The sequence below is a fragment of the Miniopterus natalensis genome, chromosome 5 (genome assembly GCF_054644295.1).
Source record: "Miniopterus natalensis isolate mMinNat1 chromosome 5, mMinNat1.hap1, whole genome shotgun sequence".
In the NCBI taxonomy this organism is placed as follows: Eukaryota; Metazoa; Chordata; class Mammalia; order Chiroptera; family Miniopteridae; genus Miniopterus; species Miniopterus natalensis.
In genome coordinates, this window is record NC_142085.1 from 16671218 (window position 1) to 16815396 (window position 144179).

General features: G+C 43.4%; 2 protein-coding genes across 2 annotated transcripts; both read left to right on the top strand.

Annotated features, from left to right (window-relative positions):
• Nucleotides 1-9807: 9807 nt before the first annotated feature.
• Nucleotides 9808-41871, top strand: SPATS1 (spermatogenesis associated serine rich 1). The gene is made up of 9 exons (XM_087817242.1): nucleotides 9808-9924; nucleotides 17624-17760; nucleotides 20228-20352; nucleotides 22259-22420; nucleotides 30786-30906; nucleotides 32587-32649; nucleotides 34333-34566; nucleotides 36865-36872; nucleotides 41570-41871. Exons 1-9 carry the CDS (start codon nucleotides 9808-9810, stop codon nucleotides 41869-41871), a joined length of 1269 nt encoding a protein of 422 aa, XP_087673368.1.
• CDC5L (cell division cycle 5 like) lies at nucleotides 41829-88620 on the top strand. Its single transcript, XM_087817421.1, has 16 exons — nucleotides 41829-41991; nucleotides 44599-44702; nucleotides 45789-45950; nucleotides 47012-47139; nucleotides 48366-48465; nucleotides 53885-54103; nucleotides 55556-55700; nucleotides 57345-57533; nucleotides 60509-60657; nucleotides 62474-62636; nucleotides 64429-64593; nucleotides 65864-65944; nucleotides 66227-66469; nucleotides 69226-69423; nucleotides 81351-81563; nucleotides 82364-88620. The coding sequence occupies exons 1-16, from the start codon at nucleotides 41947-41949 to the stop codon at nucleotides 82466-82468; spliced, it is 2409 nt and encodes an 802-aa protein (XP_087673547.1). The 5' UTR covers nucleotides 41829-41946; the 3' UTR covers nucleotides 82469-88620.
• Nucleotides 88621-144179: the final 55559 nt, after the last annotated feature.

Consider the following 144179-nt stretch of genomic DNA (forward strand, 5'->3'; position numbering starts at 1 on the left):
CAAGGGGTCACAGGTTCGATTCCCAGTCAGGACACATGCACAGGTTGTGCTCGATCCCCAGTAGGGGGCGTGCAGGAGGCAGCCGATTGATGAGGTTTCTCTCTCTCTCTCCCTCCCCTTTCCTCTCTCTCTGAAATCAATAAAAATATATTCAGGAAAAAAAAGATACTAAAAATGGAATAAACAAAATACCAAAACAAAAAGCCCTGAATGTTGCTGAAATGAAATTTCAGTGATAAACGAGAAGGCTTCTATTTAGCCTGAATGAGTTAACATTGTCCTCTTTGATATAACAGATAAATATATTGAGCAGTAATTATTTGGCACACTGTACTTGTCATTGAAATATAACATAGTGCTGAAAGGTGCTTTTAGGTGACTGTGGGAATGATTTTTTGGTGGTCATGGACTTCTTAAAAATTTTATTTATTTTTATTGTAAAATATACATAACATAATACTTACCATTTTGTTAATTTTTAAGTATATAATTCAGGGGCTTTAAGGACAGTTACATTGCTGTGCAACCATCACCACCATCCATCTCCAGAACTTTTTCATCACCCCAGACTGAAACTCTACCCATTAACCCCCGTTCCTGCCTGGCTGGCGTGGCTCAGCGGTGCAGCTTTGACCGAGGACCCAGGAGATCGCGGTTCGATTCGCTGTCAGGGCACAGGCCCGGTTTCGGGCTCGATCCCCAGCAGGGGGTGTGCAGGAGGCAGCCCATCAACGATTCTCTCTCATCATTGATGTTTCTGTCTCTCTCTACCTCTCCCTCTCTCTGAAATCAATAAAGATATATTTAAAACAACAGCAACAACAACAGAACCCCATTCTTCCCTTCCCCAGGCTGGCACCCATCATCCTACTGTCTATCTTTGTGCCTGACTGCCCCAGGGACCCTGGGCTTTTGATCTGAAGTGGGCTGGCTGTGGCCTGAGGCACCGTGTGCCTCCCATTTCTCTTTATTTGGTGTAGGTTCATTAATGTCCAGCTGTGTGATGACAGTCCCCAGCCAGCAATGGTGCCTTGAAGACTGTTCTTATGGATTTTTCTCTCACTTCCTGTCATCGCCACGAGAAACCACTTTGCAGCTAAAGTTTCAGTGTCAGACCACTGTCTCCAGTGTGAGTAAAAGGAGCTGCCAGCCTCACAGTTAACTTCTCTGGGTCCCAGGAATAAGTGGGCTCCTTCCCTTTAAGCGATTTCAGTTGTGTGCTCAGTGGGGGGACGAGTGCCATCTCAGAGTGAATCGAAGCCATGTTTGAAGGACGCTGCTTCCAACGGTGATGATTTTCAGTGTTTCCTCTGCATTTGCTCTGAAAGACTTGCTTCCTAAATATGAAGGTTTCCTATCCAAGAGTGTTTAAAAGAAAAATGTATTAAGTGTGTAGTTCTGCCCCTTTCCTGCTCTCACCCCCTCCCTAAATCTGAATCCTGTTGAGCTGAGCAAGGAGCATCTGGAACTTTTAAAGGTCTGTTTCATCTGGGAGAAAGGCACATCTGGTTAGAGTGTTTCTGGAAAATGAAAAGGCAGAATAGAAATTTGAAGTTTGCAGTGTGTTGGAAGAACATGTCCATGCCTTATTCCAGAGCATGAGAATCATGGGGACATTTGGTCTGGAGGAAGCTGGCGGTCCTCCAGTTGAGATCTTTCTCTCTCCAAAGCTCCACAGAGTGAACCAGCGAGCAAGGCACTGGAAAAGTGGACCACGTGTTTATTGTGAGAGTTGGAAAAGCTGAAGAGGAGGGTGTTTTTCCTTCACTTTAAAGTAATGAGGATGAATAGCCTCCTCTCCCGCTTGCTGGGTGCTTTGGAAGAATTGCTGAGGATGGATGAAATTAATTGGATTAAATTCTATTGATTGATTGATTGATTGATTTCAGAGGGAGGAAGGGAGAGGGAGAGAGAGATAGAAACATCAATGATGAGTCATTGATCAGCTGCCTCCTGCATGCCCCCTGCTGGGATTGAGCCTGAAACCCGCGAATGTGCTCTGACCAGGAATCAAACTGCGCTCAACCACTGAGCCACGCCGGCTGGGCAGTTGGATTAAATTCTTGTCCTCAGCTCATCACCCCCTCCCTGTGTTAGAACTATATATCCACATTGTGCCATGTGATGGAGTACATGTATGGATGGAGTACATGTCCTCACTTTACTGATTCTGGGTTTCCCACGTGACTGCTTTGGCCAACAGAATATGGGTGGGAGTGACTGTGTGCCAGTTCACTTGCTCCTCTTGTGCTTATGCCACACAACATGAGAAGAACATGTTGGGGGGCTGCTGAACCCAGGAGAATGAGACAAGTCTCAGGGAGCAAACCTGAATCTTAGCTGCACCCTTGAGCCAGGCTGACCTGCAGTAGTAGATTGATGTCCAGACCCATGAGTAATCAAAATATATACTTATTGTAGGCCACCGAGCTTTAGGGACATTTGTTACAGAGCATTACTGTGGCAGTAGCTGACTAATGCAAAGACCAAAATGCAGAAGCAGAGAGTAAAAGGATAAGGGAAGTAGATGGATGACATAGAAATAAGGAAGGACATGATGGTGGGGCCTGAGCATAGAGAAAGTAGAGAAGGGCTTGAAGGGGAAGATGAGGAGGAGGTGAGAGGAAAGGAATGCTGCGGTTGCAATCAGATGCTGGATGGGCAGTGGCAGGAGGACACACACACACACACACACACACACACACACACACACACACACTTCCTCTGTGCCTCTGGTGAGCACTGGGCCTTTCTGGTGTCTGTTCAGTGTTGCCAATGGCTAGGAGGTAAGAAATTTGATTCCTAGGGGGGTCTAGACTTCCAGTTTTGGGTTTATCTAGGCTATGGTCACAATATGTCATTGGAGCAACACTAAAAAGATCGGGCATGTGCCATCTAAGGACAGAACTCTGCTGAGTGGGTACTGGCACCACTAACCACTAGCTGGGATGCTCCCTAACTTAAAAAAAGTCATTCGCATAGGGAACCAGCCCTCGAAAGAGCACACACATTCTGTGAGCTGGACTCTGTAAGGTCTTGTGACCTTGGGAAAGTTACTTAATCTGTTCAGACTGAGATTTGGAGGTAATGGAAACGATAGTACCTGACTTTAGGATTGTGGGGAGGAGTAAGTGAGAGTGATTCTGGCTCAGAGTAAAGCCCTCCATACATTAATGTTAGTAACTGCTGCCATTTTGTGATAACAATATCTGACATTCAGTAAGAAGCTGATATATCTTGTTTTTTTCTGAGCCTAGATAGTTAATAAAGGTAGGAGTCCCACCAAATGGAGTGTAACACCTGACCAGGTCCTGAACTCTCGTTGGCAATGCTCTGAGCAGAAAGCAGCCTCCACTTTTGGTTACCTCCTCAACCCACAGCAGCCAACATGCTGGCTTTTGTTTCTTCTCTTCTCTTTTTCTCGGGGAATTCTGTTTATTCTTATGCTGGAAGGAGGGAAAGGTGGAGGTGCACCTGAAGGAGCAGATGGCAGAGCTCAGTAGGACACCCAATCTTACCGCCAGCTTGGGCTGTGGCCCTACAATATTCTAGTTGGCTCTTCCACCATGACCTATCTAGGTGACTCCTCTGTCACATTTACGGTTTGTAAAATGGATCAGATGACCTTTATCACGACTTCAGCTGGGGTATTTTCAGCCAGGGTCAGTCTCTGAACCCTAACTTGCATTTATTTCTGAACCTACTGTGTACATTTGCTCCAGTTCTGCCTTGTACTCTCCTTTTCCAGGGGAGAATTTCCAGCGAGGAAGGGAAAGGGGGAGAGAGAGAGAGAATTATCGTGGTGAAAGAGAAAACATCAGTCAGTTGCCTCCCGCACACACCCTGACTGGAGATCGAACCCTCAACCTGGTATGTGCCCTGACTGGGAATCGAACTCAGCCAAATGAGCCCCACCAGCTAGGACCATTTTTCTTAGTTTCTGTGGAGGAGCCTGTTGGCCCCAGGAGGCAGTCTTCCCCATTTGCTTCTTAAAGCCAGTCTTTCGGAGGCTCTTTGTCCGTCCCTGGACCTGGTTCAAATACCTGAGCGGGGATGTAAGTGGGGGTGACCCAACCCCTTCCCCAAAGGCCTCTAGTCCAGCTCTTCAACAACCTGCAAAAATGAACATTGCTTTTGTTTTCTCTTTGCCCATTCCCCAAGAGAACAGGCCAAATAGTGTTCATTCCTCTTGCATCAGATTTGAGTTTGTGCTGCATTGTGGTATAAATCAGCCGTAAAAGGAAGAGCTCTACACAAAAGCACACACCTACTGTCTTCTTACCATCTGCATTTCATTCTAAGTGCTTCATATGTAGTTACCCATTCAGTGGCTCAGCCATGTTGTGAGGTGGGTTCCGCTGTTACCCTCCTTTACAGATGGGAAACTGAGTCTCGCAGAGCCTAACTTGCCCAGGGGTGTGCAGCTAGGAAGTGGAAGTAGCAAGATCTGCGCTTAAGGAGTCTGGCTCTGAAGCCTGCAGCTCTACCCACTATGTCATCATCTCATCTTTACAGTACTGGCTGGGTTGAAGGTCATCACAACATTTATTTACATTTTTTTCTGGAAAATAACAAACATTCAGCAATGCTCAAAGACTTGGCAGACTTTTAATAGGCCCTAGGACGAACCTGGCCCTCCACTGGTGAATGTTCTATTTAGAATATGGAGCCCAGCCGGGCGTGGCTCAGCGGTTGAGCGTCGACCTGGGATCCAGGCGATCAGGGTTCGATTCCCGGTCAGGGCACATGCCCGGGTTGCAGGCTTGATCAATGACTCTCTCATCATTGATGTTTCTGTCTCTGTCTCTCCCGCTCCTTTCCTCTCTGAAATCAATAAAGATATATTTAAAAAAAAAGAAAAAAAAAGAATGTGGATTAGTTAATGCTTCTTTGTCCCCAGCTTTGAGCCCCAGGTACCTAGTCCAGAAAATAGGAAAAGTGCATTCCACTTCCTATTATTATGCCAACATCTCTCCGCTTTTAACTTGACTGAAACCAAGTTAACTGTCACCCCTCTTTCCTCTCTAGTTCACACAGAAACTAACAACGTACAATTAGATCCATTTTCCAAGATCTGATGTCCTTGGATACAAGCTTTGGAGTGTCTGCCTCCTCTGTTTGCTTGGCTTCTTATACCCAGTAAGTCCCTTTTGGCCTGGCCCTCCTCCACAGACAGTGGCCTTCCCATCTCATCAGGCTAATCCACCTAGAGCACGAGGGCTCTAGCAAGAAAGACATGGCTCTCTCACGCTTAGTTGCAGAGTGTAATAAAGGTGTTGGTGGCAGCAAGAATGGCACCAGTTGTTTGTTAGACTGGCGGGGTCAGACTGGACTTGTTTCAGCAACCTCAGTACTTGAGCTCTGGCTAGGAACGAATTCAGAGCCAAGACTCAAACTATAAGAGAAAGTTTATTTGGAAAGTCACAGAGGTAGAAGTGATCCATAGAAGAAATGGGCTCAGGAAACAAGTTATAGAGGCAAAAGAAAGGGCCCTTGGAGCTTAGAAGGGGAGAGGAAAGGCTCTGGGACAGTGAGAGCCCAGGCTCTGAATCTAGAGAGACGGGGTTTAAATTCCAACTTTGCCAGTTACTAACTGGACTAGTACTTCACACCTCTGAGTCTCTTTCATCATCTGTAAATGGGGACGATTCTTATAGCTCATCTTTACATCATCTGTAAATGGGGATGATTCTTGTAGGATTAAATGAGATAATGAATGTAAAGAGACTGGCATAGCATAGATACTCAATGGGAAGGGGCTGAGTTTTACTCACATTAGAATCCCTGCCCCTAGCACAGTGCCTGGCACATAGGGGATGCTTGGACCTTTCCTGCCCTGAACTGGTGGCAAGGGCCTTTGGGGATTGGGGGCCTGGTGGTGGTAGCAAGTTCTGAGGAGCTAACGCTACCTCTCCGCATCTTTGCCAGACCCCCTCTGCTTAACGCTGAAGGTTTTCAAAGGCGGTTCTGAGTCAGTAATCCATTTAGCACCCATTTTCCCAGCGCCCTCTTTGTATGAATGCCGGTGATGCCTCAGCCTGAGGGCTGCAGTGGCGAATCTCCTGCCACAATTTCCTTCCCACGCCCTGGCTTACACTGCCCTCTGGTGTGTGCTTATGGGACAAGCATGCTAAATGAGGGTTTGTGGTGACTTTTTCTTGACATTGAGGAAGAGGCTCCCCTATAGCAGCTGTTTGCACTACTGTGGAGGGGAGAGGTGGTGTTTAAGACCCCTCCCCAATTTTGCTTGCAGCTCCTAAGGTTTACCAAATACAAGGATTTGTCCCTGACCACTCAGCCATCAAATAATACCATCCTCCTAGTCTCAAGTTTCTCTATGGCAGGCAATTTGTGTTTGGCCAAGACTCAAAAGGAACAGGGTGGTTTGATGTCATTCCCCATCTGCTGCCTGTTTTTCTCTAATCCCTGGGCACCAAATTCTTAGAGCTGCCCAGCTGCTTTCAAGGGTCTAGGGTAAAAAAGGCATCAGAGCCAAGAGAGACCCAGAACCGACCCTCTCTCCCCACGCCTGCCCGCCCACCTGCTTCCACCGCCTTGCCTCCTGTCTGATGTCCCTTCTCAGAGCTGGGTCAGTGAAGGTGAAATGGGGTCCCGCAGGCCAGAGGGGGTCAGTGGGCGCGTAAGTCCAGCACACCTTCTACTGACCGTGCCATGGAACCTACTGGAAGCATGTGCCTTTTACCATTAGACTGAATCATGAAATTGCCTTTATGCAACCATTTTTGACCCACAGAAACAGCAATTTCATATGGTTCGACATAATACTTAGGCACATAAATTCTGCATGTGCTAGTGCTGGCCCTGGCGTCCAAAGTTCCCAGGTTCGTTCAGACCCAGGCTCTTGGTACATAAGGATCCCAAACTGTTAAGCTGCAAAGAGAGCCCTAATGCCCTAGAGAAGGTCGGGTTGACCTCAGGGGCCCAGTACTGGCTCGACTCTTCGAGCCAGGCCCCTTTGTTCCCACTCTGGTTCCAAGGTGACCTGCAGACCAGGCTTGGTTGGGGCATGCAACCAAGGGAGGAGCTGCCAGCGCTGCACCAGGTGCAAGGGAACCCTGGAGAAGCCCTCTGGTCAAGTGATACTCACCTGCCCTCCGAGACCCACAAGGTTTCCGGCCCAGCTGGTGCTGGGCGCCCGTGGACTGAGCCTGAGATCCGAGGGCCACCAGGACCCCTCAGGTGGCTCCTGTGTCCCTCCAAACCTCAGGGCCAGCACCCGAGCAGGCCCGGTGCAGGAGACATGTAAAACTTGCTCAAGGGATGAAGGAAGAGTCACTCGGGAGGTATTTTATTTTATTTTATTTTATTTTATTTTATTTTATTTTATTTTATTTTATTATTTTATTTTATTATTTATTTCAGAGAAAGGAAGGGGGAGAGAGAGAGAAAATCAATGATGAGAGAGTCATTGATCGGCTGCCTCCTGCACACCCCCTGCTGGGGATCGAGCCTGAAACCGGGGCATGTGCCCTGATGGGAATGATCTCCTGCGTCATAGGTCAATGCTCAACTGCTGAGCCACGCCGGCCAGTCCTGAGAGGTTTTTAAGCTGCAGAATCACGGGAGGTTTATGAGTTGCAGTTCACAGGACTCACATAGAGTTTCAACTCTGTGATTTGCCTGCTGGCCCTGAAATCCTTAGACTAACAGATAGGTCTTGATGTCTTGGAATCTGCTGGTGCAGGTTAGGGATCTGGTCTTTTTCCTCCCAAGAGAATGCAGATAGGAGAGGGAGGGTGTCAGCTCAGGCCGTTTTCACATCCATCCATCTACCCATCCACCTACCCATTTATTCATTAATTAAAGAAATGGTTATTGAATGCTTATATGTGCCAGGTGCTGTGCTAAGTACTTGGTCTATAAGCGTGAACAAAACAGACAAAAATCTCTGCCTTCCTGGCATTGTTGCATTTTGGGTCATGACATTAATAACGATGCTGTTGCCCAGGTAACATTTCTGTTATGGAACCTACCACGTTTACCATGGGATAAGATGATTACACAGACAAAATGTGTTTTTTCTTAAACTTCAGTAAGAGGACATGCCCTGGATATAATGTTAAATAAATAAGCATGAGTGAAAATTGTATACGTAGTTTAGTTCCAACTATGTTAATATTTGTGTGCATAGAAAAAGGACAGGTGGGAAATAGCCCCTAAATATTAGTAGTGGTGTGGCAGACTGTATTTCCTAAGATGGCCACATCAAGGTCCCCCACACCCCGGGCTCCTCATACAATGTGACCTTGATTCTCCCTTTGAGAGGTATGGTCAAGGTTTCCTTTCCCCACATCCCTGACAATATAGCTTCTACCTGGTCCTGCTGGGATGCTTCTATTTGGAATGCCAGACGCTGTGAGGAAGCACATGGAAAAGCCATGTATAGGTGATCCGGCCAAAGCCCCAGCTGAGGTCCCAGCTGATGGCCAACACAAGTCACCAGACATGAACGAGGAAACTGGAGCCACCTCCTGACTGCAACCATGTGAGAGACCCCAAGCACGAACAGCTTAGCTTAGCCTAATTAGCCAACCCTCCAGAATCAGGAGAGAAAATTGATAGTTTGGGGGTGATTTTTTATATACAATAGATATCCAGAAAAAGTGGTTTACCTAGATTGTGGGACTATGGGTATTGACACTACTTTTCTATATTTTCCCAAGATTTCTACAGTGACCACTTATTTTATAATGTGTAAAAAATTGTTATCAAAAATAAAAACATGGTCTAAACTTTTTCACTTCGCCTAGGGAGGAAAAAGATCTGAATTTGAGTTGAGGGACTTAAACTAGACTTGGAGAAAAGCTTTCCATGCAAGACTGATTAGTTGCTGGGAAGGACTGGTAAGATAAATTCAAGTCTGTATGGTGGAAAGAGTGGTAGGTTTGGAGTGAGGAAACTTGGAAATGAATCTCCGTTTTCTGGGTGACCTTGAGCGAGCCCTTGCTCAACTTCAGCTTTCTGTTTTGTAAACAGCAGCCAACTGTGTAAGGAAGATCACACCAGCCAGGGCACCTGGCCCAGAAGAGGCGCCCGGGAAGTGGTAGGTGATCCTGTCTAATCAATGCCAATGATAAGCGGGCATCTGCAAGCTTTGTGGAGGGCTCATCCTTCACTGCCACCAGAGGCCACAGATCCAATAATGAAACTGCCCAGAGAAGAGCCACGCTTTTTGTCTTTTTGTTTTTTAAAATCCAGAAACGCTGAGCCACCTTTCCAATGGTCCTTGCCCACGATGCCCCACCAGGGCTGGAGCCTCCAGCTCTGCCCCTTGCAGAAGTCTCCATCGCACGCTGAGCACCCCTGAGCCCCGGGATGCAGCGGGGGACCGGGGAGCCCCGCCCGGCGCTCACGGGCGCCCCCGCGCGGCGCGGGCCCGGTGTCCCGGCAACCCCGGAACGCGCCCCGGTGGCCGGCAGGCGGCCCAGTCCCTCCGGCCTTTGGCTCTGGGTTCGTGGCCGAGGATCCGGCAGTTTGGCCGCCAGTTGGTGCGTTGATCTCACCTGGTCTTCCCTGGAGACCCCGGGGGAAGGGGCTGAAGGCCCGCAGGTGGAAGGGGGCAGCGAGCCCTGCTGGGGCTGGGGAGCTCTCACCCCAGCCCTGGGGCATCCAAACCGTGGGACACGGGGCACAGGGAGCCAGGGAAGCGCTGAGGAAGAGCCAGCCCTGCCCTCCTGACTTTCAGAGGCATGCGGAGTTTCTGCTGCTTTTGGTTGCTACGTTTCTTAACAAAGGTCTTCTTGGCCTCCAGCTTGCTTTTACTGTGTAAAATCAACAGGTGCGCAGATGACTCCAGACCCGGGAAGCGGCCCCCGGGGCTGCCATCTCCCCTCCATCTCCAGAGCGACCCGCCCGGGACAGCTGCAGAGGGCTCAGGAGGAAGGAGCCTCCATCCCCACCGCCGTGGGCAGGAGAGACAGTTGAGTTTAAGAAATCAGGAGGGCTCGATGTGGATTCGGTCTCATACCCAAGTGCACCAAAGCCGGGAGACACCATTTCAAGTTTAAAAGGAGGCTAGTTTGGGGGTATATAGAAAAAGTACCTACTTGTGTAGAATTGTGCCTTTATTAACCCAAGATCTGATAAGGCAGAGAGCATAAAGCAGAGAGTCTCATAAATGAGCCCCTGGACCTCCCAACAGCCCCAGGGGCGTATTACAGCCCAGCAAAGGGAGCCAGGGCTTTGACCTGCCCAGTGCTTCAGTCAATAAATGGCGAAGCTGGGATTTGACAAGAGTCTTCCGGTCTCCAAAGTCTATGTTCTTTCTTTCTTTCTTTGCTCGTAGATTAGTAGATGTGTGTCAGTGTTTACTGGATGGGACGGGTCAGGTAGAAATTATGACCACTTTAAGGAAAGGTTTAAATTAAATCAGGGATAATAGTTCAGTAATTGGTTCTTAAGGCTGAGGGGGAAATTTGGGGACACATTTGCCTTGAGAGAACAGTGCCATGGAGCAGAACAGCCACAGTTTCTCAGAAAACTGCGGAGTGAGTATATGCCCAGGATGACATTTACCTGCTATAGGTGAGTGGCCTGTGTGCCGCAAGAAGGTATCGTACAATCTTCGGCCTCTTCCCCATCAGGTCGTCCCGTGGTCCCTGGTCTTCTGTCCAGGCCTGCGGTCTCTACACTCTGCTCCACATGACCCACCACACCCACTTACAAGTGGGGCCAGTGGGGCAGACGATGTAGAATCGTTAGTTGCCCTACATGCTAGGTCAGCGCGGAGAAAAAGGTTCTGGAATTCTAACCTTAAGCTCCAGACTTCTCTATGGTTTCCAGGTGGTCCTGGGTTAAGGAGGGAGCTGTTGTATTAAGGTGAGATAGAGGGGGGCTCCATGTTTCTGAGTTAGGGGCACTAGCCCCTGAGATCCCCAAACCACATTAACCAAAGAACTGTGGCTTCCTGTTCTGCCCTGTAGGTATGTCCACTCGGGAGACCACACCTGAGCTCACGGGGTTCAGGAATGAATGCCTCGGAAAACCAGTTGAAGATTAATGCACAACTGTGGGTGTATAGGAATTTTCCGTCACAGAGGGCCTATTGCTTTCATTCTTCTCATGGGAGTCTGTAACCCAAAAAAGGGTTAAAAACCACTATCCTAGATCCTTGGGTTGTTTGTTGAGCACAAAAGCAGGGGTGGGAAACTGAATGCTTAGTTAAAGAGCATCCGCATTGAGCTAACTTGGTCTGATGTATCATTTCTCCCTTCCAGACAGTGCTATTGTGCAGATCAGCTGAGATGACAAATGTGTGAAAGAGCCTTGGTTATGTAAGGTGTTATTCCTGCCTAAAGAAATGGAAATAATTATCCTGAATTCTACAGATGGTACCAAAGAAACAGAATTTCTTTCAAACTCTTCTTTCCCCCTGAATTCCTTTCTAGTTACCAGAACCCTAGCTTGGTCTTTTTGGTTGCATTGTCTTTCTTCATCTCAGTGTTTTAGTGACTTTGTTAGAATTTCCTGTCTTATGGCTTACTGGATATTTATTGTTTTCAAAGAGCAGTTGTCATGATAAATGGTGATCCTTTCAGGAAGGACTTACCTTAGCTTATTTGTTCCTCTCCACAGCCTAGTGAGCTGGACAGAGAGGTGGGGCAGGCCTTGGGGCTGGGCACAAAGAAGGTCACTGGCCTGCTTAAAGTTACCTGACGTCCCTCTGAACATCAGTATCTGAGTGGAAGGGCTCAGGCTCTTCTGCCTGAGCAGATGTGGAGAGGCAACCTGAGGCCACGTTTAAATGTCTCTAAGTCAGGTTTGAGGCTGAGTTACTTCTAGAAAGATCCTGTAGTCATTTGAATCTGGAGAATGTGCTGTGTGCCAGTGTAGCAGGGAGACTGCTCTTTTTGTCCTTGCCTGTCAGATGCCTTCCCTGTTATAGCAGCCACAGGCTACTTTCTAGAGTGTTGCCAAACAAAACTTCTTAAGCAAACAAGAAAATATGCTAAATCTGTAGGCGTAATTTCACTGCTTGCTGGTTATGTAATACATTCAGATTTTGCCCCTAAAATGAAAGACAAAACAAAATCAAAACCAAAAAAATTGTAAAGGGGCCCAGTTCTTGCTTTGGTGACCTTTAAAGTCCTCTAGTGGCAAATATACAATTAAAATGTTTACATGCTGTGAAAAGGCAATAACTGTTAAAGCCTCTGGGCAAAATTATCATAAGTCAATGCTATAATAAATAACTTAGAACTTATTTATGAGAATCAACCTAGTTTACATCTCTGCCCTTGATCTTATTTTTTCTCTACATGTGTGGGTCCTTTCTGCATCCTTATACCTAAATTCTGTACCTTTTATATAGATTTGTTTCTAGAAGTAGAACCACCGGCTGAAAAGTGCACTTCTCATAGGCTTCGGAGGACACTTATGGCCAAATTGCTCTTTAGTAAGGTGAAGATACTTCCACCAAGAATGCCATTCCTCCAAGTGGGACCAACCTAGGGTATTTGCAAACTGATGGCAAGTGATAGTATCTTAAAATTCCGCTTTTTGATTATTAGGAAAGATGAACTTTCTTCTAAGTGTATGTATTTATGTGTGTGTATTTTATTTAATGAATTACCTAGTCATGTCTTTTGCCCATTTTTTTCTTTTTCTTTTTGGGTATTTATTTTCATCTTATAAATTTATAAAAATTCATAATTTGTGTCCTGGCTGGGTGGCTCAGTTGGCTGGAGCATCGTTCCAAACACCAAAAGGTTGTGAGCTCGATTCCTGGTCGAGGCCGGTGCAGTAGATGTTTCTCTCTCACATCAATGTTTCTCTTTCTCTCTTTCCTCCTCTCTCTCTCTCATTCCCTTCCTCTCTCTCTAAAAATCAATAAAAATATATCTTAGAGTAAGGATTTAAAACCTCCCTCATAATTTGTCATTAACTTTTTCTTATTGTGTATGTTATAAATTTCCTTTTAGCTTATAGTTTGCTGAGGAAGTTTTAAATGTATTATATTCAAATTTATGCATTTTCCTTTGTTTTGCCTATATTTGATAACTTTCTTAGAAATAACTTCCCTGCTCTAAGATTATATAAACATTTACTTATCATTTTTTCAGGTACATTGTTTAAGTTTTACATTCAAATCTATAATTTATCTAGAATTTATTTTGTGATAAGGGAGATTTAATTTTATTTCCATACCAAATGGTTAATTGTTTCAGCAATATTTTTTGAATAATCAATTCTTTCTTCACTGAGATAAAATGCCACTATTATTATATAAAATTTTATGGCCTAGCTACATTTTTCATTTTGTTCCATTGATTTATCTGTTAGGGTTTGTATCAGTACCATCTTGATTCCTGTGATATTAAACTACATTTTATAAATTATACTCCATTGCTGGCCAGTGTGGCTCAGTTGGATGGAGCATCATCCTGTACACCAAAAGGTAGTGGGTTCGATTTCCGGTCAGGGCACATACCCATGTTCTGGGTTTGATCCCCCCAGAAGGCAACTGATCAATGTTTCTCTCTCTTGCTCTCACCCATCCTCTCTAAACACAGTAAAAAATAAAGTAAAAAAAAACACAAAAAACCAAAAAAATTATACTCCATAGCTCTATAGCCTTGAACACATTACTTGACATTTTGGGTTCTCAATTTCTTTATATGTAAAATTATTACTATTTTATCTGTAATTATGACTTCCTTTTTCTTCCTAATACTGTATACTTGTGTTTGAAATTTTTTCTTGAACTTTATGTACATTATTAGGTTTTTCCATGAAGCCATAGTTCTGATCATCTTTTTCATTTCATTCATTTCTGCTTTTATTTTATTATTTACCTCCTTAACATTTGTGGTAATTTATTTTTTCCTTATTTCTTGAATTGAAAGCTTAGCTCATTAATTTTGGGATCTTTGTTTTTGTTACACTTTAGCCCATCAATTGTAAGATCAACCCTTTCCACAGTTTGCAGCTCTGAAGTTGAATTGGCCTAACCAGTGCTGTGGGCCCAGGGCCAGGTGTGAAGTAGTCATAAGCTTTGCTGTATGAGCACTGAACAATGCAGAAAGTGTGTCTGCCGCTTGGAAGAAAGTTCCAGAGGCAGGAGAGGAGCACTCATTTAGAAAGGCTGCATCACCCATGTTTTTTTGCAAACGAGGTCAATGTGGGTGTAAAATGTGGACATCAGTGATTGAGTTGAAAAGTGAGTCAGTAATCAGATATTCAAACGTGAGTATGGTTTGGAGAATGCCTTAACCAATTTATTTTGCATATATATATATATATTTAGATATGCACGTGAGTGATATGTGATTAAAATCTCTAAATAAGTCTAAAAGAGTGCTTCAATAAGTATAAAATAAAAATTCTAAGTGGCAAAACATTGTGCCATAGTTTATTATTACTTATTTTTAATATATCTTTATTGGTTTCAGAGAGAGGAAAGGAGAGGGAGAGAGAGATAGAAACATCAATGATGAGAGAATCATTGATCGAGCCCGCAACCCGGGCATGTGCCCTGACCGGGAACCGAACCCCATTCGCCTGGATCCCAGGTCGACGCTCAACCGCTGAGCCACGACCGGCCGGGCTGTGCCATAGTTTAATTGGCAGCCTTTGGGTTTTTTTTGGCTAGTTCTCACCTGAGGATATTTTTTCCATTTATTATTTAGGGAATGTGGAAGGGAGAGGGAGAGACAGAGAGAGAGAAACTTTGACGTGAGAGAGACACGTCAATTGGTTGCCTCCCGCGCGTGTCCGGGCCCGCAGCCGGGGTACCTGCCCTTGGCTGGAATCAAACCCCAGGCCCTCAGTCTGCGGGCTGATGCTCTAACCACTGAGCCAAACCAGCTAGGGCGGCAGCCTTTGTTTTTTGTGGTGCATAAAATAATAATGCTATTACAGTGGATGGTGTCTTGTATTCAGTGAAATACAATATATACATCTATGGCTCACGTTTCTAATTACTGCTTTTGTTGAATCCCACAGGTTTTGCTATATAGTACTTACGTTGTTGCTCATTAAGCACTCATGCTTTCCATTACGATTTCTTCTTTTATATGAAATATTTACAAGTGTGGTTTGAGTTTCCAAGCTTATGGATGCTTTTTGGCTGTCTTTTATTATTGATTTCTAACTGTATTGCATTGTGGTCAGAGAGTGTGGAATGTGTTATATTTGTTGACTCTACTTTTGAGGCTCAGTATATGGCTTTCGGAGACCTGTGCTCTCCGCTCCATAGCTCTGCTCCTTTCTCACCCCTCCACTGGGCTCCACTCCATTCCAACTGTTTACACCTTCCCTGTGTCTGGAGCTGCTCTGGGCCCAGCGGCATGTCCCAGAACAGTATGTTCTTCCCACACTTGGCTGTCCCTGAGAATCAATCACCTGAGGTGCTTCTTCAGTCCAGAGGCTGTGCTCCAACCACTAAGCCAAACCAGCCAGGGCTACCTGAGGTGGTGCTTAAACACACTGATTCCCAGGTCTTCCCTGGTAGGTCTGGGTCAGAGCCAGGGAACCTGTATGTTTTTGAACAAGGGCCCCCACCCAAGGTGGTTCTCATGACTAGCAAATCGGGGATACCAGGCAGCTGGGAATCAGGAGGTGGGTAGATGCAGTGCTGGGATGGAGCTAGACTTGCAGAGGAGGAAAGTCAGTGCCAAATGTGAGCTTAAGAGCTACTGGGGGAGGAGAACTTGTTAAAAATGTGGGTCCCCAGGCCTCACTTAGAGAGTTCTAATTCAGAGGGTCTGCGATGGAATTCGGGGATCTATACTTTTAATTCTGATGCAGACAGTCCTTAGGCCCTACCCTGAGAAACCCTAGAATCGAGATAGTGTGAGGGGAGGAAGTAGCTTGGCTGGCCTTCAAATGTTGTAGAATCACAGGGAATCCTCATAAGAGTCAAGGGTTTGGTGACAGGGTTGGGACTTGACAAAAGTGCAAAAGATGTGATCCACTTGCTATATGAATTTGAGAGGGAGCCGATCAGAAATGAATAAGAAATTGTCTGAGTAGCAGTCCCACCGAGAGATGATGGGAGTTTGCAGGTGGCCCGTGGTATAAACTCTGTGCATGTGCAGCATGAGACTAGGGAGGTGGAACAGCAGTCAATCTAAAGATGCACTCAAGAGCCAGAGAAGTCTGAATCTTATTTCTTGTAATTTTCTTATAACCAGGCGTTACATTGTGTCTATTGAGCTCCTATGCTCTATGAAGTTATGCATAAAGAAATGCACTATCCATTTATCTGACATTTTAAAAAATGAATGGACAAGGCACACGCTTATATAAAGTGATGAGAGAACAGCTTGTCTTTCACAAAGCAGTAACTGTATAGCAGAGTGAAGACAATAAATAAACTCCTCTGACAGTTGCAGGACTCCCTTACTTGTAATTGTGGGTGACTGGAGAGTTATAATTTTTTTCCATTTATTGAAATCTGTTTTGTGCCAGGTCCTGTTCTGAGTGCTACTAAGATGACTAAGACACAGTTCGTGGGGAAGTTGTGCGCATAAAAGAATGACGACACTGATACTGTTGTAATTAGCTAGTTATGAGTAACTGGCAAGGAGCAAAGGGTAGGCCAGGTATTACAGGAGTGCCCAATAAAGTCTGGGTGAAACAGGGATGGCACTTGCCTGTTAGTCACTCGTGGGAACAGGTCATTGGCCAGAGTAGGCGTGGCCACTGCAAGGGTGGGAAGATTTGAGGTTCTTAAGCTCCTAAACAAAGGAGTTCTTTCCCTTGGTTCTCTTGGGATCTTGTTGCAGGGGGCACGCTTGCTTGGCTCCCCTGCGTTTGCCCACATGGCTCACAGCCATGTGGACCCCATACAATGGGCCGATGGACTGTAACTAGCTTATTGCTGTACTGGACTCAGCTCCACCATGGAAGGGAAAGTTTCGACACTGGTGTTGCTTTTAGCTCTGCTGAATCCCCAGCTGCACATCTTCAGGGACTGGATTAAGGGAAACGGGACTTTGCAAACCCATTCTACACAAATAAAAATCACTCATTCTCCCATGGGAGTCTTAGAAAATTCTTTTTCTCAGGATATCGTAAGAACCCCATTCCCACTAGCCATGGAGAAAGACTATCCACACATTTCTCCAATAACTACAGTGTGAGGGGAGCCCATACAAGTTTTTGAAGACAATTCTATGTGTTGTGATCACCAGCTATATTCATTAGTCTTTCTATGAACAGATTCTTTGGAAAATTGTATTGAAATGCTCAGTAAATGTACAATGATATATAACTTGAGTCAGATCTTATCTCTTTTACTTAGGTCAGAGTAGACTAACTATGTGGAGATGCAAGCAGTCTAGCATAGTGGTTAGGATTTTAGACTGTAGTGTCATATGAACTGTGATCAAATCTGGGCCAAGGTGTTTTTTTCTATGTGATTTTAGGCAAGTTCCTTAACCTTCTGAACCTCAGTTTCCTCACCTGTGAAATGAAAAAGCAATACCTATGTCTGTGGGTAGTCATGAGAATTAAATGGGCAAATGTGTGTAAGGTGCCAATACTCAGTATACAATAAATGTTAATTTAAAAATTATAATCTAGGGAACAAGACAGATTGGAAAGTATTTTCATTAATGTAGCCAAATGATGATATCTATGTGTTGCAGGTACTAAACAGAAGGATTTTCTGGAATCTAAGGGATGCTTTGCCAACACAACATCCTCTGGCCAGAGGGTCAGCCCCTCATCTTCTGTTGTTACAAGTCCAAGTGTCAGTGAGTCTCCAGGCCCCTGCAAAGTGTCTGCTCACTCAGAGTAAGTAAGGGTCCAGTGAAGAGCCATAGACAGTGGGGCAAATTCTGACCAGGGAGCCAACAGTCTGATAGGTAGCTTGACATCTCCGACAAGAGGATGGATTCTGGGGCCAGACTGGCTTAAAATCCCAGCTCTACCAATTAGCATCTCTGTGACCTTGGGCAAGTGATTAGATGACTCCCTGGCTGTGCAAGTGCTTGCTTTTATAAAGTTCAAAAGCAGGTGAAACTGAACTATATTTTTAAGGAGTACATATGTACATACATAGGTGGTAAATCTTATAGAAAAGCAAAGAAATGATTACTATGAGGGTTAGAGTCAGGATAGTGCTTCCCTCTCCAGGAAAGGGACACAGACGGTGCCTGGGGAATGGGAGGGGATGGGTGGCCTTGTTTTGTTTGATTCTTGTCGTGGATGTTGGCTTTATAATTATTTATAAAATTGTATTTATATTTTAAGTTTTATATACTTTTCTCTGTTTATATATCTTTTACAGTAAAATTTTTGAAAACCTTATTCTGACAAATTTTGTTATAATAAAAGTAATTCAATTTGTTGTAAAAATTTTGAAAATATAAAAGCAGTATTTAAAAAATCACAATAACTCCACCTCTTAGAGAATCAATGTTAACATTTTGATGTTTTTAATATGCATAAGAAAGACTTCTATTTCTTTCTTATGCTCATAAATATATATTTATTTGACACAATTAAGATCATATTATACTACTCTTTTTTTTTTTTTTAAATATATCTTTATTGATTTCAGAGAGAGGAAAGGAGAGGGAGAGAGATAGAAACATCAATGATGAGAGAGTCATTGATAGAGCCCGTGACCCGGGCATGTGCCCTGACCAGGAATCAAACCCCAATCGCCTGGATCTTAGGTCAACGCTCAACCGCTGAGCCACACCAGGCTGGGCTATACTACTCTTTTTAAAACCTGCTTTTTCCCCACTCTGTATTTACTCTTCCACAGTCACCTATTTATCTGTCCCTGTCCTCTGCCCCTCGACTCTAAGCTCCTTAAGAGCAGGGACTCTGTTTGGATGCCCAGTGTCTGGAACAGTGCTTGCCACAAAATGTCCTCGGATAAATGTTTGTTGACTAAACAAAGTAGGTGAATACTTCTAAAGTTGTTCTGGAAAGTCTCCTTTATCCTTGCAATCTTTTTTACACAATTTGTTCAGCAAAGCCTTTCCAAAAATATTTAGGAGAGATTTATTTCACTCCGATGTCAAAATTATCACATGTTCTGAACTGGGGGGCTCTGAGTTATTGCATTTTTTTTTTTTTTTTTTTGCTCTACCTGCATACTACCAAAGTTCAAAGATACAGTATGTTATTTAAAACGTGTGGGTTATTGAGCTAGTGTTCGTTACGCTTTTCAGGCAACGTAGTCCAGAGTGAGGCTGCAGATCAAGCTCTAGGCCCTGCCTCGATGTGTTTTACCCTTTGCTCCTCTGAAGGTCTATTTCCTTTTTCAAGTGGAAATGGTTCTACATCGTTAGATTGTTGGTAGGGAGCAAACACAAGCAATATAAAGTTGCTTTGAAACTATTCAAATACAAGGGTGATGTAACCTTACGGAAAAATAGCCTCTGGTTTGGTAATAGATAACTATACGTGAAAACACTGGCCAAGGCCATCTATCACCCACAAAGCCCCTTAAACTGGAAGTGATTGCGTTTGCTGCTGACACCCACAGCACTTTGATGTAGGCCCTTTGTTACCGGCTGAGCTGCCAGGAAGTTCAGCACCAAACATAATGCTCTGTTATTATAACCATTTCAGTCTAGGTTTGTTTTAATATCCCATCATGTATACAGGAGACATTTTGTTTACCCATTCATCTGTTGATGGACATTTGAGGTGTTTCTACTTTTGGGCCTTCGTGAGTACCGCTGCGATGAATATTTATATACATATATCTGTTTGAGCCTCTGTTTTCAAGTCTTCTTCTTTCTTTAATACTCATCTGAGTATCTGTTGGGGGAGAGAGGGAGAGAGAGATCGGTGTGAGAGAGAAACATTGATTGGTTGCCTCCTCTACGTGCCCTGACCTGGGATCGAACCTGCAGCCCAGGTATGTACCCTGACAGGGAATCGAACCTACAGTCGTTTGGTGTAGGGGACAACGCTCCAACCGACTGAGCCACCTGGTCAGGCCTCTGTTTTAATTCTTTTGGGTATGCCCTAAATGCCTGGGAGTAGACTTCCTGGGTTGTATGGTAACTCTATATTTAAATTTTTGAGAAACCACCGAACTCTTCTTAAGCATGCAACTTTTGAATATGTTTTAGTCTCTTGAATTGTGAATAAATAAGTCATATGTTCATGGATGTGTATGGAAGAGTAGGCCTCGTTGTCATAAGTGAGGGTAATTCTAGTGTGGGATGTGTAAGATCAGGTTCTCAAAACCAGTTTAAGCACATGGGCGAATCTAAGCCTTCTGCTTCCTTTCCAGCCCTGCTGCAGATTTGGATCTGAAATCCTCCTGCTCACATTCTGATCACTCCTCTGAAACCTCACTGCCTGAAATCCAAAAGGATAAATATCTCGGGGAGTTTAGCCTGCTAAAGTCGCAGACAAGTAAGTCAGCCCTAGGTCTTCCTCCACGTGCCTCCAAGCCCAGGGTCTTTCCAGAAGTCTGCCATACTGTTGGGCACCATGCACTGAAGACCCACTGCATGCTAGGCATTCAGCGTTCTTCATCTCTAACTCTCACAACTCCTCTGCTGGGGAAAACATCATCACATGTTTTTCAAAAAATGAAATGCCTTTATATAAAAACCATAAAAGAACTGTATCAAAATGCTAAAATAATAAAGAAGTATATAGCCCTGGCCAGGTGGCTCAGTTGGTTGGAGCGTCGGCCCTCGAACTGAAGGGTCTCGGGTTCAATTCTGGTCAAGGGCACATACCTCAATTGAAAGCTTGATCCTGGGCCCTGGTCAGGGCGCGAGCACCCAATCGATGTGTTTCTCTCACATCAGTGTTTCTTTCTCTCTCCCTCCATTTTACTCTCTCTGAAAAGCAATGGAAAAAAAATATCCTCTGGTGAGGATTAAAAAAAAAAAAAAGTTGCGGGTTTGATTCCCTACCAGGGCACATACCTAGGTTTCGGGTTCGATCCCTGCTCAGGGCATATATGGGAGGCAACTGATCGATTTTTCTCCACATTGATGGTTCTCTCTCTCTCTCTAATCAATATAACATGTCCTTGGGTGAGAATAAGAAAAAAGAAGTCTATAAAATATATAAAGAAACCCCATCCCCAGTATTCTCCAACAATGTCCCCACTCTGCCCGATAGCTGTGAAGAGTTTAGTACATACACTATTCTTCCAAAATGTTGACATGCACATGTGTTTGTATGTATAGATATGCGGGTTGCTTTTCACTAGTAGAAAATAGTATACAAACTATTTTCACTCAAAGTAGATAGATCCTGGACCTTTTTCTTTCTTTTTTTTTTTAAAAACACTGTCATTTCTTTCTTTTTTTTTTTTTAATATATCTTTATTGATTTCAGAGAGAGGAAAGGAGAGGGAGAGAGAGGGAAACATCAATGATGAGAGAGTCATTGATCGGCTGCAGCCCGCAACCCGGGCATATGCCCTGACCAGGAATTGAACCCTGATTGCCTGGATCCTAGGTCGACGCTCAACCGCTGAGCCACGCCCGGCCGGGCGTGGACTTTCTTCTGTGTCAATACATGTAGATCTCTGTGGTTAATAGAGACCTACCCATTTTACACAGAAGGAGACTGAGGCTTGGAGAGGTTTGGTGACCCACACAAGCACACATAGCTAGGAAGCAGTGCCTGCCTCCAAATCCCGCGTTCTTTCTTGGCCACCACAGAGCCCAAGTGTTTCTCAAGCAACCATAGAGCTATTAGGGGATCTTTTGTTGCTTAAAATCACTTTAGCAATTTTATAGGAAAAGTATAGAATGCAGAGACAAAGACGCCGCAAGGTCCAGTAACTTGGCCGAGGCCTCACAGCAGCCTTTCCCATTTGCCATAATCACATGTATACATACATGCTCTGGCGTGACTGTCGCATGCATGTGCCATTGTTGCTGCTGACGCCGTGTTCCATCTGGTTAAGTTGCCATGGTTGGTCCAGCCCTCCTCTGGCTGATGGGCATTCCCTTCTTCCCACCCTCTTATCAGAGTGAAGGTTGGACCGTAGGTGCTTGTAAAGCTGTCTCTGAGCTTCCCCACCCATACATCACTTCCAACCAGAAAGTCGGCTTTATTTTTGGAGTAGAAGGTAAAAAGGAAAAGAAAAGAGGCCTCTTAGCTTTCTCCCCACTTCCCTTCCTTTTGTGTCTAGTCTCAAAGAGGCTAACCCTGCTCTGATGCAGGACCAAGGAGTTACGCACGTTGGTAAAGGTACAGCCAGAGAGTGCCTGGGGAGTGTCACGACCTTTGTCACCCTGTTGCATTATGAGGCTGGAAGCAATGTTAATGGAATGATTTCGATGTCTTGCAGAAGATGGGAAGCGTCCTGAGTGGACATTTTACCCGAGGTTTAGCAGCAATATCCACACCTACCACGTTGGAAAGCAGTGCTTCTTTAAGGGGGTCTTCCTCGGCAATAGGAGGTCTCAATCAGAGAGGACGGTGGACAAGTGCCTCGGGAGGAAGAAATACGGTAATGTTTTCCTCCTGGACCTTCACTGTGCAATGCCTGAAATTACCCTTGAGTCATGATTCTGCAGGCCCAGCATTCCGTGGCTGCGGCAGCCCTGCGAGGTCACTGTGTCAGCCTAGCGCAGCCAGGAAGATAGGGAAGTGAAGGCGACGGTTGGCAGGCTGCACTTTTTGGCAAAGAACTCACAGCATATGCTGAGCCACATTTCTGCCTTACTCCGAATCTCATGAAATGCTAATGTGACATTTAAGTCATCAGATAAGTTGTCTCAGATACTTATTAATAGAAACCTTCATTGAAGTTTGAAGAAAATCATTTATGTTTCAGTTATATGCTACCTGTCATATGCATTTAAATTGTACTATCTATCTATCTATCTATCTATCTATCTATCTATCTATCTATCTATCTATCTATCTATCATCATCTATCTATCTATCATCATCTATCTACCTACCTACCTGTCCATAATTTATTAAAGACACTAAAGGGTTGCTGATTACTGACAGATCTTTCATGGCATGCTCTTCTACAGAAATACCAGTGTAGGAGGCAGCCACTGTCTCAGGGATGAAGAGAATGGCTGTAGCAGGAATACAAAGAGAAAGAAATAGAAAGTTCCCATTTTTGAGTTTTAAAATAGGCTTTTAAACTCATATCAGCAACAAGTAGTTTTGAAACCGAAGGATTTTGTTTAGGTAGAGAGTATGTGAAAAGTCAGACTAGAGGAGGTAGGAGGGTAGTCATTGATATGGGGACTTGGAAGAACCCGGCTCCTGGGATCAAAATCTAGTGGGTGATTGGATGTGAATCTAGCGGGAGCTCTTGTCTCAGAGTGTGGCTGGGGGACGACCTCGAGCCTCAGAGGGAGGTGGCATCTGCCCTGACTCTGAGCTGGAGAGTAGTGATAGCTGTGGGCAATGGGTGGGCAGAAAGCCAGCCTCAGAGTCTCATCCACCCAGGATGTGTGGAAGGATAGCTGCCTTTCTGTGCCCTCTGCAGGCTGTGGAGGTTGGGACAGAGAGGAAAAAATGAGAGAAGGGGAGAGAGCAAGCCGAGAGAACTGCACAGGCCTCACACTGGAATGCTGGGAGGCCATGGTGTAATGATCTGTGGATCGTCAAGCCAGGGATCTTATGAGAATAAATTTACGCATCACCCGATGCATTGTGGACGGGGCTGGCTTCCTGAGGCTCAGACTGGATGACACATTTTAACAGACAACAGAAATAAATGCCAACTCTCGGAGAGTAGCAAAGATAAGGTGAGCATCAGATACCAGTGTGGTTTGCAGACAGTAACTAAGGCCCCAAAGCCTTCCACTAACGCCCTAATGTTATGTAAGCCTACTGTGCACGCCTCTACTTCCCATTCCCAACTGAGATGCAGCCATAGGATAGAATATGAAGGATTTATTTAACTGATTTGAATCTGAAACAACTGAGAAAAACCAAGAAGGGACCACTTTTAGGTGTATATTACTTAGGAATGCTCTTGGCCGCAAGTAAGGGAAAAACAAATTATCAGAGGCTTAAATCATAAGATATTTATTATATATCTAAAAAAGAAGCTTTGAAATCTAGGCTGCCCAGTAATGTCATCAAAGATATAGGCTCCTTCTGTCCTATGCACTGTCATTCTTAGTAGCGTTGGATTCAGTCTTATCAAAGAAGCTTATCAGCCTGGCTGGGCGTGGCACAGAGGTTCAGCATCAACCTAGGATCCAGGAGATTGTGGTTCTATTCCTGGTCAGGGCACATGCTCAGGTTGCGGGCTTGATCCCCAGTCGGGAGTGTGCAGGAGGCAGCCGATCAATGACGAGTCATCATTGATGTTTTTCTCTCTCTCTCTTTCCTTTCTTCTCTCTGAAATCAATAAAGATATATATCTATATATATATCTATATCTATATATATATATATATCTATATATATATCTATCTAAGCTTATCATTTTATGGTAGCAAGACAACTGTTGCAGTTGCAAGCATCACGTCTATATTTAAGACCAGAAGAAGAGGAAACTCGCTTGTTGCCTACCCCTTTTAGAAGGAAGGAAAAGTTTTACCATATGGTCTTTAGGAGGCTTTCTTTCACTCATGTCTCACTGACCAGAACTGAGCCAGTGACAATAAAGATAAAAAGTGAACGGGATTATAGTGATGATCCGAATCTAACCCTAAACCATCACTTCCCTCCTACCTCGATATTATCCTAAATTTTGTGATTATTCCTTTTCCTTTCTTCCTTTTATTTTTAAAAAAAAATAAACACTGCCCAGCCGGGCGTGGCTCAGCGGTTGAGCATCAACCTGGGATCCAGGCGATCAGGGTTCAATTCCCGGTCAGGGCACATGCCCGGTTTGCCGGCTAGGCAGCCGATCAATGACTCTCTCATCATTGATGTTTCTATCTCTCTCTCCCCCCCTTTCCTCTCTTTGAAATTAATAAAGATATGTTTAAAAAAATAAAATAAAAAAATAAAAAAATAAACAAAATAAACACTGAGGTGTATTTATTGACTATATAGAATAAAATTTCACAAACACTTATACGCTTCTCACTCTATTTAAGAAATGGCATATTACCTTTATATTTGAAGCCTCCAATAGGCCTCTCCCTAAATATAACATTTTTCCTCCCCCTACTCCAGTGGTAACCCCTATTCTACCTCCATTAAAAAGTAAATATTTTTATTAAGGACATTTTCAAATATGTGCCAAAGTAGAGAGAAGAGCATAATGTAACCAGATGATCCCATCACTCAGCTTCAACAATTATCAACATGTGACTAATCTTGTTTCCTTTTAACCCTTTCCCTCAGGGATTATTTATTTATTTATTAATCCTCACCAGAGGATATTTTTTCCATTGATTTTTCTCAGAGAGAGTAGAGGGAAGGGAGAATGGGATGAGAGAGAGAGAGAAACATCAATGTGAGAGAGACACATTGAGCAGTTGCCCCCCCCCCCCCCCCCCGCATGGGCCCCTATTGGGACCGGAGATCGAGCCTGCAACCAAAGTATGTGCCCTTGACCGGGAATTGAACCTGGGACCCTTTGGTTCTTGGGTCGATGGTCTAACCACTGAACCAAACTGGCCAGGGCCCTCAGGGATTATTTTAAAACAAGTTCCAGACATCATATAACTTCATCTGTAAATATATTCGTACGTACCTCTAATAGATAAGGGGTTATTTTTATTAATATGACCACAGTCCCCTTCTCATGTCTTTAAAAAAAAGCAATAATTCATTAATATCACCAAATATTTCGTCATTGTTCAAGTATCCAATTGCTTTACAAATGCCACAATTAAAAAATATTTATAGTTTGTTTAAATTAGGGTCTAAATAAGGTTCACACTTACCAATTAGTTAAAAAGTCTCTTAAGTCTCTTTTAATATATAAATTTTCTTCCCCCCTTTTTTTCTTGCAATGTATTTGGTGAAGAAACTAGATTATTTGTCCCCAGTCTAGAGTTTGCCACAGTGAGGATTCAGCTGATTACAGTCCTGGATACCATTTAGCAGGTTCCTCTGTCCTGTGTATTTCTTGTGAACAGATAATCTGATGTGTCTTAGTGTGATTACTTCTTTTAGGTGATGCTCTGCAATGACTTCTTTAAACATCAAATGCAGCGGTCTTTTTCCACTTTTCTCTTTCTTGATTTTCTGGAGCACTTGATGTTGTTAAGCTTGACACTGAACACTTATTCCTTTATGAGACTCTCTCCTCCTTCACTTTCTTTTATTTAAAAATTAAAAAAAAAATTCAGTTATAGTTGACATTTAATATTAGTTTCAGGTGTACAACATAGTGATTAGACATTTATGTAACTTATGAAGTGATGCCCCTGATGAGTCTAGGACCCACCTGGCACCACACACAGTTATTATAATATTATTGACTGTTCTCTATGCCCTGCATCCTTCTCACCCCACCTCCCAAATGCCCTCCCATCTGGCAGCCATCAATTTGTTTTTTGTATTTAACCCTCATAATTTCTTTTCTTTTTCTTCTTTTTCTTTTTGATCTTTTTTTTTTTTTAATCCTTACCCCAAGATATTTTTTCCATTGCTTTTGAGAGAGAGAGAGAGAGAGAGAGAGAGACGTCGATGTGAGAGCGGCACATCGATTGGTTGCCTCCCGCACATGCCCCAACCAGGTCCGGAGATCGAGCCTGCAACTGAGGTACATGCCCTTGATAGGAATTGAACCTGAGACCCTTCAGTCCACGGGCTGATGCTCTCACCACTGAGGCAAACTGTCTAGGACAAGTTCCTTCCTTCCTTCCTTCCTTCCTTCCTTCCTTCCTTCCTTCCTTCCTTCCTTCCTTCCTTCCTTCCTTCCTTCCTTCCTTCCTTCCTTCCTTCCTTCCTTCCTTCTTTCATCTTTCTTTTAAATATATCTTTATTGATTTCAGAGAGAGGATGGGAGAGGGAGCAAGAGAGAGAAACATCAATGATGAGAGTCATTGATCAGCTGCCTCCTGCACACCCCCTGCTGGGGATTGAGCCGCAACCCGGGCATGTGCTCTGACCAGGGAATCGAACCACGATCTCCTGGATCCTAGGTTGATGCTTAACTGCTGAGCCACGCCGGCCGGGCAACCCTCATTTTTTCTTTGAACAAGTTGGAGAAGCAGCTTCAGGGACTGCCATTTTCAACTGGAATCAACACATTATAGAAAAAAATATATTTAATTAATAGTTGACTTCCAGCAGCTATGATCAGGCCTCCCTAAAGGCCTAATTTATTATCATAGGTGGGCAGACAAAATGTCTATGATTATAGGTTGTAAGGAAGTACATCTGAAAAAATATATTTTTCTCTTATATGGGCCTTCCTACAGTAGAGCATATTGTAGTGGTTGGAATAGGGTGGATTCTGCTGGAGTAACAAACCCCTGAAATCTCGGCAGCTTAACCAAAGTTTACTTCTTTCTCTTGTAAAGTCTACTGTAGCCCGGCTGGCATGGCTCAGCAGTTGAGCATCAACCTAGGATCCAGGAGATCAGGGTTTGATTCCCAGTGAGGGCACATGCCCGGGTTGTGGCCTTGATCCCCAGTATGGGGTGTGCAAGAGGCAGCCGATCAATGACTCTCTCATCATTGATGTTTCTGTCTCTCTCTCTCCCTCTGCCTTCCTTTCTCTGAAATCAATAAAGATATATTTTAAAAAAAGTCTACTGTAGATCCAGCAGCTCTCCAGGATAGCTCCCTTCCAAGCAGTGACTCAAGGATGTCTTTTGCTTTCACCTTGTGACTTCTCCATCTCAACACATGGCTTCTAAGGTCACCATAGCAGGAGAAGGAGGGAGTGCTTGAGGGTCACATATCAACTGTAACTGCTTTAGTCTGGACATGGCACACATCATCTCTGCTCCCGGCCTGTTGGTCAGAACTGGCTCTACCTGACTGCATCGGGGTGGAGAGACGTGGGGCAGAACGTGTTCTCTGGTTCATATGGTTCTCTGGTTCATATGCTTCATATGGTTCTTTGGTTTTAATGCACATATCCCATCTTCTAGCTCCTGAATGACTTCATAGCTCGGAGATTGGCCAGTTTATCTGAAAGCACAAACGAGCATGATGTGTTATGGATCTATCAGCTATTGACACACAGTGGCCAGCACTTCGGGCTAATAGGTTGAACAGACATATTACCTCAGAGGTGTTGTTTGGGAGACTTTCCTCTAAAAGTAACATCTTATACTTGGATACAAGCCATTGGTTCTTTTTCTACTTGCTGACATTATCTTGTGAAATCTGGTAGATTTCTAAGTGTTGTCCTCAGACCACCTGTGTCATAATCAGCTGGAGAATTTGTAAAAAATGCTGGTTCTGGGAACTACACCGGATCTTCTGAAACAGAATTTCTTAGGGTGGGACCCAGGAAGCTGCATTTTTAATAAGCTCTCTAGAGGATTCTGAGGTACCCTAAAATTTTAGGATTACTGTCCTATGGTATATGGCATTTACCACCTAATGCAATATTATTTAACTTCCTTATATGCATGCCTTATTTCTCCATCTAGATAAGATTCCCTAGGTAAAGGTTTATACCTTTGCTAGATGGCAATTGTATTTTCCAGATTACAAACCAAATTTGGAGTGGGAGTGGTATTAGCCTAGTCCTGATTTCAAATAATAATGACAAATGTTACTTGAGTGCTTATTAGGGGGCCAGATTATCTCATTTAATATTCATGATAACCCTGCAAAGTAGACGTTTGAAAGAAACAGTTTATAAACAAGGCTTAGGGAAGTTAAATAAATAGCTACAGGGCACAGGACTAGAAATTGCAGAACTGAATTTGCACTCAGGCATGACTGACTCCAAAGTCTTAACCCTCTCACCACCTTTTGCTGTTGCCTGACCTTTACTTGACAGTGCCCTGGTTTGGGATTCAATAGATAGGGTCATTCCACTCTCCTTGCTAGCAACCTTCTGCACTCGTGGACATCAGGCACTCCATCCATGGGTGCAGTTGATGCTATTTTACTATACTTAAGAGCTAATAAAAAGTTTAGATGAAGAGTCTTAGCAATTGAAAAGGCTTTTTGAAAGAGAATAGTAAAAAAATATTAATTTCTCCAGTACTTACATCTACTGTGAGATGGCTTCTCTGAGTTAGCCAGAGGAATTTGGGTAGGAAAAACCTTCCCTTGTGCCCTGGCTGGTGTAACCTAGTTGGTTGAGCAACGTCCCATGCACCAAGAGGTCACTGGTTCAGTTCTCAGTGGGGGCACATGTCCCAGTTGCGGGCTTGACCCCCAGTACAGGGCGTGCAGGAGGCAGCCATTCAGTGTTTCTCTCTGTCATTGATGTCTCTCTCTCTTCCTCTCCCTACCTCTCTCTCTCTCAAATCAATAAAAAATATTTAAAAAACAAACAAACAAAAAAACCTTCCCTCGCTCTTCCTTTGGCTTGCCTCATGGGTACAGTTGAATTGAGTTAATATCAAAACAAGCATTTAAAAAGTGAACACTGAGTTCTGTTCATTGGGTTTGTGGGCTAAGAAGGAGGACATGCTCCCAGCCACGCATCCCTTACTCCTAATTGTAACTGCTCTGAAACCTTATTTTCTTTAATCTGGCTTTCCGCACCCGCCTTTGACTCAAACTGGCCTCACCCAGTGCCTGGACTCACCCACCTCCCTCTCCCTTGCTTAATCATTAAGCCCTCAGGACAGTGAGGCCCCGGTTAGCATCCAGTAGTCTTAGGAACAAGGACCTCGGTCTACTGACTACAGAGGCAGAGTTTTCAATCAAACTAAAGATAATATCTTGGCCTCATTTGTTAGCTCTGTGCCCAGAAAAGCAGAAGGAGCCCACTGAACAGATCCTTGCAAACTCAGAAAGAACAACTCCGTGGCTAACATCAGGACCAGATGCAATGATCAATTACCCCTAGCCCCACCAATCAATAGAGACCATGGCCTCAACTCCTTTAGTCACTATGATTAATGATTTTTTCCCTATATAATCCACCCCCTGGAAGCCACTGGGGGAGCCAGGTTTTTGAACATCAGCTCACTTGTGATTCCGGGCATGGTGCCATTTTCTTAATAAATCCTTACTATCTTGGCTGCAAACTCCTGTTCCTGACTTATTGGGCTTTGATGCGCACAGGCAAATGGACCCCTTCAGTCTGGTAACATGAGCCCAAGGCTGGTTAGTCTTGCAGTCCAGGCTTGTTCTCTTAGGAGGTGCATCTGGTGTCAGATGTGTGGGTTTAAATGACTATCTTGTGCCAGCTGTCTGCTTTCGAGCTCAAGTGATTACTTGTTCCCGGGCGTTTGAAGGGGCTGAGTTGGGTGTCATTGTATCGGCCATATAGGCAGTGTGCGCAGCAGCCGTGGACTTTCTCCTGGCTCCTCTTCAACGGGAAGGCACCTCCTGCTGCTGCACTGCCCAGTCCTTGAAGCAGGACTCTCATTAGCTGATTTCCTCCCAAGAACCAGTCAGAGAGGCAGAGCCCCAACGACAGTTGCTTCTAGAGCTTTATAGGTCTCAGGGATTCAAAGAGCACTAATGCCCAGGGATGAAGAGACTCAAGCCAGAGTTCTTGCTCATTGTGGCAGAGGTACCTCGGATACGTCATTCATTTGAACCCAAACCTCAGCTCTTCTTTCCCAGGGTGAGATCATCATAACGACTCCTTTTAGAAAATGTCCCAAACATAGGCTCGCACTTTTATCTTCCTCTCCTCAAGGTAAGGCAGTAATAAACAGAACTTTAAGATACCTATATGTACCTCATTGTAAAGCACTACATTATCTTATTTCCATCGTCAATACTTACAGCAAATCTGTGGATCATTTTTAGCCATTTTTACGATTTTTTTTAAACATCGTTCACAGATATTGATCCCAGGAATGGAATCCCGAAGTTAACTCCAGGAGACAATCCATATATGTACCCAGAACAGAGTAAGGGCTTCCACAAAGTAGGATCAACTCTCCCACCAGTGAATTTTTCATTGTAAGTATATGCTAATACTAGGTTATATAGTTAAATTTAAAGCAATTGTATCTTTCTCTACTACATATAAATTATATTATATTTATTTATTTTTAATGGATTTTGTGTGTTTTTAAAAATATGTCTTTATTGATTTCAGAGAGAGGAAGGGAGAGGGAGAGAGAGAGATAGAAACATCAATGATGAGAGAGTCATTGATCGGCTGCCTCTTGCACGCCCCCCAATGGGGATCGAGCCCACAATCCGGTATGTACCCTGACCAGGAATCGAACTGCGATCTCCTGGATCCTAGGTTGATGGTCAACCACGGAGCCATGCCTAGCCAGACTATAAATTGTATTTTAGAAAGGGTTGATATCAACAAAACATGGTTGGTAAAAATTCCTAAGAACGTCCATATGTAGTTCATTAGTGCATGCACACATATGAGTGTATAATTAAAATTATACACAGGACCTTTACTACAAAAAAGTGATTGTTAATTTTTTTTTTAATCCTTACTCAAGAGTATTTTTTCCATTGCTTTTCAGAGAGAGTGGAAGGGAGAGAGACACATCTATTGGTTGCCTCCAGCATGTGCCCCAACTGGGATTGAGCCTGCAACCAAGGTACATGCCCTTGGCCAGAATCGAACCCGGACCCTTCAGTCTGTGGGCTGAAGCTCTAACCACTGAGCGAAATCAGCTAGGGCTGTGGTTGTTAATTTTATTCCTATTGTTATTACCACAGATCTGAAGACTTTTCAATTTTCATACCAAATCACGTTGTTGATTAGTGACTACTAGTTAGGTTCACTTACACTTGGAACTAAACTTAGTGTAAGTAAACTTAGTCCAAAGTGACTGAGGAGAAAGGGAGGATCATTAAATTAAAAGAAAAATAGTTGGTGTATTACATTAAAAATACTAATTAAAAAATGAACTATGTTTGATTTAATGATGCTTACTAAAAATGATAAAACTAATAAGAATTTGTCCCTTATAGTTTTGAAGCCCATACATGACAATTAAAATGGGCACTTATTTTTAATTTTTAAATTTTTATTTATTTATTTTTTAGAGTGGAAGGGAGGGAGGAGTGGGGGGAGAGAGAGAGAAAACATCGATGTGAGAGAGACACATCAATTGGTTGCCTTCTGCATGCACCCCCACTGGGGCTGGGGAACGAACCTGCAACCCAGGTACATGCCCTTGACCAGGAATTGAACCGGTGACCCTTCGGTCCATGGGCTGATGCTCTAACCACTGGGCCAAACTGGCCAGGGTAATTTATTTTTTTACATTCATATTGATAAAGGCTTTTTATTTTTATTTTTTAAATTTAATTAAAATTTTCCCATCATCATTTATCCCTTCTGTGCTCTCCTCTACCTCCACCCATGCCCCTCCACCCCCAAAAGCACCACACTACTGTCCATGTCCTAGAGTTCGCTCTCTTTCCCCCCCAATTCCTCCCGCCTGCCCCCTGCCCCCCCCAGCTGTAGGCCTGCTCTCTGGGCCTGTCTCTATTTTGCTTGGTAGTTCAGTGTGTTCCTTAAATTTCACATATGAGTGAAGTCATGCGGCACTTGTCTTTCTCTCACTGGCTTAGAATAGAAGACATTGTGTTGAACGCGATGATGTACCGATCTCTTTGCTGCTGAAGCAAGCCAGCTTTATGACCGCCTTTCCTGTTTTTCAGAGCGCCTTATGAAAAGAAATTTGATACATTTATTCCACTTGAGCCTCTCCCACAAATTCCCAAGTGAGTTCTCTCACCGTGGTGTTTATTATCCTATTTTTATGAAAATATCAATTTGTTCTTTTGTCCTGTGGAAGAGCTCAGACACCCAGCACACAGGGACCTTTTGCATCCCAGCAGGTGGACAGGGCAGTTGTATGGAGGGTTTGGGGTGAGACACTTGTTGGCAAGTGTCTGTGGAGCCTGACAGCTGGGCTGTCAATCTCAGCTGTCAGTCTCAAGATATGATTGACAGGCTCCCAGATGCCATGTGGTGTACAGGGAGGGATCATATGGAGCAAAACGACAGGACCCCTGATTTCCGACACATAAGATTCTGCTGGCAAAGAAAGACACGTGCTTAAATGAGTGCAGCCAGGGAGGACGGTGGGAGTTTGAAAAGGCAGAGAGAAAGCCAAGGAGCATTCCGGTATTTGAAGGAAGTATCTTTCCTCTGACCTCATATTTTGCTTAGTTCCATTCTGAACTTTATTTATTTACTCAAGTAAGGTTCTAACCTAGAAAGAGATATGTGCCAGTGTGTTGCTCTGTCCTGCTGCTTTTATTTGGGTTTCTACTATTGGTCTGTCTTTAAGTGATAGCTTTAAATGATAACCTGTTGTCTATATGGCGATCTGCTTCCTCCTTGCAGGGATTTCCCTACCCTCAGCCAGCTGATCAGCGCTTTTCCCCAATCATGGTGCATTTCTCCTTAAAGGATACACAGTTTCTACTCTGCCATGGCTGGTGTGGCTCAGTTGGTTGGGGGTCATCCATGCACCAAAGGGTTGCTGGTTCGATTCCTGGTCAGGGCACATGCCCGGATTTCGGGCTCGATCCCCTGTAGGGGGCATGCAGGAGGCAGCTGATCGATGTTTCTCTCTCTCTCTCCGTCTCCCTTCCTCTCTCTCAAAAACAACAACAAACAAACAAACAACAACTACAACAAAAATCTTTAAAAAAACGGATGAAAGTTGTAGCTGCCAAAACACTAAAACATTCTTCATCTCCCTGCCTCAACCCATCCCAGGAGTCACATTGCCTGATAGCTGCGCACACAGTGCAGCCCAGCATGTGCCATTTCACATCTCAACTGACCTGGGGGGACCCTGCCTGTCTGCATGAGCTGAGGTCCCAGCAGAAAACAGAAGGCTCACTCAGCTGGGAGTCCGAGGGCAGTTTCCTGAAGGAACTGTTCACAGACGTGCGAGCAAGTTGAGAGAACTCACATGGGAGGGTAAAGCACACAGGGGCTCCCGTCAGCGGGAAGCTCTTACTACTCCTGGGTCCGAGCAGCAAGAGGAGGGATCACGGCTTGCAGAGCAGTGGGGGACGTAGAAGGGCTGCTCAGAAGGGGTTCCTGGCAGTGGAGAGTGCAGCCGCTGCCAGAACTGGGGTACCTCAGGAGACAGGCAGGAGGTAGGTAAGAAGCATCCCACCCTCTCTCTTCTCACCTTCTCGTTAGCCAAGCCCAGCTCAAAGGTGGGGGCACAGAGGAGTCAAGGGGATGACAGCTGCAGGGATCAGCCCCCCAGACAGAGAAGGGCGGGGAAAAGATCTGGGTTTGGGGCAGGGGCACATGGTGAACGATCAGCATGGTGTGTTATTTTGATACTGGTCTTCTAAATCGGAGGCCTCCTTACTGACCCTGTTTATAAATGTTGCCTCAGACAAATGCAAACTCCGGGCGCTGTGTTCTTCCTGCAGCTTGCCTTTCTGGGTGAAGGAGAAGGCCAACAAGCTGAACAATGAGATCAGAGAAGTTGAGGAGCTTGACAACTGGCAGCCAGCAATCCCTTTGATACACAGTTTATACTCCGCTGGTGAGTTCAGGAACCTTCAAAGAATAGCAGAAAAACTGGAGGCGAGCCCCGAAGAGCCGGCTTTCGAGAGGCTTCTCCATGGAGATGAGAAAAGGCTGAGCCTCTCCTGGAGTGGATGGTGTGCTTTGCCCCAGGTGGTCCCTTGGGCAGATAGCATGGTCGCACTTCATAGGTTGAGTGTGTTGGTTGAGAACTCTTAGTTTTTTACTGGGGCGCAGCTTTTAACTCTGTGCCTCTATCCACAGGTGCTTTGGACACTTCAAGACAATCCTGAGCAGAAACAGGCCCACCGAGCATGTACCCGAGCACTCTGGAGAGCCTCTCCCAGCTGATTGGAAGTCACACTTCTGTCATTGTGACTGTGTTTTCAATCAGATGTTGGACTTCCATGAGGAATCACTGTGCTTTGCTTTCTTTAACTATATATTTTGAAAACTTTCAAACTTACAGAAAAATTGTGAGAATCGTACAATGAACAAATACCTACACATCCTTCACCTAGATTCTATGATTGTCCAAATTTGTATGCATGCTCCTTTTCATATTATTGCTATTATTATTTTGCTGAATTATTCGAGAGTGAGTGGCACACATCATAACCCTTTACTCCTACATACCTGTAAACATCACTATATATCTCCTAAGGTCAGGGGTATTCTCCAACAATCACAATGCAAATGTCAAATTCAGAGAATTTAACACTGATAAAATACCCCCACTATACAGTCCACATTGAGTTTTATTCAGTTAAATTTAGTTTTCTAAGGATGCTCTCAAATTGATGGTAAAATGTAGACGTGAGCTTTCATTAATTTTGGTAAAGTTATTTTCATTTTCTTAATTCCTTTTGAGATTTTTCTCTACTATTCACTTGGTACACGCCAGAAAAATGTTGAGGGCTGGCTCTCTATCAGGTTATTAATGCTAGTGCCCTGTAGCACTTCAACATTGTCTGTCTACACAGCCAAGCAGGGTGACAGCTCGGTGAGCACCAGTCATGAGTCTTAGGGTCTCTTATCAGTCAGGCAAGGAGCAAACGTTTGGAGGAAAAGGTGGGCACGAAAGCCACCCCTGTACAGCCAGGCTGCGACTCTCAGCAGTCAAACCAATGACTCAGCATTTCCATAGCCAATCTCTTTCTCCACTAAGGAGACCCCACTGGTTGGCTAATGAGGGGTGCAGATTTGGTCTCCCCAAAACCTTACAGTGGAAAGAGAGAACTGGGGCCCATGCAGAGACTCAGAGTGCCCAAAACATGAGACACAATTTCTTTTCCTGTCAAAACATGGTCTTCAGACCCAGCCAAAGCGATGAAGCAGGCATAGAACATGCCGCATGCATGCTCTCTTCCTACACGCCTGTACACACCCTAGGAGAGAACACATGGCTACCGCCAGCAGCTGCTCCCGACCACTCCTCAGGTTAACATCAGAATACCCCTGCCCTGATCCTCTTACCCCTGGGACACAAGGCCCACCCTGCTACCCAACCAAATACAGGAAACAAAATAAAACCACGTAATTTAGAAACGGGAAAAAAAAGGTTGCCAACAGATTCTCAGATACATTGACTTCTGAAAAAAATACTTGTTACTTAAAATATAGAGATGTCATCTGCAAGCACCTGTGTGAGTGGATAACAGAGAACGCAATATAGACAAATCAAAGGTTCTGCAGGAGTTTCCGGATGGGATTAGCCTGGTGGAACAGGAAACTGCTTGGAGGAAAGGGGTCCTACACAGTAAAGGGATTAAGAAAAAAACTAAAATACAGTTTGAGATTTGTAGTAGTCTTTTAGATTTCAAAGAGGTCTATATAATTCCTAGATGCTGCTCTGAGCCCGAGTAGATATGATTTTAAAAAATTGTTAAATGCTTACATTTCTGAAGCTCAGGGCCACATTCCATCCCCTGGAAATCAGGGCAATTTTTATGGATTTGGGGTTCTCTGTGGGCACATCTAAGTGGCCAGGCCTTATTCCATGGCACTCCCAACAGCTGGCACATGAGTTTCATCCCTAACTTTCAGGTTGTTGTGTGCACACATGCGTGTTTTGGGGAGACTAAGACATAGACAAAGGCCGAATGGGAAAAATATATGGGTCATAGCTGCTCCAGCCCTTTCTTCTTTTTCTTTTTAAAAATCCTCACCTGAGGATATGTTTTTATTTATTTGAAAGAGAGAGAAAAACATCAATGTGAGAAACATTGATCAGTTGCCTCCCATATGCACCCCTACTGGGGATCAAACCTGAAACCTGGCTGTGTGCCCTGATGGGGAGTCAAACCCTCAACCTTTCCATGCATGGGATGACACTCCAACCAACTGAGCCATACCGACCAGGGCCCAGCCCTTTCTTCTATCTAGGCACAAAGAGGTTTAACTTCCTAGACATGAAGATCCCCATCTTGTTTTAGGTTCTTTGGTAAGTAAAAATGTGTGTGCACAGGGGTGTGTGTGTGTGTGTGTGTGTGTGTGTGTGTGCACTTCTTACTTTCAATAACTGAAGTTTTCAGGTTTAATAAAAACAACCCATAAATGACATTGACAAGTAAATTCATTAGAGTACCAACTTACACTGCACATAAGGTATTCTAATTTCAGATCCTGAGAAAAATGGAAAATGCTTCTGTGGACCGGAGGGAAAATTGTTATACAGCTAGTGGCACTGAAGTCCACAATAAGCTAAATGAAGACAGTTCCAAGACTGTTTCTATAACCTCTGCTAAGTTATCAAAATATTAAGATATTAGAATATTAAACTTTTAGAATTCCACAAATGATTTAGGAATATTCTGTATGATTCCATTGTCTGCATTTCTAGGTTGAGGTATTCAGTTTGGTTAGATTGTTTCCTTCTGCTCTTAGGCATTTGGTCCTCAAAAGCTAGGTGCGTAGCCCTGGCCGGTGTGGCTCAGGTGGTTGATCCTTGTACCATGCACTGAAAAGTTGCTGGTTCGATTCCTGGTCAAGGCACACACCCAGGCTTGAGTTCAGTCCCCGTTTGGGGTGAGTATGGGACGTGGCCAATCGATATTTCTCTCTCACATCCCTCTCTCAAATCAATAAAAACATACTTTTAAAAAACTTAGGTAGGTAAATGCCTTGTTTATAGGATTTGTCTCGGTGAAGTATTTTAGCATTGGATTGCTTCAAGATCGTGGCAATGGCCTAGGGAGGCTTTTCATTCCTGGCTGGAAAATCAGGAGCGAGTGATACCTTGGCAATGTGCCAGACATGGAGGGTGCACCTTTTAGGGGGTTACTGGCCAAGTTCCCAGTGGGCTCTGGGAAAGGATGTGGGGGCCTCTTTGAGATGCCTGGTGTCTTTTCAATGTTGAGAAACAGTCAGAGCCTAGCCTTGGGGATGGGGGCCTACTACTGACTTTGAGGACCCAACACCTGGACTTTGCAAGAAATACACACCTGACAAGTAAACATTTCTGGGCCCGGAGGGACTCAGCCTCATATCAGGTAAGAAATCATATTCTCCAATGACTTATTTTCTGAGGAAATGTATCTGCCTCCACCAAATACAGTGAGAGAGTGGGGGCAGCGTCTAGTGGTGATCGTGTGAGTGTGGGTAGGATCGTCTGGCTAGAAATGTGTTCCTTTGGTTGGGTGCAGTGTGGGCTGGAGTAAAAACTGGGGTTCTCTTAGAAAGGGAAGACAGAATGGATGTATGGGGCATAATTATACTAAAAATCATTTGTTTCTCTTAAGTTCAAATTTAACTGGGAGTTCTATATTTTTATTTGCTAAATTTGGCAACTTATAGCCGAGGTGGCACAAAGGAGGGGGGTTTGAATGCTAGCTAGGAGGTAAATGGCAAGACTCGGGGATGGCCTGGGTATGGGTGGGGGAAGATATGGGAGGAGGAGGAGGGGCGACAAGGTGGATGGTGCTGTTGCCAGGGCAACAGGAGGAGTCTGGCCCAGGTGGTATCTTTATACACCTAGAGGAGGTTGCCCTCTTTGTGGACACAGTCCCGTGGACATACCACTTGGTGAGCAGTGTGCAAGCTAGAGCTCAACCCTTGCCCCTTGTGCAGTGAACCACTTACACAACCGTACTTGGCAGCCTCGTGTTATTTACTGAAATAAGGAATGCTGCAGAGAGGCACAAGTTTTCTAGGGGGGTTCAATTTTGGGAAGATGAAATTGAGGACTCTGTGACGCACACAGCAAACTGTCCAGGATGTAGTTGGGCATCTCAGTCTGGGGTCTGGTATATGCATGTGAAAAAGTCTCTTGGGGGAAATGTAAATCCCCAGCCTGTGCCATGTGGATGCAGGGTCTAGATGTAAATTGCCTCGCTGGAATATCAATCCCAGACCAAGAAATGAGCTCAGAAAGACTCCTGAACCTCTGGGGAAAAGGCAAAATACCGAGAACAAGCCAATTCTCTTTGGGGACACTTCCCCACCTCAGGGCACAGGCGGCTTCTTAGAAATAATACCCATGAAGATAAGCTTCTGAGAAAAAAATTACAAACAACTGGACCCAGCATGAGGAAGTCTCAGTAAGTGAACCTCAAGCCTATTAACATGATTAACCACAGTTAGCAATATGATATGAATTACCAGCATTTAGGGTGCATGAAATTCCATTTCATAGTAACTTGACACCCAGACATAATTTCTCTCAATACTCGCTGAGGAATTTCCAAAGGGGAGGAATGGGCTGAGGGGTGGCAATCTGGTAGATGGGGTGGGGGCTAGAAGACTTGTTCTGAAATTGTATTTGCAAAGCAGCACAGTGTTGCTACTTAAATTCCGTCTGTTTCAGGGGCGGGGGAGCAGATGAAGACTATGGGTGTGGCTGACCCCAGCCCCTAGCCATGGCTTGCTGTTCTCACAGGCTTTTGACCCTAATTTTAGCCCTTTCCTGGACAGTTTCTTGATGGCAAAAAACTAGATGAAAGGGAAACTAGAATTTTGATTGTTTCCTTGGCTAAACAAAGTTAGCTCAGAACCAGCTTCCCAGAAAGGGACGAGGGGTGGGGAATTGGAGGGTTAATGCAACCTACAGAACCCCCCTGCTTACATCTCCCCGTATCCCCTCATAATCTGGATGGGCTGCCAACCTCTTTTTCCTGGGCCACGGTTTCCCAAATTGTGTTTCTGGCATATCAATAGATATAAGAAAAAAGGATTCTGGGGTCAGATTAGTTTGGAAATGCTATATTATGAAAGGGGTGTATTCATTTCCTAGGGGCACCAGAACAAAGTACCACAAACTGGGTGGCTTAAAACAAGATACATTTATCCTCTCAGCTTTGGAGGCTGGAAGTCTGAAATCAAGGTGTCAGCAAGGTTGGTTCCTTCTTAGGATGTATTCCATGCCTCTCTCAGCTTCTGGTGTTGCTGGCAATCCTTGGCATTTCTTTAGCTTGTAGATCCACCTCCAACCTCTGCCTCCTCCTTCACAAACTGTTCTACCTGCGTGTCCACGTCTCTTCTTCCTTTAAGGACACCAGTCATTGAATTAGGACTCACCCTACTGCAGTATAACCTCGTCTTAACCTGATTACATCTGCAAAGACTCTATTTCCAAATAAGGCCGTATTTATAGATACCAGGGAATAGGACTTTGAACATATCTGTCTGGGAGAAGCAATTCAACCCACAACTGGGAGACTGATTTCTTCATCTTATAATTTCTTACAGGCTTTAGTTTTGGTAAAAGAGAGTTGACAGAGCATTCTTTTTTTTTTTTCAAATTCAAGCAATCATGAAAAACTTGTTTATTTTTAATGGAGTACCCAGTGTTCTGAGGAACATATTTGGGTGAGTGAGGAAGAAGTGGCTATACAATGCATGCCCCTAGGGGACACAATTCACATTGTAGACATGGTAGATTGCATTTTCTTGTAATAAGAGTGTTCTGTTCTCAAAACAATATTTTGTGACAATATTCCAGCGGGTGTCAATAAATTGCTTTGAAGAAGGGGCACCTTTTCTAGTTGATACAAAGGTGACTTATGTGGTAGAGGTGGTCCTGACTGGGACGGAGAAGCCATCATCACGGACTCTTGGAATGTTAGATCTGAAATGGCTCTTGAGAGAGGGCAGGGTTTGTTAGGAAGCTTGCTTACAAATAACAGAAACCCAACTCCACCTGGCTAAAGCCAAAAGGGGACAAATAATTAGGACTCAAGAACAGGAATGCATCTAGGACTGAGGGACATACTGGATCCAGGGACTCCCACAGTCAGGACCTGCCTCTGTGTCTCTGTACGCTCCTTTCTGCTCCTCTCAATGCATCTGGCGCCTGCTTTCTTCCCTTCTTAAGTCTACATAGTACAAGACATCGTGGCGGACAACTTCTGGGTGTCACATATTAGAGCTTCATAGGCCAGCAGAGAGGCCGACCTCTTCCAGGTTCATGTCAAAATTCCTGGGGAGGAGACTTAATTGGCTCAGCTTTGATCAGATCAATCACACGGACAGCAAGTGTGTGTGTGTGTGTGTGTGTGACTGTAACCATAGCAACTGAATGGATGTTGAGGGTGGAATGAACTGGAGGTAACAGTCACACATCCTACAGAGGGTTTCTGGCACAACCACTGATCTCTGAAGGTTGCCCTTCTTGTAATAATAGCTGCCACTTTTTTTCTTTTCTTTTTAAGTGTTTATTTATTTTTATTTATTTATTTATAGATTACAGAGAGAGGAAGGAAGAGAGAGAGAGAGAAACATCAATGAGAGAGCCATGGGTCGCTGGCACCTGCCCGCCCCTGCTGGGAATGACCCCACGACCCACGCCTGTGCCCTAACTGGGAATCGAACCTCCATCTTCCAGATTATAGGTCGATGCTCAACTACTGAGCCAGGCCGGCCAGGCACAGCTGCCGCTTTTTTTGAGCAGTTACTATGTATCAGATACTGTGCTAGGTTTATGATATTTAATCCTTAGGCCAACCCTATCAGGTCGGCCCTATTATCTCTGCAGGTTGGGAAATTTAGGCTTAAGTAAGCTATTGCCTTTTCCCGAGTATTCTGTGCATAAATTCCCATTAGTTAAATGCCTAAGAAAGTGCTAAACCGATCGTTAACAAAGCGCTTTTTAAACCAACTGGGCTGGAACTCCACGCGCATGCTGTTCCCATTCTCCGCCACTAGGTGACGTCACGACCAATCCCACCTCTACGTTCCTCGCAAAAAGCCCCGGCGGATATCTCGCGACCGCCGCGTTTTCCTCCGAGCTGTTCTGGACATGCGCACGGCGTACTGCGCTTCGGCCGGAGTGGATTCAGGGTTTTCTGTCAGCGCCAGATTACAGCTTTAACAACGAGGCGCTTATTTTCCTTTCAGCCACCCGAGTTCTCGCGATACTTGCTACTCTGCTCCCCCGCCCACCTCCTTGCGCCTGCGCAGATCTCTACATAGGAGAAGGTCGCGCCTGGAGGAAGTGGCGGCTTTAAGTCTCGTGGCCGCAGCGCCGTTGCTACTTCTCTGAAGCTCCACTCGGCCGCTTGCCGAGACACCCCGCCGCCAAGATGCCTCGAATTATGATTAAGGGGGGCGTCTGGAGGAATACTGAGGTAAGTTCCCCTTTCCCGCCGTCCGCTGCCCTTCGCCCCCTCCGCAGCTTGTGCGCACGCGCGCGGAGGTCCGGGAGGCGAGGCGGCTACTCTGCAGGGTCCGCTTGGGGGGCAGCCCCGGGCGGACCCTCCGAGCCTTTACTCGTTCCCGATCCTGCGTTGTTTGAGCTCCTCAAGGACAGGGATCGTGATTTAACCACCTGACTACCTGCCAGGCGCTTGTTAGGCCCCCAATGAACACTCGTTGAGTAGGGGATACGCCCCCCTGCCCTGGAGTAACTCAGAGGATGGAGGGGGGAGATAGGACGTCAGCGAGAGTTTGTCTTCTGGGGGCACACTTGCCCCTCAGCCCAGGCACCGTGCCTTTCTTTGATACTCAAAAATAAAGAAGTGCTGTGGCCACAACTTTGTTTCTTCATTGACTTCCGTGCAGAGGGGAAGCGGCTTGAGTGCCAGGTTCCAAGAGCCCGGTTATACCCTCCTCCTTCTGGTTATCAGTTGTCAGGGCATAACTTGTCCTCCCGACAGATCCCAAGGCCTGTCTCTTCCTGTCACTCCTCCTCAGCCTGCAAGTAGAAGCCAGATGGGATAAAGTGATTACAGTAGTGTCTTTGCTTCCAGAAATGTAGTGGATACTGCCAATGGTGAGCCGGTAGAAATGAGACGGTAGTGCAGTTTATGTTCAGAGTGCACTAAATTTGTCAGTTTCTAGAGCACATCATATTTTTTTCATGATCCCTGTCTTTATATATCTTGTACTTTAAATAGCCTCCTACTGCTTGGTGTCTTTCCAACCATCCTTCAAAATCCAATTCAGAAACTCTTCTTGGAATTTTTGCCCGTTTCCTGTAAAAAACTAGTTCCTCCCCTAGTGCTCCCATCGCTCCTCTTTCATCCGTTTGTTATGCTTGCTTTGACCTTTTGCAGGCATCACATCTTTCTGTGTGATGCTGGGTAAGTTTGTTAACCTCTCAGCAGCTCAGTTTTCTCATCTTCTTAATGGGGATGATAATTAGTATTCTTTCAGTAGGTGCTAGTTGCTATTTCTTTCCCCCACCAGACAGCACTGCAAGAGGTCTCCCCTAGAACCTTCAGGACAGTAACCAACATGAAGTAGGTTGCTTAGCAAATTGTTGAATGAATTTAGTAGGGTAGATAACTGCTAAACAGGTGGGCAAAAGTAGGTTTACAGTTGTGAGTTTGCAAAACAGTTAATTTTTGTATTATTTATTATTATACTACTTATTTGTATTACAACTGTAAACCTACTTTTGCTCATGCCTGTATATACTAAGTTGAAGGCGTGTTTATGTTACAACAAAGTTACAAATAAAGTCAGTGACAACCTTGCCTCACAGCTTGCACAGGAGGATCCAGGCTGTTTAAATTGGAGAAGAGATGACTTCAGGGGAGAGACAGATGTACAGAATCAAGTAACAGCAAGATTCCTCTGCAGTGGCCAAAGCTCTGGGGCCTTTTTGAGTCTTTGATGATGAGAAGGTGTGGTGGGGTGGAGTAGCTCATGTATGAGGCATATAACTCAAGTGGAAAAAAGCCTAAAAGCAAAATGCCCCAAGTGCATTTATCTATGGCTTTATTATCCTTGGTGTCTATGGCTTATCTTGCTGGGCTCCCCTGGGATTGGTGAATTCCATATCAGAATGGGTGCCCTGGTGAAACAGTAGCTAGAGACTGGAGGAGGCTGGAGGAGAGCTAACCGGTAGAGTGGGAGAGAAATACTTAATTCTCAAGTTAGATCTGTATGTGGATCCTAGGGTCAGAGTGGGGGTTTTGGGATAGAGAGAAAATGCCATTCATAAATGAGGCAGAAAGCCTGGATTGGATAATGGAGTCACTAGAGTCTTGACTTGCTTCTTGAGGGCTGGGTGTGTCCTATTGGGTTCTCTTTCCCTTAGCACACGACCTGGTGTAAGGTAGGAGTTCAGGAAATGTCTTTTGAGTGAATAAGTGAATAAGCTGTACTCTTTTGAGGAGAATGACAGCCACACATTGGAGATTATTTTTTGTGAGTCTCTTATCAAGTAGGATTTCTCAGATTGGGCTGTATCCATCCCAGTTTATTTGAGGAGGGGTCTAGGGTTGTGCGTAAGGGAGGGTAGGAAGTCCGTCTAAGAGATGTCTTCTTAATTTCTTGCATTGTGCTGATTCTGGCTTTCTCTTTAGTATGACAGTAAGTTAGGTATTTTTACCTTTTTAGAAAAATCTAGGACAGTGATTTTCAGTTTTCATCTCATGGCACATGTAAACTACTAAAATTCTGCAGCACACCGAAAATTATATTATTTTTTGCTGATCTGACCAAAAACAAAAAAGGTATAATTTTGATTTATTCACACGGGATGACTATTGTGCTGGCTGCTGTCATTTTTTTATTTGACAGTCTAAGGGAAAAGAGGTCGGTGCCCTTGACTAAACAGTCAGATATTGCATGTTTTAAAAATTCTTGCAGCACACAGGTTGAAAAATCACTGATCTAGGAGGTATGTGTGTGTCTTTCTCTTTCTTTCCAGAAACCCTATTAGAGTTCATTTAAATTTTGTCTTTTCTCACTTGGAGTTTTGTTTTTCTTTGATAAATTTTTTTTAGGATGAAATTCTGAAAGCAGCGGTAATGAAATATGGGAAAAACCAATGGTCTAGGATTGCCTCACTTCTGCATAGAAAATCAGCAAAGCAGTGCAAAGCCAGATGGTATGTACTAGTTAATGAATGGAAAACAGAAGACAACCTTAATTATGATGAGGAAAATGTCAGTTCTTTGAACCTTACCAAAGAAACAGGCATTGTAATATAACAGAAAGGATGCAGTGGGAGATGGGAATTTAGATTTGAGACTTAGCTGTCACTTGCTTCCTGTGTGATATTAGGCAAGTCATATTTCTACCCTCTCTATCCTGCCCCTGTTTTTTCCCTTTTGGGGATAATAATACTTGGCTCTAACTGGTGGAGATATGAGGCTCAAGTGAGTTAATGTGTTTGAGAGTGCTTTGTGAAGCATAAAATAAATCTGTTTTTAGGTATATATGGACTCCAGCTTATAAGTGGATTGTTCTCCAAAAGTTTAAAAGTTGTTCGAACTTTCTTTCCCAAAGAAATGAATGATAAATAATGGTTAACTTTCTAGGTTAGCTCACAATAGTTGAGTTTCCTGATAATACAGTTGAAATGTATATTTGCTACCCCAAAATATAACATAACCCATCACTATACCTGTGGTATTCCCTTTTAAGTCAAAAGATAGTAGACACATTAAACTTTTCATACATGTTCTTGGCATGAGTGATCAGGCCCCAGCCCTGACTCATGTGGTACGAGGGTCATGTTTTTAATCGTACAAGAGTGACCTAATTTGCTAGGCACCTGAGCAGGGGAAAGCATCATAATGTAGAGATTGGACCTCAAAGAGGAAGATGGTCCTCAGTCTGAATAAGTGGTTCTGATTTCTGCTTCTCTTAGTGGAGCTAAGCCCCTACTCTGATGTTTGGTAAGGCTTGTATCTTGTTTGCCAGCCTCTCACCCCGCTAAGTAAACTGGATGGAAAAGGTGGGTTGGATGGGGCATGCGAATAGACAGATAATGACAGTAGTTTCACTTAAATTTAAAAACATCAAACAAAAGCAGTGACTATTCTGTTGTAAAAAAACAGCTTTTGTAATTGAAAGATGAGAATTGCCTTCTGTAATTCTCTGCTGAGAATTACATCAGTGTATCTAATATGTAAATAGGATATTCATGATAGGTGACTGATTACTGTATTAAATTGTATGTTTTTAATAGGTATGAGTGGCTGGATCCAAGCATTAAGAAAACAGAATGGTCCAGAGAAGAAGAGGAAAAACTCTTGCACTTGGCCAAGTTGATGCCAACTCAGTGGAGGACTATCGCTCCAATCATTGGAAGAACAGCTGCCCAGTGCTTGGAACACTATGAATTTCTTCTGTAAGTAAAGCTCCATAAGCAGTATTAAAATGTGTGTATATCTTCTGAATGAGTCTGAATAAACTTCTAGCATTTTCTATCTTTAAACATTTAGTTACAGATCTGATAAAGCTAAAGGAGCTAAAGCTATTGGATTATATACTCCAAATCTCATGTGGTTGGTCAAAATTATTTCTTCTGTTAAATCCTTTTTAAAAGAATAATTTGAAAATGTACAAACCATTCATGTTTATCATAGAAAACCTGGGGGCGGGGGGCTGTGGAAATAGTAAAACAAAAAAAAATCGCTGATACTGCTGAAAGTTAACCACTGGAACATTTTGTTTTGTCACTAATAGTATATATATTTTTTGTATTATATGGCTGTACTGCATTTGTGATTAAGGGACTGCTTGGATCCTATTTTATAGTGAATGGAAACACTCACTGAAATTAGAGGGACTTTTAATATCATTTCTTTCAGGTGAAGCAATAGCAGAAATGCTTTATTTTGTTGATGTCCATCCATTGGTGTGTTTTTTTTTCAGTGTGATTTTTTTAAAAATTGAATTTATTGAGGTGACATTGGTTAATAAAATTATATAGGTTTCAGGGGTATAATTCTACAAAACATCATCTGTACATTGTACTGTGTGCTCACGATCCCAAGTTTCCTTCTGTCACCATTTATCCTCATTTACCCTTTCCTACTTCCCCCCAACCTCCTTTCTCTGGTAATCACCATACTGTTGTCTGTCTGTGAGTTTTGTTTTGCTATTTTTGCTTAATCCCTTCACCCAGCCCCTCTGTCCCCTCCCCTCTGACAGCTGTCAGTCTGTTCTCTATATCTATGAGTCTGTTTCTGTTAGCTTATTTTGTTTATTAGATTCCACATGTAAGTGAAATCATACTGTACTTGTCTTTCTCTGACTGGCTTATTTCACTTAGTATAATACTCTCTATGTCCATCCATGTTGTTTCATTGGGTTTTTGAAGGAAAAGAGTGCCGGCTCTAGGAAGCTTGGTATTTCTAAGGCTAAATGGTGTGATAGTATGACTAACTCATCTGGACTCCTTTCTAGGGATAAAGCGGCCCAAAGAGACAATGAAGAGGAAACAACAGATGATCCACGAAAACTTAAACCTGGAGAAATAGATCCAAATCCTGAAACAAAACCAGCACGGCCTGATCCAATTGATATGGACGAGGGTAAGTATATGCTTGTAAGGAAGTTATTTCTTTGGCGACTCATACACTCCTCAGGCTTCTTTTTAGCCCTTAATTCCTTCCTAAATGCCACTGACATTTTAGAATCCCAGTTCAGTCTGCTGTTGTTATTCTAAGTCTCATTCTAAATGTGTCCAGTCTTCTTTTATAGAGTAATTGCTCTTTTTGGACAGTGTCCCTCTATCTTCTGATTTTTCAATTCCTTTAATAGAATAAGCAATGTAATACTACTGGACAGATTTCCTGGAGGCTAGAGGTAAGCCCTTGATATCCTGTATTCTTATTCTCATTCTGTGGAGAGAGCCAAGAAGTCAGGATTTTGGGCTCCAGTCCTATTAACTACTTTGACTTTAGGCAGGTAATTTAATCTGTGAAAAAGCAATACCACAAGACTAATGGAGACTTAGGATGACTCCTTGAGACATTGAGTCAAGCATCAAAGGAACTGGATTTTAGACCCATGTCTGCCACTTATTAGCTGTGTGACATTAGGCAAGTTGTGTAATCTCTCTGAGCTTTGATTCCATTTCCTGCCAGATGGACAATAGCATTTGTCTTACAGGATTGTTGTGAAGCATTCAGTGAATAATTGTTTAGTTTTGAAAATTTAAAAGTTTGAGGGTAGTGGTTCCCAAAGGCTGACAGTGGCTGTTCTGGTGCATCTTTGTTACCTGGGGAACTTTTAAAAATACAGGTACCAGGGCTTTCCCTGGACATAACTGAGTCAGTAATTTCAGGGGTGGAGGGGCAATCCTGGAATCTGAGTTTTTTCAAAGTTCCCTTGTGATTCCATTGGACAGCCTTGTATAGGAATTGGTCTAAAGCACAGATAATGAATTTATATTCTACTCTGGGGAGCTATGGAAAATATATTGGAGGAGAGAAATTGTTCTGAGGAAAGAGAGGTGTATCGAATGAAGATGATTGATTCCCTTATAAGTAAATAGTAGTTTCATAGTATTTCACAACTTGTGCTTTGCCATTAGTAGATGATAATGAAAGATATGATAATTATAGCCACTTTTTAATGAATACTTGCTAGATGCTTTACCTATTTAATTTTTCTTAGCTCTTAACATCCCTGGTATGTAGGAATTGTTCTCATGTGTAGAAGCTGGGCTTTCTCATCTTGAGCACTAGAGCACCTCTCTTACACGCCTTGTTTCTGTTGGAGAAGAATTTAGTTTTTCTTCTCTTTATTTTTGTAGATGAACTTGAGATGCTTTCTGAAGCTAGAGCCCGCCTGGCTAATACTCAGGGAAAGAAGGCCAAGAGGAAAGCGAGAGAGAAACAGTTGGAAGAAGCAAGGTATGGTTGTTTCCATTCATAGTTGAACAATTAGTCCGTGTATCCTTAGCCAGATAAAACTGCATGGTTTATCCAACCCTGTTGGTGAGTAATAATTAGAATTGTCCAATTCTGGTTTTGGTAATATTCTTTATTACTTTGGAAATGTCTTAGTTTTCCTCCTAATCATTTCAGAATACACACACAAAATTTTTTTTTGGTAAGATACAGCAGAAGTAATGTCCAGATAATTTACTTGGTCTGTTGGATTCTTCTGTTAGCATAAGAGTGCTTCATATGTTGTGGCCTTCTTGGAGTCAGATGGCTGGAGGACACACAGGCTATATGACTTCCGCGTGATTGCCAATTAGTTACTCTCCTTGATTAGTTTTGGGTAGGCACTGACTTAAAACAGGAAAGTTGACTGAAATGGAGGGAATTAATTAACCTTAAACCATATTTTAGGCTTTCACAGAAATTTTTATTTAAAAAGTGAGTGAATTAAGTGTTGCCCTTTATTCAAGGTTTTCTCCACTTTCCCCTCTCTCTTTCCTTTTGGTTAGAGCCATGGTTGACTCTTCATCCTAATGGCCCAGAAGTGGGTAAATGGAAAACCTGAACTGTGTAAGTGCTCAGAAGCTTTTGGAGTTCAGGCATGATGATAACCTCCCTAGCCTACACAGCTGCCTTTTGTCGTCCCCAAGCCAGGAAGTGCTTCCCCACCTGATGACTAGCATTGTGTTGATGGTTTCCCCAGTAATGGCTTTGAAGTGCCAGATCTGGGATGGAGGATTCTTTCTTGTCTGAGGATGCTTGTTGGCATAGCTCGCCAGTCAGTAGCCCAGAAGAGGTTACGATGGGAATATGACTGAGCTGGGACAGTAAGCAAAAACCAAGAGGAGGTACTAAATTTTCAGCCACCTTTCTATTCTGTACATTTGTTAGGGATAAATAATTTGAGTAAGGTTGAAAAAAAGCACTTTTCCATTTTTGTCCATGGTTGGTTGGGAACCAGTTTTTTGTTTTTTTTTTGAGCCTTTTAACCATATGGATTAGGCCCAGGATGTGGCAAGTGCATGTGTGAAAAATCTCCAAGTATGGCTGACATTGCTTTAAGTAAATTTTTTCAGCTTTAAGTTTATCCTACACCTTCTTGTAGATTTTCTTGGAGGGTCTACACATCTTTATAATTTATGTTGTATGTATATCTTGTCATAGACTAGATCAGCGAATTTCAACCTTTTTCATCTCTTAGCACACATAAACTAATTGCTAAAATTGTGCGACACACCAAAAATATATTTTTTGATGATCTCACCAAAAAAAAACAGGTATAATTTTGATTCAGTCACACCAGATGGCTGTTGTTGTGTTGGCTGTTGTCATTTTTTAAAATTTGACAGTCGAAGGGAAAAGAAGTCAGTGCCCTTGACTAAATAGTCAGATATTGCATGTTCTAAAAATTCTTGTGGTATACTGGTGTGCTGTGGCACTCTGGTTTGGAATCCCTGGACTACATTGGTCTGTATGCAAAGTTCAGTGCAAGCCTATTTAAATGCTAAATAACAGATCTATTTTATAACTTAAAGCTTTTTATTGACTACAAAAATAAAACACTTTTCCTTCAGTATTCTATTTTCTTTTGGGAGCATGGTTGATACAATTCTATATAGCTTGGTTATGTTCACTTAATATTATATTGCAGAGGTTTTCTAATGTCATTTGAAGTCTTTATTTTCTTTAAAGAGTGAAGTTACTTTAACTTTTGAAATAAATCCTTCGAAACCTTTCTCAATATAGATGTACATTTATGTGTATGTACACACAAAGTAACATAAGATTAGGTCATACTATGTATACTGTTTTTTAAAAAATTGATTTTTAGAGAGAGAGGAAGGGAGAGGGAGAGAGAAACATTGATGTAAAAGCACAACATCAATCGGCTGCCTCCTGCACCCCCCCTACTGGGGATCGAGCCTGCAACCGGGGCATGTGCCCTGACTGGGATTTGAACTGGCAACCTTTTGGTGCTCGGGTCGATGCCCAACCATCTGAACCACACTGGCCAGGGCCTATATATACTGTTTTGATGAGAATTCAGATGTTAATCTTATTGGGGTTCCCTTGTAAGTGATGAGTCATTTTTCTCTTGCTGCTTTCAAGATTGTCTTTGGCTTTTAGTATTTTTAATGGTGTTTCTCTTTGTGGATTTCTTTATGTTATGTTTATCTTACTTGGAGTTTTGAACTTTCTGGATGTCTAGGTTAATGGTTTTCAGTAAACTTGGGAGATTTTTGGTCATTATTTCATGAAGTATTTTATTTTGCTCCCTTTTTTCTCTCCTTTCCTTTTGCTACTCTTTTTGTGCATATATTGGTGCACTTACTGGTGTTCCACATTTCTATGAGGCTCTGTTCAAATTTCTTCATTCTTTTTTCTCTGTTCTGCAGATTGCATGATCTTTGCCCATCTATCTTCAAGTGTGCTAATTCTTCTGTCAGTTTGAATCTACTGTTGAGCCCCTCTAGTGAAGTTTTCATTCCAGCTTTATGGTTTTCAACTCCAGAATTTCCATGTGGTTCTTTTTAATCATTTCTGTCTCTTTACTGATATTCTCTATTTGATGCAACATTGTCGTCATACCTTTCTCTACTTCTTTAATCATTTTTCCTTTTTGTTCTTTGATCATATTTATAATGGCTCCTTTGAAATCTGTCTGTTAAATCCGACATCTGGTAGCTCTCAGAGACAGTTTCTGTTGCCTGCTTTTTTACTGATGTATGGGGTTATGCTTTCCTGTTTCTTCACATGTCTCATAATCTTTTATTGAGAACTGTAGAACTTAGAGGATATATTAGTAATTCTGGGTACTGGTGTTCCCCCACACCTCCTTGTTATTGTTATTTGCTTGCTTGCTTGTTTAGTAACTGACAGGATTATTTAGTGAAGTCTGTTCTCCCCTTCCCTCATCTCAGAAATGTAAAGCCTCTGATCTTACTTCTCTTGGGGGTGCAGTGTTGGGTATACCCACAGTCACCCTGGGATAACCTGGTTTTGACAGGACTTTATTTGACTTTTTTCCCCCTGGCTACACCCAACTCTACTAATTGCTAGCTGATGGCTTTATTGTTTTCAACAACATTTTGGGGCATAAATTACTCCATAAACTGATCAGTCAAATTTGGGTTCCTTTGAAGGGATAGTTTCTGAGGTCTGGGTTTGATTTGTTCTGATCCCAGGGGAGTTTCTGCCACCTGTCTCTTCCTGTGTTCCTCTCTGGGAAACTAGTGGGCCTACTGCTTATCCTATATTGCCAGTGAAAGGTTCTTCCCAATTGCTTCACCACAACTTCCACTGTTTTTGAGAGTACCCTTAGGATTCACTTCTCCGTGCTCTGTTGCAAATGAAGTTAGTTTCTTTGGGAAGTGATTTGGAGTTCCTGTTTCACTAGTGCACTCTGATGTGCTTGTCTCTGAATGACACACTTACTTTTAGGAGCTGAGTGCTTGGTGAGGGAGTGTGACACTCCAGCTTTCCTTGGCCTGCCTCATCCCACAATCTGGGGCAAAGGCTGTTGGGGCTGTATTATTCTTAGCAGCAGTGTGCTCAGGATAGAGCCTTTGTCTGGGCAGAAGAAGGAAGCCAGTACTTCCTGGCCACTGTGGATGGAACTAGCCTCGGCAGTGGGTATCTGGAGGCAGGGTGAGAAATGCTCCTGGAATAAAAGCCCTCTTACTGGAAGCTGGAGGAGAGACCTAAGAAGCCTGTGTTCTTGGCTGCACCAGTGTGGAGTGGAGTTTCCATCTCCCTGAGCTGGGAGGGAGGAAGAGAGGGGAAGGAATGGGTCTAGATTCAAGTATCACAGACTCACTTTTCTTACCAAGTTTTAGGAGATTTTCTCGAATAAATGTTTCTTCATTTGCTGTATCCCCTTAGGATCCTTTTCAGAGACTTAAAATTATTTAAAAGAAAAAATTTTAAACTAATTTTTGTTAGTTCTGCTAGAAAGTGGTTCTACAGAGTCCCTCAAGCTGGAAGTTGCTCCTATAATTGATTTTTGTGGATTGATATTCCCCCTTTAGTATTGTGAATAACTTCCTCATCATTAAATCATTAAAACTATGGCATCATGGGAAAGTACAATTAAAAAGTAAAAATTAAACAAAATTCCAACTTCCAGTGATTATCACTGTTAATATTTTGGTGGACATCCTTCATATTTCCCCATGCATTTATTCATTAATAGATATACATATAATTTTTACATGTTGCTCTGTAACATGTAGACTTTGAAACAGTTTTTACATAGCAGTGTGTCTTGGGCATCTTTCCATGCCAGAGTAGATTTATAGGCTTTTTAAAGGTTATATGGATGGCTGTATAATGTTCTTTCTTATAGCAATGTATAAATTCATTTAACTAATTTCTTATTGTTGGATATTTAGATTATGTCTGGTTATCCACTATTACAAACAGTGCTTGAAGGACAGCTTTACAGCTAAGTGCTGTTCCTGTTCTTTATTTCCTTAGGCTAAGGCTGGGTTAAAAAATGTGAAAAATTTTAGTGTTTTAATGTATTTTTCCAAGTTCTCTGTGGGGAAAGCTACACCAGTTTACTTTCTTAACTGTCACTGTGGGAGAGTGTCCACTGTTTAGCACCGTTGCCATTAAAACAAGACAAAAAGCTAAATATTAGTAATTAGATATGCAGAAATGGTACTTGTTGATTTAATTTGTGATTTTAGTTAAGTAAACCTTTTGTCATTTCAGCAATTTGTATTTTTTTTCCTTAGTGAACTGTTTATTTTCTTTTGTTTTTTCCCTTGGGTTGCATTAAAAAAATTGCGTCAATTCTTTTTTTTTTTTATAACTTTATTGATTTCAGAGAGAGGAAGGGAGAGGGAGAGAGAGATAGAAACATCAGTGATAAGAGAGTCCTCATTGATTCGCTGCCTCCTTCATGTCCCCGACTGGGGATCGAGCCCACAACCCAGGCATGTGCCCTGACCAGGAATCGAATCGCAATCTCCTGGATCCTAGGTCGATGCTCAACCACAGAGCCATGCCCGGCCGGGCTGCATAGATTCTTGATAACTAACCATTCATAATATTAATTGCAAATATCTTTTCTATTTGCCTTTTAATTTTGCTTTATTTTTTTAAAAATAGTGCTACAGAGATATAAAATTTAAATTTCAAATTGTGGATGTGACTACATTCCCATCCAGAGATATAACATACATATTACAGTTTCTTCTGTTTTTTCTTGTTACATGCGCTTGCCTTTAAATTGAAACTGAACTTTATTTTGGTGAATTGTATGAGGTGAGGATTTCTTTCTTTCTCAAATAACCAAAGAGTTTTCCTGACTTTATTGGATAATCTATCCCTTCCTGGTGGCATCTGATTTTCAAGGTGTTCTTGTGTTCTTTTTCTTCAGGCGTCTTGCTGCCCTCCAGAAGAGAAGAGAACTTCGAGCAGCTGGCATAGAAATTCAGAAGAAGAGAAAAAAGAAAAGAGGAGTTGATTATAATGCTGAAATCCCATTTGAAAAAAAGCCTGCTCTTGGTTTCTATGATACTTCTGAGGAAAACTACCAGGCTCTTGATGCAGATTTCAGGAAGTTAAGACAACAAGATCTTGATGGCGAGCTAAGATCGTAAGTGCCTTTCTGATTTTGAAAATGGAAAGGTACAGCAGGAATTTTATGGAAGGCCATGTAGTATCCTTGTCAGAGCCAGATTTTTATTATTTAGCACATTGTAGTCTATGTATACTTTTATCATTTAATGGGGTCACCTTTCTGAGGAAATCAGTGACCTTAGCTGTTCTGTTTTTAGCATGGAATGCTGTTTGTATCTCTTGAAATGTCAGCACTGTTCTTAGTGAACTGTCTACTCACTGAGTCATAATTTAAGATTTATGTACATTTGTAAACAGGTTAGTTGTTTTAGTAATAGCCTAAAGGAATCTATCAAAATCCGGTCTGGTTCTTTTTGTCTTGCATTGTAAAAATTTTCACTTAATGGGGATAAATAGGTATACTTATAAAATGTTTGTCTTAGGGTACAGAAGATTTTGCGTGTTTTAAGGGATTTTAAGAGTTTCTTTAATTCTTATATCTGAAAATTGTGGGGAGAACCACTTATGATTATCAAAGATTTTTAGTTTTTTACTTCGTGAATGACATTTTATTTCTGTTGCATGAATTGTTACTAAACAACAGATATTAGGCACTGTAAAACAGGATGTACTTCATGGTATTTATTTCTTAAATTAGGACCTTCTTTAGGTAACTTCTACAAATAAAGAGGTTAAAGATGAAAACGAATCATTTGGAAGTTGACTAGATAGGGGGAGAGGATGGCGGGCAGAAAGGGAGGTGGTATTTCTGGAGCTGTTTTTTGTTTGTTTTTTGTTTTTTGTTAATCACCAGAGAGTGGAAGAGGTGTGGGGGGAGAGACAGACACATCAATTGATTGCCTCCTGAAGGCCAGTGCTCCAACCACTGAGCCATTGCAGCCAGGGCATTCCTGGAGCTTTAAAAGTTAGCCTTGGGTTTGTTTTTTTACTTCCTAACAACTCTTTGGTGTAATATGTCAGGACTTAAATGTCCTTTTTAAAAATTTTGTGAATTTAAAAAGTTAGACAATTGAATCAGTTTTAAAGGGGAAAATTTTAAATTTACAATGTTTTAATTTTGTTCCCTTTATATAATTGTTTTCTTTTTACATCATTTTCCTATGTGTACACACATATTTTTATGTGAATATAATATGAAATAGGAATAGTTTTAGGTTTTTATTTTGATGTTATATGTAACATTTAGCTTATAGTCTTTAAAAGTATATCGTTTTTAATATTTAATACTTAAATCATGTAGTGTATCCTATTTTCTTAATTCTGTTTTTATTCTAAGTCCGCATTCTTCTTGAATATAGTAGGTAGTTAATGGCGTAGGAACCAACTTAATGTATATAGTTTTTATCTGTTAATTAGTAATTTTCTTAGAAATGGGATTATTTTGTTCAAAATGTAGGGGTATTTATATGGCTTTTAATGTTATTGCCTATATGTAACTTTTAAAAATCTCTACCTCGATCAATGGCAGTGAAAAAGAAGGACGAGACAGAAAAAAAGATAAGCAGCATTTGAAAAGGAAAAAAGAATCTGATTTACCATCAGCTATTCTTCAAACAAGTGGAGTTTCTGAATTTACTAAAAAGAGAAGCAAACTAGTACTTCCTGCCCCTCAGGTAATATAAAAGCATTATTTTCATGTGTGAACTCATATACTTATCATTTATTCATCAAATATTTGAGGGCTTATGTGCCAAGGTTTTGTGTGGTGTTCAGTGCCCTTAAGAAATTCACGGTGTAGCCCTGGCCAGGTGGCTTGGTTGGTTGGAACGTTGTCCCGTACACCAAAAGGTTGTGGGTTCAATCCCTGCTCTGGGCAACCGGTTGATGTTTCTCTCATGAATGTTTCTCTCACTCTCTCTTGCTTCCTCTCCAAAAAAAAAAATCAATAAGAAAACAGTAACTCATGGTATAATATGTGAGTCACATAAAAATAAGTGATTGTGATATAGCATAATAAATAAGCAACAACTTCTCTGTATAATCATGTTAGGTCTGAAACTGCTCATATGACGGTTTAGCAAGTAGTGTCAGCTGTTAGCAATTTGTCATCAGGTTAGGGCTCTAGGCCTTTTTTTGTGGCAGACCAGAATAAAGGTATTGTGTGACTTTTTGGACTTTAGGCTGCTTACTTTTAGTGAATGTTTTGTCATGTCATACTTAACTTTTTGAGGCAACAGCAATGAAAAATCAATGGGGGAGTTGTGGAGAAGACAGAAACATTTCTTCATTCAGCTCATCACAGGCTGTATTCCTTTGACTTAATTATAGTTGGTTAGAAACACGGGAATTGTGAATAAGTTCTTGTTTTCGTTTGGTTTGAAAGAGTCTGCAGATGGAAAAGGGATGTATTTTTTTTGCCATAGGAGAGGAACTGCCTAAACTCTTGTTCTGTTTTGAGTGATGTAGCTCTGCAAAATTAGTTTAGTGAGCAGAGGGATGGACTTAGGAGGCAAGAGGAGCTTCTCTCCCCAAATGAGTGCACCGGCGGCATCAACACAAGATTCTTTGGCACAAACAAAATAATTTGTCAGATGCTGCCATTCCTAATAGTGATATTTCTTTTTTTTTTTTTTAAATATATCTTTATTGATTTCAGAGAGAGGAAAGGAGAGGGAGAGAGAGACAGAAACATCAATGATGAGAGAGTCATTGATCCAGCCCACAACCGGGGCATGTGCCCTGACCGGGAATTGAACCCTGATTGCCTGGATCCTAGGTCGACACTCAACCGCTGAGCCACGCCTGGCCGGGCTAGTGATATTTCTAAAACTGAGATTTTTGCCTGTTATTTTTTTCCTTAGTACTCCTTAGGATATTTATTTTGGTAAAATTACTAAGATAACACATTTAGGTTTTCTTAAGGATCTTGTGGATTAGTGGGCTCTCCCGTGTGATATTTTAATTGGTTTTCAGTCATTTCCCCATATGATAGTTTTGTACAAACACTAATATTTTATATGATTGATATATTAATATGTTGCTTGGCTTAAAAGGATTTCAGTGTGGAAATACATACAAGGCTTTGCAGCTTGATACCATGGAACACCCCCCCCCCCCACACACACATTTATATAGGAAAGACTTTAAAAAACTGTATTGTGGAAATTTTCAAACCCACAAAAAGTAAAGACAGTGGTACAGTGAACCGTGTATTCATCACACAGCTTCAGCAATTTATCTTTCTGGAATATGGAATTTTTAAGTTGTGGTGTCCTCTGGTTAAAATATTGCTTGCTGTGATAACTTTGTCTTTTTAGATTTCAGATGCAGAACTCCAGGAAGTTGTGAAAGTAGGCCAAGCAAGTGAAATTGCACGTCAAACAGCTGAGGAATCTGGCATTACAAACTCTGCTTCCAGTACCCTTTTGTCTGAGTACAATGTCACTAACAACAGCATTGCCCTTAGAACACCACGAACGCCAGCTTCACAGGACAGAATTCTGCAGGTAAGCTGCCATATAGTAGAGTGAGCATTTCACTTTTTGTTCTTGAAAGTATGAAGCAGAACATTGAGTGGTTTGGTTTTGTTTCTTTTAGAGTAAACAGGTTGAATCCTGAGTGCATGGATCCTAGAGATTTCTGTAGTAGGGAAGCTAAGTCAGCAGATTCAGTAATTAAATGGTTTTCTTTCTACATTTATGAATTCATAGTGGTTTTTTTTTGAAGCCAGCCCTTCTACCTTCATTAGTATTTAGTACCTGTCAGTAAAAAGCACTGCATTTAAAATTGAAATCCTTGAAAGAAGTCAGATGTGTGTAGTCAGTAATTTTTAAAACTACCCTGCATTTCTGTACTTTGCTTGGCATAGGCTGCCGTCAGTACTACCTCCTTCCCTCCCCTTAACACCTGAGGTATACAGCTCTTTGTGTTCTTGGGGTGTCTGCATGCCAGAGAATAGCCAAACTTGACAAAACACTGTTGAGTCTTACTAGCCTTCCATCTCAATTTCCGTTTCTCTAGTAGTCAGAAACACTGTTGTAAGGTCTTGATTCAGGAATTAAGTATCCTGTATGGCTTAGTAAGAAAAAAGTTGTGTCCCTTGTCACTTGCTCTCTAGAGGCACCAATTACAACTCTCTGTCTTTACCACCTTATTGCTAAGGCACTTGTTACATGTTGATTTTTGTTTGGTTTTAGGCATAGTTTTCCACCCAGAATTTGAACATTTGTCTCCCTTACATCCTCTGCCTCTGCCGTGCATACACACTCTTTCCAGTCCCTCATCTTCCGTTATAGTTGTATCATAATTTTGGTTAGCTCCACAGTCGTGGTTTATCTTATGGCTGTGTAGACCATAGTCCGTGCTGAGCCACGAAGTGCCTTATAATTACTGCACAGTATTTTGATTTTCTTTGAGTTAATACTTGTTTTATTCTGTTGTTAAATTTTCTGATTACTTAGCACTAATTCAACTTAAGACTCTACATTAACTGTAAATCTCCTGTGATCTGGGTAAATTTTAGGTATTTTTATCTTTTTGAAGAAGACTTTCCCAGAAATTCTGAATGTTCTGGTCTGGACTGATTACTCTTTAGATCTTGTTTTCAGCTCCTTCTCTTGATTTCCTTTCACTGTCACCCTAGAAATGCCCTTGGATGTCCTCTTTCCTGGCTCCCCTGCCTTTGGCTCTCTTGGCTTACTCCCTTGTTAGTGAAGCATACCTTTCAGTAGCTTTTTCAGGAAGCATTCATGGAAGATGGAATTTTTAAGACCTTGCGGATCTCTGAATTACTATTCTACCTTCTTATTTGATTGGTAGTATAACTGTTTAGAATTCCAAATTGAAATGATTTTTGTTCAGTTTTGAAGGCAGCACTCCAGTGTCTTCTAGCTTCCATTGTTACTGTTGAGACCTCTGGTGCCTGTTCTTTTTCTGGAAGTTTATGTGAGCTTCCCTTTTTCACAAGCATGCTTCTTGGTGTGGGACTGTTTTTAACCATGGTGCGTGCTAGGTACTCTGGATCTTTTCATTCTAGAAAGACTCATGGCCTTCAATTCTGGGAAGTTACTGTATTTTGAAATTTAATAATTTTCTCCCTTTCATTGATCTGGCCTCTTTATCAACCTTACATTTTCTTATTTAAGTAGCTTCCATTCTCCTGCCTGGAAGGCATCAAGCTGGCCAGCCTTTTGGGAACCTAGATGGGGAAAAATGCTTTGTATTTGGAATAGCAAAAAGAACTCACACAGTTGATAATGTGAAATGTAAGGTTCTTTTCATGAATGGTGCATAATGGAATAAGCCTTGTTCCAGTTATCTTCATTTTGCCCTAGAACTTAGTCGTTTAAAACATTGTGTTATACTCATGCTTTCTGTGGGTTAGGAATTCAGACAGGGCATAGAAAGAATGGTTTGTGCATAGGGCCTCAGCTAGGATGAATCAACATTTGTGGGTGACTACTTGATAGAAAGGCCTGGAATCATCTTCTTTCCTTGTTGGGTGTTTGATGCTGGCTGTGGGTTGGGTCTTCACCTGGGAATGTGGAATAAGTATACGCGGCCTCTCCCTGTGGCTTGGGATTTCTCACAGTACGGTGGCATCAAAAGTTGAACTTCTTCTGTGGCCTCTCAGAGCTCCAATGTGAGTGTTGTAGTGAGTGTGGTGGGAAGCCGCATTTTTTTTTCACCCTTGCGTTGGCAGTCAGGCAGTGTCATTTAGTGCTGCTTTCTGCTAGTTATAAGTGAATCCACCTAGATTCGAGAGGAGGGGACGTAGACTCCACCTCATAATGGAAGGAGTGTCAAGGTTGGATTATAACAAGAGCGTGTGAGATGAGAGATAATGGTTATGACTATCTTTAAAAATTATCCTTTACAGACCCTAAATTGGGTATTAAGAGATGTGTAGGTACAGTGATAGTAATGAGTACAGGGTTACAGTGGAGGGACTGAGGTCAAGCAAGACTTCAGAAAGGAGCCTGCCCACATGAGTTTTCTTATGAAGTGATAGGCCAGTTGGTAGTGTCTTAACTTCCCAGTAGGAGAATCTGGGATTCAGAGAGGCTAATGAAGACTAGATATACAATTAATGGTAAAGCTAGATTAAAGTTTAGTTGTTCTGACATTTAGCCTAAGCTCACATTGGGAAATTTGAATTCTTAGTTCTTTATGATTATAGAGAGGTTTGGTGCAGGTAGTTGGAGAGGCTTTTGGGTAAATGGTAATGTCACATGCGAGGCCACAAAAGCATTTCTTGACATATAAAACTTTGCCCTTAAGCTTTTGAGGTGCTATGTTAGGTTGACAGAAGGAATGGAAGTATCGAATCTGCCATGGTCCACTAGTCATTTCTCTTTTGGTTTTCACTGAGAAAATGTATAAGAATTTTGCCTGTTTTAAGATTTGTATAGTAGAACCAGAAGAGAGGATTGTTCTGTCTTCTGTCTAAACTTTTAAAATACTTTATTTTCTCATTAATCAGGAAGCCCAGAACCTCATGGCCCTGACCAATGTGGATACCCCATTAAAAGGTGGACTTAACACACCTTTGCACGAGAGTGATTTCTCAGGTGTGACTCCACAGCGACAGGTTGTACAGACTCCAAACACAGTTCTTTCTACCCCATTCAGGTATTGTAAATAAGCACATGTTTTCTGTTTTAGATAAACTTGAATTTGAGGACTTGGACAACATGTTTGCTTTAGTAATGTTAACAGAGAATGGAAATAAATGATCAACTTGCCTTTTTGATTTTTCCTCACATTAGTAAATAACATAATAGTATCCAGGAAATGGTTAAATACTATATGGAGCTTACCTCTTTTTGTAGAGTTTCTGATGCTAACACCCTGTTTCTGAATACTTTTTATCTGATTTAAAAGAGCAGATCAATCTGTTATTAATCATCATTTGGTGAATTTGATAAAAATCATAATCCTTTTTATGTATGTATACTATTGCTTTCCCCCCAACATTTTATTATGAAAATTTCTGACATTCAGAGAGGTTGAAAGAATGGTAAAGCAAACTTCCCCATACCTACCACCTAGATTCTAACTAGTTGTTAACATTTTACTGTGTTTGTTTTATCACATATCCATCCATCATCTATCAATCTACTTTATTGTAATACATTTCAGAGTAATTTGCAGGTATCAGTTTATTTCACACTTCCTTGTTTATATCATTAACTATAATTCAGAGTTCAGTATTTGTTTGCAGTTCTTTTATTTTAAAGAATTTTTAAGATACAAACATTATAGAAGCAAGTTGTATTAAATGGAATTTAAGCTTTTAAAGGTTGGAAATACTTGGGGTTTACTTTTTTTTTTTTTTAATTCTCACCTGAGGATATTTTTTCCATAGCTTTTCAGAGAGAGTAGAAGGGAGAGAGAGAAACATTGATTGGCTGCCTCCCACTCTTGCCCCAACCGGGGTTGGAGCCTGCAACCGAGGTATGCGCCTTTGGCTGAAGTCGAATCCAGGACCCCTCTTTCTGAGGGCTAATGCTCTAACCACTGAGCAAAACCAGCTAGAGCTTTACTTTTAATTTTAAACATTAGGATATGCTCCCCCACTGGTTGTTTAGATGGGAAGCATATGGCTATTAGAGCCGTACATGACAGCAGGATCAAGAAACATTGGCAGCCAAATCCTTATATAGTAACACTTCTTGCAAGGCTTGTAAGAGAGCCTAATCCCTCTTTTCCTGTGTATGTCTTGTCTTTCAACTAGATTGTAAGCTCCTTGGGGGCAGGGACCATGTCTTGTATGATAACACCTCACTTCACCTCTGGGGAGCAGCTGTCTGGCAGCATCACCTGTCTGGAACACACCCAAGATACAGGAAGTAAGCAACCAAAATAAAAAAAGGCTTTGGACAATTAAAATTTAAGTTGCAAAGGCTATGGACTTTATTCCTAAGAGATTCTCTTAGTTCTCACTCACAACTATTCATATTTAGATATGATTCCAAAGAAAATATGAGGAGAGGAACTACTTACAGTATGCACACTGATGGTAATGATGTGATAGCCAGTAGAGGCAGGGAGCATAGAAATGACCAGATGAAGACCCTCAACTCAAACTGAGAGCCTGGGGTCTTTGACTGTGGTGGCTCTCCTCTCTGGCCACTGTGTGTTCTTAGCCGCCCTACTGCATCAAGAAAAAGTTGAGATGTTTGATGGATCTAGTTTAGGAAAGCAAGAAATGTCACGTAATGCCTTTATTTGAAGTCATTAAAATAAAAATACTGTGTGTAAATAATAAGCTAGCTGAGCCAAACCTTTATTTTAACCTAGAGATCTAATCCTAAAACCAGGTAGGGAGACAGAATTTCTGGAGTCTTTATTGCGTTCCTTGTAAAATAACTTAAGTGAAAAACAATTGAAAGCACAATACAAATAAAAGTGGCACTTTTATTAATTAGAATTTTTGTCTTTCTAGGACTCCCTCTCATGGATCTGAAGGGCTGACTCCCCGGAGTGGAACAACTCCCAAACCAGTTGTTAACTCCACCCCGGGTAGAACTCCTCTTCGAGACAAGTTAAACATTAATCCTGAGGATGGAATGGCAGATTACAGTGATCCCTCTTATGTGAAGCAGATGGTACATGTCAATTCCTTTTTAATACTCTTAAAAATTTTTTTTATATCTTAGGAGTGCCAAATTAAAATTTCCTCCCTCCCCAGTCAGTGCATATTACATATATCTTAAGAATCTATACACCTATGGATATCAGAAAAGAAAAATAATTTGCAGTACTTAAGAAGGGAAACTTAATCTCATATGCCTTTTTTTTCTTAATACGTCTGTGAGTATTGATTATGTTTATAGTAATACTCCTTGTACCTTTTATTTTAATTTTTATCATTTACTAATCAATACTTTCTTGAATGACACATTTATTTAAAATTTTTTTATTTCTGTAAAATAAATCATTAGTTTCGAATGCCTCAAATCAAATTTAGACCCTTGATTCTTGTTAGCTCTGTACTTCTGCAAGGACACATCTATATCTCAAAGCCAAGTTAATTTGATGTTTATTGCTGATCTTAGTGAAGATTTTTTTCATATGTTTTGCATGGTGATGTAGAAAGGTAATTATAAAAGTTGCAGTTTCGCTCTGCCCATGTTACTGCTTTTATTACATCACTATTTTGCCTTATTATGTGATGCCACAGAAAATCATTGTGAGATATTTATTTTTATAATAAGTTCCAATGATGTTGGCCCATTTTCAGTTTACAAATTCTAACTTTATTATATAGATTTGGTTAGAGTTTTTTGTTGTTTTAGTATGTTTTTATTGATTTCAGAGAGAGAGAGAGAAAGGGAGATAGAAACATCAGTGGTGAGAGAGAGTCATTGATTGGCTGCCTCCTGCACACACCCTCTGCTGGGGATTGAGCCCGAAACCCAGGCTTGTGCCCTGACTGGGAATCGAACTTCGATCTCCTGGATCATAGGTTGATGCTCAACTGCTGAGCCATGTTGGCTGGGCTAGATTTTTTTTTAATGCCAAAATTGATACTAACTAATGCTAACTCTGAATTGCTACCTAAGAATTAAATGAAGAATGTAATGTGTGCAAAGCACAGATCTGGACACTTCAGGGGATCTAAAGTTGAGTAAAGATGTTCTTTGTCTTAAAGTTTATACTCTGGAGAGATTGGCAGTACTAAACCAAGTTAAAAATAATTATAATATAAGAACAAAGTAAGCACCAGTATGCTTATTTAGGGTGGCCAAAGAAAGAAATAATATTTGTTGGGTGGGTATTAGGAAAGCCTTCGTTGACGAGGTATGCTCAGAAGGAAGGTGGTGGCTGTCCCAGATGGAGGCCACAGCATGAGTATGTGTGGAGCATGTTTTTAGCAACTCATCTGGTTTTTACACCTAACAGGTATAATGAAGCAGTGGGGAGTGAATTGGAAAGGTGAGCCAACGATATACTGAGGAAAACTGACCACATTGGACTGTTTTTTAGCCTGGCATATGATACAGTCTTTCTATTAAACACAAACACACACCCAAATTCAGGCATATTTTTCAGATTAGATTTTATTCGCCCAAAGATAAAGTAACTTTTGAACTTGTTCTTTTATTTGCTGTTAAGTTTGTGTCAGAAATGTTTTTCTTAAATAGAAATAGGACATTTTTTGCCCCTGCAGAAGTACTCCCAAGTCTTCTATTAGAATATCCCAGAGTAACTTCACTGATTTCAAATTGATTTGTCTTAATGTAAGGAAGAAACAGAAATTTAAAAACTTTTCTCAGCTCTGAAGTTAGGGATCATTTTCTAGAATTAAAATTAGGCTGATTATTTTTTAGAAACTCATAAAGTATTGGTTGAATACTTAATGTTTATGAATTGAGAAGGACTAATTTTTTTCTACAGGAAAGAGAGTCTCGTGAACACCTCCGTTTAGGGTTGATGGGTCTTCCTGCCCCTAAGAATGACTTTGAAATTGTTCTACCAGAAAATGCTGAGAAGGAGTTGGAAGACCGTGAAATAGATGATACATACATTGAAGATGCTGCTGATGTGGATGCACGAAAGCAGGTGGGTCATCGTGCTGGAAAGGAAGGAAGTGTGAGTTTGCTGAATTGTCACTGGGCTGAAAGAATGAAGAATGGCCATTAAATGTCTCAAGATCTCTACTAAAAGTTTTTTTCAGTATTTAAAAGAATTACCGTAAATTACTTATATTGTTAATAGTATATAATCACAAAATTAATGATATACTCAGAATATCTTGGTAGGCATTCTTAACATGTGTATATATATGTCAGTTTAAATACCCTTTGTACAATTCATTATGCTTTCTTAAAATACACAGTAGTCTTTTAGACATTGCTTTTTACTCTAGTCAAGAAAAAGTGTTACTGATCAGTCTTAAAAACAAGTACATTTGGATTGGTTGAGTAAATGGTTTTAGGTCAGCGTAAACTAATAAAAAAATGTGGATTTGGAAATTTAGAGAAAGTGTGCCAGAATAATAATAGTAACGCTTTGTACTAATATGTCTTGTAGTTAATTACTTTCTCATTCTCACATGTGATGTAAATAGGATAAGTACCTGTATTAGCTTCATTTTAGAAATGAGGAAACAGGCTCAGGTGAATTAAGTTAACTTTCCCAGGTCTCATGGCTGGAAAGTGGTGAGTCTTGAACTAAAACTGAGATCGAGTGAATTCCCTTTCAGGAATTCCTCCTCAGTATAGTTCAGGATGGTTTTAGAAGTTGAATAATTTCATGGGATTGCAGTGAGAATGATATCACTGGAAATCATATTTTAGAGGAAACAACATGAATGTGCTTTTAGATGGGAATACAGAATAGTACTTTTTGTATTTAGTTCTCTTAGTTACTTTGAGATACATTTAGTCAGAAATAGTGTGAAATTCTAATGTGTTATTCCATATTGTTCATAATTTGAGGATCAAGAAACTACACTCATTGGCTGGATTTTTAAATTAAAATAATGGTAGCTTTGGGGTGGACAAAAAGGGTTGTGTTGCAGAAGGAATAATCCACTCGAAGTTTAGGATTCTGATTTATACAAGAAAAGGATAATTATCCGATGGATACAGGCATATAAATTTGGAGAGTACTCTAGTAGATGTTGGAAGTTCTTAGTTTCTGTTTTACTGAGTGAATGAATAGATGAATTAATCTCTGTTGCCTTATATGGCCTTTCTACAAACTTACAGATGTCTGTAGCTTTAGCTCTTGAACATATATGTTCTTATAGATTAAAGTGTTTTCAACTTTATTGAAATGTGTTGAGTACTGTATAACTGCAGTAATGGATATCAACATAATTTTTTAGGCCATACGAGATGCAGAGCGTGTAAAGGAAATGAAGAGAATGCACAAAGCTGTTCAAAAAGATCTTCCAAGACCATCAGAAGTAAGTGCAGAATTTTTGGCTGAGAAAGTTTTAAGTTTCTTTTCATGTGATTGATGCTTTTTAAAATATCATTCATAAAGTCCATAAAACAAAATTTTATCTACTCTGGAATATTGTGAAGCAGTTCCCAGATCTAGTCACTGGTAAATAAGAATTTAAAAAGGAAAAAAAAGGATTTCTTTTGAAAATGTATAACTGCTATTTAATTCATGCTAGAACAAGTAATAATGTTAATCTGTTGCAGTGATATGTTTGGTAATTTTACTTATTTTAAAATTTTAGGTTAATGAAACTATTCTAAGACCCTTAAATGTAGAACCACCGTTAACAGATTTACAGAAAAGTGAAGAACTAATAAAAAAAGAAATGATCACAATGCTTCATTATGACCTTCTACATCACCCTTATGAACCATCTGGAAATAAAAAAGGAAAAACTGTAGGATTTGCTACCAATAATTCAGAGCACATTGCCTATCTGGAACATAACCCTTATGAAAAGTTCGCTAAAGAAGAGCTGAAGAAGGTATGATTGAGCAGGAATATTTCTGTCTTGAGATTTAAGTAGTTGGTTGATACTGTGTATCACAGACAAATATTAACTTCTTTTCCCATATTGATATTCATAAACAGCTGACATGGTTAGGAGATAAATGTTCCTATTAAGTGTTATGTTCAGTGATAGACCTTTATTAAACACTGGCTCTGGTGGCAGGGTGTTTTTGTTTAATGGGTTTGTGCCTGATTGACAGTTGCTACAGTTGCTGTTTTCTCTCTTTAACTCTGCTCTCTGAATAGAATCGAATGCCTTTAATACTTATACCGCACTTATTTAGACTAATATAAAAAAATAATACTATATTTAAATGTTTACAGATTAAACTTTTTACCTATTCAAAGAAAGGAAATATTTTTTACTGAATTTATTTCCCTGACATGATTTTCCCCTGTCCTTTTGGATGAGGAAAGAAATATTTTTTGCATAAAGTCTGTCCTGCCTCTTCCTCTCTGTATGTATTCTTTCTCCTCTGACAGAGCAAACAGTTGTGATTGTGAACAGAAATCTGTACAATGGTGTAAGAAAGTACAATTGGTTTCATGGTTGGAAGCAGAGTGGTCATTAGCTTAAAAGTCTTTTTTCTTTAGTGTTTATCCCTGAGGGGCAATGATAGACCCATTGATTGGAATGTGCAAATGTATAATTGGGAGAAAACAAATACGATTCTTTTTTCTGTTTTCTCTCCTGCACTTTTTCTCTCCCTTTTTCTTTTTCTTTCTTTGTCTTTTTCTTATTGATACATGTTTATTCTTGATACATGTTTACAAGTGATACATGTTTATTATAGGAATTTTAGAAAATAGAGAAAGGGAGGAGGGTTTAGATTTATATTTCAAAATTTGCCCCTAATTTATGAGGAACTTTGAGTTACTTCTTTAAAATAAGTGCAGTGGGAAACTGACATCTGTTGAGTGCCTGTGCTGTGGTAGGCACATTTGATCATTGAACTGGGGTTGAGAATTAGACTATGAACTTGATACTTGAACAGTTTTCTCTTTTTAGAGTAAAAACATGAGGGAAGATAGCATTTAGGAAATAAGGTTTTCTAAATTAATTGTATGTATGGACACCTGAAATGAGGATCACATTTGCCCTGGCCAGTGTGGCTCAGTTGGCTGGAGCATCATTCTGTACACTCAAAAGTTGTGGGTTCCATTCCTGGTCAGGGCACGCACCTAGGTTCTGCAGGTTTTTTCCCTGGTCAGGTACATACAGGCGGCTGATTGATGTTTCTCACATCATCCAACCTCCCTCCCTCCCTCCCTTCCTTCTTCCCTCCTTCTTTCTCAGAGATTCTGTAGGGGATACATTCTAATAAAATTTTTGAAAGTAGTAATTGTAAATAGTGCTTTGTAATTATTTAAAACCGTTAAATTAGTTTAAATATTTTCCCACATTTTATTTATTTATCATCCTGTTTGTTCCAAAAAGAACTTGAAGCAGCTGTTTACTTAGCAGATCCTTTATGGGCAGTTTAAAGATAACTTAGCTCTACCTTCTTGTAATAACTATAAGAGCTGAACTTGTAAACTTTTATTATGTACAGTTGCAGAGTAGAATACCATTTCTCTTACAGTAAAGTGTCAAATTTTCATTAAGTATGTTAAAATTGGTTTCTGTTATTTCGTCTAAGAGGTATTATTTAAAAGTATCAATTTTTTATCTTCTTTAGACATTTTTTATATTTTTTGTTTAAATTTTTTGTATGCTGATCATTTCTCTTTAATTTTATGTATTTTGATCTCTGTTTATTTTCTGATAGTAAGAATGATTTCTAGTTAGAATGACTGAGAGCTTTCTATAAAGCACAAAAAGTGGTTGTCAGTTTTTCACGAGCCATGAAGCAGAGGGCTGGAAGAAGTCCATGTGGTATGCTCACAGAGTCGGTACCCAGTCTAGTGTTGGGCTAGGCGCTCTGTGTATTATCCCCATTTTAGAGATGAGAAATGAGTTCAGAGATGTTAAGCATGTCCAGACAACTACTTAAAATGGTAAAGCTGTGGTTTGAACCCAGGCTTGTCCAACTCCCCCTCATTCTGTCATTTTAAACTGTTTCTTTAGTAGTGAACTAAAGCTGGTTTGTGATCCATCATTATTTGATTTCTGCCCCCAATCTCATTCTCTAGCAGTGTCAGGGAAATTCTCTCAAATGAGAAAAAAGGCCTGGGTTAAAAAACTGCCTAATTCCCTTTCATGATCCTGTGAGGTCCTAAGTGTAGATAGGGATGGTAGAATGGAAGCTCACTCAAGTGATTTTTGGCTTGGTCATGATCCTGCCTTGCTTGCTAACTAATGATATGCTCTTGAATAGCCTTTTAATCTTTCTGAGCCTTAGTTTCATCAACTTTAAAATGAGGTTAATATTGGCTACTTTCTAAGATGATTGTGTTATTTGGAGGTAATATAGGTAAAACCATTAAATCCAGTTCCTGGCACACAGTAGACATCTGAGAAATGGTAGCTGTTATTATAATGAGTGAAGGCAAAGGATGTTTATATTATTGGGGCTATATGGGTGCTTGACTTTTCAGACCAGTCTGCATTGGTTACAGGCTTCATTATTCATTTTGCTTAGGCGTTGTTTCTCCCTTCCAAGAAGCAACCAGTCAACTAGAACTCCTTGCCTTCGTCCAAAGGAGGAGGAAAAACTAGTCTTTTAAAGCTCTCTGTTGATGGCAGGTTTTTCTAGTACTCAGACTTACTGAAATTATTATCTTGAACAGGCCCAAGATGTTCTGGCACAGGAGATGGAAGTGGTAAAACAAGGTATGAGCCATGGAGAACTCTCAAGTGAAGCTTATAACCAGGTGTGGGAGGAATGCTACAGTCAAGTTTTGTATCTCCCTGGGCAGAGCCGCTATACACGGGCCAACCTAGCAAGCAAAAAGGACAGAATTGAGTCACTTGAGAAGAGGCTTGAGGTTGGTATCCTTTTAACATTCTAATTTAAATGTACTTTGATTAAAATAATGAACCGCTTGGCCGGTGTGGCTCAGGGGATGAACATCGACCTCTATGATCCAGGAGATCGAGGTTCGATTCCTGGTGAGGACACATGCCTGGGTTGCAGGCTCGATCCTCAGTGGGAGGCGTGCAAGAGGCAGCCGATCAATGACTCTCTCCCTCTCCCCCCTCTCTGAAATCAGTAAAGATATATTACAAAAATAAAATAAAATAATGAACCAAGTAATACCACTGGAAACTTCAGAAAAATAGACTTGAAGTGATTTGCCTTTGCAGTTCTTGAGGGAAAACTACACCGAAGTGTTTGATCCTCTTTGGCTTTCTTTCTTTGTTGGATTTTCAGAGTTGCTGGCCTTCATGATGAAGAGTGTCCTCCACGTTGGCCACAGGTCAACAGAATCTTTTAGATGGAGCAAGGAGCCAAGAAGTTAACACTAGTCACTCAGAACAATGTAGATCAGTGCTAGAGTAGCTTGTTTTCTCTAAGAAGGAAACTCAGTGGTACCAAGGAGCCTTTTTTCTAGAGCCAAAAGAGCACATTTATAAAACTTGAGTACCTTTTGTTCATTCTCTGATTCCTATGAGTTTGGTATAGAGCGCTGAGTTGGATTACCTAGACAATGGCTTCCATGATTTTTCATATCTCTGAAAATGTTGAAATGTACCAGATGGTAGTTTCATGACATGTGGTTTCTTAATATTGTCTGCATTTTTTGAATTTCAGAATCCGTGTAGGCATTTTGCCAGTGGCATGCAAATTGTGGTTCATGGACCACTAGGCTGCCTTGTGGATTCTTAATGGTGGTCTTTGGGGATGTTTCTGAGGCCAAGTTGGAGTGGGAAGGAGAAAGGGGTGCTTCATGCAATCACATGCAGAAAATAGCCTCAATTTTCTCTTATGTGATTGCCAGTTTCTCTTTATAGAAAGCATATTTGAAACAATTTTTATTTAGGGTTAAAATAAAAAATGGTAAAATTTACTGGGGTGTTTGGGACTGTGTGGGGTTAGGAACATGAACAGGAAAAAGCAGTATCTTTTTTTTTCTTTAATTCTTTAATTCCCACCCAGAATGGGGATTGAACCTGCAACCTTTTGGTGTGTGGGACGATGCTCCAACCAGCTGAGCCACCCAGCTGAGCCACCCGGCTGGGATGTAAAGGTCTTTTTAATTATAGTTGACATACAATATTATATTAGTTTCAGGTATACAGTGTAGTGATTTGACGTTTATTTATTATCTTACGAAGTGATCACTATGAGAAGTCTGGTAACCATCTATCACTGTACAAGTTATTGTGATATTTACTGTGTTCCCTAGGCTCTGTTACATCCTGTGACTTATTTATAACTATAAGTTTGTACCTCTCAATCCCCTTCACCTTTTTACGCATCCTCCCATCACTAAACCCTCTGGCATCTATCAGTCTGTATGAGTCTGCTTTGTTTTGGTCAGTTGCTTAGTTTTTTAGAGCCCGCATATAAGTGAAACGGTGTCTTTCTCTGACTTATTTTACTTGGCATATACCCTCTAGGTTCATCCATGCCCCAGATGGCAAGATTCCATTCTTTTCTATGGCTGAGTAATATTATGTTGTATGTATATGTAAATCTCACATTGTCTTTATCCATTCATTTATGGATGGACATCTAGGTTGCTTCTGTATTGTGGCTATTGTAAATAATGCTGCAGTGAACATAAGGGTGTGTATATCTTTTCAAATTAATGTTTTCACTTTCTTTAGATAAATGCCCCAAACTGAAATTGCTGAATTGTATGGTATTTCTATTTTTAATTTTTTGTGGAACCTCCATACTGTTTTTCATGGTGGCTGTGCCAGTTTACAATTTTACCAACAGTGTACAAGGATTTCCTTTTCTCCACATCTTCACCAACACTAGCTATTTCTTGTCTTTTTTTATGACAGTCGTTCTGACAGGTGAGAGAATATCTCGTTGTGGTTTTTACTTGCCTTTCCCTGATAATTAATGATGTCGAGCCTCTTTTCATGTCTGTTCGCCATCTGTATGGCTTTTTTGGAGAAATGTCTGTTCAGGTCCTCTGCCCATTTTAAATTGGATTATGTGTTCTTTTGATGCTGAGTTTTATAAGTTCTTTATATATTTTGGATTACAACCACGCAAGTATCTTCTTCCACTTAGTAGGTTGCCTTTTTGTTTTCTTGATGGTTTCCTTCACTGTGCAAAAGCCTTATTTTTAATTTTGTTACCCTTGCCCAAGGAGACACATCCAAGAAGAAAAAGCAGTATCTTTTTATTTGAAGTTATTCTAAGTTTTAATTTTACTTTTAATATCACATGTATAGGCACATGATGGCTGATGCCCGTGAACCTCTTTTATCATTTAGTGGGAAATCAGAATTTGTTTTTGAAGTCATTCTCATCTTGGATGAAATTCTAGCAGTCCAGTGTTGCTGCTTATTCTGGTTGTATTACTAACTTCCAGCAGGGGGTGCTGTTGCTCTCTTTTAATTCACAGAGGGAAAATAGAACATCAGTGGTTAAATTTTAAGTTATATTTTCTGTTGTGTAGGCTTCATTTCTTATAAATGGTAGTTAGCAGTGTAATTCTGATCTAAGGTCAGCCTCATAGTTGATTGGAAAGCCATTTGGAAAGCTTTCTTGTAACATTTATATATAAATACTTAGGTCTCTCACTTAGTTAGAAAATCTTCTCATTTGAGGTGGGTAAAGTCTTCCTGCCTCAAATTGTAAGGACATTTTGTGCTGTTTAAAAATGTAAAAAAAAGTTTTTCCCTAAATCTCAATTACTTTGTTGAGGCACTAACTTTCATGACAGCAAATAAATGTGTCACAAAGTGAGTGGTGCCATAAAGTACAGTAATTTTTATTTCTATGTTGAATTGGTCTTGTGAGTTTTGAAGGGAAAAGTACAGAAAGAACCATTGCTGTTCTTTTGGAGATTTATTTGGGTCGTTTATGAGCAACCATTAAAAACATGTGGTTCTCTTTGTTCAGTTCAGTACCAGGAACTGAAATCTTCCGTTGAACTATTTTTGTTGAAATATTGGTGATTTTGAAAGAATATTCATAAAACAGTTTGAAGTAATTTTTCTTTTCTTGACTCCTGGGTATTGTTTACCCAGCTAGTTACTTTTAAAGAATATGTAATCAAATCCTTTAATTTAGTAAACTGTGCTTATTTCAAATGAAAGTTCATTAAATCTTTAAAAAGAAGAAAAGAGACTCAAAAACCCAAATAAACAAATCCCCCGTTTTACTTGTATCCATCCCTAATTCAGAACTAGGTTTGTCTTAGCTTATTTTAGTTTTTGAAGACACAATTCTACTGGTTTGAAATACATAAATATTTTATTTCAATTGTGGTAATTCTTTCATCATTTCAGTTGATTGCTAAATTATAAACATTATTCAAAGTTTGTTGTGGGGAAGAAACTCCAGTTGTATTATATAAACTAAATGCTATACTTAAATTATCCTTTCCACTCTTAGGTTCAGGGAGATATGCTTTTCTGTGTAAGCACAGTATACCATGGCTGCCAGTGTGTTTGATTTTTGCTGCCATGAACTTTGGAACAGTGAATTTAAATTATGGCCCTATCACAGCATATCAAGCAAGATGAAATCCAGCTTTGTCGTGGTTGGTGTCTCCTAAATGGATTAAAAAATATACCCGGAGGTTTATATTGGAGCTAGTCTTTGAACCATTACTCATGATTAATATTTGAAACTTAGAACTTAAATGAAAATCCTTAAGATACTCATTTAAAACTAATAGAACCATCTCAGATTTTATGTAGAATGTGGTGGGTGGTGCAAGGAGTCTTTTAAATAGAATCAGAATGTAGACACAGGTCAGAAGTAAGTGGAAAAGACTTCTGAATTATAACCAAGTCCATGTATTTTATTCTGCTTTGGAGGCAGAATTAACTTGAGAACCTTGTCAGACATTTGTGTGTAAAATAAGGCAGGAACAGCAAATAGAAATGACAGCTAATATCAGAAAAGGAAAAGTTAGAAAGCTTAGCATGTTGATGCCATTTAAGTATGGTGACAAAAAGCCGTATGAATTTTAATAGCTTTTGAGAGGGCATTATAATGTAGGAGGGTAGAGTGGTTGCTGTTTATAGAGATACCCCCAAATAAATAAGAAAAGCTTAATTTCTGTTCAGTGTTATGTTATTGCTTTGTTTGTTTTTTTAAAGAGGTATGGCTGTAATTGTAGAGAAGTAGTCACCAAATGGTTAAAAAGAAAAGAGCTTTAGCACTTTATTTAATCACGTTTGGTGAATGTTACTGGACATCTGTGTGCCAGCCCCTGTTCTAGGCCCTGGGGGCACAGCAGCAAACAAGGCAGATGAGCTCTCCACTCCTTTGGACTTCAGTTATCTGGAAAAGGCTTCATGTGGAGAACCTCCTTTTCTGACGATGCCAGATAAATGAGTCATTACTGTGTTTGGGAAGTGCAAATAGAATTTGAAGTGTTCTAATTTGTTTCCACTTTAAGTGGAAATAGGAAATCGTCTGAAGACATAATTATTTTGAGTGAAATAATTTCCAGTAGGTGCAAAAGTGAAATGAGAAGTCTGAATTTAGGCCTGCTATTAAATTTAATAGTATTTGAAATAGTATCTAAACTGCTGTGTTGAGGAAGTTTGGCTGAAAAGTAGATTTTGTCATGTTAGCTATAAAAATGGAAAGGCTTTCCTTAGAGGTGGAAACTAGGTCCAGAAGTAATACTTCTCCCTGTATTTTACTGGCACAGTCAACTTAGTCAAGAAATATTATGTAACATTGACTTCTTGGAAATAAAGTAACTTAAAGAACACAGATAACAGACTTAAAATTCTTCTCAGTGTATTTGTAGAACTCTTTGAGGACCCTTGCATTTACTGAATGGTTATGTTTCAGCAAAATTGGCTGCATAATGGATCCCATTTTCTCAGTGACTTCTATTATAAAGTCAGATGTTTTAACACAGGAAAAATATTCCCTTAATACTTTAAAGAGTGAAAACTTAGGGTAAGGATTAAGTTGGTGGGCAATTCTGGATGGAGGACTATATGTTGTATCTCAGTAGGCTTATATTCCCTTGTGAGTGAGTGAGTGAGTGAGTGAGAGAGAGAGAGAGAGAGAGAGAGAGAGAGAGAGAGAGAGAGAGAGCGTGCGTGGCATGGGCTGCAGGAGAGGAGTCCCCAGAACTTTGGAATGCTCTGTTTCTCAAGTTCTGCTCTGCCATGACCCTTAAAGGCATTGGCAGATGTCTTGGTTGTTCCTAGTAAGAGTTTGAGAGCTAGACCAGAGATCTTGGTACAACCATGTTGCTTCTCTTATGCGTCTGCATTGAGTTGAATTTGTTTCATGCAGTTTGTGTTTCATTTCCTAACTTGTGCAGATGTAAAGTGCTCTCGGTGTTGTTTTGTTGGTACATTCCTGTTTCTGGAAAGGTGTTTAGTAAGGTTTTGCCTACCACTTAGCTTGTTTTGCAGGGGTGCAATCTGAGAATTGCTGACAATCACTTACTTGGACCTGCATCTCATCAGTATAGAGAAGGGTTGCTGATAAAACTTAATGCTAGTAAGCAGTATAGAGAAAAAGGAGAGACACTCATGGACTCTTGTTTGAAAACTTTTTGATGGCTGAACCACATCTTTACTACTACGGGATCATATTGCTTAACGATGGACCGGGAAGTGGAGCTGCCGTTGACTATATTTTTTCCAGTGGCATAAGTTTATATTATGAGTCCCTAAGCAAGAGTTTCAGCGAGGGATGCTCTTAATGTTTCTGAACCTCACTGTAGCAGGCTTTAACTGAAGACAATATTGGAGACCCAAGGATAATGTGTTTATTTTGGAATTACTTAAGCTTAGTAATCTTAACAAATTTAGTGAGTTTGAAAGTAACAGTTACTTTTATAAGTCCCATACAGCCCCCTTTTGTAATGACCCAAGGAAATACTTATGCTTCCACTGATTCATCTCCTGGGGACCATCAGTTTTCCATTGGTCTCTGTCTAGTCTTTTTTAGACAGTTTCTTTTCTATGCATTTAAAAATAACATTTGTAGGGCATTTTTCTATAATACCAGTACTTTGTAGAAAATTTAAAAGAAATTTAAAAAATGAAGACAACCTACCATCTAGACATAATCACAAAATAACATTTTGTATTTGTGTATCTGTGTGCGTGTGTGTGTGTGTGTGTGTGTGTGTGTGTGTATATGTATGAGTACAAATATATAAGATTAAATGTGATAGGAAAATGGTTACTGTACGTAACACATCTGTATGGATGAAAGGAGGGAAGTGTTTAAAATTGGGATCGTCATATACTGCTTTGTTCATTTAATAGTATAATATTATAAATATTAAAAAAATAGAAAGAAACCTGATCACTTGCTCTCATTTAAAGTCTGTGGCAAAGATTAGGTGTTGTGAAATCTCCAAATAATTACATGAGTTATAGTCTGCCCAACTTCTTAAAAAGTTGTTAGTAACTTTTTTCCTTGGTAAAATTTTTCTGAGATGATTGTTTTCCTAGTTTTTTAGCTTGTTAAGAATTAAAGAATTTTGAATTTAAAAATATAAGCTGGGGAAAGTAAAAGCTTTTTTGAAGTGTCAAAATTCTTATAAATGGATATGTACAGGTTAAGTCAGGGGAAGCGTGATGGGCAGATCCATTAATTAAGATTTTGTTTACATGTGTCTGGAATTTGTTTTTCAGGGAACTGTCTGGTGGCATTAAGCCATTTAGTCCCACAACTTGAATTTCTTCAGGCATGTTTGCAGTTCCGGGGCTGAGGCAGGGAAGACTTTCATTATTAGCAGTGGTGTAGGCTAACGTGTTGGACTTTTAAGTAGGACATAACTGCATAGCTTCGTCACTTGTGGCTGTGTGGCCTAAGGCAAGTTACTTAACCTCTCTGGGTATCAAATTTCCTTATCTATTAAATTTTGGGTAGAGAATAGTTTTTATCTCACGGAAATAAGAGTTTGAGATAATATAAGATTAAATGAGATACTGTGTGCCTAGCAAATACCAAGTTTTAGTGAGTGGGAATTTTCTCCCACGCCTTTCAGGTGTGTTCATCCTTAGTGTTATCTAAATTGGGTAAACTTGGTGTATGCTTTGAGGTATCAAAAAGTAACTTCACCTTGAACAGCAGCAGGGCGGCTGAGTTTTTATTTTATAAAATTTGACGAATGTCTGAAATTTGAGACATGGTTGATCTTAAGAGAGAGATTAAGACTCAGTCTGATTTTGGTTAGTATAAATGGATTTTACATAATTGTGGATTTTAATTTAACATTTGATACATATATTTTGGTGTGTTGAAATAGTTGGCATACTGTACATTTTAATGTCTACATTATATTTCATTGTATTGATGTTTCATGGTTTGTGGTGTGCAGTCTTGAAATAATTACCTTTAGAGTAGAAATTGAATTTGAATTTTAAAAAGCCTTTTATTATGGGAATTTAAAAATATAGCCAAAAGTACACTATTGTAATGAGTCCTTGTGTATTATCACCCAGCTCTGACAGTCATCAACTCATGTAGCCACTGCTTCAATTTCCTCTTCTTTATTATTTTGAAGCAAATTCCAGACATACTATAAAACAGAGTTATGGTGCATGAAATTTGTCAGCTTGGTTTCCTTACACATATGTAGATATATTCTCATTCATCTCCTTTTTTAAATTGAATTTTTCTCTCTCATTTTGGTTGTAGTCAGCTTTAATTATATCAAGTGTTATTCTGCTTTAAATTTGTAATGTTATGGTGAACTTTATTATTAGACATTTAGTGCTGATATATATTTAAAGCAAAAACTTCCATTGTAACCATATTTGGGAGGCTGGTCTGGTGACAAGTAAGCAACATATTTAATCCTAGCTCCACTAACTTTGTTAGGTGTTTTAAGACTTCTAAATGTATCTTTAAGTGCATAAAAGGAGTAAAAAGATTTATTTTGAGAACCTTTGTTAAATCAGTCAAAAGGTGCTGTGCGATCTCCTTTAGCCAGTGGCGTTTAAAGGCTTAGAAATGTGAATCTGGTTAAATCAGAATCTGGTTCTTCCCGAGTCTTTCTTTATAAACAATAAGGTGTTATACTCTGTTGGACACTACTGTTGTTTCTGTGTGTGCGTGTAGGGTGGGGGAGTTGGGACTTTCTGAAGGTAGTTCTCTCCCATATCTGCATTGGCTGGAAAAAGGCCCAACAGGTTAGGGTAGGTTTTATTTTTCTCCTAAAGCACCTTGAGCAGTCATAGGTTGAACATTTTACAGTGTATGCAGATATCTTCCTTCACATTTTATTTCATTTACAGGTTACATTTGATATTATTTTGTATTAGTTTCAGGTGTATAGCATATAGTGGTTAGTCACCATATACTTCACAAAGTGTTCCCCGCCAATATTTCCAGTACCCACCTGGCACCATACACAGTTGTCTCGCTATTTGTATTATTGACTATATTCCGTTATGTGCTTTACCTCCCCCTCACTGTTTTGTAACTACCAATTTGTTCTTCTTAATCCAGTCATTCCTTCACATTTTAATGATCAGATGGCAGATGTAAGATAACTAAGCTAAAATTGAATATTAAAAGCAGTATTCCATTTCTTTATATTTTTAGTGACTAACTTTATATAGTTGACTAAATTAAATTTTTTCTGTACTTAAAATTTTTTTGGTATAATTTATTTCCATATTTACTTGGAATCTTAGCACAATATTTGAGCCAGAAGACTGTTACAAAGCTCGAACTAAATTAAATATAATTGTTGCCGTTAAATAGAAGCTAGCAACTTTGCAGTTTTATTGGGAATAATAAATGACTCAACTGTGTGTGAGGTGGTAATTCACAGATATAAGGTACTAATCATACTGCATGTGCCTTGATGACTAGTTAAACACTTTCTGAGCATAAGTATTATGCTGTTACACCAGATTAGAAATTGAATATCCATGGAGTGCAATGGGTAGCTAATTGGATGATCTTAACCAATGAAAATGATAATTTGTGTGACTAATTTTAAAAAAGCAACCCCCCCCCCCCCCCCCCAATATATATTAATTTGAAATTCGGTGCTGTTAAGGTTTTTGGAATGTGTATTTGAATCCACATATAATTAGAGTATCAGATGTTGGTATCCTTAGAACATGCTGAATTATAATAGAAGGAACTCATGGGTTTTATTTTTTACTTGTTATTGGGTATGAGGACTTTTTGGTAGGTCTAGTTAAGAGAAGATAGCTGATATCTAGTTTCTGTAATGACAATGGCTGATTGTCTATTAGAATCATCAGGGGCTTTAAAAATACAGAGGTCTGAGACCATTAAATAAGGGTCCCTGGGTTTAGTACACTGGCACTGGTAGATTTTAAAGATCTATAGATAATTCTAAAGTTTAGCAGGGGTTGAAAACCACTGGCTTGAAAAGATGTGCTCTAGTTACATGGTGTGGTGGTCCTCAGGAGGCAAACTGCTCCCTTAAAATGAGGAACAGGTGTTTTTCCTTGCTTTATTTCCAGGAAGGGGTCCATGTCATTTTTTTTATCAAAGTTGGAATTATAAAGAAGGTTTTAAAGCCTCATTTATAGTCCCTTGGTCTTTTAGAGAGGCGAGCAAAAATGTTTAAACTCTTAGTGTCTATAAAATAATTGTAATCAGAGCTAACATTTGTTGACTGCTTACTCTGTGCCAGTCACTGGGCAGCTAAAGGCTTTCATATCACATACATTATCTTATTTAAGCTTCATAATAACTTTTAGCAATGGCTGCCATTTTACTGATGGAGAAATAGAGACACAAGTCAAATAACTTGTATCAGCTCAGAATATCTGGGTGGTAGTGCTGGGTAGGAAGAGTGACTTACTCTTAGCACCTATGCTGTGCCAGCTCTCTTCATCCAGTATTCCCTGACCCTTAGCAGATATATCATTGCCGTGGAATGTATTTCTATTTATTATCTATTAGAGGAAAATGGCTCCTTCATAAAAGATACTATTTATTCATGGATTTATTCTTCAGGTGAATTACAGAGGAATGAAAGCTTATTAACTTACAAAATGCTGAAGATACGACTGGTTTTAAAAGAGCTTTACTTAAATTAATTTTAGATTAATCTCATGTAACGTCCTTCCTCTGCTCCCCTTTCCAAAGCTTATCTGACTTTGGCTTTTAATAAACTGAGTTGGAAAAAATGAAATACCATTTTCCCAGTAAAAGTGTACCTATATTTCAAGGAACACTTCATTTTTTGGTGTTCTTATATATTCTGATTTTACATAAAGCATTGATATTGGCATGTTTATTTTTAAATTAGATATCACTCATTGAAGTGTATGTTTCAAAGTTATCATGGAAAGCTATATATTAGTTTTGGTGATTATATTATTTATAAATATTTAAAAAACATCCTATGTACAGTTTTCATATTAGCCTTTTACATTTGACATTTTCCCTTGGTACCTTTTCTGCTTGTTTACTGCTACCCCCCACATTTAGTATTGCAGAAAAAAAAAGTATTTACATTGTCATCTGTCTCCTTTGTTATGGGTGCTCTCAATCTTGTTATTATGAATTAAAGAGTATCATTGGGGGATCCTTTATCCTGAAGCTACTTAATTTTGTTTATGGAGGCCACTTGATGGAATGGAATCAGTGTGAGAGGGGACCAGGTGGGAGGGAGGGTGGAAAGAAGAAGTGGAGGGAGGGAGGAGAGGAAGAACTGACACACACAAAGAAATCAACCCTGATTTAATAATTATTAAGGCTTTGACCTCACAATTTTAAGTGTTGTATGTTGAAAGCAAGCATTTGCAGGTCACTTTAAAGTGGGGTGCAGAATATACCAATGGGATGTTATGCCAATGGGATTCTGCATACACACCTCTTCCCTTCTCCTCCACCTTTCCTTAGACCTTCTCAGCTGGGGCTTTCTTTGACTGTGTATCAGCTTTAGAATTTTGTTCAAATCTTTCTTCTTTTTTTTTTTAATATATTTTTATTGATTTCAGAGAGAGGAAAGGAGAGGGAGAGAGAGAGAGAGAAACGTCAATGATGAGAGAGTCATTGACCAGCTGCCTAGCCTGTAACCTAGGCATGTGCCCTGACCGGGAATCGAACCCCGATTGCCTAGGATCTTAGGTCGACGCTCAACCGCTGAGCCACGCCCGGCCGGGCTCAAATCTTTCTTCTGTTAATTGCTCCTCTCTTGTTCTTTTGTGGGTTTATACATTTTTAAGTCTTTCCCTCTAATTTTAGAATGATCTGAGGAGGAAGCCCACCTGTGCTCAATATATATATTTATAGAAAACTCATTTTTCTTAATTTTATGATGTCCTTTCACTCCTTAAAAAGTAAAAAGAAAATTGTGTTGACAAATGTGATACTCTCTTTCCTTAATGGGTTATATGCCAAATTTAGGATTTTTACATTATAAAAATAATCTAGTAATTTTATAATTTGAGGGGTTATGTTTTGATCACAATTATTAAAAATGTACAAGTATAATGTAGAAGTACATTTTTGAGCTATAGGTGGTGAAGATGAGTCGCTGGTAGTTCCAGAATCAATGCAGATTAATGATAGCAGAAGTTATTTTCAGAAGTAGAGATTAGTTTTTCCATACTGTGACATTCAGGGCTGCTTTGAGATTGAATTATGGGTGAAATTACTATAAATATGTTATTTAGGACTAACCTGTAAAACCCTTCAGGTGCAAGACAGAGCCTTCTTAAGCCTAATTTTGTGTTATGGTAGCTGAAGTATAAGGAACTCTACTGTGCTTCTACTTTGAGCCAGTATTGCCTTTTCAGTTCTGTTGTTTAGCCTGCTTTTCTCATGTGTGCTGATGTGATCTCCCCCCAGATAAACAGGGGTCACATGACAACAGAAGCCAAGAGAGCTGCAAAGATGGAAAAGAAGATGAAGATTTTGCTCGGGGGTTACCAATCTCGTGCTATGGGGCTCATGAAGCAGTTGAACGACTTATGGGACCAGATTGAGCAGGCCTACTTAGAGTTACGCACCTTCGAAGAACTTAAGAAGCATGAGGACTCTGCAATTCCCAGGAGGCTAGAGGTAACGTCCTTACTGCCCTGCAGCAGGGCTTAGAAGGAGAGCTGCAAGAATTCTCCAGGGCTTTCCCCTTTTCTCTTCTCTCCCCTCCCCTCCTCCTCCCCTCCCCCTCCCCCTCCCTCCCCCTCTCCCTGGCTATCTTCTGAAGTGGATACTGTCTGGCCTTTTCCAGTGAGGGCCTAAGCTTTTCTGATCTAGAATTGCCTGGGTGTGGATGGAGATAGGAGACCAGCGATGCAAAGGCTTTTCCTTTACTAGTTTTCTGTTTTGTATAAAGATACATTATGAAATGAAATAAGTACCCTTGTGATATATCCCCCTGAAACAAAATTGTGTCCCATTCATGTAGCTCTCCAAGGTACATTAAACTGGTATCTTTTTGTTTGGTAATTTAGGGTGCTGGGAATATAGGTAGTCATTCCAAACCATCAAGTTCCTTTGGTCACATTCGATTAACTTGATTTCCTGAGTGCGCATGATAGCCCCTGCCAAGATAAAATGCAGGCAGGGCTTAAGTGCATTTTTTGGTATTGATAGTACAATAATGGTTTGTTTATTTGAGATAGAAGCAGAGATTTTACAAAAACATGGCGGTCATCTGACTAATCAAAGAAGGGCCTTAGTAGTATTTGTTTTATAGCAAAAGTAGGTGCTATTTTTGTTTCTCTTTGAGCAATGCTTGCCTCCTAAGAGTCAATACGACTGAACTCAGCTGTTTGTAAGATGATAAAGTACCATAAGATCCTTTTTAATTTTCAGTGCTTACTTATGAAATAATTATTTAATATTTTTGTCTCTTCAAGTGTCTAAAAGAAGATGTTCAGCGACAACAGGAAAGAGAGAAGGAACTTCAGCAAAGATATGCTGATTTGCTGATGGAGAAAGAATCTTTAAATTCTAAAATATGAAGCACAGTGTATATTCTGTCACAAGATAATTAATTTCTGGTTTTCATACTCTGGAAGGCTGAAACTGATGTTTATCTTCATTGACAAATTTGCCCATAATCTGTGGTTTTTTGGTTGTTTATTTTAAACGATATCGATCTAACACATTCTATGTATAAAGACTTTAACTCCACAAGACATTTTAGGGTTTAAATTATTATGACAATCATTCTTTTAGCAGTGTCATATTTGCAGATTTTTTTAAAGTTTCGGCCTTTATCTTAAAAGCTTGATTTTAAAGTGCTGCCTGTGAGTATACTCTTGAATAAAAACAAAATAAAAAAATTGAGGATGTAGCCTTTTGTTTGAAGTAATTGGATACTTTTAGAGTGCCCACAAACCAGGAAATAATGAATAACTCTCTGTAGTCAAATGGTGACCCAGTATCTTAACTTAAACCCCAAAGAGGCAATCCTTTTGTGGCTTTGTTAGTTTTTAGTTTTTACTGTTTTAGCATAGAATGGTCATTTGTCTCTATACTGACAAGATAGATTAACTTTTTAATACCTCTTTTTTTTTCTTCCCTCCAATATAATTTTAGGGAAGATCTCTTCTCTGCCCAGCTACTTACATACGTAGTTTATGGATTAGGGCTCAAGATTTCTTGACTTGTTATTTTCTTGTAAAAGTTTTCTGACAAAGGCATTTTAAAGATTAATTTCAGCAGGGCTATCAAACTTCAATTATTAAAGCTCTGTGTTTATCTTAACAAGTCAGTCACACAGATGTAGAATTTGGGGAATGGATGGGTAGAGGTGAGAAGATCTAACTTTGTAACAATGCATAGGAAATCATTTAGGGCAGTATTAGTGTAGTTGGCTACACATTCAATATAGGCCAACAATGTGTTGGAGTCACCAAAAAAATTTGCCTAATCTTAGAATATTAGGGACTTAAAAGGGAGGGAGAGAAGGATACATTCATTAATCAGATATTTATTGTCCGAGTCCTGGAGACAGAACAGTGAGTAAAACAGGCATAGTTCCTGTTTAGTGGAGCTTACAGTTTATTGAGAATGACAGACAACCAAAATTCAAATGTTTACTGAGTGACTTGTATGCCAGGCACTTTTAAAGTGTTGGAGTTGAACAGTTATTAAGACACAGTTCTTGCTGTCATGGAGGCGACATTGTGGGAGGAGATAATAAACATGCAGGGAATAGGATCAGATCATGAACTTTAAATTCTGTGGAGGGAATTAAAATAGGGTGATGGGAAATAGTGACTGGGTGGCTACTTTAGGTCGGTTGATCATGTTATCTCTAGGGAGGTACCATTTAAGATAGTATGTGATTGACATTTTAGAAGGAGCCCTGTGAGATCGAAGGGAAGTGCAGTGCTGGCAAAGTGAAGAACTAGCAGAAAGGTGTGTAAGAAGCAGAAAGTCAGTATGACCAGCGTGTCACGAATGGCATTTGTATAAGGCCCGATCGTATAGGGCCATATTTATAAGGCTGTAGTAAGGAATTTGGATCTTACTCTATGATGGGAAGCTTTCCTTCTAAGCAAAGGAATGACATGGTCAGATTTGTTTTAGAAACATCCTGTGGCCATACTGTGTAATTGGCCGGTGTGGCTCAGTTGGCTGAGTGTAATCCATTGCACCAGAAGGTGGCGGTTTCAATTCCCCATCAGGGTACATGCCCAGGTTCCAGGCTTGGTCCTGTAGGGGGCGTGCCTCTCCCTAGGTCGAAATTAAGGAATCAGTTACTTCAGGAGCCTGATGCAGTAATCCTGGCAAACGAGAATGACTCATACTAGGATAGAAGCAGTCCTGATGGAGGCGTGGAAAGATTTGAGCAGCAATAGTTCTGGTCAGATCATACATTTGTATTTTCCTGGTATCTACTTAATTCTAGTACTTTTCCTGGTAATTTTGCATGGGTATTCTAGGAAACACTTAGATAGCTATGAGGAATGATGGTTTTCTAATAGTCTTATTTAATTTTTATTGCATGTTTTGTTGGCTGAAATGTTTAGAACAGCATTAAGTAACGATTATAACAGTAGACATTCTTGTTTTGTTTCTGACTTTAATGGGAACATCCATAGCAGTTACCTTTAGGCTGGCTGTTTTGAGTCAGATATTCTTCATCTAGAAAGGAAATTTCCCTCTATTTTTAGTTTTTATGATTTTTTTTTTAAATTCTCACCCCAGGATATTTTTCCCGTTGCTTTTCAGAGAGGGGGGTGGGGAGAGAGGGAGAGAGAGAAACATCAATATGAGACACATTGATTGGTTGCCTCCTGCACATGCCCTGACTGAGGCTGAGCCTGCCACCGAGGTACTCGCCCTTGGCTGGAATTGAGCATCCGCAGGCAGACACTAACCACTGAGCCAAACCAGCCAGGGCTATTTTTAGTTTTAAAATAATTTCAATTAGATGTGGCTCTGGAATTTTGTCAAATATGCTTTTTGGGTATCTGTTAACATGATTATATAGTTTTTTTTCATTTGATTTGTTGATGACTTTTTTTTTAATGAGAGTACATTTATTAAAGCTGGGGATAGTGAAACAAGGAAGGGCTTAGAACAAAAGAAGCAATAGGAGAGAGCCTAGGAGGGGCTGCTTTGGCTCCCTAGAAATGTTATAGGAAAGAAATGAACCTAGGTGGGGCTCCTTTTAGCTCATTGAAAAGTCAGAGAAAAGGGGACCTTGGTGACAGGTTCAGGGGGTTAGCCTGGGACGGGCTGCCACTATCCATTTCTTTCCTGGTTGCATATCCCGTGGGGACCCTTAGAGTTTAGGAGATGGATGCCTGAGAAGGAACAAAGGTGTGAGCATGCTCCCAAGAGGGAGAGCTCTGTTGATGACATATTAATAGATTTTCTAGCATTAAACAATCTTTGAACTGCTGGAATCAGGTAGATTAAATTTCTTTTTAAAAAAAGATTTATAGCTTACTTGCATATTATGTAGACTTGAATTATACCGATTTGAAATTGTTGATCTAATAGTAATAAAGACTCATTTTGATTTTAAAATTTGAAGTAATACATATACAGTAAACCCTTGATTTTATGGACAAAATTTCTGGTCCATATGTCATGTGAAGATTAACACCTTGTTAATTTTAAATGCTTTTAACCAAGATTTGCTTATAATTAAATTAAGTTATTTTTAAAAAGTTTTAGCAAATAGGCCATATGTTGAAAAAAAAACTGTAGTAATTTCACCGACATAAATAAATACTATATATCTGCAACTATAGTGTACATATTTAAATCCAAGAGTTACTGCTTGTAAACAATGTTCATGGAATGGTTAGCACCTGATCACACTGCAACACATGGATAATTGGTTCTGTTGTTGAGTGGCGTGACTTTCTGCAGCAGTTTTAACACACAGGGGCAGATGTTCCAACACCGTAGCCACGCCCCATCTGTGTACATTTGTTTACTTGCAGTGAGTGGTAAATGCACGCATTTACTAGGCCTATTCAGTATAAATTTAAAATTACAGTAATATATATAGAAACTTTTCTGTGAAATTAATCTTTTCACACATACTTAATTTTAATTATACAAATATGTCTACATAACTAAAAACAGGTAAACTAGCCTTGGCCGGTGTTACTCAGTGGTTAGAGTGTGGCTGACACATTGTAGGATCTCTGGTTCGATTCCCAGTCAAGGGCACCTACCTGAGTTGCAGGTCCGATCCCCAGCCCCGGTTGGGGCATGTGTGGGAGGCAACCAATCAATGTGTCTCTCTCATATCGACGTTTCTCTTTCTCCCCACCACTCTCTCTCTAAAAAAAAAAAAAGGAAAAAATATCCTCCGGTAAGGATTAACAACAGCAAAAACATACAAAAAACAGGCAAACTAATTTGTCAAATTTTTAACACACATTTGGAAAACCTACTTTATTATATAACGGACTTTTGGCTGTAACGGACACCCCCTTGCCCAAATTAGTCTGTTATATCGAGGTTTTACTGTACTTACAGTTTAAAAAGTGACCAAGAATTGCATTGCCTAATTTCAAAACTGGCAGTGTCAGTGCATTTGTAAGCTGTTTGTGCTTTTGCCACACAGCAGTAAAGCTTTGACCGGTAAAGAAACACCCATTGTCTTCTGTCAGCATCCTGGAAAGCCCAGGGTTCCTTACCAGCACCATGCTGGCGGTGATTTTGGCCACTAGTTTAATACATTTATCATACTCTCTTACGAGCAACTCATTGAGTGGAAGTGTTAAAACTAGCATTGAAAAGGATGTTCAATTCTCAGTAACTTTGGGACAAATTGAATGTGATAAAGATCCAAAAGAAACTACCACTGAGCAAGAGTCCCTTTTGAAATAGTAGAAATAATGGCGAGATAAGAAAAAGCAGCCTCGGAGAGAAAGTACACTGCAGTGATTGTGGGCTTCTGCTGCCCCAACTGTGTACCCCCTGCTTTTACATTTATTTTTCTGGGAAAATCAGTTTTAAAATATATGGTGTCCTCTGGAATGCATTTTTCCTAAAATGTGACTGCCTTAATGGTACTATAGAGTTTGATTTGCTAATATTTTACTTAGGAAAATTGCATTTTCACATGAGTGAGTTTGGTCTTTTGGCTATTATCCAAGCTTTGACATTGGGATTTTGCTAGCTCTATAAGGCGGATAGGATAACTATATATATTTTTCTATGCATTAAGCAGTTATATTATAGCACAGGAGTGATTTGTTCCATGAAATATTGAAGGACTGTGCTTATAAAACTGGAGTTCAGAGCCCTTTTTGGAAAGAATTTCTTGATAGCTATCAGTTTCTTTTGTGACTATCAGTATGTCATCTGTTTTTAAATTTAGGTAACTTTAAAATTTTGTTTTCAAATGTATTTTTCCTTTTGTGTTTATTATTTACTAAAGATAATTTATACTTTTCTAGCAAACTTCATTTTTTGAAATTTAATGCATTTATTAGCAGAGAATATTAATAGAGAATAAAAAATTTCTATTAAATTTGCTACTTCTAGGTTATAAGAAACTTACCTTTTCTTAGTTCTACCATTTCTTATTTTTTTCTTGATTAGACTTGCTAAAGGTATCTATTTTCCTTTCAAAACAACCAGTTTGGATTTGTTTATCAATTGTGATTTTGTATTTATTTCTCATTTTATGTTTATTATTTTTGTTTTCTCTAGATGTCTTCCCTGTAACTTTTGAGTCTGATGCTTATTTTTTGTTTTTGGTTGTGTACAGTGAATACATTGAAGGTTTTTGCTTATCTCTAATTTCACATATGTTCCCATCCCAGCTATGTTGATGTGTTTTCTAAGTAGTTTATTATTGTGTTTTAAATTTTGGGTTTATTAATTAAGAATATTTGAAAAATTCTGTGCAGCTGGCTTTTTCTTTGTTTTTCAATTTTTGCTACTTGTAGGATTTTCTTACCTTGTGGAAAGAAAATATGGCTTATATAGTTTTTGCTTTTTAGAATTTATTGAGATATTGGGCCTAACATTTTAAGAAAGTATTCTATGGACGTCTCTAACGAAGGTTTATTCAGTTTGTGTGGGACAGGTGAACTTGTGTTTCACTTTATTCAATCATCTTACATTGTTCCAGTTTTGTTTTTTTATTTTTGGTTATAAACTATCATAGACAAGTACTGTTGGCCTAAAGTCTCCTAATATAGGTATTCCTATCAGTTCTATCTTGTTCGTCTAGAGCTTTTGCTTAGTGTATTTTGATACTGTTATTTAGTGTACAAATACTTGTGTCTGTTAAGTACAATTTATAAGAAAGACGTACTAGTCTGTAAATTTACTTTTTTTTCCCTAATTATGTTTTTTGTATTGGCTTTTACTTGTTGGATATTAGAATATTTCTCTTCTTTTTTGTTTATATTTGCTTGATAAATTGATTTTTATCCTTTTATTTTAAGTTTTATATAATTTTTAGTTGTCTCTTAAACAACATGTCTTTTTATATTTCAACCCATTTGGAGAGTGTTTACATTTTATTAGGGGAGTCTAATCCATTTGCTTTTATGTTAATTACTGACTCTGTAATCATGTTTTATGCTTTCTCACTGATTCCTCTCATTTCCTAAAAGGACTCTAATTTCCTGGCTTTAATTTTCTTAGTGATTTAGAAAATATACATCCTCTTTTTTAAAAAGTTTTCTTTTGTTCTTTTTTAAAAAATCCTCACCTGAGGATATGTTTTTATTGATTTTAGAGAGAAAGGAAGGGGGAGGGAGAAACATTGATGTGAGAGAGAGATAGCGATTGGTTGCCTCCTGTACGCACCCGGACTGGGGATCAAACCTGCAGCCTGGGTATATGGTCTGACCGGGAATCGAACCCTTGACCTTTTCATGTATGGGGTGATGCTCCAGCCAACTCAGCCACACTGGCCAGAGCAATATACGTCCTCTTTTAAACTTTCCAAATGATTGTGGTATCATTTAGGGTTCAGGACTATTCAGGAGAAAGAAACCCCACCATAATTTGAACAGGGAAAATTCAGCATGAAGAATTATTAACTAGTAATGAGATTAATGAACCACCAAGAGAGTCCAGGACATCTCTAAAGAATACAGGACTAGCAGCTGCAGGGACCAGCCACTACTTGTAGACCGCAGTACCCAAGGAAGGGACAGACTTGGAAGAGCTCTTTCCCTCCCTGCAAGGCTGAGATGCAGGTCTCATTGAAGGGGATGTGTGGATGCAATTTGTTGAGGTGCCATAGTCTTGAGGTGGCAGGCAGGGTGGCAGGGAAGCTCTAGGAAGCCACTTGCTGGGGTGCCAGTGACACTTGAGAGGAAAGCACCAGCACAACTCTGCAGAGTGTGCACCACTGGCTTTCACACATTGCTGGCAGAGAAGCCTCCTGCTGGCAAGAAAGTCACATGTTGACAGTGGCTCAGTAGGAGCAAGAGGGAAGAGCTCTGAGACCAGGAGACAGGAGGCCCCTTCCACTTGCAGTGCCCCTCCAGTGCCACCAAATGACAGTGCCTAAAACTGTCCACTGGAAATGAGAAATGTTTATAGGTTACAACTCCAGTACCACAAAACAGGGCAAAAGGGTGAATTTGCAGCTGATCCAGTAACCATTGTTTTCCAAAATCACACACAAGCCTGTATTTTTCTTAGTGGCTGAATAAGGAATGAAGCCAGTGTCTGAACCACTTTTAATTCCATTAACAGCTTCTTTACACCATGGTAAGGGGACTCTATTTTTATTCTGGGAAACCTCTAGGGTATGCATGCCATTTCACTCTTCAAAGCTATTTATTTCATCTGGTTGTCCCTTGTGGCCAGTCTTTGGGTTTGGCTTCAAGCATTTCATCTCTATGCCTGGCCTCTCGTGCTCTGGATATTCTTTGGAAGCGTTTCCTTGTTGCTCATCCCTCCTGCAGCCCTACACTATTTCTTTGGGTCCCCTTTAGTCCACATTTTCAGCCAAAGACAAAGGAGAGTTCAACATTATCTCTTTAAAAACGTTTATTTTTATCAGCAATACATGCATATGTTTTACAAAATTAAATTCTGGGATGATGGTGATGGCTGGAATATAGCAACCAAAAACCCCTGGACAACATTTACAACATAACTAGAGGACAAGCTATCCATCACCATGAACCCCAAAATATGTGTGGATGGGGATAAACCACCAACAGGCATAAGACCTGTGTGCTGTGGAGCCTGTGCAGGAAAAATCAGAAGCAGGCAATGGGGTATCTGACACACCTAAGAACAGGAGAACCATAAAGTAGCCAATAGGTATTCATGGAATGAGTGGTAGACCAATTTGAGAACAGTGGCTTAAGTTGGGAAGACAAATTAGCAACCTTGATGATTAATATGTCACCATTTTTTTCAGATAGGCCTAAACATTTCAAGAGTCTTCCTGTCTCAAGGCAAGATTTTTCCTTTGGGGGAAAAAAAGTACAATTTAGTAATACATGGGTATTAACAATATCAGCTATAACATATTTGTTAACTATACCATGCTGACTTGTGTGGTCCAATATGGTAGCCACCGGCCACGTGACTGTCGAGCATGTGACACATGGCTGGTTCACATTGCTATGTGCTGTAAGTAATTTACCAGATTAGGAAGACTTGTATGAAAAAAAAATCTCATTTTAAAATATTGCTTACATGTTGAAATGAGAATATTTTTGATAATAGTGGCTTAAATAAAATATATTATTAAAATTAAGCCCACCTGTTTCTTTTTACTTTTAAAAATGTGTCTAGTAGAACATTTAAAATTACATAGTGGCTTGCATTATATTTCTGCTCACAGCACTGTTCTAATTTTTTTGTTATTAATTGCTAATTCAATTCCATTGTGGTTTGAGAAAATACTCTGGATGATTTCAGTCCTTTTAAATTTATTGAAACTTGTTTTATGACCCAGCATATGATCTCTTTTGGTGAATGTTCCTTGTTCATTTGAAAATATGTATTCTGTAGGCTGTAATGTTCTATAAATACCAATTAGGTCACATTGTTTGGTAGAATTCAAGTTTTCTATATCTTTAAATGCTTTGTTTCTCTCTCCACTTGTTCTGTAAGTTGCTGAAAGAGGTATGGTGAAATAACCAACTATAATTGTAGATTTGCATATGTCTCCTTTTATTTCTGCCAATTTTTTGCTGCTTTTGTTTAGAAGTTTTGTTACTGTCTACATAAACATTTAGGATTATTATGTTTTCTTATTGAAATATCACTTTTGTCATGAAAATGTCCTTTATATCTGGCAACATTCTTTGACCTGAAGCCTACTTTGTCTGAGGTTAAAATTGCTACTCTAGTTATTTTATGCTTAGAGTTTGCATGATGTATCCTTTCCATCCTTTTACGTTTAACCTCCAGGTATCTTTATAGTTAATGTGGGTTTTTATACCTTTCATATCGTTGGTTGGGGTAGACATGTATCTTAGCTTGATATTCCACAGGTCATTTAGGATCTGTTCTTTTTAAAAATTATTATTCCTATTCATATTGTATAAATCATATTGCAATTTTTCAAGTTTACTGACTTTTCTTCTGCAGTGTGTAATTTGTTGTTATTCCTTTGCAGTGAAATTTTCATGTCAGATACTATATTTTTGTCTTTAGCAGTTCCATTTTGTTCTTTTTACATAATTTCTCTCCTTTATATTTATATTTTCCTTTACATCCTTGAGCATATAGAGAATGTTTATAATAGGTGTTTTAATGTCCTTATCTGCTAATGCCATTATCTGTCATTTCTGGGTCTATTTCTATTGACTGATTTTTCTCCTGGACCCTGGTCATTTTCCAGTTCTTCCGTCTAGTATCTATGAAGGATGGTACACATTGTGAATGTTCCATTGCTGGCTTTGTTTTCTTTATATTGGGCTTTATTCTAGAGATAGTTAATTTACTTACACATCAGTTTAACCCTTTTAATGCCTGTTTTTGTAAATAAAATACTATTGGAACACAGCCACGCTCATTTGTTACTTATTGTCTGACTGCTTTCACAGTACAACAGCAGAATTGTGAAGTCGTAACAGAGACCATGTGGCCTGCAAAGACTAAAATATTTATTTGCCTGACCCTTACAGAAAAACTTTGCCTACCCCTGCTCTAGTGAAGTATTTATTTTAAAATGAGTTTGTAGGTAAATATCTAAAAACATTCTCAGTTTTAATTTCTACTACAGTAAATATCAATAGCTATGATCCACATAAAATATTTATGGGATCCTCAGTTTTTAAAAGTGTAGAGGAATCCTGACATCCCCAAAATTGAGAACTGCCAATTTAGATTAAACTTGCTAGATGTAAGGAATGTCTTCTGCTCGGAGACTGTGCAGCTCTCCCTGGTCTTTGATCAGAAGTGCAGTGTGCCCTGTTCTCCTGGGCCTTTGCAGCCTCACTTGTGCCTGGGAAAGGCTGGTGGTGTCTATGTCATGTGTGTGCAGTGAGTCACTGTCCTTTCCTTACTCTCATTATTGGATTCTGAGGTTTTTCATCTTAAATAAGCAGCAGAAGTGACTAGTTAGATTTTGTTGTTTTGTGTTTAGTGATCCTAGAGAGGTGGGTAAAATACAATCATGAGGGCACACTAAGCAATTAATACAACAAGTCTTATTTGCAGATGAGGTGACCGAAATCTCAGGAGAACAGATTTGACCAAATAATGAAACATGTCCAAGCCAAGTCCAAGGTCCAGTCCTTGTTTTTCCACTGTAGCCAGCCACCATGGGATCTGAAATCTTAAAGCAGACAAGTCCCTGAACACTTACTTGTTTTTAAGTAAAACAACCCTTTGTGTTACTGTACCTAACAAAGCTGAGGGACTCATCTCCTGGAAAACTGGCAGGAGCTGAAGGTTTAAAGAAGTCCACAGTTTTGATTCATGAGTAATTTGAAGGTTCTTTTCTATATCTTGGGAATATATCTTGTACTGATAACCTTTAAAACTGAATTCATGGAAGAGCAATTGCCATCCCTTCCCATCAAGCATCTGCCCCTTTTCCCACCAGGAACATTTGGGTAAATGTACTTGAAAATTGTCCTGGTATAATGAAGTGGTTAAATACAGAAGTTGGGCCAGATTTTAAAAGCGATGCATGCAGCCTGCCTCTAGGTGGTGTGTCACGGATTCATTGGAAGATGAAACATAATTTATGCTCCCAGAGTAGCCCTTGCACAGAAACTTAATGTCTGACTGAGAGAACTGTTCAAAATATGTGGGTAATGCTTATCCGATTAGTGAGAACTCCCTGCTTCCCTACAAAAAAGGACAGGTCTACCAACTATAATTTTGTGTTTAAAACTCGATCCAAGGAAGGAGAGGCCAAGAAAACCTGTCCAGACTTAGGAATTGCTCGCCTAAGAAATCTAGAAGTTTTAATGTCCATAGAGGTGTCCAGTGTCTGTCCCTGAAGTTCAGAATTGGCTCATAAAACCTGGTGGAAGAAGAAAGAACAGTAGCCATGTGTTGACTTGATGTTTGGCTGGCAGGGAACGGAGAAGAGGCATGAACGAGCCTCTTCCCTGCTTGATGAGCTAAGAGGAGCCCAGGTGAATGAACAGCTCCTGAATACTGAAGGGGTTGCACCTTGGAGAATGGGGCTTGGAGGGAAGGTGGGGATCTTAGCGGTGATGAGCCTGCAGATGGGAACAGGCACTGAACTGGAGGGTTTGGGGCCAGGTAACCTGCAGAAACTGACATTTTCAGGGGGAAGGGGGCTGGAACTAGAGGGTGAGACTGGGGAAATGTGTGTGAAATTATTTTTCAAGTCACCCGTTTGGTTTTATTTTCAGCTATTGCATTGATGGTAATCAAGTATTTTGTTCTTGCCTTTAATAAGAACCGGTTCTGAAGTGACATACCTTTATGGTTGGGTAAGGAAGTGGTGGCACACCTCTTCCAAATTCCAGCTGTCTCCTGTCTGTCAGGGAACCAGGGGGTGGTCCTAACCTTAGCCAGTTGGCTCAGCGCACCACAGCTCAAGTGCCATCTAGTGTTTAAATGGGGGAATTACTTTTACCTGAGGGACTAACCACTGGTCCTTTTTGACTAAGACTTTTTGACCTTCAAATTTGAGAAATAGAACATGTTCATTCTCAAGTGTCATCACTGTTTTCCAGCGAGCTTGCTTCTTTGGAAATATTTATTTTGAACTAGATGAATTCCAGAATACCAGGTCCTAAAATCCCTAGTCGATAATGAAGAAATAAAATGATTTTGTTTGATGACAAAACCACAGCAAGTATGTAGAGAGAAAAACCTAAACAAAACCAGTGCTCTTTGAAAAACAAGTTCATCCAACCTGAGACTAAGTGTCACTCAGTGGACTGAGCTGTCAACACCTCAGCATCCAGCCCCAGTAGGAGCTCCCTGAGTGTGGATGAGGCAGTAGTCTGCATCTCTAACAGTGCCTGCTGCGTGGCTCTAAGGTATCACAACCGATCATGAGCGATTTCATAAGCATCATGGCACATGTGTGTGGCCTTTTCCCAAGCAGTCCCCTGGGAAGCCATGCACTATTCCAACAATGCTGCCGCTGCTTTAACAAATGTCTTTGGAACTGCTTATAGGGATTGTTTTGAATACCTCCAGCGGTGCTTGGGAAAGACTGACCTGGAGGCAGGTCCTGTAATGACACTGGAAAGGAGAGAGACAAAGGCAGGAAGACTGGTGAGAAGTTAATGCAGGAGTCCAAGGACAGGTGAATGAGGGTAGAGGCAGTGGACACAGAACACTGGGTTCAAGAGGCTTGGTGAGGCAGAATTGAAAAATGTCAGTACCTGGGTATGGATGCAAAACTGACCATGGCTTGTTGTCTCTGACAGGGACAATGATGATACCTCCCATAGAAGACGGTGAGGGGAACTGATTTTGGAGAAAAGATGAAATGTTTGTTCCTAATGGATGTATCAAGCAGGCTTTGGGTCTGGAAGTCAAGAGGGAGGTTGTTATTGGAGACTGATCTGTACTTATTCATGGAACAAACATTACAAAGTACCTCTAACCGTAACAGCTGTCACTTAGTAAGCACCTGTCATACTGGGGACAGTGGTAAACCCCTCTGTGCACTAATTTAATCCTTGCAAAACTGAGAGGTGTAGGCGCTCTATTGTCTTCACCTTATAGATGCAGATTAAGTGGTTTGAAAGGGCAAATTGGTATACCCATTTTGTTCCCAGTTAAGGCTGAGTTAAGTGAGAGAGTAGGAAATAAGAAGAAATAAATGAAAACATCAACATCATTACTGATGAAACCAAACTGGGGGATGGCGCTTAGATTTGTGCTAACAGTGACTTCCTAGTGGTCCCACCACCCTCAGCCCTCCGAGCAGCTCCCCGAGGGGCCAGTGTGAGTTTGCAGAGTGGATGCATTTACCCAGGCTGCTGCTTCACACTGGTCTCTTGGGCTTTGGTCCTATACATTTGATGGGTCTGGCAACTTTGCAAAACAAGCAAGTTGATAAAGCAGGGCTGAATTCCTAGGAGACAAGCTCCAAGATGATCCTTTCAAGAGAACTTAGCCTTGGGCAGGCAGGGGTGGGCTGGGAGTCGGCCCTGGCAGCCAAGAGCCAGATGTTGAGTGGTCTGTCTCTGGACTTCAGGAGCAGTGAGGCTTCGAGCCTCGCTGTGCAAAGTGTAGTCTCTGCACTAGTGGCTTTAGCGTCACCTGGCGCTGCTGAGTGGGAATCTGCATTTTAACAAGGTTCCCCAGCTTGTGTGCCTGCACAGGAAAGCTTGGGAAGCATACCCAGGAGCTGCCTTGTGTGTGAAGGAGAAGCTTGTTTCTGTCCTGGTTCCCCCTGCTCCCGGGAAGGCTTGACTAACATTCTCTCGGCAGAGGCCTTCCTGCTCAGAGGCTGCCACCGGCCTTCCTTCCATTGCTCATTATAGCAACAATTTGTCCCTTATTTGGGAGCAGTGAAAAAAGCCTTCTCAAAACATGCCCTGAAGCTCATGGGGCATATGTGATAACTTACTCAAACCAACCTGATACTTATTTCATTTCCCTGCATAGTCCACTCCAAAGAGTTTTGAAAAAGTAATTTTCTGAAACCTTTGGATAGGCCATTTGTTTCACTACAAGACTTTCTCCCCAGAGGGATTTGTGATTATAACTGGAGTGAGAAAGCTCTGTTATTAGAAATAATATTTGGTCCTAAAAAAACTCTAGAGAACTTAGATGGAAGGGGGAGTGGAAAGGGCAGGGGAGTGAGGGGTGAGGGTGGGGAGAGCAGGGCTTTTGCTATATCCACAGTCCCCATTTTTGTACTTTCATAGAGGGCCAGGGAAATCCATGGAAAAATAAAGGCTCAGAAAGGTGCTGGTTCTCTTAGAACTGTGCTGTCCAATATGGACATACAGCTGAAGGGAGCATTCTAACTCATTACATTTACATTATTTTAAATAAAATTTACATTTAGCCACATTCCCACCACTGAGAAAGTTCTGCTGGGCGGTGAGTGCTATTCTGGAAAGTCAGGTAGGGCTGTAAGACATGCTGGCTGCTAAGATGGAGTGAGTTACTTCTAATTCAAGACTGAACTGCCCCAGAGGGGTCTAACGGTCTGCATGGCCTGCCCCAGGCCATGGTGGGTACTGTTCCTTTCTACTCTGTGATGCTTTGAACACAAAGGAAAAACAAGTGCCCCTTTCCTCTGCTGGAGTGACAAGGAGCTGTGGGCCGCCTACTGCACCCAAAGCCAGAGGCCCGGCTTCCTGGCCTGCTCCGCGTCATACTGGGCAACTGGGAACACTCGTGGTCACCGGCTCGCAGTGCGCTTGTGTGCCAGAGAGACGCGTGATTCCGAACCGCACACGGGGCTTGGATGAAATCCATCACGAATCCTCATTTAGCTAAACGGCAACAGCAAAATTCACCACCACCACCACCAAAATGTATTCCTGTCACCCTGCTCTTCCAACAATGTGCATATCATTCTGTCTAGAAGAAAACTCGGGGGTAAATACGAAGTTACACAAGTTTAGTATTGCTTTCGAGATTGCATTTTAACAGGTTTGAAACGAACCCCATGCAGGCTGTTTTACATACACCTTAGTTTGGCTGATCGGCAAAATGACATGTTAAAACACAAAGGTATTTGCATCCTGATTTAGCTCAACATTTTATGTGAAGATTTGCGCTTATCAAATGTGTCTATACATTTACACATTTCAAAGCCTTGTTCTCGCAGTTTTTCCTCTGTGAGTAGGAAGCTTTTTCCTTTGGACTCACAGTCAACGCTGTTGATTGCTGCTTGTACACAAGTAAAGCAGCGTTTGAGAATTAGCTCCGTGTCTGGGTGTTGGTCTTTGAGAGCATATTTCAATGCATTTCAAGCTCAGTTGAGATCACAACTTATAGACTCTGTGTGAACACAGGTGCCAGCTTCTACGCGATACTGACATCGGTGAGAGAAGGGATGCCCCAGTCAGGGTTGACACTTTAAGACAAAATTAGTATGGCAGCAAAAATAGGAGGTTTTCATGGTTTAGCCCAGATCTGTGACAGCCCAGTTTCCAGTCTTTGTGCCTCCTTGGCCTGGGGTTGTGGAGGTCACTGCCAGAGGACAATGTCCTCCCTGTGTCCTTTGAAACAAGCCCTGCAAATGTCAATCTATCTGGAACCTGGACACTCCCCACAGCGCATAAAAGATTGTTCACTTATTCAAGAGTCCGTGTGGAGCTTACAGACCTACGTAGGCTTCCTAGTACATTTGGAAAGGTTAGAATAAGCTTATAAACCTTAATTTCTCTACATTTCCTCAAATACACCATCAGGGCACAAATGACCATGTCACTGAGCTGGGCAGGAGCAGGAGGACCGCTCTGGGGCTGTCCTAGCACAGTGAAGACGGCGGGGAGCCTGTAGAAAAGAATCAAACCCTGCAGTACGGAATGTGTTAAGAAAGCTTGAAAAATGCTCTTTGAGTGCCCAAGTCCACATCTGGGGTTTACCCTACAGCTGGCCCGGCAATGCCAGGGAATTCACTGCAGCACTGGGAGCAGCCTAAATGCCCATCAATGGGTTAAACGCTTCATGGCAGCACCCACGCCCGTGGGGCCCCGCACCTGGGGCTGGGGGCCTCTCCGGGCCTCTGTCTGTCCCCCCCGGGCCCTCTTCATGCTCTTTGCTGTCCGCGGGCAGCCCGGCCAGCTCCTGCCCTCCTGCGTCACCCGCGGTGCTGACATGTGTTTGGTCTCGTGTGTTAGACCTCGTTTGTGGTTTCTGTGTCATGGCAGCTCCTTAGCTCGATCCTGAGCTTCTTGGAAGCACGTCTCCTAAGCGTCTGCCTAGAAAGAGGGCTGCTCGGTTGCTCTGCTCTCCGTGTCTTCCTCTCCCTCTTGTCTCCGGGTACCCCTGGCCCACAGACACCAGCTCCCCCGCCAGTCCCCACCCCCGGCACCCACATCAGCACGTGAGTCTTCAGGCTGGAAATTATCAAAAAATTACTTTTGCTGCGCTGGGCAGCAGGGAGTGGGTACAGGGGAGTCAGGGCGGAGGAACTTCCCGGGAACGAGAGCAAGCTCTGCTCTGAGTCAGGGGCCTGAGTTTGAGTTCTGCGTCCGTTTCAGCCTGTGCCCCTTGGGGCAAATACTCGATGTTTCTGAACTTGGCTTCTCCACGTGAAATGCAGCCGGTATGTGCTCATGAAGGTTAGTCTCCAGGGTCAGGTTAGTCTCCGGGGTCACGTCAGTTTCCAGGGTCAGGTTAGTCTCCGGGTCAGGTTAGGCTCCACGGTCAGGTTAGTCTCCGGGGTCAGGTTAGGCTCCATGGTCAGATTAGTCTCTGGATCAGGTTAGGCTCCATGGTCAGGTTAGTCTCGGGGTCAGGTTAGGCTCCATGGTCAGGTTAGTCTCCGGGGTCAGGTTAGGCTCCACGGTCAGGTTAGTCTCCGGGGTCAGGTTAGGCTCCATGGTCAGGTTAGTCTCTGGGGTCAGGTTAGGCTCCATGGTCAGGTTAGTCTCGGGGTCAGGTTAGTCTCCGGGGTCAGGTTAGGCTCCATGGTCAGGTTAGTCTCCGGGGTCAGGTTAGGCTCCACAGTCAGTTTAGTGGGGCCTGAGCTGCTGAGCACCCGCACCTGCAGACCTTCCTTACCGCACCCGTGCCCTTCTTGACTTCTTGACTAGCTCATGAGAAAGGTACCAGAGAGCCTCACACCTGATTCAGAGCCAAACATGGTACCCTGGAGGAAGAGGGGACTCGGCTGGGGGCTGGGAGCACTGGCAGACTCCTCAGTCCATGGTGTCGTGACTCAGATACCCTTGGCATTGGCTTATATATGAGTAAGTGAATGTGCTGGTTAGTTGTACTTGGTGAACCAGAAGCACAACCAAAATATGTGCCTCTGTGGGATTTAAAAATATGAACAGGAAGAGCAGTGTGTGGTGATGAGTGTGGAAACACATTTCAGTTTTAATTTTCAACCATTAACACGTATGTTCTGAAAGCTAGTCTGGGAAAACAGACTTCTGTCAGCTGTTCAGTTGGCTGGTTGGTTCCCTCCTCCCTTAGTGCTGACAGGGGTGAGGGGTGAGGGGGGTGAAGGTGTCACTTGTCCCCTGAGGGGGAGGCAGTGGAGTAGAAAGAGTTTGGATTCATGTAAGCTCAACTATGAAGGAGCTGTGTGACCTTGGGCAAGTTACCTACCTTCTCTGAACTTCAGTCTCTTCACCAGTAGAGCGGGGATCTCCTTTACAGGGAGGGTCTTGTGAAGATTAAATATAAAGTGTCTAGGACCGTGCCTGGCACACAGCAGGCCTCTAGTCACTTAATTCATTCAGAAATGGGAAACAGAACCAAACCACTGTTACTTTGGGGTTTTCTGTTACAGCTGAATTTAATCCTGCCTAATACACTTTACAAATAAATTCTCCACATCTTTTAGGAAAGGAAATTAAAGTTACAAGCCCAAACTTCCTACACATGGCCTGGTCTTTAAGCCTGTTTTGTATTTTTCCGAAATAACTACCACTCTCTCAATTAACATTCTCAGCACTCGTAACAGTTTTCAGAGTCTATATAAAAAAGCTGTGTGTCTAAGTTCTGGCCAGAGGGATGGGCGCAGAAATGGATGTGAGAGATGTGTTCTTAAAAAGAGGGGGTGCCCTTCTTTCTGCACTGGTTTTACTTACAACACTTATAGCATCAAATCTGTGGGCTTTGTTTCCCCATACCAACCAATTTTCTAGACGCCAATTAGTCTCCTACAAGTCAATTCAGTTCTGACATAATTGACCTGGAGATAGCATCAGATTCCACAGGGTAAGGGCTCAGTCCCACACAACTGCCCCCACCTAGGACACCAGTCCCAGCTCGCCATCTATACTGCTGACCAAACTGTCGGTCATTCTGACTGGCAATAAATTGGGGATTCCCATGGCTCCCTCCTCAGATTTGACAATCTGTTAGAATGACTTACAGAACTCAGGAACTCTGCCTACTGTACTGGTTTATTGTAAACACTGCTGTAAAGGATACTGATGAAGAGCCAAGCCAGACGAAGAGGTCCATACAGTGAGGTCTGGAAGCGTCCCAAGCACAGGAACCTTTGCCCCGTGGAGTTGGGGAGCAGCACTCTCCTGCCACGTGGGTGCATTCACAATACGGAAGCTTTCTGAACCCCGTCGTTTAGGGTTTTTATGGAGGTTCCACTGTGTCATCATAATTGATTAAATCATTGGCCATTGGTGGCTGCATTCAACCTTCAGCCCCTTTCTTCTCCCTGGAGGTGGGGGAGTTGGGCTGAAAGTTCCAACCACTAATCACATGGTTGGTTCCTTTGGCAATTGGCCCCCATCCTGAAGCTACTTAGAACAACAGGAGTCACCTTGTTAGCAAAGCCTCAGATTATGGTTGTTATGAATAACAAAAGACGCTCCTGTGATCATATCACTCAGGAAATTCCAGGAGGTTTAGGAGCACTGTGGCAGGAACTGGGGACGTGGCACAGTGGCCACTTACCGAAGGAGATGCTGAGAAGGGAAGCCGGGCTTGGGGGAGAACAAAATAAAAGGTGCCTAGGCCCCTGACACTAGGGAGGGCCACACCAGCCCCAGTCTGATAATTTCTGACTTTCTGAGCATGCGAAGAAATCCCTAGAGAGGCTGATTATTTCACCCAATGCATGACTTAAAATTTCAGTAGGTGTAACCGGGCCTGTAGTAGGGCCCGGTGAGGCTGGGCCATTGTGAATAAGTGAGAGAAACAGGAAGAGTAAATGCTCCAGCCAATGTTAGGAATGGTGTGATCCTCAAGGGCAGTATCTGGCGCTGCGCCCTGGGCTCTGAACTTGACCCTGGTCTGCTTCACGCCATAACTTGTATGAAGACCTAAAAACACACTTACCACATTTGGGGATGATCTAAAACCAGTTAGGAGAGCTGATATTTTGAAAAACGTTACAAAGATACAAGAAATCTTTTGACCAAACAGAATGAGGAGCTGAATGTAACGAAATGCAAAATGCTTTGAGGACGAATGGAAGAGTCTGCCTGCTTTGGGCCCAACCCCCAGTGACCTCAGTTAAGCCTACGGACAGAACTGAGTTCACTTGTGAATTTTGGGGAAATATGACCATCAGGGTGAAGAGATTCCAACAGGTGACCTGGGAGTACAGGTCCGAGGAAAGAGCTGGGGGTGGGGTGAGGTGGGGGTGAAATGACATAGAGCCCTGTGTGTATCAGTTTCCTAGGGCTGCCACAAACTGGGTGGCTTAAACAATAGACATTTATTATCTCACAGTTCTGGAGGCTGGAAGGCTGGGACCAAGGAGTTGGCAGGATGGCCTCCTTATTCGGGCTGTGAGGGAGAGTCTGTTCCATGCCCCCCTCCTAGATTCGGGTGGTTTGCTGGCATTCCTTGGCTTGTAGACACATCGCCCCCATCTCTGCCTTCACTTTCACATGGCGGTCTCCCTGTGTGCATGTCTCTCTGTCCAAATTTCCCCCCTTTAAAAGGACTAAGTCATATTAAATTAGGGCCCACAATAATGACCGTATTTTAGCTTGCTCATCTGCTAAAACCCTTTTTCCAAATAAGGAATTCACAGGTATGGGGGACAGGACTTCAACACCTCTTTTGGGAGAATACAATTCAACCTGTAACAAGCTCCCTTCCATGTGATCCCAAGGGAGAGAAGCAGTCCCACGGAGACGTTCCAGCCAGTGAGAGTGTGCAGGGCTGGCGCTCACAGTAGTAATGTGGCTGTTCTCTGTGGATCCGTGTTGATCTCTTCTCTCACTTCTACCCAAGGGTCATTGTCCTTCCCCCAGTCCTTATAGAAGCAAAAACAAAGATGCAAAGAAACTATTGATCATATGATTCATCATAACCTGAGGCTTTGGAGAGTGATAATGGGGGGTGGTAGGAGCAGTCCGGCAAGGGGGTACATTGATTAAGGAATGACCTCCCTCCCAAGAAAAACCCAAGTGAAATCAACTTTTCATGACCACCACGCACCAACAATCAGCAATTCTGGACCATGTCAGGGATAACATACTCCTCCTTGAGAAGGTGTTTTGTTGACTTAGGTCCTAAACAACTATGGTTACTGTTGTTTTAATACACACATAGCTTCAAAATAGCTTTTTAGAATTCCTTACCATTTAATAAATAAGTATTATATTCTACATGGAAGTTGATTTGGAGAACACCCAGTTATACGGTTGGCCCCAACACACGGGGACTCACTCTGTGTACATTCATTTGGAGTAGTTCATCACTATTCAACATCATTCAGGCTCAGTGAGCAACTTAAGTCTCTAACCCCCGATGAAGTACTCCTGGGTTTAAACAATAGGTTTGAAATAAACAATGATAGTACAATGATTATAAAGATGAAAAAAACAGAGCTTGAGTTGCTTTCTATGTGACCACTTGGAGTTTTTATTTGTATTCAAAATTTAAACAGTGAAACAGTACAAATGATGAATTGTAATATTTTTGTTTGGTAAGTGTAAATTTTAGCTCAATGATTTTTTAATGTGTGAAGCGTGGGATGTGTTAAAATATGATTCACTCTGAGTATCAAATACGCTGAGTGAACAGGGGTGGGTGCTGATAATAACTGAAAAATCAAGGATATCCCCTGGGACACCCCACTATTGATCAAAGGTCAAAGGGTGAATCTTGGGGGAACAGTTCTTCTCTCTGAAGGACTAGAAAAGGCCAGTTCTGGGAAAAGATGAGGTAGGGGGAGGAGACACTGATGGGAGAGGAATGACTACCAGGAAGAAGGAGGAGGTCAAGGATGATCCAATATATCCTTCAAAAACATGCATATTTGGTTAATAAAAATGCTATCATAATAATGCAAATGCAGTTTTGTAATTGGCTTTTTAAAAATGTAGTATGGCATGGTAAATCTTTTCACGTCATTAAATTTTTTTTCTGCCATATTATTTTTAGTGGCTGCCATCTTATCTCCTAAATTCTCTTCTGCATGTCTCTTTGCCTTGTCTCCCTACCTCACACCATACACATAAATACATTCCAGATACTGTAGGAAAGTAACATTTAAAAAAGTCCTAAAACTATTAGGAAAAAAACCCCAGGGAACTATTTTTAAGATTTTGGGTAGGCAAGGTGCTAAAAAAGATCCCCCTCTCCCCCAAGCTCAAGGGGAAAGAACAATTAAGTTGATCTTTTTTCATGATCGCCAGAGAGATTACAAAAAAATGAAAGACAAGAAATGTATTTGTGACGTATATAAAAGACAAAAGATTGCTAACCAGAGTTTGTAAAGAGCTCTTCCAGTAATTAAAGAAAAACAAATGGCTTGATAAAAGAAATATGAACAGGCAATTTGCAGGAGAGGAAATCTCAATGGCTAATGAACACACAGAAGGATGCTCAATCACACCTGTAATCAGATTAAAACAACACTGAGGTATCATTTTCACTCATCAGATTGAAAAAAAAAGTCTATTAACATCAGGTATCGAGGAGAATAAAAAAGACAGTAATCAAACGATAGATTTGATTGGCGGAAGAGGGTTAACTTGTCAGAGACTAGTAGAGTGGAAAACGTGTGTATCCTGTGGTCCAACGGTTCTATTTCAGCATTTATACCCAAGAGAAACTCTTCAGCCTGTGCACAGGAAGTGCATCTGATTGGAGACAACCTGAATGTCCATGAGAAGGGGGAAGGCTAAGTAGAAGGCAGGAGGGTTTCAAGAGGAATTCCTGGGCAGCAGTTGAAAGGAACAGCCGAGGAACAATGGGATGCAGAATGACCCACTTAGCAAGGTAGCATTCATGAAAACCCACCCCACCTATTTATTGGGCAAGGACAGGAGTTGATACTCAGATATTTACCTGGAATGATGATAATGTAAATCACATAATTCAATATATACGTCAGAAATGAAAACTACTCTCTTCTGTTCTCTAAGTTCTAGCACAAATTGTTCATCAGTGAAATCTGATCTTTTCTAAATCATTTGTTCATATTTGGGAATTGCTGGGATGAGCTTTTGTTTGATGCGGCCGATCCTTGTTAAATGATGTACCTACCGGGGCCATGGCCTGATACAGGAAATGGCCTCAAACTCTTTTGACAATTTCCCTATTAACTTATAGTCGTTAGGTAACTTGTAACTTCAATAAGTGGAAAATCTTTCTGAATGTCAATGATATTATAAACGGTGTTGATCTCTTCTCAGACTTTGTAAACTGACATCAATTAAATTAAACATTTTCCATGCCTTATATAATCATCCGAGCTGTCCATATATTCCATATCTCTATTATTGACTATGTCATTGAAAATCATTTCTTGAAATGTCATGTTTAGTTAGGTCAAGTCTGACCTTTCAGGTGAATGAGAGGTGGTGCAGCACACTAGCTAAATGCATGGGCTCTGTTGCTAGATGGTCTGTTTTGAATCCTGGGCTCTGCAACCTAAATTTTAAACATCTCTGTCCCCAGATTCCTCATCTGTGAAAAGGGAATGATGATGACGATACTGATGGTACTTAGTGAGGTGTAATACATTTAAAATGGTGCCTGGCAGTGAGCAAGCACTTATGTGTCAGCTCTCATTTTCATGAATTAAATTAAGATAGCTAATGTCAGTGATGGGCAGGTGCTTAAGGAATTTTCATAGTGCTCCATTAAAAGGAGGTGGAATTCAACAGAAACTGTGGAAAAGGGGACCTATACTAGAGGTAACTTCTGGCTGTGAACTGCCCCTACAGATCTGGCCGGTCACTTCCTTCTATCACATGGGTGCCTATCTGCTGCGCTTCTCAGAGTCAGTCCTGCAGAGACTGCAGTTCCCACATGTGACTCCAGAGGAACGGCAGTGGCCCAGCTGCAGTCCTTGGGAATGCGGGTGGGGGTGGGGGCGGTCGTTTCCATGCAGGGTGTCACCACCACTGCCAAGCAGGCCAGGCTGCTGTGGCCAAGGATACATGTAGAGATGGAATCTTGCACGCAGGAGCTTCAGAGGGCTGGTGGGGCAGAAACCTAGGTCCTGGGGGTCCTGGGCTGTGCCAGGTGCTGGGTTGTAGACAGGTGCAGGAGTCCCCCAGAAGGGTCCTGGGCAAGGGTTATTCACCAGCCAGTATGTAAGAACTTCAACCTTTTGCCAACCAATACTTTTGGGCACTACCTATAGCTCCCTTGTCATAGGTGAATAATAAAAGCCAAATAGGCATGATCACAGCAGTTCATATCTCATAGTTATGTTCCCGAAAATAGACAACTCCCAATTTAGGACAGTATGAATGTAAGTGCTCATTACTATTCTTTATGCTCTTCTGTATTGTGTTAAAAAATCCCCAGAAAGAGAAAACTTAGGTCATCTAAAATATTTCCGGAAAGATTCCATTGTGTGATATTAAAAAAAAAAAAAATCAGCATAAACAAATAAATCTACTAAGGTGTCATTTGGCACCAATGACATTCTTTCACAAAATTGCAAATTACATACATTTTATTTTCAAAATTCCTCACTCCAATTTCTGTGCCCTGTGGGCGCTCCCACCTTTGTTACCACTGTCCCCAGGGCCGCTTCTCTGCTCTCAGCTGTCCGCACTCCCCCACCTTGACTTTCTGTGCAGTAAGGGGTGTGCGGTGTTCTCGCTCTGGCCCAGCCCTCAGCTGTTTTATTTTGCTTTGGGGCTCAGGACTGCCCTTCCATAAAGATGTGCAAAGAGCATGACTGTCCTGAGTTTTGCTCTGTAATAGATTTCTTCTTTTATTATGATTTTAACTGTTTTTCAGAAACTGACAAAAGTCAAGATACTAGATTTATAAAGGATTAGCAGCTATAGCCCTGCTTTTTGCACACAAAAAAAGTAAAAAATAAAATTCCATGAGCAAATTTGTTATTATTTTCTGACCAAATTGTACATTTAAATTTAATACACAGCTTGGTATTAAAGAACTAGTTGATACATTGCCCTACTCCAAAAAGAATCGGAGATAATGGCAAGTGAGGTGATTGAGCAAAATGCAAATTAGAATCGTAAAATAAAATTATTTCACCCTATGTCTCCATGCTCCCTGTAAAACAACAGCAAAGCTCCCTCTTTCACTTTTACTCTCCACCTTATCTCCTCCGGAGCTTGAACGTTTTCAGAACTGTAGATTTCCTGCTCAGAGAAATGAACAGCTAATAATGTAATTTCAGGTACAGACACCACAGTTGGACAGATGACTTGGGGTGGGAGCCCCTCCAGGGGCTAGTCAGGCTGAAGTGGGAGGGCGGGGGACAAGGGCCTGCCCCGTGGAAGTGAGCAGCCCAGTGCCAGCAACAGGTCCCGGAGCTGGGTGCAGGGCAAGCCTGAAGCTGGAGGGACATGCCCTGCACGCTCCTTCCCCTTCTGGACCCTGTTAGTGGTGAAACTCTAACAGCACGTGCAGACAACCGGGCCAGGGGACAAGAGGTGGCTCTTGCAATCCTTGCATCAGAGGGGGCATTTTCTAGGTGTCTGGGGGGCTCGAGTGCCCAGAAGCTTGCCTGGGGGACTTGTCTGCCACTGGCCCTGATTTGATAGATGGGCTGCTTTGCAGTTCGGTTTTTCTGTCTCCTTTGGCCTCCTCTACCTGGCACCACCACCTCCTTTCCTCTTCCTGGCAGCCCTCCAAGGTTACCCCTTCCTGAGCATTTATATTTAAAAAGGAGACAGTGGGGCAGCAGGAGAGGCGATGCTCTAATTCAAAGAATGTGATGAAAACCGGGGCCTGCTGAGCACCTACTGTGTGCCTGGAGCTTTCGAAGCACCACCTCATTTGATCTCCACAACCACCCTGAAAGCTTTTATTTCCCACTTTACAGATAGGCAAGTGGAGGTTGGGGCTTGAGAAGGTCTCTGCTGGGGTTGCACTTGACAGCACAGGGGAGAGAGTTTCAACCCCCAGCCCTTCCTCAAGACAGCTCCCCCTTCCCTCCCTCGCCTGGCCTCCAGAGCCCACCTGGGGGCCAGGCTACTCTCCCCTCGCCCACCTCGCCCACCTCGCCCTCGCCCACAGCGCCTGGGCTGCGGTGGGTGGCGAGGGAGGGCTCGCTGGTCCAGGTTGCCCTTCTGCGGCTTGAACAGGAAAGAGACAAAGGTCCCATTTTCGGGCTGCTGTCTGTTTCCATGTCTCTAGTTGCTGAACCACCAGGAGGAAAAGCATTTGAGGTATTTCCATGGGAAATGGTAGCCAACCAAAGCGCCGTTGGGTGGTATTCTAGTTAATTGCAGGAAGGCGGGCAGCCCTCCAGGATATTACCTTTCTTGGGCTGGAAAGTGTTTCTTTGAAAAACGTTTCGGTTCAGCCGAGGCCTCCTAAGTTTTCGCAGATTTGCCTGTTCATAACTGTGAAGAGAGTCACCAAGTCGGTCCTTCGGGGGCTGGGAGGGGTAAGGTGGGAGGCGGCGGCGGGCGAGAGGAAACCACTCCGATGACAACTCTTTGCTAAATGATGGCTGGAAAACACCGGATTATATTTCCCAGCCGGTAAAAATTCCTAAAGGGGGCCCATTCCCCTGAGGCCTGCCTCCCCCAGACGGAAACAGAATCTGCGACCCTGAATAAAATGTCTCGTGCCCCTGCGACAGGGAGAGGGCAGGAAATGAAGAGAGGTGATCACTCTTCTTAAGCACATTTTTTTTTTTTTTTTTTAAATAATGAAAAGAAAAGCAATTGCAAAGGTGCATGAATCCAAGTGTGTTACTCCTGACACGTTGGGTTTGCATGTGCTTGTGCCTCTGCGGAGTGTTTCCAATTCACGGCAGCCCTGGGGGGGAGCAAGGCCTCCATCCATCTACACCCCAGAGCTGAGGACGAGAGGACTCACAGCCCAGGTCACCCCGCTGGTGAGGCCTGGAGCTCGATCTGTCATGATGGCTTATTTACTGGGCACCTCTTTTGTGCCAGCTCTGGGTTGGCAAGGACCTTGAGGTGGCTGCTGTCTAGCTGTGGATAACCGTGCTTCGTTTAAGTGGAACAGCCCAGAACAACCCAGCGTGAGCTACACTTCTTCAGCTTGGAGCTCTGAGCAGGGAGGGATGAGGGTGGTTGTAGTGGGACTTTGTGAAGGAGGTGACAGGAGGGACTTCGTGAAGGAGGTGACCCTCCTCCCACAGGGCTTATTCCATCAGAGCTCACTGATTTCTATATGCTCTTCCCCAAATGGAATATTTTAATTATTGTTGACTATTATACATTTCCTGTACGGTACTTGTTATAAATTCAAATACAGAGGCATAGGAAATAAAAGGTTAAAGTGTTAGTCCTCCTACTCCCTGCAACCCCTCCCCTCAACACTCCTAACACACAGTGTATCCTTTTGGGCATGCCATATGTTTACATGGGTCTCTTCTGTGGGCCCTCCTCCAGGTCCACTGTCCACCCTCCTTGCCCTGCTCTGCCCCTGCAGGGGACAGAAGTGGGCAGGAATATTTATTCTTTGGCTGGCTCCCTCTCTGAGGCCGGTGACCGGCTGCAGCCCTTGCCCCTGGGCAGGACTCCTCTCTCTGGATTCCAGAACTGCCTCCTCGATTTACCCTTCCACCCTCGGCATGGTTACAGGACCCTGGGTGCTTCATCATCTCTCATTGATTTTCTTAAGCCCTGTAAAGAAACCCTTTTATTAAACTCTCCTCAAATCACCCACCGCAGGTTTCGCAGGACCTGGACTGATAAGCATGTATATTGTTCTGTAATCTGCACAGTATGTGCATGTGTGTGCAGAAAGTCAGAGTATATAGTTAACGGCAAGCTCCAACATGGAAATCAGAACGCTTATATTTATAATTTTAATACATATATAATTGCCTCAAAACCATAATATATGTTTACGTATATATATATATATATCTCTATATGTGCGGATAAACATTTAAGGTTGTGTTGTTTCTCACTTTGGTAGGCATTCCCAAACACGGCTATGACTTGGTGCAGGAGCCTGAGCAGTGGCATTCAGCAGTGGCAAGGTCCTTCGCTTCTCCCAGCCTCAGTTTCCCCATCTGCCCGATGGGAATAGCACACAGTGTAGCTCATTGGCCCTCGAGGCTTGTGATGGCCCGTGATTTCGCCGAGGCCTCATTTTTGAACAGCCGCCGTTGTGAGGCTGGAGCGCGGGCGGGGCCGCGGTGGGTGAGCCACCGGGAGGCAGCCGGCGGCGGGTGTCCCCCCCCACCCAGGGGGCGCTCTCCGGGCGGCACCTCCCCGCTGTCCTCATAAACTGCCGAAATATTAATTTCTGGAGAGAACCCTGATTAGTGCTTGAAAGAGAAAATGAAGATGCGGAGAAAGCGCTAGCTCTTAAAAGCAATTGAGAAGGGTTAGGGGAGAAATGGCGAGTTCTTGGGGCACTCGGGGAGCTGCGAGGGGGAGATGGGTAAATCGGGGAGCGGGCGTTTGCGGCTGCAAGGCCGCGGGGGCCCCTCAGCGCGGTCCAGACCCCCCCTCCTTGTTCTTCAAGGCTGTGGGGGGCCACGTTCCCGAAAGGACAGCCCCGTGGCCACTGGTCCCTCGCTCCCCGGGGACGCAGAGGCCGCGGCCCCACGAGCATCTCCAGCCCAGCTGCCCCGACGGGCCGCCGTCGCCCAGGGCCCGCGGAACCCCGCGGAACCCTGCGGAACCCCGGGGCTGGCGGGTCAGGCGGGCCAGGCCTCCCCTGTGCGGCCAGCGAGGGTCCAGGGGGGCTCCTGGGGCAGCAGACAGTGGGGCCCCCAAGAAATCCCAAGCGCAGCCCCGGGCCCGGCCAGCAGGTGTCGCTGCTGCCTCAGAGGACGGAGGGGCCCGCGGGACGCACGGCTCTGCGCCCACCTCCCAGGGTTTCCTTATAAATGACAGACGCCCCCACTCCGCCGGGCCTAAGAAAAGAATGGAAACCCCCTTCCCTCCTTTCCCCAAGAGGAAGAGAACTCCATGCAGGTGCGCTGCGCTGCGAATTCCCTCCCGGGCCCGGCCAGGGCATGTGGGTCTGCGGGGCATCCACTGCCTGCCACGCTGGGAGCTGTTGGGGTGCACGGATGAAGGGGCCCGGGGGGGGGGGCACAGCTCTTATGGACTTTAAAATCCAGCGGGGGAATGGGACTTCTTGAAGGGAAATTCACGAGTGTAACAAAGCGGCCCAGCCTGGGTCGGGCAAGCCAAGACCATCTTCGCCCTGGTCTATTTTTCTTTAATCCAGAGGCTGTACTGAGGTTCCAGGTTTTCAGTTATTCCTCTGAGAGGAGAACAAGCAAATCACTGCTTACGGTTTTAGGGTGACCAGTTGTCCCATTTGCCCAACATTTGCGAGGCTCCTAGGATGCAAGACTTCAGTGCTTAACCCTGGAAAGCCCAGAGCAACCCCGAACCACTTGGTCGTCCCATCAGTTACCAGCCACTTCTCAGGCTTTATCTCATTTAATCCACATCAGTGTAGTGTGTCATCCCCAGCGTACAGAAGGAGAAACTGAGGGTCAGAGAGGCTAACAGCTGCCCGACGCCTCAGGACGGGGAGGGAAGAGCTGACCTTTGAATGAACGTCCGTTAGCTTGTGTTCTTCCTGCTGCACCCCACTGCCTCCTGGATGCCTTTGAAGTTGGGAGCTGAGAAGTGGCTTTCACGGGCAAGCCTGTGAGGCCCAAACAGTAGGCAGCTGTGGGTCATGGGCACAGATAATTACAACGTGTCCTGCCGTGGTTGCCTGAGCTGGGGCACAGCCCAGGAGCTCCTCAAGGGCTTGGAATTCTGACGAAAGCAGCATGTTGGAAAGTGGGGGAGATGGGGGTTTGTGTGGACCAGCAGAAAAGCCCACGCTGGGCCAGGCTGAGGGGCATGTTGGGGCTGACAGGGCTTGGGGATAACAGCAGATAACACCAGTTGGAGAAGTACAAGAACAAACACTCGCCCAGCCGGGCGTGGCTCAGTGGTTGAGCATCGACCTAGGATCCAGGCGATCGGGGTTCAATTCCTGGTCAGGGCACATGCCCGGGTTGCGGGCTCGATCCCCAGTTGGGGGCGTGCAGGAGGCAGCCAATCAATGACTCGCTCATCGTTGATGTTTCTATCTCTCTCTCTCTCCCTCTCCTTTCCTCTCTCTGAAATCAATAAAGATATATTAAAAAAAAAAAAAAAAAAGAACAAAAGCCCCAAGCCTGCTGAGCTCAGGATGTGGCTGTTGCAGCACAGGAATGGTTGGCCTGGCTGAGTGAGCTGGGCAGGGGCGGGGTGGGCAGGAGGAAGCAGATCTTGAAGGAAGTTCACTGTAATCTCCCTTTTGGGACAGGCAGGGACACCATCAGCTACCTCTCCAGCTCGTCATGAAATGGTGTCAGGGTCTGACAGAGGAGCTGGAAATACACTCAAGCTGAGCATGAAAACCCAAAAGAAATGATTCACATGGTCCTTGGTCCGTTTGGCCTTGGTCTTGTCAGCCCAGGCCGGGCACTGTGCTCAGGACCAGTGTCACAGAGATGAGCCCCAGCTCTCATCCTGCCTGTGAGAGCAGCCAGTCCAGCAAGTCGCTGCAACCAGGATGAGTGATGAGCTTATCAAGACAGCTGCTCAGGGTGTCAAATGACCGCTCCTGGGTTCCGTGCATGTCTGCGGAGCAGGGCTGCTGCTGCCTTCACAGGTGAGAATTACGGGAAAGTGCCCCCTCTGGATGGGCACAGGTCTCAGCAGTACAGGTTGGCAAGCGGACTTCAGCCCCGACTAGCGCCCTCCACTGGGTGCCTTTGGGCAGTGCAGAGACTGAACATGGTGCTGCCCACAGAAGTCTGTGTGCCAGGGACTGAGGGCCCTTTGGGAGAGAATTCACCAGGAAGGATGAGAGTGCCAAGAGAGTGGATGCAGGAGTGAGCTGGAGGTGCCTAGACCCGGGTGACGCTCTCCATACCTACCCCCTTCTGTGCAGAGTGGCCATGTGCCTGGAAGCACCCAGGGGAAGTTATTCGAGAGAATGAGGAGGAAGGGCCTCCCGGGCAAAGGAACAACATGTGCAGACGCACAGAGACATACACCTCCAGGCTGCCTGGAGGGTGGGGTGCAAGGTCAGCGATGAGGGGGGCCGCGGCCAGAGGTAGAGGCCTGGGATGCGGTGCGCTGTTCCATGGTTGAGGCCAGGACGGGATGAGCCAGGCTGGAGACAGGGGCAGCCAGAGAGGGCAGGTGGAGAGGTAACCCTTCTTTTTGTAGGCTTCCCTGATATTTACTCCCATGCCACGTAAATGTTAGTCCCGGAAACCTCCACGAATGCTTCTGAGCTCTGTCTTCCACTCATCCTGCCTGCTCGTTTATTTTTTATAAGGTTTGAAAAAAAATTATTGATTTGAGAGAGAGAGGGAGGGAGGGAGAGAAACATCGATTTGTTGTTGTTCTACTTTATGCATTTATTGGTTGATCCTGTATGTACTCTGATGGGGAATTGAACCTGCAAACTTGGAGTATCGGGATGATGGTAACCAACTGAGCTACCCGGCCAGGGCCACTTCTGCTCTTTCTGGAGTCTTGGAAATAGAATTTGGGAGCCTTAGTCTCAAGTAGAAATGTCAGGTCTGAAGAAGAAAGTCATGACACTGCACGTGTGCCTGCTGTGACCAACAGGACCAAGGGTGCAATGGGGGCCTGGAAGGAGGCAGCCTGAGCTTGGGGTGTTCTGGAAGGACTTCTTATACCTGCCCACTGCTTGTGTGAACCCGGCTGTGGGCATGGCCTCCACCCCTGACTAGCGCACTGGGTTCTGCCACTTGCAGAAGGGCCCGGCCGCTCCCACCCACCCAGTGGCCAGGGCATAAGCTGCCAGACGTCACGATTATTTACTCTTCCTCCTGGTGGGTGGCAGCATCTCAGGGACCAACTCCTGCCTCTCACCTGCGTGTGGGCCCAGGCTTGACGTTTTTTCCTCTTAAGTCCGGTTTCTCTTTTTTGGGCGGCCCGGGAAGGAGGCTGGAGGGGCTGCCTTGGCGGATGCAGGTCTGGAAGGGCTATAATTGTGCGGACAATGGCTGCTGGGCCAGGCTGGCTGTGTCCCGGAGGCCAAGCCCCATGCTGGGCTGTTCTAACAAGAACTTGAACTGAACCAAACCATGACCCCCGAATTGGAAAACACTGCCCTGATTCACTGAACCCAAAACCGAATCCAAATATTATTATTTTTTTGACTGAACTCTGAATTAAACTAATGTTTTTTTCTTAAATACCTACCAAGCCAGTTTGAACTAGACACAAACATATGTGTTTTCTGAAACTATTGAACCTGAACTTCAAAATAATCTCCTATCTGAGGGCAAAGTGAGACTTTATTTGCTCGAGCTTCCTGTTCACAGTGGGCAGCTGGAGCGTCCTTCGTGGGAGGAGTAGCTTCCATGGGCTCAGCGCTGTAGCCCGCTTCTCATCTTTAAAAATTAGGGTGTAATTTGTATATAACCTATGCACAGATCTTAAATGTATAGTTTGATTAATTTTGACAGATGCATATGCTCAAGGAATCTGCATCAGCTCAGTGCCCTCTCTGCCCCTTCCTAGTCCATCTGCCCTCACCAAACGACCACTGGTCTTGTTCTTTCCTCCTTTCCTTCTCATTTGAGCCTTATGAACACCCCCCCCCACCACCACCCTGGAAAGAGGGAAGACAAGTATGACAATACTGGTACATTTTAGCCCTGGCCAGTTTTGCTCAGTGGTTAGAGTGTCAGCCAGCAGACCCAAGGTTCTTGGTCAAGGGCATGTACTTGGTTTGCAGGTTCGATCCCCAGCCTCTCTTGGGGTGCCAGTGGGAGGCAACCAATCAATGTGTCTCTCTCAGATCGATGTTTCTCTCTCTTTCTCTCTCACCCTCCTCCCTCCCTTTCACTCTTTCTAAAAAGTCATTAGGAAAAAGTATCCTCTGGGGAGGATTGAAAAACATACCCATTTTATGGATAAGAGAACAGAGGCTCAGAGAAATGCAAAGGGCTCGCTTTTGCATATAGAGCTAGGTGGTGGCAGAGTTAGGATGACCCAGGTTTCTGGTCTCCTGGCCATGTGCTCCCTTTTTCCATCGGAAGCCATCTGCTGAATTGAGTACTGGATTTAATACCTCCATGGGCTTCCAGGGAACATGGGATTGGCTTACCCTCCAAGCAGAGTGGTTTTAACTATTTTTAAGGCCCTTTTGGCACAGCGGGCCCGGTGTGTCTCGGTCCTAGGCTGGGCTGCCCTGCAGATAGGACCTTCTCCTTGGGCCTCCGTGCACCCCTGTGGCGGCTGCCTGCACAGGGGCGCCTGTCCCATCTCCAGCCTGCCTGTGTGTGGCTGTCTGTTGGTGTCTCTGGCCGCCTGTGTGTAGACAAACTGTATGTGACCCCCGAGGAGCAGTGTCTGTCTCCCGGGCAGCCGAGCTAGAGAACATTGACCAGGTTCCCAGGCTGGTTTTCCTGGGGAAACATTTTCCAGAGCCTACAACAATGTTGTATTTGATTTGATTTTCCCCCCTTTGCAGGCGATTGTGTGGTTTGGGGTGTTTTGCTCCTAGTTATAATCCAATAAAGAGCAGCTGCTGAGATTTTTCCAAGAGTGCCGCTTTCAACCGCCCTCGTTGAAAACGCTCTAATTTATTTCAGTCGCTTGTGGGAAAACCAGCCTCAGCTCAAAACAAAGGCGTCCTGTGCTGATGTAATTGCCCCTTGAGCCTCTCCGCAGGGCTCTGGGCCTGCGATGGCTACTGAGGCGGCCCGGGAAGAAGCCTCCTTTCCAGGTGGCAGAAGTTACCCAGAAGAACCTCGCTCTCTTCCCACCGTCTCAGGGGATGCGCGAGCCCCAAAGCCCAGTGGGGTCAGGGGCCAAGATGTTCATCCCGGCTTGACCGTTTCCTGTGGCTCACAGAGGTCAGTCCATGGGTTTATGACACCTTCATGTGAATTAATCTGATCACTTTTCTTTCTACTTAATATGTAGTCAGGTCCTGCCCATCGAGGCGCTAGAACTTTGGGTGAAAGGACTGATTAAGACAGAGGGAATTTCAGCTAAACAGACCCCCAGAGGGGCCCTTGTGTGATGGAACCTGTAAGAGGGGTTTCTGGGCACTTTGGGGTTGGGGGAGGGGGAAAAGACACCAAGGAGGGGGAGACCTCGGGGGTCAACCTGCTCTCAGCCATCCAGGCTGGTCTGTTCCATCTCCCATCTTTCCAGGTGCCACTAGACCCAGGCTAAAGTGATCAGAGACCACCCAGTCATGGACTTGGGTTGATGATGCACAAACGCCATTCTTGGGAAGCACAGGGGCCTCCTGGACTCCAAATCCAAAGTGGCGGCCCCCGCACAGAGTGACGCGGGAACGCTTTTTGTTCCTTTGTCAGCTCACAGAGAAGATTCTGCTAGGTGCCACCTCCTTGGCTGTGACTGTTTCCAAGATTGGGACCTTAGGGCTGTGCTGTGGGGCTGGCCCTCTCCAAGGCCCTGCTTTCCATTTCATTTGCAAAGTGATTTCCATACAGCCACAGAGCTCTGTTTTCTTCCAAGTCAGAGGAAGTCACATGCCAGGGAGCATTTGCCTGGGAGGTGCCCTTCCTCACCCATGGGTTGCCCTTTCCTCCCAGCCATTCCTTTTCCAGAACCATCTAGAGCGGCAGAATGAATCAGGTGGCAGAGTCCCGCACTGGTGGGGGCAAAACCTTTCATTCTTAGTAGTGAGTCACAAAGCACCAGCATGGTGTAGGCGCCGAGAAGACCCAAACATTTTGCAAGTACAGATTTCTGGGATTCACAGCCTTCAGAGATTCTGGTTTAGTCTCTCTGAGGTGGGGCTCAAGCATCTTTATTTTTATTTCAAAAAGTCTTGCCCTGGCCAGTGTGGCTCAGTTGGTTGGAGCATTGTCTCGGTCATTGAAGGGTTGAGGATTTGATCCCCAGTTGGGGCACGTATGGGAGCGGCTGATGGATGTTTCTCCCCCACATTGATGTCTCCGCCCCACTTTCTCTTTCTTTAAAAAAAAAAATCAATGAAAACATATCCTTGAGTGAAGATAAAAAATAAAGTCTTGTATGCATATTTATTTAGAACATTTAGAAAACTAAAATATCCACTATAATCATTCCTCCCCTCCATTGAACATTTCTGCAAACTTCCTTCCAGTCTTTATTATTGTACATACACTTATATCTGGATCAGTATCACACAGTCACTTTGGTGTCCTTTCCTTTTACCCATCATGAGTATTTTCCCACGACATTCAATATTTTTTGAAAGCATGGCTTGTACAGGCCGCACAAGGGAATCTTTGTTTCCATGTCTGATGGCCTTCTTGAGCTGGGTTCCTGGCTGTGTGAGAAAGCTCTAGAGCGACTTCAATACTTAGCTTAGCTCATTCCCTTGAGCTGGGTCCCACTCCCCCCCCCCCCCCCGCACCCACCTCCTGCCCCCTCCCAATATGGAGCATTGTCTTAGAGTTAAAATTGCAAAAGCAGTGCACACTCAACAGGAATCAGTCAGGCTACCTGGAGGTATGTGAAACAAAACTGTTCTTGTTTCCCCCCAGGGATCCGTTGGTTTGGGTGCATCCTCAAACACCTCTCTCTTCATTTTTCTTTTTCAGAAGTTCCTTGGGTGGTTTTGCTGCTGGGGAGCTGTTGGTGTGGGGAAAGGACAGGCTGGGGTCTGAGGACCTGAGGGCCTGTCCCAGCGCCTTCACTCACCAGCTCTGGGAATGTGAGCCCAGAGGAAAACCCTGGTGCTCATTTTCCTCCTTGCAGTGTAGGGACAATGACATCCTTGCTGCCTGATCGCCCAAAGATTGTTCTCAGATTAGATTAGTCAGAGTTAGCAAGCGAACAAATAAACAAACAAACAATAAAACAACAGAAACCAAACAGGGTGCCTAGTTAAATTTGAATTTCAAATAAACTGCGAGTAACTCTTTAGTATAAGTGTGTCCCATACAATACTTCATCTGTGTTTTACCTGGTGACCCTACACAAGATGGAATATGAGGAAATGACTTGGAAGTGGGCTTGGCAGCATGGCTCCCAGGGCCCCAACTGACCCTTCCCTTTTGGGCAGAGAGTGTTCTTTTCTTTAGAGGAGATCAGGGCTCATCCATCCTTGGACTTGAGACATCTCCTCAATCACTGACAAGTGGCAGGACAGCAGAGGCCCTGGTGCATCAGGGCTAAGGAGGAAACACCTACTATGTGCCAGGCTTCATGTTTACGCTCCTGCTTTTAGCTGCTAACCCTGCTCCTGACTCCCTTGCCTTCCTAGTGCTCACTTCCCACTCCTCTGTCTGTACCCCATGCCCAACTCCTGCCTCATCAGGCAGTGTATTTGGAAATGCTTCTGGGGCTTGAGCCCTTGGCTTCCTATACTTGTCTTCAGGTTGTGGACTACAGAGACCCAAGGTCAGGAGTGAGTTCCCCCAAAGACCCTGAACTCTAGCTTCCCCTTGGGCTCCTCTGCTCCCACCAGTCTCAGTCTCTCATGAGGTGTGAGTGGGTGCATTGGTGCTGTGATTAGACAGCACCCAAGATTAGACAACATTAGGTGACCCTGGAACCCTACCTCTATCTTCCCTTTGATGAATCACATGGACTGACTTTCCTGGGCATCACTGAGCATCACAGGGGTATTTCAGAGTGCCTTTCCTCTCCTGGGGCTATATCCCAGCGGCCTGGGCACAGTGCTATCCTATAGTGCTCTCTGATCCACCAGCAGCCCTCGCCTGGTGTCCCCCACACACCCTCACAGCCCTCCCACAACTTCTGTCTCTAGCAGGAGTGGGAGTAAGGACTTTGTGGAACCCCAGGAGACACAGTTATAGTAAACTCAAAATGACTGAGCACAATACTATAATTCTGTTCTAAGTCAGATGCCATTTTAACCTGTACCATTCTTAGTCCTTTACATTTGAAAATGTTCTACCCTCCATGAGTAGTTTCACTCAAGAAGCTACACATCTGATTCTAGGAACTGAGTCTGAGAATCTCCTGGGGCCTCAGTGTCCTGCTGCCCCAGTGTATTGGTCCCATGGAGGTTACTAACACCAATGAGAGACACAACTCTGGGTGTGTTCTCTCTCCTGGATAAAGTCATTAGCACTATACTTCCATCTCATTAGTAATGATTGTAATAATACCTCAGATTTACACAGCAGATTTTTATTCCTAATCAATTTTAATAACTGAAACAATGTTAAGAAGGCAAAATTCTCTTCTTTGTCCCCAATTCAGTTCCTTCTGTCTCCTGGTTTATTAGCAGTTTGGGTTATAATCTTCTAGACTTTTCCATCCATACATAAAAACATGTGAGCGTTTTTTTTTTTTTTTTTTACACGACTGGTATCACACACACATATTGTTCTATAGTCCTGCTTTTTTCACTTAGCAGTAGGTCATGCACACATTCTTCTTAATGGTGCTGTCCCATACGGATTGGTGTGTCCCAGTGATTGCCATAATCTCCCAAGTGACATTGAGGTTGTGTCCAGTTTTGCTGCTATCATAAACAGCGCTGGAGTGAGCACCTCTGTGTTACCTGGGCACCTGACTCATTTTAATGAGTCAAATTAGAGAACTGCATTCCTGTCTGGTATTTGATGTGTGGAGGTCAAGCATTATCCCTCCACTTTACAGATGCAAAGTCCCAGCACAGATAGTCACAAAGTCCTGTGGCCATGAGCTAGTGAGGCACAGGGCTGGCTTGCTTTTGAGGCCTAACCCAGGTCTTCTCCACTTCCCCATGGCTGTCCCCTCCAGGGATCAAAGTGCCTGAGACCCTGCCTCTCACACTTCAATGTGGATTCTGATCTAGTTGGTCTGCAGTGGGGACCTGAGGTTCTAACAAGTGCCCTGAGGCTCAGATCCAGGAATCAGGCCTGGGTCAGATGCCACCAATCTGGATCCCACTCAGATCTTCCCACATGGGTGCTGGGGACTGGCTGCTACAGGAGGCTGGTGGGGCTGGATCTCAGTCCCATCCCCTGTCCAAGTTCCTTCTTCCTATGTTGAACCATCATGGCTGCAGAACTTGATTTGAAGAGCTGACCAGGGAAATGGTTGTGGCCTTAGATAGTGAGGTGTGGGGGAGTACCATTCTGGCAGAGAGGTCACTCTACCAGGCTTTAAAAAACCCACTGATATGGACTTAATGACAAATATTCCATATTGGTTGCTGAACACCAGAATGTTGCCCAATGCTTTTAACTGGGCCCAACTGCCAGGCCTTGTCCACAGGAGGGCCAGTCACTCACTGGGTTTGTCAGCCAATGCTCTTTCATCTTCTGCCTGTCATCAGGACCCATACATCCACCCATCCATACATGTGTCCCTCCACCCATGCACCCATGCACCCATCATCCATGCATCCATGCATCATCCATGCATCCATGTATCAATGCATGCATGCATCCATTCACACATTCATCTATGCATCCGTCCATCCACTCAACAAATGTCATGCCCCAGGAATGGCTTTAAATGCTATATGGGGATTCAAAGATGAATGAATCAGGGTCCTTGTCCTCAAGAAGGGGAGATAAGTCAAGAGACAAATACCTCTAAGAGCATTACTCTGTCTCTCCCAGTTTGCAAGTTTCATTCCCCACTCCGTTTAGTCTTTAAAATAAAAAACTGTACCCTTGAGAGAGATGGTGGTTGAACCAAGTCACCTGTATTCAGAGGTTACAGCTGTGTCATGCCTCACCCTGCCCCCCCATCACTTTCTGGGCATTGGTTCTGTGGGGGGAGGTGCTGAAGGCACTAAGCGGATTGAGGACCTCAGAAGGAGGAGGGACAATGGGACAATGGATGTTGACATCGAAGCTCCTGTGGAGGGTTCAATAGGGGAAGAGTCTTGAGTCTGGGTGATTCAGGACCCAAGGAATGTGGAGCTGGCAGGGGAACGTCCTTTAGAGATCTGATAGTCCCTCTTTCAGCAAGGAAGGGAGTCTGAGGCTGACTGGGGAAGACACTTGCCCAGACTGGGGAAGAAGTCATGGGGCGAGTGGGGGCAGAGCTGAGGCTGGGACCCGCTTCTTCCTCCCGGCCATTTCTCCACCCTGTTCAGAGTCTGAGTAGGCGACCTCCAGTGGTGAAACTTGATGATCTCTGCCAGCCTCTCGGGCTGGCCTCCCACTGCACCTCCTCCTCTCAAATTAGGGTTGAATTGATTTTTTAAAGTTGTGACTTTTGGTTAATAATCTTGAATGGGTCAGGTGAAAGGTCAGTTCCTCACTAAGCTGGTGGTCACCCCGGTAAAGTCACTGATGTTTTCTGAGAGCACCTGAGTGCCCCATGAGGGTCCAGGTAGGTGTCTTGGCAACTGGGGCCATGAAGATCCCAGATGGGGATGTTAAGAGCAGGGCGGCTGCTTAAATTGTGTGTGTAAGGGTTGTCACAGAGTGGTGTCTGCCTGAAAGATGTGGACATGGTGGAGGGAGTGGGGGCACTGCAGCAAATCTCACTGACCTCACAGGTGCTCCCCACAACATTTGCACCCAGGCTTGTATGTGGGCGGTCCTCCAGAGGCTTCTGTGAGAGCCAGTAGGGGACAGAGTGGTTTCTTTGCCATCCAAGCCCCACCTCCCACTCCAACCTGCCGGATCTGGGGGTGGAGCTGAAAGGGGTCCCCACCTGTGGCGCTGATGGGTTCCAGCTGTGCTCCTGCACCCCTGACTCTGTGAGCTGCAAGGTGGGGCTTAGGCTCCTGCTCCCTGCAGGGAAGGCCTGGCAGATCTTTGAGGCCTTATGCCCCACTTAATGAAAGTCAACACTCAGCAGACCCCAGAGTTTACCTCGCGCCTCTGTGCCTGGTGCCTCAGGGGTCTGGAGTTGGGGAAGGTCTCTAAAATAGTTACGCTGTGCAGACAGCCCCTGGGACACCTGCTGTGGTCCACGCTCTTCTCGCCCTCTCAGGAGCCCACGCACATGCACACGCACACTGCGAGGCTTGCACCTACCTCCTCCCTGTGATGCTCTTTCACAGATGAGGAAGGCGAGGCTGCAGAGGCCAAGGCACACATGTGGTCCCACAGCTGGGGACCCAGCTGAGGATTCGGGAGGTCGCCTGACCCCAAAGCTCATGCTGCTTCTACTTGGATTTGCAGGATTTCGGTTAGACGGCAGGAGAGCATCCCCACCCTGATGTGCTGGGCTCCCCCTGGCCTTGGCAGCTGCTGTTTGGTGTAGATGAGATTCCACAACCTGCCAGTCATCCAGGCCGAGGGGGAGAGGGAGGTGCTGGGGTGGGGGCCCCTGGCTCTGCCTCTGCCCCGTCTCACTCTTTCTTGCTTCGCTAACCCTCGGACTCCTGAGAGGGCGAGAAGAGTGTAGTACCGTGGGTGGCTTCCTCCTGCTGAGGAAACCGAGGCCCAGAAGAGATTTACCCCAAAGCAACTTCCAGGAGAGTTCTGAGAAGTTCCACCTTCAGGGAAGTCTTGCCTGGCTCACTGTGGATCTGGCTGCAGTCATTCCATCCTGGCTCAGCTATTCGGTTTATTTAACCCGTGTGTGTGTGTGTGTGTGTGTGTGTGTGTGTGTGTGTGTGTGTGTGTGTGTACATGGGCATAGTGAGAATACTTGTGTGTGTGGCACACCTGCGAACCCTTCTCCCTGACTGAGGTATTGGTGTGATCTGGGCCAGGCCGCAGTCCCTGGGAATGAATGTTCCTTGGGAGCGAGAAGCAGCTCTGAGGCTTCCCTGGGCCTCCATCCTGGCCTGAAAGCAGGTGCGATTGCTGTGTTACTAGATTTGCTGAATGCACATAACTTGATGCACTTGGAGATCAAGGAGGGAGGAGAGATGCCCCTGCAAAGAGAGGGACCCTTTTGTGTTGGGGGTAAACCTTCTCTAAGGTGATCTTGAAGAAGATATTTGAAAACTGGTTGTCTTGAGATCAGAGGCAACTTGACAATAATAATAGGACTTCTTATTGTTGTGGACTACGGTGAGTCAGGGGTCCTGGGCTGGGGCAGTGACAGTCTTTAACTCCATGACTTGTGTCACTCTGGGCCTCAGGCTCCTGATCGGAAATGAGGTAGTGAGGCCAGCACTGCCCAGAGTTTACTGTGCATGTGATCACACGGGGATCTTGACAGAACATAGACTCTGAGCCAGTGGATCTGAGGAAGGGCTGAGAGTCTGCGTGTCTGACCAGCATCAGGTGGTGCTGAAGCTGCTGGTTTGCGGACCACACTTGGAGCAAAGTTCTAGAAAATCCCTGAGAACTCTAAAAAGATCCAAACCCAAGGATATGTTTTTTATTTTAAAAAGGGAAGGAGAGAGAGAGAAACATTGGTATGACAGAAACATTAATCGGTTGCCTCTTGTACGTGCTCTGAGCCCCTGACCAGAAATAGAACCCACAACCTGGGTATGTGCCCTGACCGGAAATCGAACCCACAGTCCCTTGGTGTGTGGAAGGGTGCTCCAACCAACTGAGCCACCCGGCCAGGGCCCTGAGGACCCTTTCAATGTGAACGTCAGGCTACAGTTTTGAGGTGGGAGAACAGAAGTTGGTTCCTCTCATTTCTGGGCTTCCTCAAGCAAATGGTGCTGTGGGTGCCATGCGGCCAGGGGCAGACACAGCCAGGGATGCTGTGAATCGGAAAAAGACAGGAGGAGAGACTTGGGAACGGGGGGAGAGAGAGAGAGAGAGAGAGAGAGAGAGAGAGGGAGGGAGGGAGAGGGAGACACAGAGAGAAGGAGGAAGACAGGGCGAGCACAGGTGGAGGGGGGAGAGACGTAGAGGGCACAAAGGGAGAAGTGGAGGGTCCCAGCTCTGCCTCCATCAGGGGTGGAGTGTGCGGTGGCAGCCCTGCCCAGCATCCTGGTCCCCCAGGGCTGACGCTCCCTTCGGCTTTAATCAGGTCTGCTTCAAGCCCTGAGAGGTCCCATTATTTTATTTCTCAGGTTTATGTTTGAAAAAAGATCTTCCCTTCCCTCCTCTCTCCTCTCCCCATCACTGGACTCCAGCCACCCTCCCAGGCCCGAAGAGGAAGGACCCCCCCATTAATCAGAGCGGAGGGAGGGGACTGGAAGCTACTGTCTGATTGAACATTAGTCATGCTGCATGCTGTAGTCTCTAATGAGAAAATTATTCCAAATTGCCCCGAGGGATGGTTGTGATTAAACTATTTGCCTTGACTTCCTCTGCTAAATTGAACGCGTGCGTGCACACACACACACACACACACACACACACACACACACACACACACAGTCACCCTCATCATATCTGCACACCCAAGGCCTTGGAACACCCTCTGGAGGCATTGGTACAGCCTCCCAATTCCAGAGAGTTGACACTCCCAACCTGCCCCCAGCTTGCCTGCTCCTGCTACCTACTGAAGCCAGCTGAGCTCCGAGGGAGAGGGAAGCTGAGAGGGACCATATCAGGGCTTGTCAACGCTGTTCCTGCAAGACCCAAACTGCCCACACTGAGAAGGGGGCTCAGCCTGTATGGGTGAGCGTCTCCTGGTGTCAGATGTCGTCTCTTAGGAGGAGAAGTATTTTTTTTTCAGGCAAGAATCTGGAGCTCTTTTCAGGTCCCTCTTTATCTTCTCTGCTCTGAAGTCCCAATTTCGGTTGGACCTCCTTCCTAGGCACAGGCTGGGCCAAGCCATCCACACGCAGCCCCCGTTTGCTGGTACAGGTTTCTGAAGCATGCTGCAAAAAAAACCGAAGCATACTGTTAAACAAGTATTCATGGGAACTAGAAAGTTTTTATGTTTATAACAAAAAACAAGAACCTAAGAGTGCATGGTCTTGATTATTAGATCATTAACATATCGCTTCCCCAGCTGCTTCCTCTTTACATCCTGGCCAGACTTCAAGGTCGAGCACAAATGTTCCCGTCTCCCACCATCACCTGTCACTGAGCACTCCCAGCTCTGGGATCTCATCTCTGGTCCCTAGTTGATAGAATTCAATGAACGTTAACTGAGTATCATGCTGGTCAGTTTTGGGCAGGTTTTACTGTGCTAACAAATGACCCCCACACCTCAGGGGTTTACAGTAGCCTCCCATGTCCACCTCTGGCTGGCTGGCACCCTGCCCGTATTCTGGCATCCAGGCTGAAGGAGCAGCTTCCATCTGGGACATGCCATTCTCAAGCCAGGGAGAGAAAGGGAGCAATGTTGGCACCAAGTGTGGCTCATGAAACTTCAGCTCAGACGTGGCACACATGACTTCTGTTCACATCCTATTGGCCAAAGCAGGTCACAGAGCTGAGCCTGCTATCAGCAGGGTGTGGGGGGAATAATCCTGTTACCAGGAGGCTCACCCACAAACACCTGTATTTGCTGGTGCGACATGTCCCGGGTATACAAGGGAAGAGTCAGCTCCTTCAGACTCACCGTCCAGAGCAGTTTGGTGTCCATTCTACCAAAATTCTCTCCCCACAATCATTAGTCTTCTCAATCACCAAATGATCCTTTTCCCTTTATCTTTTTTTGGAAAATTGCATACTACTTGGTATCTGGGCAGCACGATTCCGTCAGCCACGCCCTTCTCTCAGCTTCTAGCACATAGCTTTCTCTCGGTTCTTTTTGCCCCTCTGGCCACCTTCTCTCAGTGCCTTTGGGTGCATTTTTCCACCAATCTTTTAAATTCCCTTAAGGGTTATGGTTCCTTCGAGTTGGGAAATCTCTTCCTTTGAGCTGATTTCAACTTCTTCTATGTATATACCCATTTCCCTGCTAAATTTGGTATTCCTCTTATGTCACAGGTTAAATATGGCTTCTTTGCAGCTCCTCTTATAAGAAGTGGAATATATCCCCCTCTCCCCAAATGTGGGCTGTCCTTGTGACTTGCTTTGACCACAGAATGTGGTCATTGTGGCATTGTGGGAGTTCTCAAGCCTAGGCCTCAAGAGAAGCCAGCTGCCATGCAAGGAAGCCTGTCTAACCTTGGAGGATGAGGGGTGACAGCCAGCACCAACTGCCAGGCTCATGGGTGAGGCCAGCTTGGACCTCCCAGCCCAGCTGACCCTCCAGCTGAATGCAGCCGAATGAGCGGGCCCCGGCAAAGCCAGCAGGCGAAGCATCCGGCTAACTCTCCAAATCATGAGCGATAATAAATCTTTGTTGTTTTCAGTCACTACATTTTGGGATGGTCTGTTATGAGCAATAGATAACTGGAGCATCTTCCATTCCCCCAACTGGTTAATGGCATCGCCACCTAAGCAGTCTTCTAACCCCAAACCCGGAGTCACCGCCCTCTCCTCCCCCTTCAGCCCCACACACAGTAGGTCAAGGAGCCCAGTCAAAGTGATCGGAGGGGGGTGGGGAGTTGTGGTTTAGTGGGTGGAGTGATGAAAAAGTTCTGGAGATGGGTAGCACAGCAGTGTGTATATACTTAACACTGCTGAACTGTGCGCTTGAAAACGGTTAAGAGGGTACATTTTATATGTATGTTTTACCATAATTTAAAAATGATTAAAGTATCTCCCAATCCTGCTGCCTCCTGTCCACCCCCACCCACCACACTGCTTTCTTTCTGAGGCACCTCAATCCCTGACAAGTACTTTATTTATTTTTTAAAATTATTATTATTTTTAAAAATGTATCTTTATTGATTTCAGAGAGAGGAAAGGAGAGGGAGAGAGAGAGAGAGAGAAACATCAATGATGAGAGAGTCATTGATCGGCTGCCTCCTGCACGCCCCCGACTGGGGATCAAGCCCCCAACCCGGGCATGTGCCCTGACCGGGAATCGAACCCCGATCACCTGGATCCTAGGTGGGCGCTCAACCACTGAGCCACGCCCAGCTGGGCCCTGACAAGTACTTTAAAACCGGGAGTCTTCCCCTCTGCCCTCAGGCTAAAATCCAACCCCCCCACCGGGAGGTGTAAGGTCACCGTCCATCCTCGGGTCCCTCAGCCTCTGCTCTCCGCAGTGTCCTCCCACTGTGTGCTCTCCAGCGCCTCCCTCGCCTCCGCACCTCTAAGCCTTCGCACGTGAAGTTCCTTGGCTGGCATGTCCTCACTGCCTCTTACTCAACATGAGCAATATCCATTGGGTCTTCAAGGTTCCTCTTTTAAAATACAATTTAACTTATCAAAATATTCAAACCTTAATTTTTTCTTTATCTTAGTAATTTTAATTTTAAAAATCGAACCCATGAAAATAACAAGAATGCCTAACTATCAACAGACACCTTGGGGCTGATAGCTGGGAGTAGGTGAGGGGGCAGGAAAGGAGAAGTCGCGGTTTATTGTGACAGTCCTGCCGTATCACAGGAGATCAGCACCTGAACATGTTTTGTCTTGTGTAGCTTGAGCAGGCGCTAAGTGGCTACTAGGCAATAATATCATGCTGGGCACTTTCCAAACATATCTCTAACCCCTCACGCACCCCCATGAGGCATAAAGCGCGTATTACTGTCCCTGGTACAGATGAGGACATCGAGGCTCAGACAGGAAAGATAAACTTTGTTCGTTTTATTGAGATAGAACCGACGTGCAGCACCGTACAAGTTTAAGGTGTTCAGTGTAATGATTTGACAAGGAAATTTTTTGGAATAAGCTTTTTATGGAAGTACAGCCCACGCATGGAGAAGTACACACATCCTGTGGAGGAAGCCGAGAGAGGAGGCTGGCCGACAGAGTCATATGCTGCGAAGATGTCACGTAGCATGCAACTTGCCTGAAAAAAGGAACAAGAATTGTTAAATTTGGTGATTGAAAACTTTGAGGGATTGGCACAGAATGAGCTCACCCCAAACAAGACATAGAAGAACATCACCTGTGCTCCAGAATCGCCCAGTGAGCCCCTCCTAGGCACTAGCTCCACTCCCTCCCCGCAAAGTACCCATCATCCTGGCTTCTAACAAACAGACAAGGCAGTTTGTCTGAAGTTACACCTGAGTAAAGGGATCAGTGCCTTTTCTATTACCTGTCACAGAAGCCCCAAAGGTGGGCAGTGATCCTGTGAGGGCAGTGACAGGAGAGATGGGGATGGCTTCAGTTCTGCTCTCTCCTGGCCCTGACCTTGCTAAAGCTGGCCTGGGCATCTGTGTGCCGGGGAGGGGGGAGCGAGCATCTCTCAGCAATCAGAGGAAGGCCTGTCAGGGGAGCAACTCTTTTTATCTACCCCAGCCAGGGGCTTATCTTTAAGGCATGAGCATGTGTGTGCTTGTTCACACACACACACACACACACACACACACACACACACACACACACACGTGCACACATGTGTGTGCACATGCACATGCACACATGCACACGCACACATGTACGCACACTCCTCCCTCCCCATGATCTATCTACTGCTTGAAATCTAATGGCAATTGCAAACCTTCCTATTAAATCTCTGACCTCTCCCCGAAAGCTGTTGTGAACTCCATGGAAGGAAAGCTTTCAAAGTGACCCTCCATTTAAGCCCTGAGTCAAAGCCTTGTGTGTTTTCTTTCCTTTTCTTAACTGGAAGGTTATGTGTTTCTTAGCTACTGGTCAGGCTGGATGGGACTGCCAAAAAGCTTTCAGGGAATTTCCTCACCATGTAACAAATTTATGAGTCATATGAAAAACTGGGAAACGCTTCAACCAGCTGCCTCTCATTGACTCAGAGGCTTTTTTACAACACCTTGGTGCTGGGGCCTTGGATGGAGCCAGCAGAGGGGTTTAGGATAACGGCAAATGGCCCGACACTGCCTGGGAGGAGACTGACTCGACCTCCCTTACCTCCACGCTCCTGTCTTCCCCAGCAGAAAGCTCTAACAGTTCTCTGAAACTGTTCAGCCACCGAAAGACCAACGAAAGAGGTCCTGGCTGCTCCATAAAGGGCTGCAGATGGGTGGTGGGTGGATGAAGGCCGCGTTGGGGCTTTCCCTTCCACCTCTGCCTAGATAACCAATGGCACCTCAAACAGAGCTCTGATCTCCCCCGACCTGAGCTGTCCTCCCCATCTTAAAAATGCTAACTTCATCTCTGCCAGACTGTATTTTCCAAAGATGGTCACAATTATACCTCATCCCACATACTCTCCTGCAATGTGATCTTACTACTCTTTCATCAAGAGGTAGAGCTCGTTTTCCACCCCTTTGAAATAGGCCAGGCCCTGTGGCTGCTTTGAGTAATAGAATATGGTAGAGGTGAGGCTGTGCCAGTTTGGGGCATAGCCCTTAACTAGCCTGGCAGCTTCTGCTTCCTGACTCTTCTAAGAAATGTGACTCCCCAGGGACAACCAAGCTGTGAGATGCCAGAGGCAGTGGTGGTGGTGGGGGGTGTGCTAAGGAGCACAGAGCACTGAGCATGAATGAACATTCAGCTCAGAGCTAGATTCGCTACCCCAGCCTCCCAGGGAGCAGAGAGGAGCTACCTAGCCAGCTTTTTCTTAACTCCTGACCCACAAAACCATGAGCAAAACAAATGGTTGTTTCAAGCTACTAAGTTTTGGATAGTTTGTTACACAGCATGGGTAACCGAAACAGCATTTTTGCAGTCGCCAAACCAAACCTTTCCAGAGTCATTCTTGACTTTTCTCTTTCTTGCAAACTCACATCCATCCTGTATGCAAATCCTATTGGATTTATCTTCAAACTACACCCAGAATCTGGCCACTTTTCATGACTGCACTGCCATCACTCTAGCCCAAGCTACTCCTACACCCAAGGGAGACGGAGGAACAGTTACTGGTACCTGGAAGGAGATCCATCCAGGGAGGCAGAGGGACATAGCCAGCCCAAGGCTATGGTGCAGGGAGGAAACAGGTGAGCAGGCACCCAGTCCTTTGATCTGCCAGAACCTCATTGGATAAACCCAACCAGAGGCCAGAGGACAAGTGGGTCACAGATGTGGCCCCTGGTTGTTTTCCCGGGTCCTAGAGCAGGCAGAAAAAATGGGGAGTGGATGGTTGCAGTAAAGAAAGACTCAGCTGCTTTCCTCTGCACTTTCTCCTCACTCTCCAGGTGCGAAGTCCTGCCCTGCACTCAGTGTTCCAGGGGATGCCCGGAGTTTGGGCCAGGAGAGGGTATAATTACCAGTAATGCTTCAAATAATGTCTACCCTTTGGGGCAAAAAGCGTATTTGCCATTATCTTTAGGAATTCTTGAGTCATAACTGATGATTAATTCAGAATCTACACTACAGACTTTGGGTCATTTCCTTCTAATGCATATCCTTATATTTGCGCCACTAACACTCCAGTGAACACTCACACAGTGGGGGTCCATCCTGGGTTCCTTCCTGGTCATATGTAGTTGTACAGCGATGACGTTAGAGCTGGCAACAACCTTATTTTTTTGATAGTCTGATGGTATCATTCTACTGGTAAGAAAACTGAAGCCCAGATAAGGGAAGTGACCTCTGTAAAGAAAAATCTCTTCCTTTACTCTCTACTAACCCCTTCCCACTGCTGCTCACCAAATGTGTGGATGGTTTCCCCCACCAACCGATTCTCTGATCCCAGCTGGGAATCCTACAATTCAGTTCAGTTCTGACCCTGTCTACCTGGAGTTAGCGTCAAATCCCACAAGTTAAGGGCTCAGTCCCACAAGACTGCCCCCTCTTCATATGGCAATCCCAAGTCCTGGGTTGTCATCTGTACTTCTGACCAATCGGCTATAAATCAGGGTTCCCATGGCCCCCTCCTTAGGTTCAATAATTTGCTAGAACAGCTCACAGAACTCAGGGAAACACTAACTCATGTTTATTGGTTTGTTATAGAGTAAGGCCTGTGACAAAGAATATAGATGAAGAGCCAGGCGAAGAGCCAGGTGAAGAGGTACACAGGGCAAGGTCTGGGGAAGGGCGTGTGGAGCTTTCACACCCCCTCCAGGCTAGCCGCCCTCCCAGCACTTCCACCTCCCAGCACCTCATGTGTTCAGCAACCCAGAAGCTCTCTGAATCTGTACTTTTGGGATTTTTATGAAGCTTCATCAGGTAGGCATGATTGATTATTAACTCAATTTCCAGCCCCTCTTTCCACTCCGGAGACTGAGGAGTGGGGCTGAAAGGTCTAAGCGTCTAACCATGGCTTGGTATTTCTGGTGACAGCCCCCTTCCAGGAGCCCACTAAGAGTCAACCTCATTAGGAAAAAAGACACTCCTATCACTCAGGAGATTCCAAGTGTTTTAGGAGCTCTGTGCCAGGAACCAGGGGCAGAGGCCTATATGTAGCTTTTCTCTTATTTCCTACTTGCCCAGGTTGGTGGCAGAGCTAGGACTTGCCCATAGCCTGCCTGACCCTGTGTCCATCGCTGTACTCTCCCCTTCTGCCTGCAGATTAAATGACATCAAACTGGCAGAGAGAGTCAGGCCCATCCTTCCCTTGTCCTCTCAGCCCCTTTCTCATTTTGTCTCATTCATTTGTTCACTCACACATTCCAACAGCTAGTGGGTGATTTCTACCTGTCACTGGCTCAGCCACAGCTGTAGCAACATCACCAGGATGCAACATCTGATTTTTCTCTCCTGGGCTCATAGACAACCCACTTCCCACTTGCAAGGGATTTACAAGGGAGGAACAAGCTTGTATGTGTGGCTGCCGCCAGAGTTTTGGGCTGCTTGGTAGCAAGAGTAAGCCTGGCTGATGATTATGCAGCTTGCATTTCACAAGCGAGAAAGGAGTCTACAACAATGCTCTAGCAGTGAGACGACAGAATAAATAATGCAAAAACACAGAAGAGCAACCCCGCCTGGTCCATGCGGATAGTCCCGGGCAGCGATGCCAGGCCAAACAGTGCTAGGTCCAGACTCCAGTCCTAATTCAGTCACCAGAGTCTGCTGTGTGACTCTGAGCAAGTCACTTTCCCTCTCTGTGCCTTGTGTATAAAATAAGGGGTTAGGCAGGGTGGTCTCTTGGGAGAATGGGTGTGCAGTGTCTGCCCCCAGCATGCTCGCTGTGGGTGCTCAGCAGTGATGAGTCCAAGCCCTGGGGTTCCTGCCCCTCTCCAGTGTGGCCTCCCTACTCCCCACTCTCCAGCCTCGGCTGCAGCATTCACCTGCCCACCCTCCCCACCTCTCGGGCTGTGAGTGCAGTGGAGTTTGGTTCCTGTAGTTCGCCACTTTCCCCAGGCCCCAAACGCCCTCACTTGGCTCCAGCTTCCACCCCTAAAGTCTCTCACAATCCCTGTATCATCCCCGCACAGGGCCCCGGCTGTGAGGGCCAAGGCCACCTGGACGGCTGGTTAAGGGGGCTTGTTAAACAGAAATTGCCAGTCCGAGCCGCAGAGGTACTGATGCAGCAGGTCCGGGGTGGGGCCTGAGAATTAGCATTTCTGGCATATTCCCAGATGACACTGATGCTGCTGGTCTAGGGGCCACACTTGGAGAATCACTACCCTAGAGAACTGCAAAGCGGCAGAAAATTCTTTTGAAGGCTGCTCAGGAAATTCAGGGACAAGCAGCCTCCCTCCCCCAAGGCCAAGCGGCCGTTGCGTTTATTCTCCTGTCTCCGGATTTGCTGCTCTGACTGCCGGTGATTCTCCTCCTGAGGCTCCTGAGCCCGGAGGAGACGTTTGCCTGATTTATGGGGCCTGGCGGACACTCAGAAGCTGAGGGCGGGCAGAAAACTCCTAACATGCAGCACATCTGACTCTCGTGTCTGAGCATTTTTATTGCTCATCCGGGAGGGCGCGCACGTGGAAAGCTGCTCCCCGACTTGCCGTAGAGCTCGGTGCTGGGGTGCAGCGGGTGGTGAGGAGCCTCCCGGGGGCTGTGCCCGCGCCCGCCCCGGAGCAAGCTGGGGTCTTCTGGAAAGTGCTGGAGCTGGCACTCAATGACAACTGGTGGGGACTGTGTGCCCGGGAACTGTTTAATGTCGCTGTGCACAGAGCCTCCTTGTCCTCGGTTACTCTCCCTCCTCTGTGCCATTTGGCTCCCTTCTGCGCGGTCATTCCAGGAGCAGGCGGGTGGCTGCTCCATTGTCTTTAAATTTTGCTCCGAGGTCCTCCTGACATCACCATCCTGGTTGGCTGGAAGGGCAAAAACCTTGGAGGAGCATCTTGGGAGTTTTCTACGGGCCAGTCTGAATGTGACGGATACCACTAATGCTCATGTTCCATCGGAGCGAATTTAATCATATGGTCGCCCAGCTGCAAGGAAGCCTGGGAAATGTAGTCTAGCCATGTGCCCAGGAACAAGGGGACGATGGATTTTGGTGGACAGCTGGTGGGCTCTGCCGGAGCAGGGGAAACAGAAGTGCAAAGGCTCCGATGGAGAAGCGAGTGTGGTGTGTGCAAGGAAGAGCGAGGAACCGGTGTGACTGGAGCCGAGTGATAGCGGAGCAGAGGGGTAGCAGATAAGGATGGAGAGACAGGCGAGGTTACTGCAGAGGCAGTCTCCCTCTCCCACCCACTTTTATTAAAATATTAGTTTTCAATTACAGTTTATGTTCAATATTATTTTGTATTAGTTTCAGGTGTACAGCATAGTGGTTAGATAATCATATACTTTACAAAGCTCCCCCCCCCCATATCCCACTCACTTTAGTAAAGGTTTAACAATTATGATCTTTTTGAGCACAGCATTCTTCCAATGTACACAAAAATAAAGAGAATAACACAATAAACTTCTAGGTACCCATCAGTTTATCTGTGTTTGGCCAAACCTATTATAATTATAAAATAATACACAAATTTCTCAGGTAGCAAGAATAGGGGTAAGTCTCTCACAGTCTCCTACTTACCTCACACACTTTCTCAGGGAAATTGGGACAGATATTCTCTAGAAGAAAAAAATACCATAATCTATCATTATTATTATCTTTATCAGGATTTCTAATTTTTATATCAAATGAATCAAATATAAATTTAAAAAAATATATTTTTATTGATTTTTAGAGAGAGAGGAAGGGAGAGGGCTAAAGAGATAGAAACATTGATGAGAGACAGAAACATCATCGATCAGCTGCCTCCTGCACTTCCCCTGCCCGGGATTGAGCATGAAACCTGGGCATGTGCCTTGACCAGGAATCGAATCAGTGATCTCTTCGTTCATGGGTTGACCATGAATCACTGAGCCACACCGGCTGGGCCATACCAGCTGGGCCAAGTATAAATTTTTAGAGATGAAATAGGCTATCTTTTTTTGTTGTTGATAATTCTCACCCAAGGATATATTTTTCCATTGTTTCTTTTAGAGAGAGTGGAAGGGAGGGAGGGAGAGGGAGAGAGAGAGAGAGAGAGACAGAGAGACATTGATGTGAAAGAGACACATCAATTGGTTGCCTCCCACACTTGCCCTGATCGGGGCAGGAATGAACCTGCAACCCAGGTACTTGCCCTTGACTGGGAATCCAACCTGCGACACTTCGATGCCCCACTGAAGCTCTAACCACTGAGCACACCAGCCAGGGTGAAATTAGCTAGCTTTTGCTTGGTAACAAATTACCCCAAAGATAACTGGATTAAACATTGATTACCTCTCATAATTTCTGTGGGTCAAGAATATGGGAGTGGCCGAGCTGGGGGCTCTGACTTAGAGTCTCTCATGAGGATGCAGGCAGGAAATTGATCAGGGCTGCAGTCCCTGAAGAATGTGCTTCCTCAGTGGCTCACTCACATAGTTGATAAGTTGGTGCTGGCTGTTGGTGGGAGGTGTCAGTTCTTCACATGAACCTTCCCATGGGGCTGCTTGAGCACCCTCACATAATGGCAGCTGGCTTCCTTCAGAGGGAGCGATCCAAAAGGCCAAGGAAGAAACCACATGCCTTTTATAACCCAGCTTAGAAACCACACACCATCACCTCCACAGAATGCTCTAATCACATAAACGATACTGATTCAGTGAGGAAGGGGACTATACGAGGGCATGAATAAGCTGGAGGTAAAGATCATTGTGGACCATCTTGGAGGCTGGTGATCACAGAGGCCTAAGCTAAATTCATCACAATAATCTCTGTTGAGACATAACCCTTTCAATGAAGGACCACTTTTGGAACTGGTGCCTAAATATGAATAAATGGAAAGATTTCTGATGACAGGTTTAATAGAATTGGGGGATTTTGTAGTTAGGAGGGAACTCAGATGTAATTTATTTCTATACTCCCATGCTAGAGAGGAGGGAATTCTTTTCAGAAAGACAGAACGGATTGTTTCAGGCTAGAGGGTGAGTTTGTGGCTGAGTAAAGATTAAAGATCCGATCTCCCAATTCGTGGGTCTGCAGTGCTTGGGACAGGGAAGGAACTCTGGATTTGGAGTCCCAGGTCTCTAAAGGGGTGACCCATTTCCCAGTCTCTGGCCCCTGAGCTTGGTCATTGTCTTGGCAAATAGGTAACCCTCTTGGGACACTTTTTATGCGCAGTGCCAAGTATTCTCGATAAAACCCAACATGCTTTTCAAGCTGTCGGGTCGGTGTGCTTTGCAGCCTTATTTAGTTAATGAATTTGTTTCACTGCAGTAAACAGCACTGGGGGATTTGAAGCCATAAGAGCTATGTAGTCCAGCTTCATGGAACTCTCAGACATGCCGTCCATGAAGCAGCAAACTGGGCCCCCATGGGACACCAGGCTTGTCATTCTATTACTTAAGCATTTTTGTTTGTTTTGTTTTGTTTTTGATTGCATGCAACGGAAACTCATGTGGCTAGCTTTTAAGCAAAGAAAAAAGATACTTTGTTAGAGGGACTATGGGGCACCTCACAAACAGAAGGAGGGCTTAAAGAACTAAGACTTGGAATGAAATGGGGCTGCCCCTGATGGCTCAGCAGCAGGAGTTCTGGATCCTCTCCTTAGTGGGCTACCATGAACACAACCCAGCTCCCAAGATTTCCAGCCCATGTGTGCTGATACAGATGTGAAATTCCTGGGAAGCAGAATGTCCCTCATCCACTTTGGGGCATGCATCTTTTCATGGTCAGTCAGAAATGATCCTGCTTTGCCACATGATCCTGCCACTGGCCACAGCTGACTGACCCCTTTGTGACCCCTTGTAAGGTCTGGCTATGTCCACCACTGAAGGGGGAGTTTCAGGGAGCCACCCAAGAGGTATCTCTGGTGCTCTATGAAATTCTATCACACCAGAAAGGTTTAACCTTGGATAGTGTACAAAATCATTCCTACCACTTTACTACACAGGAAACCAGCATCCTTAACACCACCATTAACTCACTTGTTTTCACTTCTTTTAAGCTTGGAGCTTTGGGACTCTGGCCAATACCTTTTCCTTCTTGGGATTTAGCTTCTCATCTGTAGAGTGAGGGGGTTGTCCCTTGAAGTTTTAATGTAACCTGCTGGCTGTGGCAGCTCAGCAGCCCCCTTCTGCCCTGGCTGGGCCTCACGCTGGGCATGCAAATACATACATATGTGTGTGTGAAAATGGCTTCTAAGGGGTGTCATACACACTTGTGTACTCAGGCTCCTTCTAAATTGCAGTAGGGTATATTCTTTCCATGAGAATGGGCCAGCTGTTGGTTGAGCTGGCCATGTGATGAGGTGGAATCATCTGAATAAATTTTCCAAGCAGGCAATTCAAAGGCTGATGTATGTCTCCTGACGATATATAATTGTCGGTGTAATTTAGGTTAGAATTGAAATCAGAGCTTCTTCCAGGGACTGACTGATAGGAACTACAACAATAAGTGGGGGATGGGAAGAAATAGGTGGGTTTGGGGCAGAGAGGGGATGGGTGAATGAGAGTGGCACTTCAGGAAATCTCAGAGTTCCTTTAAGGGCCAATTAGTTCATGGACTTAGATGAATAAAATTTGTGAGAGGTTTGTAGGAACCCTCCAATCATCAACAGTTGGGAAAATTCAAATCTACCTTATGATTCATCTAGGGTCGTGGTGGTGGTGATGGAAATGTGAGCAAGGAATGTGTCAATGGAAAGGACCCACTCAAGCTGGGAAACACCTATCAATAGACTCTCAAACATGACTCCAACTTGGTCATGCACATTGAAGTCCAACTCAAACATAAGTCCAGAACCATTCCAGTCTTTCCTTGGGATCCCAAGTCAAAATCTTGGATTTAGACCATAGCAACCAGACAAGCCCTCAGAGATAACACAACTCGATCTCAGCACTTTCTCCCCAAGTTCTCCTAAACTTTCAAAGCCGTGTCTTGGCAGGTCCTCACAGGTAGCCAGCTTTCTTCTTTGTGGTCAACTAGTTTTGTACCATGCTGGCTGCTGCAGAGACAAGCATCTCACCCTCATACAACCTGACCACATTCAGAGCTCATTGTTTTTATCGTGGGACAGAATCTTTCCTCAGCCCCCCAATAGACCTTTTCTTTTGTCTAATTGGTCAGAGGAAGTGGGTCAAATGCCACCCTAAAGGCAACTGTTGTCAAAGAGCGCCCCATTGTTACTCCCAGCTCAGAGTAATCCTGCTTCCTCCCCTGGGGATGGGGGCAGGCCTTCCTTCCCTGAGGTCGTGGCTGCCCACCAGATGTGTGTACAGATATATGGTGGTAGATGCATGCAAGGTGGGGACACTGGAGTAGGGTGACACTGGCTGACATGAGATGGCACCCAGGTTGGCCATCTTGTCTATCGTTGGACTCTCGAGTAGCCTGCCTGTGGTTGCAAATAAACAGGTCATGTAGGGTTTTAAAAAGCATTTATTTGTGTGTGTATGTGTGTGTGTGTAGCAGTCGTGTGCGTATGTGACAGAAAGAGAGTTATGACCCAAGGCCTTACACTGTTCCTTCCTTAATTAGACTTGCGGAAATGCACCATTTTTGCTTTAAAAGAAGTGTAATGAAGATGGATTATAGTTCAGACTCTGATTGGAAAGAGCCAGGAACTAAGATTAATTAGCAGCAGCATGTGGTTTATTTTCAAGGTTTTAACTTGGCTTCCAGAAATCCTGGCGTAATATCTTCAAACTCTCACTGAACCTTTCATGCGCAATGGGGTGGAGGATTTTGTGTTCTTGTTTGATGGGGAGCATTTGCCCTCCTGTAATACTCTCTGGGCGGCCAGCCCCTGTCACTTGCCATGTCAGATGTCTGTGAATGGCCACCCCAAGCTAAACTGACCCCTCCCAGTCCTACCCGGTATGACTTCAGTATGAATTGCTTTCCAGCTGACATTTATCAGGAGGTGTGTGGGAGTTGGATTTGAGGGTGGTTTTTAATGGTGCAAGCTGTTGAAAGTCTCCTAAAATTCCTCAGCATCCTTTCTTTTTATTAGTGCTTATAATTTCCAAGGATTTTCCAGGAGAGAGAGAAATCTTTAAAATAGCTCAATCATTACAGTTCCTGTGCCCTTCAGAGGGCTTAAGCACATTATGAATAATTCCTTGGTTAGCATTTGGAGACCGCCTCACCTAGCCTTTTGGCCTCTATTTTCTTCCATGGCAGCTTTGCCTTCTCTTGAAAGTCCACCTCTTCTCCTACCCAAAAACTAGCTGTCACCACCCGGTAAACCCATTAGTAGATTCCCCCTGCTCTTGGGATAAAAGCTAAACTCCTCACCATGGCCCACAGGGCCCTGCCTGCTCTGGCCCTCAGCTTCCCCCCTATGCTCCAGGCACGCTGATTTTCTTTGGATTCCTTAAATAAGTGAATCCTTTTCCTGCTTCAGAACCTTTACACATGCTGTTTTTTGTGCTTGGGACACTCTCCTCACTTGGTTGTTGACAAATTCCTTCTTACCTTCCAGGTGTCAGTTTAAATGTGACCTCTTCATGGTGGCCTTCCTTGACTCTTCCAAATGGGACCCCTTCTCTGAGTCTCTTGCCTGGGTTCTCCATAGCACTCAAGGCAATTTGCCATTATTTCACCTACCTTGGATATGCTTGTTTGGTTTCTCTGCCAGCATGTTCACCATTGTCCCCCCAGGGAAGGGCTCCTGGGTCAGAGCTGATTTCAGTGAGTGAAATCCTGTCTGCTTGGGCAGTTTTCCTGGGGCCAGCCATCTGGGGTGGCTCCTCTTGCAGGAAAGGCTCCTCTTCCAAACTGATCCCTGAGGCCCTCAGAGGCAGTGACTGGGTTTGACATGCCTTAATGCCCCTCCAAGACTCCTGCCTCTGTTGACCCCTTCATAAATAGTTACTGACTGATTAATTAAAATAACTCTGTTTCTAAGCAAGAACCTTCCGCTTCTGCCCAACTGACCACTATGAAATGAAGTAGAAAGTCATGGCTATTAGGTATGTGTAGAGCTTAGAATGCATTTGGCTGCAAGTAATAGAAGTCATAATTGTTGTTGGTTTAAATAATAAATATATTGAATGATCTCACATCATAATCGCAAACCCTGATGCAGTGCTTTCTGTCTGTCAATCTTTGTCCCACCTGCTTTCTTCATACATTTCATCCGAACATCCTTCCTCCGAGGGAAGTGCAGTATGGTCTCCACATTACAATGAGGAGCCTAAGCCTCAGAAAAGTTAAGTGCTGTGCCCAAGTTCAAGTGAGTGGTAGAACTAGGAGTTGACTGGTTCCAAGGTGGTGGGGCCCCAGGGTCTATGTTCCCCTTTATCATGGCAGGACTTTGGGTAGGGGTTCTGGGTCAGGCAGGAGCTCAGTGATGTCTTGGTGCTGGGTCAGTATGTCCGTGATTCCCTTGGTCTTCACCTCTTGGCTCCCCTGGTGTCCCCTGCCTGACAGCTTCTAGAGCAGGAAGCTGGGGTGAGGGCATAGCACTTTTCCTCACACTGCCCTCACCTTTTACCAGGGGGGAGAATCTCTTCCAGAAGCACCTCTTTTATCTTGTTGACCAGAACAAGGTTTCATGGCATCCGCACTACAGCCCTGGCGAAGGAAAACGGGGCAGCCATAAACTGATTTCAGCTGGGCCAGTGTTCATCTCTGAGACTCAAACATGCTGCTTCCTGAACCAAATTGGTTCTGTCAGCTCGTAGAAATGGGGTGGGGGGTGGGTAGGCCCCACCAGGACTGGCCCAGCAAGTCTGCTTTATCAAGGGAGGGGGAGAAGACTCAGAGTCAGGAACCCATCCTTAGCCCTTGAGAGGCATCCGATGGCCTCAGTTCCCCTTGGCTTTAATCTCCAAGTAAGTCCAGCGTTGCTCCAGAGAGGTGCGCACGTGTTTGCGAGTGTGTGTGCTCGTGTCCGTGCTGGGGGCCAGGGACTGGGCAGGGGACTGTGGCTGGAGGTGGGAAAGGGGCCCGGCGTGTTCTTCCTCCCTTCCTTCTGGATGTGCCGCTTATCCTGGGATTTCTGACTCCGCTGACGGAGTGTGTGCGTGTGGGGTAGGGACAGAGAAAGGGCAGCATGTTCCTCCCAGTGCCGGCCTTTCACCTCTGCTTGGGTGACCGGAACATGCATATTGAGCACTTGCCATGTGTCACGATTGCCAGTAGGTGCTTGCGCCTGTATCTCAGCCAATCTTCACACCTGCCCTACGAGATCAACGCTATTATTTTCATCCCCATCTGTTTTATCACTCCTAGCTGCGTGACTTCGGGCAAGTTACTTAACTTTTCTGTGCCTCCGTTTCCTCCTCTGTAAAATGGGAAGAGTAATAATTTACCTTCCTTATATGAAGCACTCAGGACAAGTCTTGACACATACTAACTGGTGAATAAATGTAGTATTATTATTAGTGCTGTAGTTTCTCAGATGGGAAAAGTGAGTCGTGTTAAGTGAGGCACAGATGCCCAATCATGTTCTAAGAGGGGCTGAGTCAGGCTGTCTTGCTGGTGATGGTGATGAGATGATGACGTTGATGATGGTGATGTGGATGATGATGATGTTGGTGATGGTGAGAAAGACAAACAGGTTGAAAGCCAACAATTACTGAACATTTGCTATGTGCCAGGCACTGTGCTGAGCATCTCACACTCACTGTAGGAGGGAACTGGAATGCGGGGAGGAAAAGGGCATAGCGGCATCACACAGACGGTAAGTGCTGAGCCAGGACTCATGCCAGGTCTGCTGACTCACCGCTCATGCTCTTCACTCCTTATGGACATCGCAGATTTGTGGATAGACTGGACTAGAAGCTCAAGAGAGTTGTATTATTCTTCTCCATATATTAGAATCACCTATAAAACTTTTAAAAAATCCTGCAGCCTGAGCCCCAGCTGTAGAGATTCAGAATCAGTTTCTCTAGGGTGAAATTTGGGTAGCAGGTAATTTTTTATTCAGGTATTATGAAAACCAGGTAGTCCAGAGGATCACTAAGATAGACCTGGCACTGGTGTTCTAGGCATCGCTGGTCACCCTCTCTTCTGCCTACCGAGGGTCTGCAAGGAAGGCTCGCTGAACACCTCAGCAGAAAGTGAGAAGAGCTGGAACTGGTCAATGCAAGCCAGTCCTGGGGCAGGCCAGGCTGTGGACCAAGAGGGCTGAAGTCAAGGAAGCCATCTGAGAACTTGGGACTTGTTCCCTGAGGACCATCACCATTTCTTTCAACTTTATGGCCATCTCTGCCGATTGTGTGGCATCTTAGAGGTAAAAATAATATTCCCCATTGTTTCTCCCTTTAGAACAAGGCAGTGTGTTGTCCTGGGAGTGACTTTCGAAAGAACAGCATTCTGTTTTGAAACGGACACCAACTTAAAGCTCATTGTATCCAAGCTTCTTATTTTATAGTGAGGAAACTGAGAGCCAGACAGGGAGAGTGGCGTGCCCAAGGCCATGTGACCAACTTACTTACCATCCATTAGAAGGCCCTACTTGCTGCCATGGAGAGCACAGCAGGCTTCCTGCTCCGAAGGCTTTCCAAAAACCAAATCAATATGCTCAAGATCATCTTTGTTCATCTCTTTGAAAGATGCAATGTGGCAGCAAAGTCCACTGTCAATATTTTTATGAACTCCGTGGAAAATATGATGTTAAAGGCTTTTGGTAACCACTTCATTAAGCTTGGCTTTTCTAGGCCACCACAAAAGGTAAATAAACTCTAATGAGTAATACGCCCAGACTGAGATCCTGTAAGTTATACAAAGAGTCAGTGCCTTAAAACACACTCATCCCCCCACCCCAAGCCCCGGGGGAGTCTGAGAAAGGTGATCCTAGCCTTGTGCTGTGCACCAAGACCTTCAGACAAAGACTTATTAACCCGCAAATTAGATACAAACTAAATAAAGCCAGAATTTCCACAGACTGAAAAGAATTGCATAGCATCAGTAATACTGAAAGTTAGCACTCTGCCAATTGGCCTCCCATCAAAGCAAAATTCCCTGGTAACCAGTACACAGAGATTAATGGGGGCTGCTGGGCCTAACAATGACCCCAAGCCTTATTCTTTCATTCCTCCCACAGATTCCATGCTAGATGTTGGGAATTCAGCAGTGATTAAGACAAAGTCCCAGCCCTCAAGGAACTCATTGTCTTTCTGGGGAGGAATTGCAGTACAAGGAAACAGACTATAATCCTGGGGTACAGTGGACCTTGTAGGAGTAACTGCTCCATATTGGGGGAGAAAGGCCAGGAATACTGTCTTGGAAGGACTGTAGGAATGAAGGAAGGAACTGTTTAAAAAAAAATTTATTTTGGCCCTAGCCAGTTTGGCTCAGTGGTTAGAGCGTTGGCCTACGGACTGAAGGGTTTTGGGTTTGATTCTAGTCAAGGGCATGTACCTCGATCCCCGGCCTGGTCGGGGTACCTGTGGGAAGCAACCAATCGATGTGTCTCTCTCACATCAATGTTTCTCTTTCTCTCTCTCTCTGAAAAGCAATGGAAAAAATATATCCTCGTGTAAGGATTAAAAAAAGTTATTTTGGTGGAATAGACATTTATTTCATATCTTTTAAAATTTGACAGTTAAAGTGAGCATATAATACTTTTAAAAACACTTTTTCAGGTCATCTTAAAACTTTCAAACAAACATGTTTAGTGTGGCTTTTCGAGGTGGTAGAGAGTTATGGAGAAGGAAAAGACAGTGTGCTGAATTGCTACAACTTTAAAGCTCTTTCCTTAGACCATAATTTAGGATTTAGTATGGAACAATTTAGCAGGGAAGCTCAGGAAAACTTAGGTATCTCATTATAATCTTAAAAAAAACTATCTGGAGGATTATTTTATAACCAAGTGACATAAGATTTCAGTGCCCCCGTGGCTCAGTGGTTGAGCATCGACCTAGGATCCAAGAGATCACAGTTCGATTCCTGGTCAGAGCACATGCCCAGGTTGCAGGCTCAATGCCCAGTCGGGGGCGTGAGGAGGCAGCCGATCAGTGACTCATCATTGATGTTTCTATCTCTCTCTCCCTCTCCCTTTCTCTCTCTGAAATCAATAAAGACATATTAAAAAAAAAAAAAGATTTCAGTACCCACATTTGCATGTGTGTTTTTGATCATGATGGTATCAAACAACAGTCTAAAATTACTCTGGAAATCTATAAGCTCTCAAGTGTGTGACATTGAAATAGAGTATGTTTAAAGGACAGTTGTAGCTATTTAAACCCTCTTAGGAATAAGGACTGATTATCATTGCTGTTGAGTGGCATTCTGAAGTTATTGCAATTATCAATTTTGAACAGTTAGAAATTTCTTCAGAAGTCAATACATGACTAGACCATTGAGCCTGTGTCACATCTCTGACCCGGGATACCTAGATTGGTGCCACCGAGCTGTGTTAACAGTGATCTCCGTGGTACCCTTCCTTCTGGACAGACACTGTTCGGAAGGAGGTCCTTTTTAACATAAGAGGGAGTGTGTTTACAAGAAGATGGGGAGGAGTCACCAGAAAGAGAAAGAACTGAAGTCAGTTACTGGCCTAAGCTGCTTAAAAGGTGGACGAAGGTGGGGCCAGGTTGGAGGATGACCTTGAGGAACAAGAGTCCTGCCCTTAAACAGACGGGACAGGGACCAGGGTGAACACAGATGAGCACGGGCTGGCAGCCAGGGGAGAGTGACAGGTGAGGCTGCTTTGGGGAAGCAGGAGGTGTGAGCATGTGCTGAGTGTGGGGGTGGTGAGAAAGCGAAAGGCTTCACGACAGGGGGAAGTTTGCAAAGCTCCTGGGAAGAACTGGTATGGAGGCTGCTGTGTCATAAAGAACATCCACCGAGAGGCGATGGTCCCATGAGAGGAGTAGGACCAAAATGAGTGCTTGGGCGAGTTTCCTCAGAAGTGCTCAGCAGCATGAGTACAGGAGCAGGGAAGGCTGGCTCAGTTCAGGATTCGTTTCTCCAGGTGATGAAGAAAAATGGGGCAGAGGGGTTGAGTTTTTGTAAGACAGAGGCTGAAGGGATGGACCAGGGGGTATAAAGAAGGGAGTGGAGACGGAAGGGGGTGATAGGTTGGAAGAAATGAAGTACCCAAAGGCCTGGAGGTCTCAATAAGGTTAAGTACAGATGCTGTGGGATTAGTGGAGGAAAAGTGCTGGATGGTACATGTAATAGTTTGTTTTTTAAATCCTCATCATTTGAGGGTATGCTTATTGATTTTTTCTTTTGATTTTTTTTTGAGAGGGGAAAGGCAGGAAGAGAGAGAGGGAGAGAAAGAGAATCATCAATCGGTTGCCTTCCATAGGTGCCCTGACCAGGGATCGAACCCACAGCCTTTCAGTATATGGGCCAATGCTCCAGCCAACGGAGCCACATGCCAGGCCATGTAATTGTCAATAGAGAAAGGACTATTAGAACTTTGGTTCTAGGAAATGGTGAGTTAGGTTATTTGGACTAATCTGCTTGGGGAAAGCAACCAAGGATGCTGGATAAAATGTAAAAACATCTTAAAAGTAGCAAGAGCTGACAAGATTTGAAGACATTACCAGACCAACATTTAAAGAAAAAAAAAAAGCCAGAGAGGTAGGTAAGCACAGAATCAGCTTTTGCCCTGAAGGAATTTGGCATCTTAGCAAACCTGAACTTTTGTTTTGTCTACCAAAATCAAAGTCAAACACCACCTCAAAGTGTGGAGTCTAATAGGAAGCGTTCCCCATTATAGTGGGGCTTCCTAAAAAGCCTTAAAGCAGGGTGAGCTGAATTAAACCAACTCCTATATGCTCTTGCAGCTCAG

Excerpts from the sequence above, each read along its gene's own strand:
- SPATS1 (XM_087817242.1), top strand. The coding sequence starts at position 9,808 with ATGACTCCAGACCCGGGAAGCGGCCCCCGGGGCTGCCATCTCCCCTCC. Across the intron at positions 9,925-17,623 it reads GAGCCTCCATCCCCACCGCC|AAGGATTTTCTGGAATCTAA; the intron begins GTGGGCAGGAGA and ends GGTACTAAACAG. Across the intron at positions 30,907-32,586 it reads CCACCAGTGAATTTTTCATT|AGCGCCTTATGAAAAGAAAT; the intron begins GTAAGTATATGC and ends CCTGTTTTTCAG.
- CDC5L (XM_087817421.1), top strand. The coding sequence starts at position 41,947 with ATGCCTCGAATTATGATTAAGGGGGGCGTCTGGAGGAATACTGAG. Across the intron at positions 64,594-65,863 it reads ATGTGGATGCACGAAAGCAG|GCCATACGAGATGCAGAGCG; the intron begins GTGGGTCATCGT and ends ATAATTTTTTAG. Across the intron at positions 65,945-66,226 it reads ATCTTCCAAGACCATCAGAA|GTTAATGAAACTATTCTAAG; the intron begins GTAAGTGCAGAA and ends TTAAAATTTTAG.